Raw genomic sequence first — 107,416 nt, 5'->3', positions numbered from 1 at the left:
TCTGTCAGAGATTGCAGCTTCTGTTTTCTTTTCCTTCACAACTTGATCCTTGTCAGAGGTTGTAGATTTCTTCTTTTCCCAGCCTCTCTCCAGATGTTCATCTACTTTGCTTTTACCCTTGGAGGTGTATTCATCTTCAGAGTATACCTTCTTGATTGGTAAACTCTGATCAGCAACAGTAGCTTCTTTGATCAGTATCCCTTTTTCTTTTGGTCTGGCAGTTGATTTTGCAGGCTTTTGGATTTTTCCTGACTTTATTGCTTCAGCATGTTCTTTCTTTAGTTCTTCTTCTTCTGCAGCAATCAACTCCAAATCCAAATTTGCTTCTGGATTTTCTTGTTCAAAAACCAATCTAGCAAGCTCTTTATCAGTCATGGGTTTGTCTGATCCAGTCACTGGTCTTTGATTAGATCCAGATGTGAAGTTGTGAGTTGGACCAGACTTTGTGCTTTGCTTAGATGATTTCTGACTGTCAGAGTTTGAAACTCTTCCACCAGTCCCTGCTTGAAATCTCTTGTGCTTTGTAAAATCATCAGCATCATCATCATCATCCTTTTTCTTCCTTTTCAGAGATTGAGTAGTAGACTTGCATTTGACTTGAGCTACTCTCTCCCCCTTTTTGACATCATCCTCATCAGGAATCAGAATGGATGTGATCAGAGAAAGTGAAGTTTGGATAGCTTCAAGCTGTTTGGACATCTTTTCTTGATTGGATTCAATCAAGGTCATCCTTTGGTTAAGAGATTCATTTGTAGTGACCAGCTTCTGTACACTTTCTTTCATAGGATTGAAGGTCCTTTTCTTTTCCAGGTCATTTGTCTCCTTGACCTTTGCCACCTCAGTTCTTAGACTATCTATAGATTTAGATGTCTGGTCATGAGCAGGATGAAATGTCTTCAGATATAGAATTGTGCCCTTGAGGCTTGACATAACATCAGAGTTTGTAATCTTCTTCTCTGCCATAGCTAAGAACTCTTCAGCTTTAGGTGTTTCCAAGGAGTGCTGGTGACTCAACCAGAGTTTATCCCAGACTTCATTTGGTGGATCAACCTGAAGATCCCTTGGGAGTGGCTCAGAGGCTGTATTCAGAGTTTGTAGCCTTGCATTGAACTGGCTAGTAGACTCCCATTTCTGTTGTGTCAAAGGGATTTCAGCATTGTCATCCTTGTCAGTATCTGAACTGGTATCATCCTCAGTATCAGAGTTTGCTTTTTCATCTGCAGGAACAGGATCTGCAACTTTCTCCACATTATCCTGAGCAGATTTTCCTTTATCTTCAGACTGTGACTTGATGGGCTCTTCACCAGTCTGAGCCAGAGATTGTAAAGCTTCCACAGCTACTTTGTCACTTTCCTCAACTGCATCAGACTTGTAGTTCTCTGGAGCTGTATCATGAACAATGGCATCCTTAGGAATTTTCATTGGAGATTGAGGAATTTGACCATGATCAGATAGTGGAGTTTGACAATCAGACTGAGTTGCTCCAGCTGCAGCAGTAACTGGTTCATCACACCTGATCTCTTCATCTACTGCAGATGCTGTAGGAGATGCTTTAGGAGATGTTGTAGGAGATAATGGTGTGGCATCAGTGATAGGAACAGCTTGAAGAGGTTCCACCATCAGAGCTTGAGAAGGATCAACAGGAATTGGACTTGATGGTGTTTGCTCTTCTTGGATAGTGAAATCAGTAATTTCAGATTCTGGAATCTTGGCCCTCTTTGGCTTGTGTGCCCTTCTTTTGAATCTAGCTGGTTTTTGTTGAGGACTAGGCTGAGCAGGTTCATTGGTTGTTGTAGGTGTAGGTTCAGAGTTTACATCTTGTGCAGGTTCAAGATCATCAAAGTCATATGCTGCAACAAGTCTTCTTCTTTTCTTCTGCTTTGGAGAAGAAGCAGCTTCAGAGTTTACTAGAACATCAGAGTTTGGGGCTTCAGAGTTTGTTGGTTTATCAGACTTTGTCTGTAGAACTTGTGTATCAACAGAGGTTCTTGTTTTTGTTGTAGAGGGTTGGTCATCAGACTTTGTTGATTTGGATGGTTTTGTAGTTGATGATCTGGATTTTCTAGTGACTGTGGGAGAGGTTGGATGTTGTGGTTGAGGTTGTGGTTGTGGTTGTGGTTGGGGTTGTGGTTGTGGTTGTGGGTCCTGAGGAAGATTCAGTCTTGCTCTGAATGGAGCTGGGATTTGCAGAGGCCTGAGAACTGGTCTCTTCTCATCTTTAGATATGAGATCCTTAAAAGCCCTTTTATGAAGTTTAAAAGGCTTGATCTCATCTGCAGCATCAAAATCCACTTCTCCAACAGTGGCATTAAACAACAATTGACAAAATCTTGAGAAATATATGACTTTCCTATTCTCAAGCATTCTTTCACCAATATTTCTAAGAACTAATCTACCAAAATCAAATGCAGTAGAATAGATCAGAGAGTACCCGATCTGTAGCATGTCCATAGGAATAGCATCCCAGTTGGTAGATTTCTTCTGGAAAGCTCTGGTAATGCAATCAAAGAAAAAGCTCCATTCCTTATTGAGCCATGGACGCTTCAACTGACCCAGTTTATCCAGAGATTCGTAGTACCCCAAATCAAGCATCATCGTTCTGAGATTTGCATCTCCATTCGTAATGTATGCAGGATGTTCCGGCAGGTTGAGTGCCTGACGAACAGTTGCTGGAGTAACTGCATACTCCTCCCCGTCATAGGAAAACACAATTGATGGTGATCCATCTGCACCACCATTGTCATATGTACCCGACCTCCAAAAGCTGATGATTTGGCTTCCTGAAAGTCTTGCAGGAGCGGTGAGAGCTGTACCGATGACACTCTGTGCCAAGAATCGCTGAAAGGGATGATAATCCCTTGGAGCTTCAGCAGTGTCAAGAATGGCTGCATAGTTATTTGGAACAAATTCAACACCTGCCAAGATAAAAGCTGTAGTGGCCATTAGATCAGAGATTATGAGAAGAAGATGTTTGAGGAAGTGTGTAGATGAAGATTTGAATTTGCAGAGAACAGAGTGTAAGAGTGTTGGTTAGAAAGTGAAAGTAGAGAGTAAGTGTAAAATTGAATAATAAAATCTGATCTGAAAAACTCTTCAGATTTTGTTGAACTGAGTACGCATGGGCTTTTTATTCAATTAGACACCTGTCAAAATGTAACTGGTAGATGAATGTTAGTGGGATAGAGAAACGAGCGTAATCATCATGAGTGCAGTAAAACATGCGCAGTAATAAATGCTGATTACACGTTCTCCTATTAAAATGTTGTGCATGTAAACCCACTAATAATACATCCGTTTGAAACATATTCTCTTCACATTCTCTGAATATTTGAAATAAAAATCAAGATCAAATCTCTCGACTTTTAAACTCTGAGATTTAAGTCAAAGAAAATAAATTTCTGCAAACCTCAGAATAAAGACATAATTTTCAGAATATTCATCAATAAATCAGAGTTTGTTCTAAAATCCATAGCTCAATAATGTGCCTGTGAAATGAGTGTGTGGTCATGTTAAATCAGAGAATATAAAATTTCACAATTTCGTAATTATAAGGTAGACAAAAATAATTTATGCAAACTCTCAAAATTTAGACTGAGACATACTCTGATGATTCAGATAAAATAATATAACCCCCCCTTTTTTTTTTTTTTTTTTTTTTTTTTTTTTTTTTTTTTTCTTCAAGGACGCTTCTCAGTGTAAGTGAGGCACGACCTTTAAATATACTATTGCATTAGTATTTCTCCAGTAATCAGAGATTGTGACTGGTCACCATAGATTATAAAATCTTAGCAATTACTTAATACCAGCAAATGTTTGGTTCTTCCCAGTCACTGTCATATTAACATCTAAGATCTCAAAGGAGTACCATGCTTATTTTTCAGGGGGGGTTTTGTCTCAGGTAACAAAAACATCAGAGTTTATAATCACTGTCTAGTATATGAGAGAAAATTTAAATTAATCAGTCTCACTTATAATTAAGATATGTGAAGTAGTAGAGTCTCAATGATATCAACATGCATAGTGAACTAATGTAGCACAACATTGAGATCAGGATTGAGGAACTTAGCTGAGATTCATGATTACTCATTCAGAACATGCTTCATGATATCTTCATAGGTGTTTTGTCTCAGGGAAGATAAAAATGAGATCATTTATCAAGATTCAGAGAATGTTATCAGAGAATGTTATCAGAGTAAAACAATCAGAGTATATCATCAGAGTTTATCAATCAGAGTATATCATGGCAGATGTGTGAGTAATACATATGGTAAATTTGACAATTTAAATTTTAAAGATCTAACCAATATGTTTACTCAGTTCCTGATATCATTCCTAGCTCATTCACCAGCCTAGTAAAAGTTGCTTCACTTAATGGCTTGGTGAAGATGTCTGCTAGCTGCTGTTCAGTAGGAACAAAGTGAAGTTCAATGGTTCCTTCCTCCACATGCTCCCTTATAAAATGATATCTTATACTGATGTGCTTTGTCAGAGAATGTTGAACTGGATTTCCTGTCATAGCAATAGCACTTTGGTTATCACAATAAATAGGAATTTTAGAGAAGGATAACCCATAGTCCAACAGCTGATTCTTCATCCAAAGAATTTGAGCACAACAGCTGCCTGCAGCAATATACTCTGATTCTGCTGTTGATGTTGAGATGGACTTCTGCTTCTTACTGTACCAAGAAACTAGTCTTCCACCCAGAAATTGACAACTCCCACTTGTGCTTTTCCTGTCAATTTTGCAACCTGCAAAATCTGCATCAGAGTATCCAGTAAGACTAAAATCTGATTCTCTAGGGTACCATAGTCCCAATGATGTGGTTCCCTTGAGATATCTGAATATCCTTTTTACTGCAATCAGATGAGGTTCTCTTGGATCTGCCTGAAATCTTGCACATAGACATGTGGCATACATAATGTCTGGTCTACTTGCAGTCAGATAAAGCAATGATCCAATCATTCCTCTGTAGTTTGTGATATCTACTGATGCACCAGTATCTTTGTCTAGTTTTGTTGCTGTTGCCATAGGAGTAGTTGCAGCAGAACTGTCTTGCATACCAAATTTCTTTAAAAGATTTCTGGTATACTTGGCTTGATTTATAAAAATCCCATCTTCAGTCTGTTCAACTTGTAAACCCAGAAAATAACTGAGTTCCCCCATCATGCTCATTTGGTACCTAGACTGCATGAGCTTGGCAAATCTTTGACAGAGTTTAGCATTAGTGGAGCCAAAAATAATGTCATCAACATAGATTTGAACTAAAAGCAGATCATTGCCATGATTCAAATAAAACAGAGTTTTATCTATGGTACCTCTAGTGAATCCACTTTCAAGAAGAAATTGAGCTAGAGTTTCATACCATGCCCTTGGAGCCTGCTTTAGTCCATAAAGTGCTTTGTCCAACCTGTAGACATAGTCTGGATGTTTTGGATCCACAAAACCTGGAGGTTGTTCAACATATACCTCTTCATCCAGTTTCCCATTTAGAAAAGCACTTTTGACATCCATCTGAAATACTTTGAATTTCTTGTGTGCAGCATAGGCCAGAAAGATTCTAATTGCCTCCAGTCTTGCAACTGGAGCAAATGTCTCATCATAATCAATACCTTCCTGTTGTGAATACCCTTTTGCCACAAGCCTTGCTTTATTCCTTGTAATGACACCCTCGCTGTCAGTTTTGTTTCTAAACACCCATTTTGCACCAACTATTGATCTGTCTTTAGGTCTTGGTACTAGGGTCCAGACTTTATTTCTCTCAAATTCATTTAACTCTTCTTGCATTGCTTGAATCCAATCAGGATCTTGAAGAGCTTCCTCCACCTTTTTGGGTTCTGTTTGTGACAGAAAGCAATGATGTAAACATTCATTTGCTGTAGCTGTCCTTGTTTGCACACCTGCTTCTGGATTTCCAATTATTAAATCAGGTGTGTGAGATTTTGTCCACTTCCTTGCATGTGGAAGTTGACCATTTTCATCATTGGATCCTCCCCCTTGATCCATGCTCTCTTGATTCTGTTGATTATTCTCTGTAGCTCCCCCTGCATTTGTGCTATCAGAGTTTGAATCAGTATTCTCTGATGAGTTTGAGTCAGCATTCTCTGAGGAATCTTGGGTAGAGTCTGAAACATTCTGATGCTCCCCCTCAGCAAGTGCTTCATCATCATCAACTTGTAAATTTTCATCAGAGTTTGCTGTATCTTGTTCACAGTCAGAGTTTGACTGTTCATCAGAGTTTATCGAATCAGAGAATATTTCTTCATTTTCAAAATGCAGTTTTTCATGATCATCCATATCTGTTAAACCCATGATTTTCTTGTCATCAAATGACACATGTATGGATTCCATGATCACCTTGGTTCTTAGATTGTAGACTCTGAAGGCCTTTGTTATCAGAGGATAACCTACAAAGATGCCTTCATCAGCTTTTAAATCAAACTTGGTAAGCTGTTCTGGATGAGTCTTCAAGACAAAGCATTTGCACCCAAATATATGAAAATACTTCAGATTTGGCTTCTTTTTCTTCACCATCTCATATGGGGTCTTGCCATGCTTATTAATCAAGGTTGCATTTTGAGTGAAACAAGCTGTTTGAACAGCTTCTGCCCAGAAATAAGTAGGCAATTTAGCCTCATCAAGCATAGTTCTGGCAGCTTCTATAAGAGTTCTGTTTTTCCTTTCAACTACACCATTTTGCTGTGGTGTACCAGGTGCAGAGAACTGTTGCACTACACCTCTTTCCTTGCAGAACTCTTCCATTGTTGAATTTCTAAACTCAGTTCCATTATCACTTCTAATAATCTTCACTTTGTCTTCAGATCCATGATCCAGTTGTGTCACATGATCCATCAGATGCAAGGCTGTTTCATCTTTAGAGTGAAGAAAATATACCCAAGTGTATCTAGTATACTCATCAACAATGACAAGAGCATATTTCTTCCTTGCAGTTGATGGTACATTGACTGGTCCAAATAGATCAACATGTAGAAGATGATATGGTTTGTTTATTGAGAATTCAGTCTTACTCTTGAAAGATGTCTTTCTCTGCTTGGCTTTTTGACATGAGTCACACAATCCATCAGATGTCAGTAGTGATTCAGGAAGTCCTCTCACAAGCTTTTTCTTTATAAGCTCATTTATCGAATTGAAATTTAGATGTGAAAGCTTCTTGTGCCACTTCCAACTTTCTTCTGCAGAGATCCTTGTAGACAAGCAAATTGCTTTTCCTTCAGAGTTTGTAGGCAAGTGGATTTCATAAATATTCCCATGTCTGTGAGCAATCACTGCCACTTTGCCTGTTGACTTGCTTACAATCTCACTGTGTTCTTCATAGAAATCAACATGATATCCTCTGTCACAGATTTGACTGACAGAGAGTAAATTGTGTTTTAGCCCTTGAACAAGAGCTACATTAGATATGATGACATTTCCAAGATTGATGTTGCCATATCCCAGAGTCCTTCCTATGTTGCCATCTCCATAAGAAACACTTGGGCCAGCCTTCTCCACAAACTCTGACAGCAGGGCCTTATTTCCAGTCATGTGTCCTGAACATCCACTGTCCAAGACTAGAATATTCTTCCTGTTGCCCTGCAATCACAAAGACCACTAATTGTTAGTTTTAAGGACCCAGACTTGCTTGGATCCCTTGGCCTTATTAAGTTTGTTAGCTTTTGCAGCGGTATTATTATCAGAGTTTGAGCTAACAGACTTTGCAACAGAGTTTGTACTAGAAACAGATTTTGTACTTGCAGAGCTTTTATTAAACTTCTTCAAAGAAGGTTTCAATTGATAATAATCATAATACAAACTATGATATTCTTTGCAAGTATAAATAGAATGCCATAAACTACCACAATGAAAACATGGATCTTGTGGTTTATATCTAATACTACTTTTTCTAACTCCAGACTTTGTAGGTAAAGAGTTAATGTCCTTGTTCTTCCTGCAAAAATTAGCAAGATGATTAGTATTACCACAGTTATGGCATGTCTTCCTAGGTGCATTTGGAACAGGCATGTAGTTGTTACTCTTGTCTATGCCAATTTTGCCATTTCTATTTTTCCTAGGCTCCTTGTTTCTGTCATCAGACTTTACCTCTTTAAGCTTATGTTTAAGCTGTTTCTGAGTCATCAGTCCTATGTTAACCTGTTTGGGTTTTTCAGATTTTAAATTGTTGTTAATCTCTGATTTTGGTCTACATTGTTTAGTCTTAGAGGATTCAACAACAAATTTAACAGGTTTAACCTTAGGTTTTTGAGTTTTAACAAACTCTGTTTTTGATGACTCAGCTTCTGAGTTATCAGTGTAACCTAGTCCTTTCTTCCAGTTTCCACTACCTAAGATATCCTGAGTAGTTTTGCCTGAATTAGTCCATGTTTTAATAATTTCCCTTTCCTTAGCAAGTTCTGATTGAAGAGATGCATACCTCTTTAATAATTCATCTTTGATAATGACAGCATCATCTCTTTCTTTCTGAACTTCCAACATTTGAACTAATTCTTTTTCAAGATAATCATTTCTTTTCTTTACACTTAGAGTTTCAGATTTTAATCTTTCATTTTCTAAAGTCTGATCTCTAAAGCTGGTATGCAAAGTTTTAAGAAACAATCTTAACTCAGTTATATCTTCAGTATCAAAGGCAAGAGTAGAATGAGGTACCTTAGCAGGAGATTCAGAGTTGTTGTCAGTGTTTGCCATCAGAGCATAATTGACTTCTTCTTCTGAATCAGATGTATCTGTCCAGTTTCCTTTCTTGGTGATAAAGGCTTTTTCTTTTTCCTTCTTGGCTTTCTTGCATTCAGATGCAAAGTGTCCCTTTTCACCACAGTTGAAACAGGTATACTTGTCAGCTTTTCCAGCTTTTCCTTCTTTGCCCTCATTCTTCTTAAAGTTCTTCTTGTCATAAACTCTGTCAGAGTTTCTGTCTTTTCTTGAAAAACTTTTGCCTTTGTTGAACTTTTTGTAGGCCAACTTCTTGAAGCTTTTCACCATCAATGCTGCTAACTGCATCATCTCATCATCACTTTCTTCAGAGTCTGAGGGAACATCAGAGTTTGAGTCATCAGAGTTTGATGACTCAATGTCAGACTTTGTGATATGAGCTTTTCCTTTGCTCTTAGCAGCTTCCTCTTGAACTTTCAGAGCAACAGACTTTGATTTTCCTCCATGACGTTTGCTCCTTTGCTCCATTTCAAGTTCATGGGTCTTCAATCTTCCATAAACATCATCAAGAGACATTTCTCCAAGATCAAGATTGTCTCTAATTGTGGTGACTTTCAAATCCCATTTTTCAGGAAGAGCCAGAAGGAATTTGAGATTTGAGTCTTCAAGATCATATTCCTTGTCCACCAGAGATAAGTCATTCAGCAGTTTGACAAATCTGTCATACAGATCTGTCAGAGACTCACCAGATTTTGAGTCAAAGTGCTCATACTCCTGTGTAAGGATTGTTTTTCTGTTTTTCTTAATGGCCTGAGTTCCTTGACATCTGGTTTCCAGAGCATCCCAGATTTGTTTAGCAGTTTTGCACCCAATTACCCTATTAGACATTGCATTGTCAAGAGCACTGTGCAAAAGGTGTTTCACCTTTGAGTCTTTACTAATTGACAGGATGTCCTCAGGGGTATAATCTTTCTTTTCTTTTGGGACCATCTTCTGAGGTTCATCAGCAAGCCCAACAGAGAGCTTGGTGGGCATATGTGGTCCATCAAAGATCCTGTCAAGATATTCTGGATCAACAGAGTCTAAGAATATTATCATTCTCTCTTTCCAGACTGGATATTCAGATGCCTTAAGGATTGGAACTCTAAAGGATGAAGCTTGTGATTTTTCAGACATGATTGTGTTTAAGATCTCACTGTAGTATTCTTAACAGAGCTGGCTCTGATACCACTTGTTAGGTCCTATAAATTCACTATATAATCTGATATAGCTATCACAATCTGTAACACAGTAAGACAATATAAGAGATTGAAAGCAGTAAACTCTTATATTCACAAAGCTTGAATGGTTACAAAAACTCTCTCAGTGATTTATATTGTATCACTAAGAGCTGCTAGGGTTCTTAACAATATACTCGATAACTCAACTCCTATAGAGTAACCCTAATCTGTGTTTATATAGACACAGTTACAAAATCAATCTCTGATTTGATATCCTATAAATCAGCTAATAAATCTATCAATCAAAGATTGCTCCAGTTTTCTGTTTAGTTTCCATAGTCAGCAAATCACTCCTCAGCTTCTATCCTTCCTTGAAGTATATCCGCTTCTGAGCTCTTTCCACGTGTAAACTCTGTCGAGTCTTGACTATGTAAACTCTGATCAGACTTTATCAAACTCTGTCAGACTTTATCAAACTCTGTCAGACTTTACTAGACTCTGATCAGCTTCCATATTAAACTCTGATGATTCCTGTTCTAAAACAAACCTTAAGAACATCAGTAATCATCAATTATATCTAACATTATGTAATTAAAAAAATAAGGACAAAAATTTAAGAAGATCGACTGATGAATAGTCTTACATGAATGGAGGAAGGCATGATTTGATGAGTTGTACGCCTAGCTACATGTATTCCTACGAAAAGTTTGTTAAAGCCTTTCGGTAAGAACGGGGACACCCCATCCTGATCACTTTTAAAAAAGTCAGAAATCAACAATACTTGGATGAGATTAGCATTCTGTATCATCTCATCATCTCAATGGTTATCTTAGTCTTGGAGTCGGGAGGAGTTAATTCAAATTTTAGCATGTCCTACGTTGCTTCGAGTGTTTTGGTCATGAAATGCGTCTCTCCAAATTAAGCGGGTTATATGCTATTGAGTTTGAATGTTGAAAATACATACAACTTAAAAGAATTTACATCAGGTTCTTTGCAAAAGAAAAATATTACCGCTATTGGGTTTGAATGTTGAATTGGACTTTTACTTCTTGGAGATACATACAAGTTACAAGAATTTACATTAATTTCAACCTTTCTGTATATAATAAAAAAAATCAATGATTAATAATAATAACAATTAAAAAACACACATGCCTAAAATTATAGGCTAAATACATAATACAAATGATGTACTCTGCGTGACTCATGAAGAGCTTTTTCTCCTGCGAGACAACTTGTTCGTCCTGAGCATGGATTTTACTTTTAAATATAAAGAACATTTAATATCTTTTTAAAAATGATGATCATATTTAAAAAAATTTTAAAAATAATAAATTTAAAACAATTTATATAAACTATTAGTTATATTTAAAATTTTAATAATCTAAAGAAACATAAAAATGAAAAATAGAAATTATAATATAAATGTTCATATAAATTATAAATATTAAATATATTTAATTCATATTCTCAAAAGCCGACACCCCTCCTATAAAAAAACTCAATAACCGTGTAAAAAACTTATTTAACTAAAATATTATTTTATTCCGACACAAGATATTGAAACAATAAATGTATAGTTTGTTATTATTCATTTTTATTGATTTAATCAATCGAGAAAAAAGAAAAAATTCATTCAATATAAACGGGTCGGCTTGGTTCAACGGTTTAAGCTTTTATTCGGCCTTAAACAAACAAAAACATCTTTATTTTCTTTTTTAAAAGCATGGCATACAAAGCCAAGTTAATTTACATGTTTTTTGCGCAAATGATATAAGATCACATCTTGAATTTTATTTCAAATTTTGAATAATATGATTTGAGATGTTATTTTAAATTTTCAGTTTTATACTAGTATTTGCATATACTGATTTCATTTAAAATCCAAATACATTTTTTTTAACTAGACATATTATTTGGTAAAATTCATAGTTTCAAATGAAATTCAATAATTTCCTAAAAATGTCAACCGTTGGTTATAAATATCATTTTGTAAAAATTAATAAAACACAACTTCTAACTGTATTCAGATGATACATTTATGTTGATTTAGATGATACAAATTATCTTGATTGGTTATATTAAAAAAGGACATATAATAGTTAGCAAAAAAAAAAAAAAAAAGGGACATATAATCATTATTTTAACTTGTTATCCAATAAAATACATTATTTCAATATGATAATACATTATGTATTATTATCGGTCAAATGCTGATCGAGGCAACAAGCCTACAGGAACAACAGGTTTTTGACAAGGCTCGTGAACAAGATTAAACCATTCGGGCTCAAGCTCTGACCGAAACCATGTCAGAGCCGCCAATAGAAGCACCGGATCTAACTGGCTCAGGCGTGTCAGAGCCGCCAATGCAGGTGATACGCGATGCTGAATGGAAATATCACCCACTTCGGCATCACGGTGGAGTCATAAACGGTCAATCTACCATCAATCTTACTCATTAAAAATGATGGTGCACCCAAGAAAGCCATGCAAGCCGCACTAAAAGACACAAATAACAACTTGAAATGCCAAGGCCAGCTGTTAGAGAAGGTACCCATTGCGCCAGAGTCATAGAAAATCCGGTCTGGTTTCAGCAGGAATTTTCAAGAAAAGTTGCTAAATCTGAATTGAGCAAATCATAAGCAATTTTCAACTGGTGTCTAGACTTTGGTATGTCCATGGAAGATTCTTCATGTTGGGATGATTTGTCAACTTTAGGTAATAGCAGACTGACGAAGTTGATGAGGTGGAATAACTCTACTGGCAAGTTGTTAGTGATCCTTCGCTGTTAGGAGTCACATTAGATGTGTTCGTATTAGGAGTTCCTCCGGTTTCTTTGGCATTAGGAGTTCCTGCAGATACTTTGTTGTTGGTAGTTTCTGTAGATGCTTTAATAATAAGAGTTTCAGTGTCGTTTAACCTGCCATGATCACATCAACAAAAATAGAATCCAATCATAACCAAGAATCGAAGAATCTATACTCATAATCCATATCAGTTACTAATCATTAATCAACCATAGACTGCAAGATATACATGTATATCCAAAGATGGAAACTTTATCACAAATTTGACAACAAAAACATAATTGCAACATATGCATAAGAGTAAAAACAAACACTTAAAATTATCATAATAAAGCTAAATCCACAGTAGTAATCACAAGATCACGCTTTACCACTCAATTCATCGCAAGGATCATCAGCATTTGACAAAACCCCATTAAAGAAAATACACAGTAGCAGCAAGACTGAAAATTTAACATAAATCAAACAAAAAGCTCGTCCCCACAAAACAGAAAAAGTAAATATACATATATGTATAGACCAAGAGAAGGAGAGAAATGAAATACTTGGATTTGGTAGACTTGATTGCATAGCTTGGGGTGGATGAGAGTAGTAAAAGACCAGGAGTGGCTACTGAAACAGTAGTGTCTATATCGTAATACAAAACAATACCAACATTATTGCTGTGGCTTTGTGCATATATTTAGGGGGGGACTGAAAGAGATTTTAAGCCGAATGTTTTTCTTCTGGGGTTTCAAGAGTTATGTATATAAGACTTCAAATGTATTTTAGCAGGAAAAAATAAAGAGAATGGAAGAAGGAGAAGCAGTAGCAGACTGGCACTCGAATGTGTAAATGGAGTGTAGCGTATTGTCTTTGGTTTGTAAACTGTTGGGAGTGACCACTACATTTCTTTAATGTGTCTCTTTCCTATCCCTCTCTACATCTCTATCAAGTATCAACTTTACATGTGTGTGTACAATTGTAACCCCAATTTTTTTTAATATGTCTTAATATTTATTAAATATTTTAAATTCATATCTTCCTTTATATTTATTATGACAATATTCTTTGCGGAGCTGTTATCTGTTATCTGATCAGCTTAAAAAATTTATAGTGTTAGTTCGAAGTAAACCCGTGGTTAATTTTTTTTGTCAATTCCTAGAACAAGGTGGGGTGTTAAGAAAAGAAGATTAAGCAAAACACATCTACCGTACAACTACTTTTAGGTCACTCCCCAGCCGTAACCGAACAGCTAGGTCAGATGGTGCATTCGCAATATTTTTATGAAGAGCAAATGGTCAGTTGGAAATTTTACGCTTCTGATCTTATGATTTATATTGTATAAGTGGAACATCATCAAAACTAATGTTCCTTGCCCAAACATACCATTAGCTTTGTTCATTCCAAATTAAGCAATTTATTTTTAGCTGATATGAACATTGTAGATAAATCATATACATGAGATTTTATGTAACTTTCTCTGACATGTTGATGCAGCATAAGACCAACCTCTATGTGCATCACTATAAACCAAAACATATGTGCATATATGGTGAATTGTTTTCTAGGGATTCATAGAGTAAAACATGAACGAAGACTTTAATAAAAAGAAAATATTTAATACCTTACTAAGATCACACGGAAAATCCAGACAGGCAATGTGAGGGAACATATATGTCATTATTCTAATCAAGTGAATACTTCAAAAGTCACTGGAAATACCATGTTCCAATGCAGCAAATGTTGAGCTAATAAATATCTTCCATCTCCTGCTATATACCATGTTTCCACTTTCAACCATATCATTCAAATATTTAAGTGCTTCCCTTAGACTTCCACATGAACACAAGGCTCTAATTATTACCTCATATAGTGCACAGCTAATAATGATTTTCCTATCCACCATTTCTTGAAATAAGAGGAGTGCCTTTACACCATTACTTTGGTTGCAATATCCATTAATCATGACTTCGTATGTCGATGCATCACGCAATCCGTAGTTACCTTCCTTCAACCTTCTAAACAAGTTCTCTGCCTCCGCCGATCTACCTTCTTTCCAGTAATTACCTAGTATACAATTACAAATATTTGTACGATTAAGAAATTCCCCGAGCACAGAAGTTTCGTCAAAGATTCTCACAGCCTCATCAAGTTTCCTCTTCTGACACAAACCCTTAATGACATAACTCGCAATCTCATCAACTTTAACTAGACCTTTCTTCTTCTCAACTTGAAGAAATCTTATTGCATCTTTATCTCGATCAGCAGCAAAAAGAGCCTTTATAAACGAACCATACACACATATCTCGGGCACAATTCTACTATTCATCATCTTTTTCAACAACACTTCAGCCTCATCAAGCCTCCCTATATCACATAAAGAACGAAAATATGATTCATAAGCCAATATATTCGGAACATTATCCTCACACTTTAACTGAAAGATCACCCTTCTTCCCTCCTTCAAAAAATCCACATTCTTATACCCTCCCACACCATCCTGCTTCGTCAACCTAAGAAACAACTTCTTCGCCTCCCTAAATTTTCCCGTTTTACAAAGACCATACAAAAAATTCCCATACACACATATATCAATATAAAATTCCCTCTTCACCAATTCCCTCAAAACCCAATCAGCTTCATCCACATTCCCATTCCGACAAAAACACCGAAACAAAACATAATAACTAAAACAATCAACTTCAATCCCCAAACCACCCATCACCCTCATAACCTCTTTCCCCAACTCCCCCTCATTCTCCCTACACAAAGCACCAATCAATGCGCCATAGCTTTCCCTCCTCAAAACCCTCCCTCCCATCACAACCCTCTCGAAAATACCCTTAATTTCCTCACGCCCACAAAACTTACACACATAAACAACATAATCACAAACATCAATCTTTAAATCATTCCCACAAAGCTCATTCCACACAACCTCAACATCATGAATTCCACTATTAGCAACCAAACAATCATACACTAAACTAAACAAAATGCAATCTTTAAGCTTACCCTCACTCTTGAGCTTCAAGAACACATCTTTAGCCCTCCCAAGCTTCTTAATTTCACACAAATACTGAATCACAATCAGTGAGGCAGCAGAATCCAAGAAATGGGCTTGGCCCAAAAGTGAGTCTAGTGAAGTGAGAGCATTCTTGTTTCTTGGGTTTTCTGAGAGAGCTTTGATTTGGGGGATGAAAGTGAGGAGATAGTTTAATGGGTCTATTGGGCTCGGATTCAAATGGGCTATGGGGGAGCTCTGCGTGGGCTTTGTTTGTGTGTGGTGAAGGTGATACAGAAGTAAAAAATGGGGTTTTCTGGTAGAGAGAGACAGAGAAGAGATGAGTCTTCTCATGCTTACAGACAATTACAGTGAAGCTCTACTATGGGTCCGGTAGTTCTAATAAAATAGATTCTTATATTTTTTTTAGGAAAAATAGATTTATTATAGTAATTTCTATGATATAGATATTTTTATGTAATATATTTCCATTCAATGTATATAATAAATTATATTATCTATGAATTTATGAATTATTTAATTAATATGTTATATGTTAGCAATTTTAATTCTAGTGTAGATGACAGAATTATCGATAATTTAGTGATTATATTACAATTAAAATATCAAATAAGAGTAATTATGAATTTTATAATAACAATTGTATCATATCTACAATTTCTATTTATCTTATTTATTCACAAATGTAATAACTAAATAATAAATTAAAAAAGTGTAATGGCAGCACTGTAAATAAGTGTAATCCAGGGGTAATTTTCAATTTTGCCTCGCCCAGATAAACACAAACACTCTCGAGTGTGTGTTTTCTTTTCTCACCGTCATTCACCGACTTCAATACTTCATCACTAATAATATAATACACACAGCACACACTATATATAATTGTACTCACGGTCTCGGACTCTAGGGTTAGGGCAAAATCGACAATGTACAATCACAGCCAAGCGATGAATTATCCGAGCCACTACTCCGACAAACTCGGCGCCGGCGCCGGCGTGCCGATCGATCCTATTTCGCATGAATTGGCGTATGATGAGTCGCAGGGGTTTGAAGAAGGCGATACGATTGCGAATTACGAGGTTGTGGAGGGGAGCGATGCTGCGGTGTCGTACGACGCCGTTTCGCAATGTGGAAACACCAGTGATCAGCTTACGCTGTCGTTTGGCGGCCAGGTTTATGTGTTCGACACTGTTACTGCTGACAAGGCTAGGCCTCTCTCTCTCTCTCTCCCCCTCTCCCCTCCCTCTCTCCCTCTCCCTCCCTCTCTCTCTCTCTCTCTCTCTCTCCCTCTGTTTGAGTGTACGTGTCTTTGGATTGATAATTATATTAGAGTGGAAGGGTTTGAAAATTGTTGAGTTTGAGTAAGTTGCGGAATTTACTGTTAGATAAATTTGCTAGGGTTTTTAATTAGGAATTAGAGCATTTGCTTTGATGAGATATAATGGAATGAAATGTGTTGTGAATTGTCTTCAATTGTATTAAGGATTTGAAGATTCAAAAGAATGATATGTGATATTCTATTTAATTGTTTTCGTTAATTGATAAGAGCTCAAAGATTATAAGAACAGATAACTTTCTCGTTTATTGTTTTAAAGATTTAAAGAAATGACGTATGTGGTGATTTTGTTTTCTTTCTCATTAATTGTGGTAAAGATTTAACGAATGACAAAATTATAGTGATTCTGTTAGTGTTTCCGTTAATCTTTGTGAAAGCTTAATGGAATGATATAGAGTGATTTTAATGTTATTAATGAATCCCGGTGAAGGTTAGGTAGCTAGCTACAATTTTAACGAGAACTGCTGTAAAACATGAGGTAATTGTATGTCACATTTTTGTCGTCACGTTTTTCTGTTTTTACTGCTGAAGAAGATGATGGCTGTTAATTAGGAACCAGGAAGTGTTGTTAGAAATTAAATTAGTTGCTGGGGTCGTGGACTAATCTTTTCCTAGGTTTAGTTCGGTAGTATAGATCATATACAATATACTGCCAAGTTGTATTGTGTGATATTTTAATATTGACCTAATATTTGGGTAACTTAAATTGTTTATTAATAGTGGAAGTTGATGGTTTTTACAGGTACAACAGGTGCTTTTAATTCTAGGGGGATGTGAGCTTCCTTCAACTGCTCAACCTGCTGACATAGCTTATAGGAATCCTCCGGTATAATTGGATTAACTAGTGTTTTACTATGATTTTGGAATTCATTCTAAGCACGTGAATTGGTCTTCAGGCACAGTATCAAAAAGATTACCCTCAGAGGTTTAGTGATCCGGAGAGAGCAGCCTCTCTCCGCAGGTTCTATCAGAAAAAACAGAATCGGTGCTTTGAGAAGAAAATTAGATATGATGTTCGTCACGAAGTTGCAGTAAGGTGCGTCCATTTTGGAAAATTTATTAAATTTATATTGCAGCGGGATTCTTGATGTGTTATTAAATCAATTGTTTCTTGATGGTCACATAATTTTTTTAGATGCATACAATAGTAACAGAGAACTGCTACCTTATTTGTATTTTATAACACACTAATATTTTTGAATATAGCTATCAGTCTGAAGATTTATTTCGTGCTTGTATTTCTCATAAGTAATGTAGTCAATAGTTTTCAGAGGATTTGTACCATAATTGCCGAACATATCTTTGTTTCCTTATTAAAAAAATTACACTTGATGTTAAGGCTACGATGCTTATCTTCACTGTTGTGATTGCGACGTATATGCCCAGCTTAGTATCTGCCAATATTTACGTAATTCTCCGGTTGCAATTCTGCTTTCTAGATTAAATGTTATTGCGCTGATACTCCTTGTATACTTATTCTAATATTCCAACATTTCGGGGACAAAAAACTCTTTTTATTGTTTTTTTTATTGATATTTTGACGAAATTGTTGCCATAAGGTCAAGACCTATAGGACTGCGAGTCGTAACAAGAATATGAATTACTTATATAGTATATTTGAATCTTTTAACACAACTGTATGTTGGGTTATAGAATATAAATGCAGAAGAAGGTATAGTTTTTACCCCTTGTTATTAGTATTTAATGAGTAATCGGTGTTTATTAAGATATTTGCCAAATTTTTATTGTGATTTAGGCTTGTAGGAGAGACTTTGTAGCTTTATTATTATATATGACTTGCTAAAAACTTTTCAGTTGCTAAAATTCTTTCTGTTATTATTGCGTGTCCTAGGTCAAAGTCTGTAAGACTATGAGTCGTACCAGGAATAGAGAATACTGATATAGTATGTTTAAATCCTTTAACATAACTGTATATCAGGTAGTTTATGAACACTAAATAAAATTTTGTGCTTCTTCTGGGTCAGTAGTAATTCATTTGTAATCAGTTCCTTTTTGAGATATATGCCACAGTTTTGTGTGTGATATAGGCTTGTAGAAGAGACTTTGTAGCTTTATTTTTGCAGTCATTTTACCTATATATCTCACACACATACGGAGCTTGTCCTGTCATTGTTTTCAAAAGCTGTCAATTGTATTGTAGTTACTAATTTTATGGATTCTAAGGGTTATCTAAAAAGCCTTTAATTTTTTGTTTATTAAATTTCTTAAACCCTGAAAATATCCATTGCCTTTTAATACTCTCATGCCTTTGTCCCCCGGGCATGACCTTTCTGTCATAAGAGCAGGACTGCATCTGATCATGGTTGTGTTTATTAAAAGGGCAAGGCTCAAACGAGAACTAGTTCTCCGGAGAACTTGTATGTTATATATATATATATATGGTCTCACTCTAATACAAACCTCCTTCAAATATATACTACAAACTAAAATTAAAAAAAAAAAAAAAATCCTGAATCACATTGAAACATAGCACATATGTTATGCAAATTGATTGTTGGGAGATGAAGAGAAATACAGTGAAGTTAAGATTTTAAAACAAAGCTCACCGATTGACAGGAAAAATCAAAATAAAAAACGGAAGGGATTATGTGGTATCATGTGTGAGATGGTGTATTTTAATTGTATGTGGTGACTTCTAGGGGGCGTTAGATTAGAATCATTTAAAGGGTCTAGATTAAGTTTGTAGTTTGTACTCTAATTTGGTTTGTCTTTGAGCAATTGCCTATACATATAGGACCATGTCTATTGTTGCTATCTTCACTATTATGAGCTGGCCTCGATTATGCTATAATTTGGTTAATATACAGTTATCCACTCACTTTCAGGATTGTGTTTGTTTTACTATTATGTACTCTGTTTGGTTTATAAGCCGACTTAATTCTGACAGTGTATTAGATGATTAGTTTCATCACTGTATTAACCAGTTTAGAAATGGCTTTAATTTCCTTTTTCCATGATGTGTATACAAAACATTTAATTAGGATGAATCGTAAGAAGGGTCAATTTACCTCCAAAGCATCAGAAGTGTCAACTGGTTCAAATGCTGATGATTCTGGGCAAGATGAAAGCACACCTGAAACTCTGTAAGTTCTTTCTATATAGTGGATCTAGATCACTTGTCATTGCATTATATTTTCCATGTTCTTGTATGAAGCAATATAATATGAAGATTTCTTTTCTCAGATCTTCATGTTTACAAGTTAAGAAAGCAGGTGAACAGAAACTGTGAATTCATTTAAATTTTAGAGAGATTGTGCAGTCACAATTAGTTGCTGTCAGTTACTAGTGAAGCATCCTGAAATAGAGATACAATTTGTTTGGTACTTCGATCAATGATTGTTTGGACACTACAATTTAATTGATGTAGGATCTTGTTAAGATATATACTCTCACATGATTGATGTTGTGATATATTGAGCATGCTTGGCTTACCGTATAAAAAAGTTACTTGTTACATAAAATTTTATTGAACTGTCCGAGTGAAGGAAATGACTTGTGAAGATGAGTTAGTCCATTATTTAGTTCACAAGATCTTTCTTTCCTCCCCTAATCGACACTCAATCTTGAAAGATACTACTCAATTTTGTGTCAGCTACAACTCGAACTATGTTTGGTTATCATAGCTACTATGTTCACTGTTTCTGCTTTCTACAATTAACTATTGGAATATGTCTTCCTTATTTAGGTGCAAGCATTGTGGCACTAGTTCAAGATGCACCCCTATGATGCGGAAAGGGCCTGATGGTCCAAGGACTCTGTGCAATGCATGTGGGCTTTACTGGGCACAAAAGGTAAAACCTTAATTTTCTGAATTCCTGAAATATATATAATTATATATATATATATATATATAATTATATATATATAATTATATATATATATATTGTTAGTGCGTTACTCCTACTTTTGTTATCTGTCATTTTTCCTCCCCCTTTTCTGCATTGTTACTTGTTAACCGTGGTTTTCTGTTTAAATTATATTTAACTCTTGCTTGATTATGGCTTGGAAGATAGTTGAATTACCTTTTAGTTAGGTAGTTAGTGTACCAATGGTAGGAAAGGTGAACTACTTGACCAATATATAGCTAATCATAGTTACTCCAGTGAATGTTACATAATCCAATGGATGGGATAATAATAATATAAAAGCTTGTGTAAAGATTGGTCTTGGAGAGAGAGCTAGTCTGGGAGATTGGTATGCACAAAGAACACACATTTAAGCACTGAGGATTAGTAGAATGCATATTATACAAACTCTCTCTATTGAATCTGACAGGTTTATGTTTGTGGTGGTAATTTCGTGTCATGGGAATTTAGTGATGAACTTCATATATACGCTCCCATCAGTTCTGAAAAAATTTGATACCAAATCTAAGTATTAGGTCATGTTGGAAATGGAGTACATATTATTGTCTAACCGATATGAATTTGTGACTTGCTAGGTCAATAGATATTTCTGCTTATTGCTCAGTTTTAAAAAAACTATACGATTAGGTTCTGTCTGGATATACATTTTGTAGTTTAGCTAGATATTTTGGGGTAAAGGTTGGGTTTACCCTTTTTTCAATCTTATATTACAAAATTGTTAGTTTCTAAAAATTGTTGGACATATCTAACCAGTGAAATACGCATGTTATAAATGGATAACTGGATTACACATACTAAAGAGGAGTATCTTGTACTCATAAACTAAGATGATACCCAATCTTCACTTGCGTATTATGCAATATTCCTTCTGTGCATGCGTATCACTGCCTATACGTAAATATGATATACACAATTTTCCTAAAACTATTCTCATATGCATTCGTCCTATCCATAGATATAGATATAGTATGAAATCAGATATGCTGATTGTTGTTGTTTCTCAATATAAAGCGCATATGTGAGTAATTTCTGTAGTGAAAAGGGTGAGAATGGAGATGGGTCGAAGGTGAATATGCATGTTTAGGAAGGTATTGGAACAGTTAAATTTGGCCTCTTTATTCAACTTTGGTTATTTTGGAACAATCTCAATTCTCACCAAAATGTGGTGCTTGTCATTAATTTGATGTTTGTTGTCCTTTTATTTGGTATAGTGCTGGTGGGCAGAATTTGCAGTTAATTATATGTCTTGGTTTAGAATATAGGGTGTGTTACCCTGTTTTTTTCGTGTGAGAGTTCCATGTAAAAGGACCTGGGTGTAAACATAGGGTTTCAGGACATATGTTGAACTCTTTATACTGTCTTTCAAGAATGAATGCCATTGAACTAAATTTGACATTTGCTTAGTGCCCACGGACCCATTTTGCTTGTAAGGTAGCATAATATTATGCTTAACATTCTGGCAATAATTTTTATTGATGCTTATTTAGATATTTTCAGAGCGAATCAGTTATGTTTTAAAACTATGCAGGGAGCATTGAGGAATATTCCCAAGAAGTCATGTGATCAACCTTTGGCCCAAATAGAACAGGTGTGCATAAACTACCAAAAAAAACTGCTATTTTACAATTATTTTGCTTGAACGTTCTTTCTTAATGGTGGCGCTGTCTAACTAGATAGATGGCTTTGTTTTTTTGTTATTATTTCATTCTGGTAGGGTGAAGTCGAAAAATCTAACTTCGTTCCGCCGGTTTACACTCAGTAACCAGCAACTTTCGGCAGTGATGACTCCTCTAGAATTAATTGCTGGAATTTCCTGAAGCATAGCATGAAGCTGCACCAGCCCAGTTGCCTCTGACATCATTCACTAAAAGTCTTCTATAATTCCGTCGGCTTGTCTTTTAATTTGTACAGATGAGCACATCAGGATCTATGGAATCTTTTCCCATGTAATACTTTTCATGGTTGTTCATATTAGGAAAGAAGAAATTTCAGCTGTGATATCTGCGAGGTAGCTCTGTTTTGCTGAGCTAGATAATGGAAGATACTTCAGGTGCTAGAGTTGTGCTTATTTGAAAACATAAACTGAAACATAAGAACTCACAAGGTCTTCTTAATTTAGTTTTTACTTCAGTGCAGTTCACGGTTTTAGCTTTTAAAACTTATTTTGAACCATTTGCTCGAGTCGGGGTTCGTTTGTTCTATACATTGTTACAATGTCTGGCGAGAAATTTTATCTGATGAGAGTACAAACGACGGGCCAAATTAAATTGAGATGGCCGTGTTTTCGGAGCAACCTGCCCTTTCTCAGTGAAGGGTTAGACGACTGAACGTCTGAATCAAAATCACATGAACAACTCGGCGGTGGTGTCAAAATATAGGGTGACCCAAAAATGTGGTCGGGAATCTCTCGACATGTATCAGGTCAAGTTGATGGATAATACTTCTACCAAACAGGTTACGTCCCAATTTATATAGATGGTGACATTGATCTTAATAACGATTTCGATTTGCAGGGTTCATGAACAGTGAAGGACCCAAAAATCTATTAAGAAGGAGCTTTTTTTTATATAAAAGAATTTATGTCATCAATAATTTTCATATAATGATATACTATTAATATAATTGAAGAAAAAATCTTAAGAAGGTGGGGTTAAAGTTTTAGAAGAAAGTCTGTGGACAAGAAGACGGAAGTAAAGAACATCCTTATATGGGTGTTAACGAAACGAATTCGAAACGAATACTATAATTTTTGTATTTGTATTCGGTTTAAATATACATATTCGGATTTGTATTCGTTTATTATCCGAATAGTTATTTGTATTCGTATTCGTATTCGGTTAAGTTCACGAACTATTCATATTCGTTTAAGGCACTCATTTAAAAAAAATAAAAAAATTAACTAAATTGCTGACACGTGACAGAAGTTATAAACTCCCATACTTCACCAATTCAAGCAAACTATAAAAAGTACTAATAATACAGACTACAGTCATCCAACTCAAATAATATAAAATTCAAATTACTGATTGAACAAACGTGGATAAACCAAAAAGTGTGACATTTTGTTTCTGATTTGTCGGTCTGTGGCTATAACTAGAAGAGCTCCCCTTACCAGTACATAATCTTATTAAATAAAAATATAATATTTTTCTATATAATATAAAATAATATATATATATATATATATATAATTTAATTTCCGAATAATTAAGCGAATAGCGAATACGAATATTTATCTATTCGAATTTGTATTCGTTAACAAACCGAATATTTTTTAAGATTTGAATTCGTATTTGTATTTGTTAACAAACGAATACGAATAATGTTAAACGAATTCGAATACCGAATATTTCATTAAATATTCGTTTCGTTAACAGCCCTACATCCCTATAAAGAATGAGGATTGGCCCAACTTCCATTGTAAAATTTTACCATCATCTTAACATTTGTTCTCAACCGGATTCATTATATCCGGTTTAAATTGGACCTACATGTGCGTGAAGATTTTTAAAATTTAATTTAATATTATTTTGATTTAAAATATATAAATTATTTTTTTAAAATTGCGAATTTCGATTTATCAATTTACTAATTTAACTTTATTAAGTTAATCCATCTTGTTTAAATATTTTTTCCCTTTCGACAAGCATTTCATAAAATCAACACTAATATATCTGAGCATAGATAAATTCACGTGACAAATTTATGAATAACACAAAACAAACATCAAAATTGCCATCCAAATTACACGAAGACAAATTATAATTTACTATATTAATTCATATATATTTATTATTGTAATAAAAGCGAGAGAGTAACAATGTCGTAGTGACGTATGTACATACCAACTTCTCATTCGATATCCATCCTCCACGTAATAATATATTTTCATCAAAAATATATGTAAAAATAATTAATGTTAATAAATCAGTTTTCCAAATATCAATATAAATTATATATATACCCCGTTCATCTCTCTTATTTTTTTATAATTTTTTTTATTATCGGACATGCATTTTATATGTATATAGAATATAATTTTATAATTTATTTTCATTTATAATAAATTTTATATAAAAGAGAATATTTATAAAAAATTAAGAGAATATATTTCATAAAATATTAAAATGCATATGAGTCATGCATGATAGAGTAAAAAATTGAAAGAGACGTATGAAAGCCAAGTTACATCTTAATTTTTTAAAAAAAGCAGGGGCAAAAGCATAAGAAAATAAAATTGAAGGGTCTAGAAGTGCAAAAACCACTTAAAATTCACCTAGTAAGACTAGACCCGTGGTAAAAACCACTCCGCCTCAGCAACTCTCCCCTCTGTATAAAATCCTCCGTTACCCAGGGTTAAAAACAATCTCTCTCCACACACCAAAAAAACCCTCTCTCTCTCTCTCTCGCTCGCTCTCCCTCTCTATATCTCTCTCCTCTCTTTTGGGCTTTTCTTTCTTTACAAGTCCTGTGCCCTACTCTCTCTCATATCTCTCATCTCTCTCTATCTCTCTCTGGATGTTCATCAATCAGCGATTCTCGGTCTTCTCAACTAGGTAATTTGTGTATCTACGCACTTGATTGTTGATCGATGATGGTAAAGTTCGAGTCTTTGTGGTCTTTTTTGGTTTATTGATTCTGACATGTGTGTTGTGTTTACAGTTTATGAAAGTAGCAAAGTGAAACAAAAGGGGGTGTTGATATGGCAACCCTAAGATCGAGCTTGCCGTCGAGGCTGAGGCAGCTTTTATCAGGCGAAGGAGCTATTGGGGGTCCTTCTATTAAGCTTGATTCTGATACTGTTAGTTCCTTTTGTCCACTCACTTTGTTTTTATTGTTTTTACGGATTTTGAGACGAAGTAGCTTTTTTTCTCGACGGGTTTCTTGATTTTGAGTGATAGGGCCTAGGGTTTATTATATTATTGTGGTGAAGAATTGATTGGTTGAATTGGTTTAGCTATACGAGTGAATCGCGAAAAGCCTAGTGTTAACGCAGGGCGTTTCATGATGATTCTTTTACGGAGTACTTGATATACGTAAAAAATGAAAATACAGGTGTTTCTTAATAAGATGAATATCTGAGAGAGCTTAGACACTGTAACCTAGATAGATAATTAGTTCATCTTTTAGAGTTTAGAGATGATCGAGGCTTGCCAAAATATTATAACTAAGTGCGTAAATAATGCAATTCGGTGTTTTACCTGTAATAAAGACTTTTTTGAATTATTTAAATTTTACTAGAGATGAGATAATCTTGCAACAAGATGTAAATTAAATGTAACTTTCATCTAGATAGAGTTTTCTTTTGATGTACCGAGTGGTTTATTTACTAGTACTTGTGTATATAGTTCAGTTGATCTTGAAACTTAATTTTATACTGATACCAACTCGACCCAAATTAGAGCCTTTTATTGGGGAAACAAGGAATCACTTTTTTGTTGTAATTTACACTATTGTGGTAGTTATGAAACGATGGGAAAATGGACTGCTTAGTTATAAGATATTAGTTTATAATAACATCGATTAGCTTAGCATGACAAGTACTTGACATATTGTATCTTTTGATCTCTTCAATTGTTCCATTCTTACATATTGGTTACTGTACCATATATGTGATACTAGAGTTTGTAAACGGAAGATGGTTACTGCCCAACTGTTCTTTTGACAAGTTAATTAACATCAACATTAGTTGGCCTAAATCTCAGTGTGTTAGCCTCCAAATCCCAACCTTCTTTTGGTCCTGGCAAGTTTGCCTTTAGCTGTTACTGCACATCTTTTGAGCTATTAGTTCTGCATCCTACTTATATGTACAACTTCAATTTATTATCCAAGAACAAAAGTAACCTTGTCATCCAAAAAAGGTAAATTTTCAATTCAATGACTGGACCAGCCTGTTAAAAGATTGTACAGTTTTTAACAGAAAATTTATGGCTGTAGCAGATGCAATATATCAATATATTAATGCTAATTGCTACTTGCTAAATGCATATTTTCTTATCCTTTTCAATAATAGAAAAAAAGAAGCTATTTTACAGCAATAGGGATGACCATAACAAACTATTGGTGCAAGAAAGAAAATGCTTTTAAAACACCTTGATGTTGCACATTTTTGGTAGAATGCAGAAGTAATTTTTGGATCTGCCAAATGCAAGGATTTTACTTCACGAACTACTGCTCTGTTTTCTCTGTGTAAATTTTTTTGATTGCATTCATGTGATGTCGAATTGTTATATTGACAAGCTTTTCAATTCTTTAACATATACCTGGGAGAGACATCGATATTATATGTTTTAGTTTGAGCTGTCCCCTAGAAAGTTTTTCTTCTGAATTTTAATGGGTTAATGATGGATGTTTGGGATGACAGCTTTCAAGTACTAATTAATAACATTTTCAATGTTTTAAACTTGCTGTGTGCAATTTAAAGAACATATGTTGCATCTTTACTGATAACCAGCAGAAATTCTATGTTTTGGTTAAATGATTCTCCTCCTATACACGGTGCATTATTTGGTTACATTTTTTGCTCTTTAACATTGAATTCAGTGTAGTATTCAAGGAGGCTGCTAGGATCTTATTTATTGTAACTTTTTACTCATTCTGCTGTAATTGTAAAATCTTCTTTTCATAGTAATTTTACTACCCTAAATTTGTGAAATCTCTTGTATCATGGGTTTCACATTGCTGACACTCGGGGTAATATTTGTTCATGTAAGATCTTTTTCCACGAATATATTGTCACCATATTTTTTTGTGATAGCACAGGTATTGGGAGGTTATAATATTTTTGATACTGACATTATTTTGATTAATCATTGTATTGGCAATTTTGGAGATTAGGGTTTTTGCACGTGTTTGACAAAATAAAAGCATCAAAAATCTGACATTGCCCCTGAGAAATAGTTTAGAATATGCTTATGGTGTTTGCTCTAAATTATTTAAGTCCACTTGTACTCTTCTCATTTTGAGAAATTAATTGTGCCTGACATTCTCAACACTTGTAATTACTTGCAGCCTCCGCAAATACAGGCCTTCATTGACAAGGTTATACAGTGCCCATTACAAGATATAGAAATACCTCTTTCTGGATTTCGATGGGAGTATAACAAGGTATTATTTCGAGTGATACTGCATTATATATTATTACTTTATAGAGCTCGAAGTTGTAAAACATTGTCCTGTATATTATTCAGGGGAATTTTCATCACTGGAGACCACTGTTCCTCCACTTCGATACATACTTTAAAGCATATATATCAGGAAGGAACGACCTTCTTTTGGCAGATGATGTCCTAGAAGGTGACGCCTTATTGCCAAAGCAAGCAGTCCTTCAGATATTACGAGTGATGCAAATAATTTTGGACAACTGCCCCAACAAGGGTTCATTTAGTGGATTGGAGGTGAACTGGATGATTATGTTATGTATTTAAAATATATTTGTTGCTTAAAATATGCATATAATTTATGTTTGTGTCCTTTATTCCATTTTGAGTATTTCTGTGCTATTTCACTTGTATCTATTTATAACAAAACTCTATATATGCTCTCTCTTGTCTCCATACAGCATTTCAAGCTCTTGCTTGCCTCAACAGATCCTGAGATTCTCATATCGTCCCTGGAGACTCTCTCATCATTGGTGAAAATAAATTCATCAAAACTGCATTCAAGTGGAAAGTTGGTTGGATTGGGTTCTATAAATACTTGTCTACTGTCACTAGCACAGGGATGGGGAAGCAAAGAAGAGGGATTGGGCCTGTATGCCTGTGTCATGTTAAACGAGAAAACCCAGGAGGGAGGACTAAGCTTATTTCCTCCTGACATACAGAATGAGTCCGACAAATCTCAATATCGGGTGGGATCCACTCTCTATCTTGAATTGCATGGTGTCAGTTCGCAAAATGTTGGGGGATCTGAAAAAGGAGCAAGTTCTTCTGGTTCAAGTGTTATTCACATTCCTGATCTCCATTTGCGGAAGGAAGATGATTTGGCACTCATGGAAATGTGTATTAAGCAGTACAATGTTCCTCCGGAGCACAGGTTCTTGTTGTTGACCAGAATCAGATATGCACATTCCTTCCAGTCTTCAAGAATATGCAGGCTGTACAGCAGGATTTGCCTGCTAGCCTTTATTGTGCTTGTTCAGGCGAGTGATTCTCATGATGAACTTGTATCATTTTTTGCCAATGAGCCTGAATATACAAATGAATTAATCAGAATTGTTAAGTCTGAAGATACAATTTCCGGAAACACTAGAACGTTGGCAATGCAAGCATTGGGATCTCAGTTAGCCGCATATTCATCATCTCATGAAAGGGCACGCATTTTGAGTGGCTCAACAATCAGCTTTACTGGGGGTAACCGCATGATACTTCTAAATGTTCTACAGAGAGCTATTCTGTCACTAAATAGCTCCAATGACCCGTCATCCATTGCTTTTGTTGAAGCTCTTCTGCAATTTTATCTTCTCCATGTCATTTCTACGTCAAGTTCCGGAAGTGTTCTTCGTGGATCGGGAATGGTGCCTACATTTTTGCCTCTATTAGAAGATTCAGAAATGAGACATATGCACCTTGTATGCTTAGCTGTGAAGACTCTACAGAAGCTTATGGACTATAGTAATTCAGCAATGACTCTTTTTAAAGACTTGGGTGGGGTGGAACTTTTGGTGCATAGACTGCAGATAGAAGTGCACAGAGTGATAAATGCAACTGTGACTAATGATAATTTGATGAATGGGGGTGAATCCTCGAGGCATACTGATGATATTGATGATGGGATGTACATCCAAAAGAGGCTTATTAGGGTTTCATTGAAAGCACTAGGATCTGCTACCTATGCACCAGCAAACACTTCAAGATCTCAGAACAATGTTTCCTTGCCTTCTACTCTGTCACTTATTTTTAAGAATGTGGTAAAATTTGGAGGTGATATATATTCCTCAGCAGTCACAGTTATGAGTGAAATTATTCATAAAGATCCTACTTGCTTTCCTGCTTTGGATGAATTGGGTCTTCCAGATGCCTTCCTGTCATCAGTTGTAGCTGGTATACTCCCTTCATCTAAGGCTCTTACGTGTGTTCCAAATGGTCTTGGCGCAATTTGTCTCAATGCCAAAGGTTTAGAGGCTGTGAGAAGAACTTCAGCATTACGATTCCTTGTTGACATATTTACGAACAGGAAATATATATTAGCTATGAACGATGCTATTGTTCCACTGGCAAATGCTGTAGAAGAGCTTTTGCGACATGTGTCTTCATTGAGGAGTGTTGGTGTCGATTTAATCATTGAAATTATTAATCATATATCTTCAATAGGAGACCCGAAGCTCACAGGGTCTTCTGAAAAAGTCACTGGAAGTACATCAATGGAAATGGACTCCGAGGACAAGGAAAACCAGGGTTCTTGCTCTATGGTTGGTGAATCAGATTTAGTTTCGGATGGAGTCAGCAATGAACAGTTTATTCAACTTAGCATCTTTCATGTCATGGTCCTGGTTCACAGAACGATGGAAAATTCTGAGACATGTAGGCTGTTTGTGGAAAAATCAGGAATCGAATCTCTACTTAAACTTCTGTTACGGCCAAGCATTGCACAGTCATCCGAAGGAATGTCAATTGCTTTACACAGTACCATGGTCTTTAAGGGATTTACCCAACATCACTCTGCTCCTTTGGCACGTGCTTTTTGTTCCTCTCTTAAGGATCAATTGAAAAAGGCTCTGGCAGCATTTGACACAGTTGCTGGCTCTTTTCTGCTGGACCCTAAAGTGACACCGGATAGTGGGATATTTTCTTCACTATTTCTTGTTGAATTTCTCTTATTTCTTGCTGCCTCAAAAGACAATCGTTGGGTAACTGCATTACTTGCGGAATTTGGTAATGGTAGCAAGGATGTTCTGGAGGATATTGGTCGTGTTCAACGTGAGGTTCTCTGGCAGGTTGCTCTTCTTGAAGATGCTAAGCTTCAGAACAAGGATAATGGTACTGGTTCTGGTGATGAGTCGCGGCAGTCAGATCCAAGTACTAATGAAATTGAAGACCAAAGAGTGAACTCGTTTAGGCAGTTTCTCGATCCTTTGTTACGAAGAAGGATGTCAGGCTGGAGTTTTGAGTCACAGTTTTTTGATCTTATAAATCTGTACCGTGATCTTACACGTGCTTCTGGCCTTCAACAAAGAGATGGCACTTCAAATATGCGGCTTGGTGCCAGCCAACATCTGCACCAGCCTGGTTCTTCTGTCAGCATTGGGTCTAGTGGCAAAAAGGATGACGACAAACAGAGATCTTACTATTCTTCTTGCTGTGACATGGTGAAGTCATTATCTTCTCACATCACCCATTTGTTTCAAGAGCTGGGAAAAGCAATGTTCCTTCCCTCCCGTCGACGAGATGATTTGGTAAATGTGTCTCCTTCCTCAAAATCAGTCGCTTCTATTTTTGCATCCATTGCCCTAACTCATATGAGTTTCGGAGGTCATGTTCCTAGTGGGTCAGAGCCATCTGTTTCTGTCAAATGCCGCTACCTTGGTAAGGTCATAGATTTCATCGATGGCATTCTATTGGATAAGCCAGAATCGTGCAACCCTGTTCTGTTAAATGCCTTGTATGGACGCGGGGTCATTCAATCAGTTTTGACTACATTCGAGGCCACTAGTCAGCTGCTTTTTGCAGTTAACCGAACTCCTGCATCTCCAATGGACACTGATGAGGGGATTCTAAAGCAGGAGGATTTAGATGAAACAGATCATTCATGGATCCATGGTTCCTTAGCGAGCTATGGTAAGTTGATGGATCACCTTGTAACTTCATCCTTTATTTTAGTCCCATTCACGAAACACTTGCTGACACAGCCTCTAGTGAATGGAGACATTCCATTTCCTCGGGATCCGGAGATGTTTGTGAAAGTCTTGCAATCTACAACACTGAAGGTAGTGCTACCTGTCTGGACGCATCAACACTTTACTGACTGCAATCATGAATTTATTGCATCTGTTATCTCTATCATTCGACACATCTATTCTGGGGTGGAAGTGAAGAATTTGAACAATGCTGTACCACGCCCAGCTGGTCCTCCACCAAATGAAACTACTATTTCTACAATTGTTGAGATGGGGTTTTCAAGGCCCAGAGCTGAGGAAGCATTAAGGCAGGTTGGCTCAGATAGTGTGGAATTGGCAATGGAATGGCTGTTTTCACATCCAGAAGAAGTACAAGAAGATGATGAACTAGCACGTGCACTTGTTATGTCCCTTGGAAATTCAGTAACAGACACAAAAGAAGATGCTGCAATTGATAATAGTCAGCAGATAGAGGAAGAAGTTGTTCAACTTCCTCCTGTTGAAGAGTTACTATCAACTTGTAGAAAGCTTTTGCAAATGAAGGACTCTTTAGCATTTCCGGTTCGGGATCTCCTATTACTAATATGTTCTCGGAATGATGGTGAATACAGATCAAATGTTATTCTGTTCATCATAGATCAGGTGAAGCTCTCTAGTGCCGTCCCTGATGTTGGTGGTTCCAGTAACATGCTTGCATCTCTTTTTCATGTACTTGCTCTCATTCTTAATGAAGATGTGGCAGCACGTGAAGTGGCTTCAAAGAGTGGACTGGTCAAGGTTGCCTCAGATATAGTTTCTTACTGGGTTTCTGAATTATGCGACAGGGGAGCTACCCAAGTTCCCAAATGGGTTACAGCTGCATTTGTTGCTATTGATAGACTAGCGCAGGTGGATCAGAAACTTAGTGCTGATATTTCAGAACTGTTAAAGAAAAGTGATGATGGTATTCGAAGGTCTGTGGTAATAGATGATGATAAAGTAAACAAGCCAGAGACTAATTATGGATTGAAGTATATGGACATCCAGGAGCAGAAAAGACTTGTTGAGATAGCTTGTTCTTGTCTGAGAAATGAGCTTCCTTCTGAAACAACACATGCTGTTCTACAGTTGTGTTCTTCACTTACAAGAAATTACTCTGTTGCACTTAGTTTTCTTGATGCAGGGGGTTTGCCTTTACTTCTTTCGTTGCCAACTAGTAGTCTGTTTGTTGGGTTTGACAATGTTGCTGCTGCTATTATCAGGCATGTACTTGAAGATCCCCTGACACTACAGCAAGCAATGGAACATGAGATAAAGCATAGTGTTGCAACAGCTGCTAACCGACAATCCAGTGGTAGACTCACACCACGCAGCTTCCTTTCAAATCTAACCTCCGTCATTTCACGAGACCCTGTGATTTTTCTGCGGGCTGCACAATCTGTATGTCAAATTGAGATGGTAAGTGAAAGACCATATATTGTGTTACTTAAAGATCGTGAGAAGGACAAGGTGAAAGAGAAAGAGAAGGAGAAAGACGGGGGAGAGGGAAAAGATAAACCACAGACTACTGATGGAAAGGGTGTGCATGGAAAACCTTATGATACAAACTCCAAAAATACCAAAGTTCACAGGAAACCTCCACCTAGTTTTGTCAGTGTGATAGAGCTTCTTTTGGATTCAGTAGTTTCTTTTTACCCTCTGAAAGAGGAAACGACTGCAGGTGATAGCCCATCATTAATAGATATGGACATTGATGTTGCTGCTAATAAAGGTAAAGGGAAGGCCATTGCTTCTGATACTGAAGGAATCAAAGTCAATAACCAAGAGTCATCTGCATCTTTAGCAAAGATTGTGTTTATAATGAAGCTCTTAACTGAGATTCTGTTGATGTATGGTTCATCTGTTCATGTTCTGCTCCGGAAAGATGCTGAGATTAGCAGTTTTAAATCTCCTCAAAAGGGCCTTGCTGGTATGTACAATAGTGGAATATTTCACCACATTCTCCATAAATTTCTACCCTATAGCCGGAACTCTAGGAAGGAAAAGAAAACAGAGGTTGATTGGAAGCATAAGCTAGCAAGCAGGGCTAGTCAGTTTCTTGTTGCTGCTTGTGTCCGTTCCACAGAGGCAAGGAAGCGGGTATTTATGGAAGTCGGTAGTGTTTTTAAGGATTTTGTTGATTTTTCTGAAGGTTTTAGGCCACCAGAAAGCAACATTCAGGCTTTCGTTGATTTGCTTAATGATGTTCTTGTCGCTCGTACGCCTACAGGTTCTTACATTTCAACAGAAGCTTCTTCCACTTTCATAGATGTAGGTCTGGTCAGATCCATCACTCGTACTCTTCATGTCTTGGACTTGGATCATGGTGATTCACCCAAGGTTGCTTCTGGGATTGTGAAAATTCTTGAGGTGGTTACCAAAGAGCATGTTCATGCTGCTGAAAGTAATACTGTGAAAGGAGAAAGTTCGACAAAGCCCCCTGACCAGAGTCTGGATGGAAGAACAGATAATAGTCCCAACACATCACAAGCTATGGAAACTACGGTGCAACCAAATATGGCTTATGTTTCAACAGATCACGTTGAGTCTTTTAACAATGCCCAAAATTATGGTGGATCTGAAGATATTACAGAAGATATGGAACATGACCAGGACTATGACGGGGGTTTTGCACCGCCAAGTGAAGACGATTACATGCACGAAAATTCTGATGATGCCAGGGGTCTTGAAAATGGACTTGATACTGTAGGCATTAGATTTGAAATTCAGGCTGATGTTCAAGAAAATCTTGATGAAGATGATGATGAGGATATGTCAGGTGATGAAGGTGAAGAAGTTGATGAAGAAGATGAAGATGATGATGAAGATGGGGATGATGAGGAGCACAATCACCTAGAAGATGAAGTTCATCATTTGCAACATCCTGATACCGATCAAGATGATCATGAAATTGATGAAGATGACTTTGATGAGGAGGTTATGGAAGAGGAGGATGAAGATGAAGATGATGATGATGATGAGGAAGGTGTTATTCTTAGGCTGGGTGATGGAATGAACGGAATAAATATGTTCGACCATATTGAGGTTTTTGGTAGAGATCAAAGCTTTTCCAATGAACTCCATGTGATGCCTGTTGAAGTTTTTGGCTCAAGACGTCAGGGACGTACTACCTCAATATACAATCTCTTAGGGAGAACGGGTGACAGTGCTGCTTCCACCCAGCATCCACTCTTGTTGGAGCCTGCTTCTTCGCTGCCAAGTGTTGCCCCCCGACCATCAGGTATCTGTGACTTAGCCTTGTGTTTTATTTCCTCTAATGTTTTCTTTTTTGAAACATTGTGTGACTTCCGTAAAACGCACTATATTATTTTGTTGCATACATGTTTATCTTCTGAATTTCAAACCGTGTGATTAATGAAGCTTGATAATTAGAAACTGACATTCATATTGTTACTTGTTCCTCTGCAGAAAATGTTCGTGATATTTTTGCGGATAGAAATTCTGAAAGCACATCGAGAATGGATTCCATTTTTAGGTCACTGAGACCTGGACGTCATGGGCACCGACTCAACTTGTGGGCTGATGATAACCAGCAAACTGGTGGGTCCAATGCATCTGCAATACCTCAAGGCCTTGAGGAATTGCTTGTAGCCCAGTTGACGCCGCCTCAAGAAGCAAAGAAACCATCGGATGAAATCCCAACTGGTGAATCTGAGAGTAAAGGTGAAGCCAGTCAGTTACAACAAGAGATGGTGCCAGAGACTGCTGCTGGAGATGGCAGAAACAGTGAAACCAATTACACACAACATGCACCCGCTTCCACGTTGCCGGATGCTTCTGCAGATTCTGATATTAGACCTGCAGTGAATGGATTGCAACATGTTGTGGATTCATCACGTTCTCTTCCTCAAACTGTTGAAATGCAGTTTGAGCACAATGATGCTGCTGCACGTGATGTTGAAGCTGTCAGCCAAGCAAGTAGTGGAAGTGGAGCAACTCTGGGGGAGAGCCTCCGCAGTCTGGATGTTGAAATTGGCAGTGCTGATGGTCATGATGATGCTGGAGATAGGCAAGGGACAGCAGATATACGACCGAGGAGAGCAAATATGTCATTTGGAACCAATGTTCTTGCAAGTGGAAGGGATGCTCTTCTTCACAGCGTCACGGAGGTCTCGGAAAATACTAGTCAAGAAGCAGGTCAGGCCGCTTCAGCTGAGGAACAACAGAATGGTGGTGATGCTGACTCTAGATCAATTGACCCGGCTTTCCTTGATGCACTTCCTGAGGAGTTGCGTGCAGAGGTTCTTTCTGCTCAACAGGGTCAAGTTGCCCAGCCTTCAAATACCGAGCCTGAGCCTCAAAATGAAGACATCGATCCTGAATTTCTTGCAGCGCTGCCACCGGACATTCGAGAAGAAGTTCTAGCTCAGCAACAAGCTCAAAGGTTACATCAGTCACATGAATTGGAAGGACAACCTGTGGAAATGGACACTGTTTCGATAATCGCTACTTTTCCTTCAGAACTGCGGGAAGAGGTAAAATATTAGTTTTTCTATCATACTTCTCTTTTGGGGTTGAGCCTTTCTTACTGTCTTCGTATTACACAGGTTCTCTTAACGTCATCTGATGCAATACTTGCCAATCTGACACCTGCGCTTGTAGCTGAGGCAAATATGCTACGGGAGAGATTTGCACGACGTTATAATAGAACCCTATTTGGCATGTTACCAAGGAATCGGAGGGGGGAATCTTCTAGACGTGGGGATGGTATTGGATCTATACTGGATAGAGCTGGAGGGATTGTTTCCCGTAGATCTTTGGGGAGTAAACCAGTTGAAGCTGATGGGGCTCCTTTGGTTGATACGGAAGATTTGAAAGCAATGATCCGGCTTCTTCGTGTTGTTCAGGTATTATTGTGGTGTACATGTTATAGAATTTTTAATATATTTATTAATCTGCTAACTTTCTACATATTTTCTGTAGCCACTATATAAAGGTCAGCTGCAGAGGCTTCTCTTGAACTTGTGTGCTCATAATGAAACCAGAACCGCTTTAGTGAAAATTCTTATGGAGTTGTTGATGCTTGATACGAGAAAGCCCTCCAATCTTTTGGGTTCTTCAGAACCTTCATACAGGCTTTATGCTTGCCAAAGCCACGTGACGTATTCTCGCCCGCAGTGTTTCGATGGTAAATTTCCACCACCCGCAGTGTTAACGATTTTGGCTAGAGTGGTGGTTGAATTGTTTATAATTGGGAGTGAACTTGTTACTTTTTTGTAGTTTCGGTTTTTGGTTATGTTTGCTCTTGGCATGAACTGTATTCTGCTGTTTAAGTTATCTCCCATTTTTAAAATGTCTAATCTCATCGCTGGTGTTCCTTATAAAATTTTATTGTCATACTATTCACAGGTGTTCCCCCTTTGGTATCGCGTCGTGTTCTTGAAACTCTTACCTTCTTGGCTCGGAGTCATCCATTTGTGGCGAAACTTTTCTTCCAGTTTAGCTTGCCTCCATCAAAACCAGAGTCTTCTAATCTTGATTTATCTCGTGGAAAAGCTGTCATGGTTGTTGATGAAGATGAGATAGAAGAACAGCAGCAGCAGCAGGAATACCTATCAATCAAATTGCTTCTAAGCCTATTGAACCAACCTCTTTATTTGAGAAGTATTGCCCATCTTGAACAGGTACTGATTTTTCTATTATGCATCGCCATTATAGTCCTAAATACTACCAGTGTCTGACCTATTTACTTGCGATTTGATTTCTATTTCAGTTGCTGAATTTATTCGATGTCATTGTTGATAATGCTGAAAGCAAACCAATTTCTTCTGATGAACCTGGGCCATCTGCAACTGAACCAGTATCTGAACAGAATACCACGTTGGATGCTGAAATAAATACCGGCTCAGGTGGCACGTCATCTGGTGCCGATAAATTAGCGAAGGCTGATGAGACTTTAAAACTCTCAGTTAGAAGTTCAGACACAGAGTTTGATTCTGAAAATATTTTGCGGAACCTTCCACAAGCAGAACTGCGACTTTTATGTTCACTGCTGGCACGTGAAGGGTATGTCACTTGTGCAGTTCTGTCTTTTCTGCTATTGTTTTTCTGGTGTATGTGTGTTGAATTGTCTCTCTAATAGTTTCTTCTTCACATCCATGCTCTCCTCTGGTATGTTGTCATATCTGTATGAGCAAGTCCTATAAATGCATAAATGGACAGTTGGTCCTCTATTTAAGACTGGAGATATCTAAAGCTGTCCTTGCAATGTCATCCAACAAGCTATAGATTATGAAGGGAAAATGAATCCTATTTTATTATCAAAAAATATTAAAATACATTATGCATTGGATTTGAATGTAGGTGGTCCTATTTTAGCATTATGCATTGAATCACTAGTTGTATTTTAAGACCAAACTACTTTTTGGTCTCAAATTATAGAAATGGCTATAGCCATGTTAGCTTTACCATTGGACTTGCTCTAAGACTGTATCTCTAGATGTCAACTGCTGTAAAGTGATGAGCACTTGTTGCTTTTGAGCAAAATACTTTGCATGGCATGCTTATCCGCTCTTTGTATATTTCTTGTTTTCCTGTTGCAAAGTGATTTCTTTTGAAGGATTCATGTGAAACACAAAGTAAACTTTTTTAATAATATCTTTACTATACATATAACCTTGTGAGGAACAGTAGATTCTTTGTAGCACTCTTCAGTTTGGCTTTGACTGGCTCTGTTGCAATCACACTTTAGTGTGTGACTCGTCATAATATAGTTTTTAACCTCATAATATAAGTTATTTTATGTTTAATATTATTGTTTTGGCTAATTGTGCAACTCCTTTTTATCAGCCTGTCGGATAATGCCTATGCTTTGGTGGCTGAAGTGTTAAAGAAGTTGGTTGCAATTGTTCCTGTCCATTGTCATCTATTTATCTCTGAATTAGCTGGTTCTGTACAAAACCTTACTAAATCTGCCATGGAAGAGTTACATATGTTTGGGGAAGTAGAGAAGGCTCTACTGACTGCTACATCTTCTGATGGTGCTGCTGTTCTTAGAGTATTACAGGCTGTAAGCTCACTTGTTTCTACCCTTTCTGTGCAAGATAAAAATGGTAAAGTTCTTTCTGAAAGAGAACACTCTGCTGCCCTTGCTCTACTTGGGAACATCAATGGTGCTTTAGATCCTTTGTGGCTTGAACTGAGCACCTGCATAAGCAAAATAGAGAGCTATTCAGATTCACCACGAGATTTGTCATCCTCTGCCGTGGCTTCAACATCAAAACCATCTGGTGTGATGCCTCCGCTCCCAGCAGGAACACAAAATATACTACCATATGTAGAATCTTTCTTTGTGATGTGTGAAAAGTTGAATCCCGCGCAGTCCGTTGCAGGACATGATCTTGGTGATGTTGTGGTTTCTGATGTGGAAGAAGCTACCACTTCTGATAGTAAGCCGAAATCTTCAGGGTCGGCTCCGAAAGTCGATGAAAAGCAAATGGCATTTATTAAATTTTCGGATAAGCATAGAAAGCTTCTCAATGCTTTTATCCGGCAAAATCCTGGTTTGCTTGAAAAGTCTTTCTCACTTATGCTGAAGGTTCCTCGCTTTATTGACTTCGACAACAAACGTGCTCATTTTAGATCTAAAATCAAACATCAGCATGACCACCATCACAGTCCCTTAAGAATTTCTGTCAGAAGAGCTTACATACTTGAAGATTCATATAACCAGTTGCGCATGAGATCAACACAAGATTTGAAGGGTAGGTTGACTGTGCACTTTCAAGGGGAGGAAGGTATAGATGCTGGGGGCCTTACGCGGGAATGGTACCAGTTGTTATCTAGGGTTATTTTTGACAAGGGAGCACTACTATTTACCACAGTTGGGAATGAATCAACATTTCAGCCAAATCCCAATTCTGTTTACCAAACAGAGCATTTGTCATACTTCAAGTTTGTTGGAAGAGTCGTGAGTATCATTTGTTTCTGTTGATTTCAATTGATTGCTATTTCTTTTATGTGCAGTAAACTAATGCAACTGTTCAATGCTCAGGTTGCAAAAGCACTGTTTGATGGTCAACTTCTTGACGTCCATTTCACTAGATCCTTTTACAAACATATCCTTGGTGTCAAAGTGACTTATCATGACATCGAAGCTATTGATCCTGATTATTTTAAAAACTTAAAGTGGATGCTTGAGGTATGTAACTTCTCTACGTACTTTCTGCTTTTGTCCTTGTAGTTTCAACAAGTTTAATCTTGGTGTTTGAGGTGTGTTGTATATTTGTACTGTTGAGTGTTATTAGATCCTTGTTGATCGTAGACATCGTCTACTTGACAATTGACCAACTATAATTTAACTGTCTGCAGAATGATATTAGTGACATCTTAGACCTGACATTTAGCATCGATGCTGATGAGGAGAAGCGGATCTTATATGAACAGGCACAAGTAAGTTTGTCTGCAGTACTTTGTATTTTTTAGCTTTTCCTGCTACTGTTTGTTTCTGTATTCTAAGTTCTATGAATGCAGGTAACTGACTATGAACTTTGTGAGAATGGCCGAAATATTCGTGTCACTGAGGAAAACAAGCATGAATATGTTGACTTAGTCGCGGAACATCGTTTGACCACGGCTATTCGTCCTCAGATAAATGCCTTTCTGGAGGGGTTTAATGAACTGATTCAAAGGGATTTAATCTCTATCTTTAATGATAAAGAATTGGAACTGTTAATTAGTGGGCTACCAGATATTGATTGTGAGTCCTCTAATGATGTACTTTATAAATCAGATATGTTAAGAGTACTATGTTCTGTTATACTAATTTTTTTATATTATCCTTTGCAGTGGATGACATGAGAATGAATACCGAGTACTCAGGGTATAGTGCTGGGTCTCCTGTTATACAGTGGTTTTGGGAGGTTGTACAAAGTTTTAGCAAGGAGGATAAAGCACGACTCTTACAGTTTGTTACTGGCACCTCAAAGGTATATACTTAGATTCTGTATCATCTATATGTGTATGCCTGCACGGAGGAATCTACTCTGACCTTTATGGCAACTAACAAGTCTTGCCGGTTAAATGATAATTTGTGATTTGGTAAAGGATTGAATTTGGGTTAAAATATTGAATTCCCTTGTGCAATTCCAGGTACCTTTAGAAGGGTTCAGTGCGTTACAAGGAATTTCGGGCTCACAGAAGTTCCAGATTCACAAGGCATATGGCAGCGCAGATCACTTGCCTTCTGCTCATACATGGTAAAGATTATATTCCAACCATGTTAAACCATATATGATATTGAATGCATACGAGCAACAGTATAAAGCTCAGTTCTCTGTTTTTTTACCCCAATTCTCGAAATAAACAGGCTAAATGATGTTTTTGTGTTTCGCGTGCAGCTTTAACCAATTGGATCTACCAGAGTATCCGTCAAAGCAGCATTTAGAGGAGAGACTGCTTCTTGCCATCCATGAAGCCAATGAAGGGTTTGGATTTGGTTAAGGCCAACAAAATAAAAGGAGCAAGGACCGTGTAGATAAAATCATGATGTCAAAAGGGGAAATCATGAGATGAGGATTGGAAAATGTTTGAAATTTCCAGCAGATACATGTTTAATACTGTACAGTCAATTTGTTATTGCAAGTACTCAATGGTTTTTCGAATTTGTCAATTATTTCAGTTTTTAGATTCACGATTTTTTGTGACAATGGTGAATATTTCAATATTTAGGAATGCATCATCTTTTTTGGCATATGCTCAAAGCTAGAAGCCTAGAATATGGTTACAGATCTGTTTTTTGTTTTTTTGGATGATATATGATTTCAAAACAATTCAAAAAGAAGAAACTAACGGTAAAAAGGCGTTTAGTTAAAAAGATTATTAAAAAAAACTTCTGTTTCTTTTTTAAACAAATTATGAAAAGAACACTTTAATTGTCACTGCCAATTATATAATTACAGATTTTTGTGCCTTTTTTAAAGTTGTATTGATATGATAATTCAACAAATTAATCTTTGATTTTCTTTTGAATTAAACTCTATAGTACAACTTTTATTTATTTTAATAATGTGTTGATATAATAATTCTACCATTTGTTCTTCAATTTTCTTCTGAATTGAACTCTATTAAAACGACATGACAATTTTACAAATTAGTCTTCAATTTTCTTTTGAATTAAAAGCTTCTAATTTTAAATTTTTTTGGAAAATAATTAATTAAACCACCTGATTAATGTACTTCACAATACTTGAAAGTCGGACAGGCTAAATTTAACTTGTAATTGTGTACCATTTACAAACTGAGTTAAGATTAACCAAATAGATTTAGCTTGTTGTCTACAACTTACAAAAAGTACATGCCAAGCATCATCTACTGAGGTTGCTTATCGAACTAGTGTCTGCCATACCAAGTTCCTTGAGCATCATCCTCGATAATTTTGCGAAGGGCATCTGGAAAATCACTTGGCGAGATTACGACATCAGTTCCCGTAGAATTCATCTTAGCTACATAATCAGCAGCTCTGTTAGCTTCACGCCATGTGTGAGTAACTTGGTATCTGTCGATTTTCTCCAACATTTTCCAAATGTGATTCAAACAATCACTTGGCTTTGGACCATGAGGCTGCTTCCTGTTGATGGTATTTACCACACTCAACGAGTCGGATTCAATCCATATTGTATCTATTTTCAAACTCAAGGCCAGAACAAGTCCTCTCCATATAGCCCATAGCTCAACCATGAAAATATCATCATGAGAAGCTTTGGAGGCATAAGCACATATGGGGTCGCCCTTGTAATTACGGAATAGACCGCCAAAACCAGAACCGTCTTTGTCTATATATCCATCAGTATTTAATTTCAGGCATCCAAGTTCAGGCTTTCTCCATATACACCATCTAACTGACCTCACAACTGGATTTAGCAGACCAGTCAGTTTTTGGTTGAAGTTCTGAAATAAAACCTTGCTTTTAATTCCAGTTGTTACATTAATTTTAGCTGTTTTATCTGTCACCAGTTCAACTTTTCTAAGCTCGTCTACTCTAAACTTGTGCTTCCTGCCACGCATATGACTTTCCAGATCTTTTCTTCTGGCGGTGTTGACAAGACAAATCGCGCAGCTCCACTCCTTCTGAACTTTCATTAAATTTCCTGTCCATGCCTGAGATATTTCCTCCGTATAATATCTAGAGCTTGAATTATCCTGTGCAGTCTAAGTAGCAGATGCATGATAATTTAGAAGTTACGCATGACTGTTATATTAGGCTTAAGCATCTATGACAACAATTATAGACATACAATGATATATGCATTAAAATTGTCATTTGAACCATGTCCTGCTCATAAACTACACTTGAAGCATAGATGAGATTGATTATGATCATACCTACCAACATAAGATACATTAGACTTTAGTCAATTTTTACATAAATAAACACATACTGGTTTGCCCAAAATATAGCCCCAAAATAATAACTATCACATTACACAGAATATGAATGTTTATACTTATCCCATAGACAAATTTATTTAACTATAATATTCCGTGGAGTCTGCAAATTATGCTATAATTTTTAGTTATTTTGCAAATTGAACAGAAATGTGAAGAAGAAAATTCAGCTATAGGGCTGGCAAGGACACAGATCACACTCAGACTAAATTTAGTAATTTGCTTCGACATGGTTGATGAATGATTTAAAAGGTCAATACCTTGGAAAAACTAATGGTATGTTTGGGTTATGAGTTATCATTAAAATCAGGAATAAAATAAATTGCGAGAAGGGCACAGGAAGGGAGATCTGAAACTTTTTAGAGAAATAACGGGGAAGTTCTAATAGCCCATTTGTGTTTCAAATTTTAAATGTTGGCATAAGAATTTAGTCAAGTTTGTTAGCAAGGATATTAATCACATGACTATTAAAATTTGTACTCATATTATCATATCTAATCCTTTTTAATCTGATGAATAGGTTGTGATGATGTTTTATTTATTTATGAGGAACTACCCCACATTAGTGCGGGATTTTAAAACTCGGGTTATGGACTGCCCCCACCCATAACTGGCTAAATTCGGACTCAACTAATCCCACAAAAATAGATTTAAAAAAATGACTGGGATTTTTTAGTCTAGGGAACACAAGGACTAATGATTATATACAATAGAAAATAAAAGCTATTAGGCAAATATAGTTGAGGTATCATTAATCCTGTGAAAATAGCCATCCATCAATTTGAGACAAAGAAAGCCAAAAAGTCCAGGAGTATCTATTATCAACAGCCCTAATTCTTAGAAAATTAATTCATGATGAGGACACAAAGTTACCTCATGAACAACGAGTTTTACCCGTTCTGTCTCTCCTTCAATTTGTTCCTCTGCTGAATCAACAAATCCATTATTTTCATACAGCATGGAACTTTTTGTTTCTGAAGTGATCATGATACTGTTTACTTGTGTTGTATCAAAGATGCAGGGCCTTATATAGTGCATGTATATGTATGAAGCTCCAGAGAAATAGGGCGTCACCAGTAACAAAGCTGCTAATCCTTTGGCATAAGGCCAAAAGGGAAACCTGAAAAAGAAACACATCTAGACATTAACTCAGAAAACTTGATATTTTGTTTAAGCAAGCGATATCCCCAATTCTGAACCTCATTTTGTTTGTTAGGACATTTAAAGAGGAAGGACATGTCTGTCTGCTGAGGGGAAAGAAAATAAATTCCAAAATACCACACCTCAAGAGAGGTGAACCGGATTATCAAAATCTAGGAAGAACGTCATAAATGAATACCACATAAAAGAAACGTAAGTCCTAGATAGATGCATATCGTACGCCACATGGGAGATGCAAACAACACAGGGACCAGAAAACATTTCAAAAGAAACGTCAGTCCCACATACAAGATTATTGTTGTATTTTAGGTATACAAAAAAAATATTCAAATTGTTGCATTTTAGCCCAACATCTTCAATTTGGTAAGTGTTTAATGTTACACCAAATGGAAGTTACTTGAGACAAATTCATTTATATGAGACAATGAATTGAATATCTCCGTATCTTACAAGTTTTTACTTGGTAGCATTAAACAGCGCACTCTTATCCAGTGTTCCAGGAATTAGCATGGGAATGACCAATTACTTCATATAGTGGATGCATATCAACTATACAAGGAAGATTACTCGAACATTTAATGTTGACACAACTTCAAAGTTCAAACGTACCACATATTCACATTGATCAAATTTATAACAACATATCGAACATAACACATATACCAAGTAAAATATTAATACCACAGTAGAAGCTTTGTCAAAGGCAACTCCAAAATGGTGGTAATCGAAAACAAAACCCAGTAGGCCAGACATTGCTGATAGTGCTGATTGCTCTCCACCGCCCGAATCGAGGCATACCTATTCATCAAACACATAAAGCTCCAACCTCTGAATTTGTGCTTACATAAACAAGAATTTTACATCAAAAAAACATAACCAACAAGAAACTAACTTACAAAGGATACACCATTGCAAAAGGAGGCCTACAAAATGAAATCAACCCAATTACATATACAATCATGCAAGTTAAATTCCATTAATTTCAACAGCATTGATCAACTGAACTATATGAAATCAACAGCAAGAAAAAAGCGAATTAAAGAAAAAAGAATTTCAACAAAATAAATTAAAACCCCTTAAACCCATATATAAACACACTTTCTTTAAAAAATCACATGTAATAAAAAGATTTTAGAAAAAAACCCATAAAAATTTGAACATACCATGAAACAAAACTGAAGAATTTAGTCAATATGATCACAAAATAGTCCAAGCCCATCTCATAAAACTTAGATTCTCAATCTTTTATGCAAGATTGTTCATGCATTTGTGAATATATAGACACAAAATATGTACATAAGAAAAGGAAAGTGTAGAGAAGAGACAAGGAAAGGGAATAAGAAAAGACCAGTTGAAACGAGAAAGACTTGCAGAAGCAAAGTGTACGAGTATAGGTAGTGATTAGGTGCGGTTAGATGCATGCATGTTGCTGCACCTCCATTGAATCACGTCCGTTTAATACACTTTGAATGGGTTAATCGAGATTTGTTGAGTGAACAAAGCTGAGGGAGGGGTAAATTTTTGAAAAGTCTGATAAAATTATTTTTTAACAAATAATATTATAATTTTTAGAAGAGAACTGGAATTAGTGTTAGAAAAGTCTAGCAGGTGTATTCAATTGAAATTTAGAAGAAAAAAAATCCATTCATGAAATCTGAGTGTATTCAACTGAAATTTAGAAAATACATCGGAATTTTGAGAAATTTTGAGGTATTCAAATAAAATTTTAAATTATATTACAAAATCTAGTGGTATTCAATCAGAATTTAATTATACTTATAAATTTGATAATATTTAATTGAGATTATTTAAAATTTATTAAAATTTGTTTGATATCCAAATAATCTATATAACAAATAAACTCTAATATAAAAAAAATTCTGCACTAAAAACATAACAAAAATAATATTATAAAATTTCGGATGTTTTTAAATTCTAGATGAAATAAAATGAATATTTTACATGTATCTTGATAAATTTGCACTAGATTATAACACAGACATGCACACACGTGTTACTATCAAGCTGCAACCTCTCAAAGTCTTCTAAACAAAAGCAACAATGTCAGATCAATATCTCCGGGGAGGCTGTGCATGCATTCCTACAGAGCCCCCATAAACTTAGTGAGTTGCAGGCCCTTCGAGACGAATGTAATCATACATGATGCCCTGGAAAGGACTAGCACTTCTTGATTGTGTCAAATAAATGGTGTTATCACCTTGAATCACTTGCTTTCCTGGTACATCCACATTGTACAGCCAGTATAGTCCATGGATCCCGTGTCTCGCGATGGAGTTAGCCCTCCCAATCAGTCCTGTCGTGAATAGAGGGCGACTTGTTGTTTGGTCATTCATCCGAATCTGCCAGTAAAGAGGACTTAAATGATGGAATGTGCACTTGCATTGTGAAAATAAGGTTGCCAGAAAAATGAATCTTAGTGGATACCTGCAATTCGGATAGGGTTGCTTCTGCGATAGCCACTCTTAGCTTGTATGTTCCGGTTTGATCTACATTGTCAAGCTTAAACTTGATCTGCCAAGTGGTTCCTTGATAAGTTTTGCCATCCTTTTTCCTATAATTCGACATCCCAAAACCTAAGCGTGTTAGGAGGAGGGCTTACCATGACTCCCGCGAGCCTGAGCTCTGATACCATGTTAAGTGACCAAATTCTCCAAAAACCTCAAGGTGTTAGGAGATTACCATGATCGTATTATACTTTAAGAGTTTATGGATTAACATGCTATCAGAACTCTTTTGAGTAGGCGAGTTTAGATTAGGAGTATCATGATAGTACCTTGTAACCTGAGCAAAAAACCAATCTTTCTTGTAGTCGCTCTCGCCAATTGTATACACTAAATCACTATCAGGATATAGCTCTGCGTACCTTTCCCATAATCCATACTGCCTAAACCTGCAGTAATCATACATTAATCATTCTCCGCTTTCTAGGATGCCTTAATAAAGGAGTATTTGCATCTTTGTAAACACAGAGTTAGCTTTTGTCATGGTCATGGCTATTATATCATTAAGACCATCTGAAGGATTAAATTACCTATCTGCAGGATTGCCTAAAATTGGATTAATGTAGTTCGGATTAGGATCTGGTACATAGAATTCGGCAGCTGAGCGATCAGGGATCCCGATTTCCCATAGTGTTGGCCCATCTCTTGGAGGCTCGTACACAAGATCTTTCACATCAATATCGCAGCCTGTTTTAATATTTATTAAAAACAAAGATGAAAAGACAACAAGATTAGCATCTACCAACAGTAATCATGAACACAATAAAGGACTTATAGTAATTATTTAATTATGAGTACCTTCAGTAATGGTAAATAGAACATCATATTTGTAATCTCCAACGAATCCTGGTACCCAAGCATACAAATTATAGTTTCCAACGCGTATGTTTTTTATGGAGAAGTAGCCCGACTCATCTGCATTTGTCCAGAACTGATAGTCCTGAAGAATCACCATGTAATCAGTTCCTGGAATCTGGTGCAATTAGATATTTGCAATTAGAAACATAACTAACTGCAAGATATATTACCTTGCATTCTCTTTGCCACGAACCAGCATCTCCTGGTGGCGCTAATCCCACATAACCTCCCTTAGCTGGTAGTAAATCCTTGTCAATGTAGCTGAGAGACACAGTTACATTGGTATTGATCAGATGAAAAAAGCCTCAAATACTAGAAAACTCGTAAGCCGTGAAGTCAAGAACAACAAACAGTTAAAAGAGATCTGCTACCTGTCCTTAACTAATAGTCTACCGCTAACATTTCCACGTTGATCTGATGATGGGAAGTCCTCTGATGCTGGAAAACTATAAGGCCACCTTTCCACTTCAACCGACATCTGATGATTAACAAAAACTAATAAGTAGTCTGCAGTCTTCCTTTTGCTTCTGTTCATAAATACAGAGCACTAAAGCACCTGATTTTTGGCATCATCCCAGAGTGTGAGTGGATCATTTCCATCCATTACAGAGTTCAGATATATGAAAACTGGTCCAAAAACTTTCTTCCACGCCTCACCCTGCTCAAATTTAGGACACAACTCCTCACCGGCATAATGACCACTGAGAAACATCTGATAAAACCACATGAACAACATCAGCAGCTGTAAGTCTAAAATATGTGACCAAGAACTAATAAATATACGTCACTTACAGCGAGGCAAGTGGGTCCCACATGCGAGGAGAGGTTCTGTTTGACAGGCCCGCCTGACCTGAACTCATCACTGGCTGTAATTTGCCAGAACCCCACGGCTGGATTAGTACTTATCCAACCATGGACTTTTAGATCTTTGTTCTCACACGAGTACTGGTATTTATCATCCACCTGCGTAGCATAGCCAGAAATTTTATAAAAATGTCATCTCGCAGCCCTCTGACACCATGTTAAGTTACCACATACTTAGGCATTCAAAAAGCCGACCCCAACAAAGTATAGAGAGAGCATACACAGAAATTATGCCTTCAGATATATAATGTGATATGAGAGCAGACTATAAGGTTGTAACCTGTCCTTTTAGTTCAGGCTCCACAGGGTTAACAAGTAGGACAGCTTCAGGGTAAGCTAGTGGTTGACCTCTCCCAGGTGCGCGATCATCTGGTAGGGGCATGTACCTTTGCCTATTATCCGTTACAGCCATGTAATGAAATCTATAATCAATTTTGCCAACTCAGTTATGGCTAACAATTGAGATTTCACGACTAATGATTGTAAAATTCCAATCCAAACTTTCAAGTCAAGTTCCTGATGTTATTCTAACACATAAAAAAGCTACAGAACTGAAAGCTTACAAGTCTTTCCGAAGCTTAAATGCAATTCTGGTTTCACTGAGGCTGAATGCAGGCCAATCCATTGAACCTAAGTGTTCGTAGATGGCATAGGAATAGAAACCTGGGCAACCACGAAGCAATATGAACCTAAAGAGAGAACAAAATGTGAATCTTTCTGATACTAAGACTACAATATCTATGCAGCAAAAAAATGGAAAAGAGGGAAACCTTTTGTCGATGTTTAAGGGAGCTAGTTTTCCCTGGAGAGAAGGATCCCATGGTCTCGAAAATGACACCTCAACTTGTTCATCTGTTTCCACTATAACCTTGAAAGTTGTCGCTTTGATCCTGCCACAGAGACAGTTTTTGAGTTCATGCCAGCATTGCTATATAGATGATTTTTCGATGGCATACATACACTTCAAATACTCCACCCCTCGCTGTTCCTTCTGCACTCCATACAATATCCCAGTACCTAAACATTGCATTATGGATCAGACAAGAATCAAGCTACTGATAATTGTTAGTCTAAAATAGAATACACTTTCTACACAGGTGATGATCAAATACAATGTACTATCAATTACCCGCGATTACTTTCAGCGTTAAGAACTTCAAGCAAATTGTCAATGTTGTTGTATCTTAAACCAGTGACAATGCCATCAGGATTGGAGAGTGTGACTTGGAGCAAGCCATTATCAATAACCACCTACGAAAGCAGGACGATACTCTATGAGCAACATATTAAGGTAACAATTCTTTGCAGAGTGTAATAAAACCCGAATTTTTGTTTTCTTAAATCAATCTCTGTAGGCAGGATGCTTAACACTTGATGTTCTAAACGAAAGAATATGTAAACATACGTGGCTTTCTTCAACAGACAATCTGACCCCAAGAGGCGCCATGAATTTCGAGACTTTTGCACAACAGGTCTCAATGCTAAGGAGTTAGATAAAAACATACAAACGCTATGTGATGATGCACATCACTTATGCATAATGCTATTTAACAGTTAAGACTTAAGATGAAAAGACTTGAAGTAATGGCCATATTAATGGACAAGGTAGGCAAGCAGCTAAGCCAAGGGTTTGCTTAAATTAGAAACAAAGCATACAGAAAAAACCCTAGTTTTCGTTATGAGCATGCTTATCTAGTTATCTTCTTCCTAAAGGCTGTTGAATGTAAATATCTTCAAGGAAAAGTACCCAGAAGTGGAACTGCAATTGTTATGTAAATGGTCGAATTTAAGCACCTTTCGATGCAAACCAGCCACTCCTCACCGTGTAACGAATAAGATTCCGCTAGAATCCACAAGCCCGGAAGAACAAATGTAAACCAGAGAGGAAGTGAGGCGATCATATTATATAACCCCAGTTAACAGGCTCATCAACAATGTGCTGCTAGGTCATGTATTTTCTTCCCTTTACGCAGAAAGACAATTCTCTCGACAGAGGAGAAAAAGAAAACACTTGAAAGATGCATCGTACTAACTAGATTAGGCACAAGAATATAACAACAAAAAGAACATGGCAAGTCAGAATTGAAACTAATGCAAGAAATGTGGCATTTGGTCCACGGGAAATTGAGGAAGGAATACTCCCTCTGTACCATTCAATATATATATATATTATGGGCTTTCTCGGTGAGTTTAATGCTCCTATAACTTATTTTTAAAATTTTATTTTTCAGAATAAAAATCTAAGATAAATAAAATCTTAAAAATAAATTATAGAACCGACATCCTGGTCCTCCAATGTAAAGGCAGAGAGAGTACAACGCAACAGAATGGAATTTGATAGGAAACCGGTCCACAGCCACCGGTGGATAGGGACCGGTTTCCAGCCACCAGATCAAGTCCCTCCATTCTGTGATCCTACGGCTAAAAAAAAGACTCCCCGCAATGAAACATTGCAACCCCGCAATGAAACATTGCGGGTATGAAAGACCCCGCAATGAATCATTGCGGGTATACAAGTCCCCGCAATGTTTCATTGCGGGGAGTCTCTTTTTATTCCCTGGACCCTTTTACCCCTCCCTTCACATATCATATGTCTTGTAAAGTTTATCATATTAAATTGTTATCATTTAACATTTTTAAATTAAATTAAAAATATTGTTAAGGTTAGAAATAGTGAGAAAATTTTGATTTTTCTTAATACAATATATGAATAATTTTTAATCGAATTTCTATATATTTTTTATCTTATTAACTATTTTATGTCTTTTTGCTATACTAATAATTTTACTTATTTGAATACTGCTGCTTGTTTCTTAAATATATCGAACACATGTTTGAACTATGTAGTTCACATGCTATTTTAAGGTTAATTAACTTTTTGTAGCTAAAGTTGAATTATTTTATTACAAAATTTTCACTTTTTCCAATTCTCTTTTATATTGGTAGTGTTTTCAAATGTACTCGAACATAAATATCGAAATTATAAATAAACATCACTTAAATTGGTTGAATATTGGTAAGAACACATATAATTAGTATTTTTTGCTAGAATTTAATAATTTTTGATAAATTATTAACTTTTTCCAATTCTCGTATGTACAAGTAGTTTTTTCAAATATACTCGAACAAATACAAATCAAAGAGAAATATCTAAATTATTATTAAATGTCACTTAAATTAGTTAAATATTAATAAGAACACATATATTAATGTTTTCCAGCTAAAGATGAATAAATTCTTACAGTTTATTGAACTTTTTCAAATATTTTGAATAAAATAAGTAATATTATCCTCCCCGCAATGAAGCATAGCAGGGACAGTTTATCTAAGTTTCATACCCGCAATGAAACATTGTGGGGATTATGTACCCCGCAATGAATCATTGTGGGGTGTTAAATCTTCATTTGAAAGGTGGCTGGGTGAGGTGGATAGTTTATTTGTTTTAAAAGACACCCGCCATGAGTCATTGCGGGTAGTTTACTTTTTAAAAGACACCCACCATGTTTCTTTGCGGGGAGTAAAAGTTCCCTGCAATGAAACATTGCGGGGTGTATTGGTACCCGCAATGAAACATTGCGGGGTGTATTGGTACCCGCAATGAAACATTGCGTGGAGTATTGGTACCCGCAATGAAACATTGCGGGGTCCGTAATCAATATTTTTTACCTACCATTTACAACAAAATTACTCTATCTCCTTCACCCATTTCATTCTTTGATTCCGAACGTTTTAAAAATCAAAAAAAGGTACTCCTCCTTACCTTATGGCATATTTATTTGATAATGATTCTAGTTTTTCCAGTGATCATGATAATTTTGATTATGCTTCCGTTACAAATCCTTTTATGCTTAGGAAAAAAGGTAATGTTGTGAATGAGATAATTTATGTTGAAGATGATAATTATGTTGATAAAGGGAAAAAAAAGATTATTTTTGTTGATGATGAAGATGATTGTCATGATAATAGTGGGAAAAAGAATGATAATACAAGTTTTGGAAGAAGTGAACGATTTAAAATTATAATTTAGATGAGGTGGAAAAGTTTTATCGGGATTATAGTCATTGGGTTGGATCTTGGTTTATCACATTCGAGTGATCTAGTGTATTAGTATAATAATTAAAATTAAAATTTTAAACAAATATATCATATAAAACAATTATAATTTTCAAATAATAGTAAGAAAAAATAATTTTGTAATTTAAAATTATAAACAATTAAATATTTTAAAATATTTGTGATATACAAATAATTTAATATTATTATACATTCTAGTGATATAATTATTATGAATAATAATCTTTAAATTTAAATTAATATATATATATATATATATATATATATATATATCTTGAATTAATAAAGATAATCGTATATTTAAAATGAATGAAAATAATTTAAAATTTAAAATGAAAGTAAAAATGTTAACTAAAACTAAAACTAAAGTAATGGAAGGATAGTTTGGGGAAGTAAAATGTTTTCAGAGTTCCCTGCAATGTTTCATTGCAGGGACTTAAGTACCCGCAATGTAACATTGTGGGGACTTAAGTACCCGCAATGAAACATTGCGGGGTCTTGAGTACCCGCAATGTTTCATTGCGGGGAGTCTTTGCCATCCTACGGCCCTGATCTGGTGGTTCCCTATCCAACGGTGGCTGTATAACAGCCCCCAATTTGATAATACCCATTTATCTCTTATCTATGTTGTCTGTACTCTGTCATAGTCTGGTTCTGAGATAAGAGGACATAGCCCCGGATCATCGCCACTGCCACAAATGCCAAGGAAGAACAATCCCTGGTGCTACCAACTAACAACATTACAAGAGACATGTAAAATTGTGACACTGTGAAATATATATTGTTCCGAACATTCTTTATACTCCTATACTATAACAAACTAACATTTATTGTTTACAGAGGTTTACAGAGATCAGATGAGCTCGTGCCGATAAACTAAAAGTGAAATATATCATTCTCATCAAGCAAAACAAGTGCGACTATCTGAATCAAGCAACCTGACATTGCTACAACATAAGAAACATTTTTACTTATTTATACAAATTCAGAATAATACTTTATTTCAATGTCATACAGAACATCAGGCCATATCTACTAGAGCTGGATAATGAGAAATATCTCACGAGAAAAGCAAATATGCAAGAAAATTGTTTACATGGGGACAGGTGGAATTTGCTTACACAGAACACATACAAAAGATTATAGGCCTTTATTTTCTAATGCATTGGACTGTTTTCATGTTTACTCTGAAACAGCAGAGACCCTAAAACCACAGCAAGCCCAGTTATTGCTATGGTAAATATAAGGCTTTTGGTGGAAAATCCTGCAGGCTGCCTTCTTTGAGGACGACGCCCTCTTTCAGTCTCCCCCGTGCTCCTTCAAAAGAACATGACAAATGACATAAATTCAAAGTAAAATTTTCTCAAAATATAGTTGCATAATCTATTGATTAAATGATTAAAAGAAGAAAGAGATAAATGCTTGTCTTGTAAAGTCAATGAGGACCAAAATGGGAAAGCAAATAATATCTCAGAGCTGTAATAATGATTGGCTATAACAATCACGAATAAATGCGATAAACTGCAGTCAATATGTACAGGTATCTTGAAAGCGAAGTACAATAGTACATCACTTGCAAATTTAAAGCATGATGGTTAACATAATCTTTACTACAAACTCTCTTTATGGACAAACGACAAGATATAAATAACTTTAACGGACATATTCACACTTGTGGTATGACACAAAAGTATGTTAAATTTAACTTGTTTGAAGAAGCCATCTACAAGCAAGTATGAATCTTTATTTATCATATTTTATTAGTTATTACAGAGTTTAACATCATATATTCATCTTGCGATATGTATGCATAAAACCAAAATTGTTGCATCACTCTGGAAACCATGCAAGTGCAACTGAGAAATATGAATGAATATATAATTTATAGAAATACATCTTAAAAACATTAATAATTTTCTAGAACAGGTCCTTTAAGTTACCTGAAAGGCTCTGGAGGAATATTCTGAACACCATTGCATATGCTCTCATGGTTACTTCGTTCACGCAGTCTTATATATTTGTTACATAGATTACATAACTCCGTCCGATTTCCACAGACTTCCTAATGTATAATACAGAGTTGAAAAATTAGAATTCGAACTCCAAGATGTTTACTTATATATAACCAAATGAATCTACAGGTTACCACCTGATGCTCAAACAGATCAACCGCTGGCAATGGGAACTCACAATAGTCACATGTCACGATTCGTTGAGGACAATTCTCACCTTTATGAACAGCCAAAACTTCACGGTCCATGGATCGACTGCAGAGTGAGCAGGAAACCTGCTCCAGAAAAATAGTAAGATAACCAGCAAAAAATCAAATCACAAAATTAAAGACACTGTGTTATAAGTATTAAAGAAGCCTTTCACAGTAAGCTTGTACTTCAAAGTAGCTAATGGTTGTGTACATAGAGTGCAGGTCTATGATTTCCTGTAAATGCACAATTCCAAAAGAAGAAATATGATTAGGAGTGTCTGTCAAGAATTCTCAAACTTCCGCTCTAACTTCACTCTAGATTGTTAACCTAATCTACTTAACTTACTCTGTTGTACAAAACTTAACTCTTAGTTTTAGTAAAAAAAAATAAGAAATATAACTTTCTTTTTAAGTCTAAGTTCTCTAAACACGTGTTTTGGTAACAGGGCATGTAATTCCGACATCCTTCTGCTACAAATCCATGAAAATGCACAAGGAAATCATCATTATAACACCAACAGTTTCATCCACTTACTCCACAATCAACCATCAGTCAACAACACAGTTGGAGCATCAACAAGTAGCACAGAAACCATTAAATATTTCATCCACGACACAGCATTACAAAGATGTATAACTCCGAGGAATTATATAACTTAAAACAGTAACATCTGCTCTAGTGTTTAAACAATTTTCTAAACCAATAATTTAAAGTAAATTGGAACTTATACTACAGATTTATGGGATAATACTTGCTCTGCAAAGTTCAAACTACTAGTGTATATGTTTTTATATGTTTATTTTATTACTAGTGGTTTAATTTGTGCGAACTACTTCAAGATGCTTAACTAAATTTATAGCCCATATAACTAGAGTTGTGTTGTGGACAGAGGCGTGGCTCATAGCCCTTCATAGTTCCTTACAAATAATTGATGATTCTTAGTGATACCCAAAAAAGTTAATCTACAGAGTTCCCTGATAAAATTTATTGCTTCCGTTCTTTCATATATTCTTAAATTTGTATAACCAGTTTTGCTGATTATCCTTGATTGTAATTAAATCATACTTCTAACTTCCCTAAATTTCCAAAATTTCATCTACTCTAAAGATCCTAAAACATTATGACTATCTTAGGACTGTACATGGATCCTCCTGAAGATCCTAAAACATTATAACTATTCTCTATGTGTGTGTGTGTGTGTTCTCACAAAAACAAAAAGTGACATCTCCCAGTGGTATCCAGAAGAAAAATAAGAAAGTTACAACTGAAAAAGGTGTCATGCATGAGCAATTACAGGTACTTTTTCAATACAGCACACATTAGCATATGTATTGTGTGGAATGCAGTAGCTACGCATATATAACCCTTGGAAACGGAAACAGTTTCAGTAAGTTACAAGTTATCAGCCAAAATGACATACTGGTGCATGGGTGCTTAGGAAATGTTCTTCAGCATATTTTTTGGGGACCATATCACTGCATACTTTACATTTCTCAAGATTCCGGGAGCAGTGAGCATAGTGCAAGTCAATATTTGAAGAAGGAATGTCTCTGTCACTGAAAATATATACATCTATGTGAATCAGTCATTAAGTTAAATTAGACAAATCAAATAATGAAAGAAGATGCGATAAACATATGGAAAAACGCCAGGTAAAACCTAAATGCACACCAACACCATTCAATGATAAAATCAAGTTTTATTGAGTTCACTGGGAGGATAAATCTTCAAAGGTACGAAATAACAAAAGACCAAAAGAAAACGGAAGATAAATCATGTTTCTTGTCACATATTCCCTCTGTCCCTCTCATTTCTTTACAGTTACTATTTTGGGATGTCCCTATCATTTCTTTACGTTACTATAAATAGTAAGTTTTTCTCATTATTACACCCATTATCTTCTCCTACTATCTCATATTTAACAATAAAAACTACTATTACACCCACTACTTTCCTCCACTATCTCAAATCTATTATTAAATATTGATAAGTCCCACCACTTTACCCACTTTACATCTAACTTTACTCATTTTTTATACATTGTCTTGGTCTCCGTGTCCCTCTCCAATATAAAGAATTGAGGGGGGCGGAGGGAGTACTAATTAACTATCTAGCTTGATACCAAATTATATAGATATTTTTATATTCTTCAATATCGTAATTAGTAGATCGAAGTTAACATCCAAAAAACTAGATGTCAATTACAAGTACAGACTTCATTAGTATTTTTCAATTCCTCTTTAAGTCACACAATCTCTATCTTGAGTGTTGTGAGTTGTGATCTTTCATTACATATGATTATATCTACTTTAGCTGGAGATAAGAAATAAGGCCCTGTTTGGGGATTAGCGGTTAGCTGTTAGCGGATTGAATTAGATGTTTTGACTAGTGGATTGAAATAAGTGTTTTGACTAGCGGATTGAATTAGCTGTTTCTCGTAGAACTGTTTGGTTAATGGCTGATTAATTAGCTTTTTCTGACACAAACCAAAACCTCTAACCCAAAAAGCTCCTCAAAATAGCTTTTTCAGAATTAGCTTTTTGGGTCCAAACCTCTATTTCAATCTGCTAACTACCAAGCACTTATATTAACGGATTTTAGTGGTCAAACTTCTAAACCACCCCAAACTTCTAATTTTGCCCCAAACCTCTAACTTCCAAACAGGGCCTAAGTGCTTTATATGAGCTTCAATGTTTATAAGGAATTTTACACAGAAAATGTAGAAGCTTACAAATCCATATTTCCAAATAATAATAGTTGTAAGACATAATATGTGTAGCACACCTAAAATCCATATAAACTATTTCGCAAATAACAAATAAGCACCTATGGCCAATAAAACAAAATTTATTACCCCATTGACAGATTTAGTACCCGGATTGGGCAAAGGGTTACGTATACAGATAATCAACAATCACATTACGCAATCAGATGGACCACATCTAACCATCATTCAGCTCAGAAAAAAACACAATTCAGTAAATTTCCCAATGACCAAACCACAGATTTAACATCGCGGATTGGCAAATGGTTACAAATACAAATAAACAACAATCACATCACGTATTCACCTATATCTCTACTAATTCAGTGCGAGCATCTACAAATCAAACTCACCAAACTATATCCATTCATCGCAACAACCGCAATTCACACAAAATCAAAATCCTAACCATCACACATCGAAAAACTACAAAATTCACAAAACTGAATGTACTTAAACCAGTCGCACAATCAACCACACATATCAAACTCAAACCGTAACACACAAACAATATTATCAATATATTTATAATTAATTTAATTACGTGATATTACCAATGACTGCAGAGAGTTGTCGCCTGATCAGAAGCTTCAGCCATTATTATCTCTACAAATCAAAATCACCTGCAACAAAAACACAAATAAATAAATAAAAATGATGATTAAATAAAAACGATTAATTAATTAGAAAAACAGAATTTCACAGCGAAACAGATGATTTACAGATTGAGCTGATAATCGATGGATCTGCGATCAATCGATGTGATGATCGAATCTAAAGAGAAATCTCGATGATTTGTATGTATAGATTGGATATGTGTATGTATAGGTTCAAAGTCTTCGTACTATAAATTTGGGTACCCACGAGATAAGAACACCATCGTCATTAATACCCGCGTGATTTCCAAGGGTGTGAGCCTGGTGTTTGGGCTTTGGTGGTTGGTTTGAAGCCCGTGGTTGTTGGTTGGGTTCTTAAGAGTCCAAACTAGTGGGCTCAAGTCCGAACTGTATGTTTTGGGCTAGACTTGACCAGACCTTCAAGCGAATTACGCCTAGTGGGGATGAGAGATATTGGATTATGTTAAGCGATTTTTTTTTTAAGGAATTACTATTAATTTTACCGTGCCCTAATTTTGATTAATTTTTTCCATACACCATATAATTCTGACAAAAATAAATCTATACTATCTATACTATAGTACATAGGTATAATTTGTAGTCGTACAAAATTTTGGTATGGTCATGTCCGTCATAACTAGAAGTCTCTAGAGTCCAACATGTACAGTTCTCCTGTCTTACATCATTAAACAGTTTTATAAAGTTTAAATTACAAACACATGTGACGTACTACAAGATACAGTAATGCAATTACATTGAAATTTGAAGTTGCGTATCAGAGTAAGGGGTCATTTGTTAAATGAACAATTATTTCTGGATGAGTTGAATTTCTGGATGACGTGAATTTCTGAATGAACACAATATTCTTGTTTATTATTATTTTTTCTAATTTATCTGGATGACCAGCTTAACACAATATTCTTGTTTGTTATTATTTTTTCTAATTTATCTGGATGACCAGCTTATAATACAGAAATACTTTTAAATGTATTATTTTATCAAACAATTGTTGTTATGTATTTTTTAAAATATTTCTCTTTAATCTGGGTTGAAATATAAATATAATATATATTTTTAAAATAATTTTAAATATTATATCAAATATTTCTCATTAATTTGGGTTGAAATTTAATTACTATAGTTGAAAGCGATAATCAAACTATAAATATTCATATATTATTATTATTATATTTAAATATATTATTATTATATTTTAATATATATCATGTTGCATAATTAATATTATTTTATAAAATAAATTTTAGCCGATTTATATTTATAAATAAATTATATTTTTATCAACCATATGCTTATATTTTATTATTATATTCTTCTATATATATATATATATCATGTTAAATAATTGATTTTCATTTTAATATTTAATAATATAATTCATACTTTAAGTATTTAATTTTAAACTACAAGTATTATAAATTTTTTTGATAACTTAGCTCATTAACATACATTGAAAGATAAAAAATTTTAAACGTTAAAATTTTCAATATTCAAATATATAAAATTATTATATATAAACATATATATAGGATAATTTAAAAAGATTAAATATAAAATATTATTGTTATTTCTTTTTATCTTGGAGGAGAGGGGTTAACCTAGCTGGATGACAGAGCGGCCAAAATTTGGTATGTGTCGTCCAGAAGTTTTTTAGTGTCGTCTAACGAGATGGAAGTCTGAACCAACCCATTAATCCTATCATTCACCTGTTATCAAATGACCCCTAACTAAAGAAAATTGCCCGCAGGTTTAGCTACAAAGAATTTTAGGTGAAACAAAAGGGTCAATTCTTTCGGCAATCAATTCCAGCTAAATTTTATCGTCTTCAATTTAATTGAGCCGATTTCAATCAGAATCAGTAATTGATAACTCGTATTTCACCAAACTAAATATAATCCATTTTTCTGATATCAATCTTAGCTAAATTTTATCGCTTTCAATTTAATCGAGCTGTATTTGAATTTTTATGTACGCTTTAATTTATATGGATTTCTTGAAATGTTTGAATTTAACATGGGCAGATTTGTAATTCAAATCTTTGAAGTCACCAAGTAAATTTTCAAAAAATATATATACATTTTCAAATTTTTATATAAACATTTCTATAATCTATAAGAATCTAGAGTGATAAAAAATATTAGAAAAATATAAACTACGCTTGTATTCGTGTCTTTTACTGGATCGACCGTGTTTCTCCGAGGAGATCCGCGTCTTGCATAGCATAGCAGTGTACCACTCGTCAAGTCTGGTAATTGGCAAACATGAGCTGTGGCATGCAGTGTTGCACAGCTCCATTACACCGCGTCATTTCTTTCAAAAAACCAGGCTCAGAAATTTGTTCACAAACAAAAACCCACTATCTACAACTATTTTTAGTTTAGATGTATCCAGAGTGACTAACATGTAAACTTGTCAGAAGACTCCACCAAACAAATCAGAATGCATGTAAGAAACGCAGAACAACTCCAACTTGAGAATTGAAAACAACCAACTAGGCAGCCAAATTATGTGCACCAGTTCACACAAAAGGCTCCACATACATGGCAAATACACTGATTCGGGACTCAAAGGTCACTCTCTCCATGTTATTGCCTCTACGCCAGGACAAACTGACCCATCTCTAGCCTAGCCTAGCCCCATCATTTTCCTTTTTATTTTATTTCTTTTTTCGTACACCAAAATCAGTGGGCGAGGCAAACAAAACAACTTTCACTACACATCTGCAAACTGTGTTCTCGTTGCCTTTTTGATTGCTTTGGTGTTTCAAGGCTTTGTCCTAGACTAGGTCGTCTCGTGTATTTAAATATTTTTTTTTATATATTATTGCAACAGGGATTTAATGGTGTGGAGCATTTGTGATGTTTTTCTGCTGTTTGTTGAATGATGTTCTTTTTGTTTTCATTTAACAACCTGTTTCGGATTAAATGATGCCGAATCTTTTTGATGATGATAAAGTACATTTAGTACATTTCTTTTCAAAAAAAAAGTAGTACAATTTAATTTTGAGCTTACTGCACTTTGCAACTCTCTACTTTGCTCGAAAAACATTTTGGTACATAGACTTCTAAACGTGTCAGTTCGCCTTCCAAACTTCTAATCCGTTAGCAGTTTGCCCCATTCCGTTAAATTTTCCGTTAACTTTGATGTTAAAAATAGTTTACAGCAGTTTGCACCCCTAACTTTATATTTCGTTTTAGTTTGCATCCTTGAAACATTTTTTCATTAAAATCAATCATATTTCGTTAAAAACAGAATCAAGTATATTTTAATTTAATAGTTTGTATCTATATAAAAAAATTTATAATACAATAATATTAAAAAAATAATATGCTTAAGTTTGCTAATTAACTAATTGAATAACTGAGCAAAATATTTGAAGCAAAAAATCGTCACTAAAAGTACGAAATAAAGACTAAACTTTATTTTATTATATTATTTGACAATGCAGACTAAAATTTATCTGTTCTAATACTTTTCGGATGAGCCAGAGTCGAACCTGGGGTCTCCCGGGACATCAAAGGATAAACCCACCACTTGAGTTATCTAATTGTAGTCTCGTGTACATTTTCTCAAATCGTCTTTTTAGTGACTCAAGTGGTGGGTTTATCCTCTGTTGTCCCGGAAGACCCCAGGTTCGACTCTGGCTCATCCGAAAAATATTAGAACAGATAAATTTTAGTCTGCATTGTCAAATAATATAATAAAATAAAGTTTAGTCTTTATTTCGTACTTTTAGTGACGATTTTTTACTTCAAATATTTTGCTCAGTTATTCAATTAGTTAATTAGCAAACTTAAGCATTTTTTTTTTGATATTATTGTATTATAAAAATTCTTTTTATAGATACAAACTATTAAATTAAAATATACTTGATTCTGTTTTTAACGAAATATGATTGATTTTAATGAAAAAGTGTTTCAAGGATGCAAACTAATACGAAATATAAAGTTAGGGGTGCAAACTGCTGTAAACTATTTTTAACATCAAAGTTAACGGAAAATTTAACGGCATGGGGCAAACTGCTAACGGATTAGAAGTTTGGACGGCGAACTGACACGTTTAGAAGTCTATGTACCAAAGTGTTTTTCGAGCAAAGTAGAGGGTTGCAAAGTGCAGTAAGCTCTTTAATTTTTAACAAGCATTAGTTGGGAAGCATGTTTTGGTCTTAAAATCATGACTTAAAACTGTTACTCTCTGATTTTAAACTGAAAAATATTTATCTATGTAATAAATCATAAATTGGCTTAAAATCAGAAAAAATCAAAAATTGGGAAATTAGTTTGAGATCATTTCTAAAAGAAATTTTAAACTCAGACAAAAGATTAGTTTGAGATCATTTCTAAAAGAAATTTTAAACTTAGACAAAAGGGTTCTAGATCGTTGTACTTTAATAACTTAATTTTTAGAAGTAACTTTTTTATGAATTGAATAAACACATTAAAATATTTTCAAATTTCTAGTTTCTCTATATTTATTTTTTTAAACATTTTTTGTGAAACGTAGTAATTCTTTTTAATTTCTAATTACTCTTTCTAATTGAATAACGTTATATATTTCAAATTAGTATTCAAACTTGTTTCAAATATCACATGATATATTCTGATTTGTTATGAAATATATATATCACATGTGAAGTTTAATTATGCAATGATTATCAAAAAGTTGAATCAGTTGAAGAAAGGTTGTGTCATCGCAAAAGTGCACCTCTTTGGTGATTGCACAAGTATAGCAAGTCTTGGATTCTGGCATAACTTCTTATTCTACATCTGTAGATGCATCTAATTAGCACTTCTTTTGATGCCTTCTTTCGTTAGCTTTGTCATTCTTTCTCATCTCTAGACTCTAGGGCAGGATTCAAATATATATTGTGGGCGCGTTTGGGGCAAATAATTAATAATATATAGAAAATAAAATTTCCCAATATAGAGCATGCTCAATGTTTAAAAATACTGTATATTTGTTTAAAATTCACAAGTTAATTCATTGAAAAGATATATCAGTGCTATTAAAATCATTGAAAAGTTAACCTATGTGGATGATTGAGCGGAAAAAAATTAGCATAAATCTTTCGGGAGCTTTTCAGTGTCATCCAGTCAAAAAAAACACAATCAAACGTGTTTTTCAAAAAAATTCAATCAACCGTTTTTAACCTGACAAAAATATGAATGAACCTAACAATCTTCTCATTCACCTGTTATTAAATGAGTCTTTTGTCTTTTACCGATAAATACAGATAGATATAAGATCAAATATTATTTTCATATTGATGGACTTAATCCATGAAAACAATGTTTAGAAATTAAGCGAATAATAGAAATTTAATCCAAACATTGACCGGGTATATATATTATAATATCATCTAAATAATTAAAGAAAATTTGGAAAATTAATCGTATTTCTAAACTTATTTTCTAGATACCGTTAAAAAGGTTGATCCCGGTTGAAAATAGTTGATTTTAAAGTTGCAAGGACTGCAATTGAGATTGCGTATACGGTTGTACCGTATATTTTAAAATAAAATTTTACCTGAAAAAATAAAATAATTTATCGGTTTAGATCGATGATATTTTGAACCGTAATTAGAAGGTAAAAACAAATTTTTTAGGGTACAAGAAAACTTGGTTCTGTACATCTGTTGAAACCAGCAAGATTGACCTACTATCTGATAATCACCGTACAAAACTCTAACATGCATAATGATGCATAGTGCGTGTTTGGGAGACAGAGTTTCTTGCTTTTTTCAAAAAAAATTCGGCTTTTATATTTCTAAATCTGTTTATATAAAAAGTAAGAAATACTTACAAAAAGTTAGTACGTAATACTAATTTTTGTCTAAGACTTCTACTTTTTTTAACTTATAATTTTTTACTTAAATCTCACTTTTAATTTCCTTCTTTTTATTCTAACCAGTAACCTGCACCGTAGAAAGAAGGAAAGAGAGTGGTATTGAGAAGACAATATTGTGTGCTGATGTAAACAAGAGAATTGGAGAGAGAATTTTGGAGGGAGGCGCGCCCGCAGTTTTGGAAGTGGCCTGGTGGTGCATAGTTTTTGTTTTTCAGTCGTGTCGTTGTCTCCTGCACTCTGTCCTACATTAGATTTCGCCCTGCTTCAAGCGTTGGTGTCAATCCATGTCGTAGGGTGTCTCAATTATCAGCATCAATTTTTTCATTTCAACTGTTTAGTAGAGGTGGCAATCGTTTCGTTTCGTATACTTTCGTTTCGTGTATTTTCGTGTTTCGTGTACTCGAAGGTGAAACCCGTATCCACCCGTTATTAATTTCATGTACCTAATTTGAAACCCGTATCCGATTCGAATCGTTTCGTGTATATTTCGTGTATATTATATATAAAAATATTAATATATATTTTTAATCAAAAAATGGATTTAATATATATTTTCTTTTATAAATTTATTAAATGTGAATGATATATTTATACCTGTATACAATTTTTTACAATATATATCCACACATACATATAAATATATACATTATACTCAGTTACATATTTAATATATCATAACATATATATAATAAATATAATCTACAAATATTTCGTGTACTTTCGTATATTTCGTGTACCCCAAATGAAAACCCATATCCGACACGAAATCTATCGTGTAATTTCGTGTTCGTATACTTTCGTGTTTCGTGTATCGAAAATTAAAACTCATATCCATTTTTTTCGTGTCGTTTCGTTTCGTGTTAGCGTGTTACGTGTCAAATTGTCAGGCCTACTGTTTAGGGAGGTATATAGCAATGAGGTTTTTTACAACCGACTTATTGTAAAGTAAGTTTTTATTTTTTGAATAAATATATTTTTTATAAGAAAATTAAGAGATAATTTATATTTAATGATATAAGTGGAAATAATAATATAAGAAAAAAATTGATTTCTGAAACCCATATTTCATATCCTTCTCTCTCCTTGAATATGAAATATTATATCATAAATATTTGAGTTATTAACTTGGTAAATAACCGGAAACACCTTAATCTACTCTATTACAAATATATTTATAACATCTTTTTATAAATTATTAAAATTTATAACTAATATCCAACACACGTGTATATATATATATATATATATATATATATCACTTGCATAATAAATTTATTTTGGAATTGTAAGTTCAAATGCCGGAAGTTGAAAATAAAATTTTTATTATATTATTTTTATTTCTGAAATCTGATTTTATAAAAATGTATATAATTATTTGAAAATTTAATAATAATTATTGTATTACTAATATCTTCCCTAATAAGTTATAATTATTAATAACTATATCCAAAAAATAAGTTAAAAATTGATTTGACGTATAAATAATTTCTATTAAGTATGTATTTTAATGAGAACAACAATATTTTATGTTTCTAAGTCTTAAACAATAAATTTACACATGAATATTGATACCTAGCTAAGTGCATGATGTTTACCGTACATATAAACGTGTTCGTTACATGTGTTAACCACCTTACAAAAAAGTTCTCTTTATATTTTTAGTGACATAGTAGCATTTTTTAATTATTATCAATATGGATAATTTCCGTAAATAATGTTTAATATGCAAATAAAGTTAAGTGTTTGTCATACACTATCTCGGGAAATATATATAACTTAACAAGTCCTGGCTCCTTAATTTTGCATTTCGTTTCAACTTAAATTAGATTACACTAGCTAGTGTCTAATTACTTCAACTTAAAAAGGATTACACTAGCTAAACCACATGCTAATCACAGCTAATCTATGTGTTTAGTAAGTGGTAATTAGCTTTCTCAAACAAAATAAACTTCCCGGCTGTCATCTGTAATTCTGTATACATCACTCTAATCTTGGTACAACAATTACTTTGATTCTTGGACCATGTGTGTGAGATTCTTATGCTAGGGTTACACATATAGCCAAAAGGCCAAAGAGTAATCTAGACCAATGCGGTAATTTGTTATCCTCATGCACGAAAAACAAAAACTTTCTAAACTCGCACAGCTACATAGGTCAGGGTTGCTTGATCAATCACCTTGATCATAAGATAAGTACGAACTGAAAACAATAAATAGAAAAAAATTTATTTAATTGAGAAATAATCAATTAAACACATGTTAATGCAATAGAGATGTAAGTTCATTAATATATTATATATTATATTTAATAAGAAGATATTTATTTTTAATATATACAATATAGGTGGTGGAAAGTGACTCATGAGTATGAATAAATTATTATTCTTCAAAATACTAAAATTTATATATATTCCCACCTTACTTTTGTCGCTCACATAACGATTTGTATATAAAATATAATTTAATAATATATATTTCTAAAACTTTTTCTAAAATAAAATTATAAATATTAAATAGAATAAAAGTTTGAAAAAGAAGATATTGAGTTTAACTTTATATATCTTAAAATACATATCGAAAATTAAAAAGAGGGATGGAAAAAAATATTAATTATGAATAAGCTGCTGTTGGATATCATTTCAATACTTGCATGATTATGAAATTTGCATCCACAAGTTATGAAAAATTAATGTTCAGCCAAAAAATTTCTAAAATATTTCCAAATCTTTTGAGACAATTTTTAATTACTTAATTCTCATTAATAATAATAAAATTTCTCAATTACTCAATTTAGACAAACAACTCATAAACATTTTCGGAATCTATTGATCACGTCTAGCTAGAATATTCTTATGCATCTCAAGTCCTAACATAATTTAAGAGACTCACTAGCTATAACAGTCCGTTAATCTTATCATCAGATATCGTTAATATTATCTTCATTAATAAAATACTACTAGTTGATTAATTAGCGATTATACTACATTCATTAAATTATATATTTGATTATTATAATCAATATAGTACCTTTATCTTATTAGAAACTGACAAGATTTCATCCACTAATTTGATGTACTTTTTTAATAGTACATATATATGTATTATAATAGTCCCCGAATATACTGTATAATATATGTTCATCCATAATAGTTGATGAAACTGAAACAGTTCAAATATTGCTAAATCATGGAAATAAGTTTTTACTGAAATTTAAACAAAAATAATAATTTTATTTATATATTAATCTATAACTTTCACACGTTGATAGTTGCAGGCAGAATAAAAGAAGCAACCTGAAGCTAGCTAATTAATCATGTAGACTAAGTAAGAACTTAAGTGACAGACTTAATTGTTGCCCTAAATTGCTAATTATACACTAAAAAACTAAATAAAAAACAAAAAAGCCACCAACTCATTTGAATTTGGCAGTGCTAGTTCCTAGAGTTACAGCTCAACATTTACATTATCGCACAACATATATCTAGAGAGTAAAATTAATTCAAGAAATCTGAACATAGCCAGCGGTCTAGTAGTTGGTAATAGCAATCAGCAGGAATTTGAATTCGTTTAAGGTCTTGTTTCTGATAAGATTCGAACTCTAAACCTCGGGGCATCCATTTTATATTTCCTTTTCTCCGGTGAGCTGCATGCAAGTGTGTTAGGGTTAGATGAATACAGAGAACCCTGACATGGTCTCTGGAGCTCAACTCCACCCTTTTCGTTTCAGACAGAAATGGAAGTCAAACTTCTCAGACTCGTACAATATTTATATTGTGTCTGTTTGATATACCAGATTTCGGTGAAAAAGACATGAAATCACCTCGACAGGATTATGCAAAGATTAAGAGAAAATGTTCTTTTGTTGATTATAATAAAATGGATCCAGTGGTGTTGTTAGCCTAGTTGGTGCAAATATGACAAGTAATGCCCTTCTTTTCAAGGTCTAGCCACCTGTTTTGGTAATAATGTATAATTAAATATGGTTCCGGATCCCTTACAGACTGGCACATTATATAAAAACAACAAGGTCTATCACTTGTTATTTTTTTATGCTCGTTGTGTTTACGTATATTTATGATCTTACCATAAATATACTGTAACGATTATTTGTCTAGGATACGAGGCTTTTAAAACAGGAACACATCTCAATATATTATATATTAGCCCACTAGCTGCATCTCGACATATATATTATCAAGGTTCCTCCTTGTATAAGTAAGCATCTTAAGTTCGATAAAGTAAGATAAAGCAAGGGGCAAAAAGAGTGTGTGTGTGTGTGTTTAATGTTTATATGCTGAAGATGGAATATACTGGTCATGATTTCTTGGAGGAGTTGCTAAGTTTCAGAAATGAGCCATGGGAATCATGCACCAATTTCATTCCAACAGGAGCTGATCATGGTATCTATAATGGATATGGATACTCCAATGTTGCTAGCTTCCCTGAGAACCCTTTGCCAAACATTCCTCAGACTCCTTGTTTCGATGAGTTATCAGCTTATACTGTGCCATTCGATGAGTACCAGCAAACCCTCAACTCTGCAGCACTTTTTAGTGAGATTTCTGGTCCATTTGGAGATGAACACACTGATTCTTCTAACAACATGTTTGATACACCTCCGTTCTTTCCTTGTCAAGAGGAGTATTCGATGAGGTCGATTATGGATGAGTTGGAGGGGAAGGCGGCGGCTGATGCTTGTAAAATGGAGCCGGTTCAGTGTACTCAAGTCCCGGGTTTTAGTGTGGGGAGTGGCGTGGAGAGAAAGAGTAAAACCAAGAAAGTGGATGGGCAGCCGTCGAAGAATTTAATGGCGGAAAGAAGGCGAAGGAAGCGGCTTAATGACCGGCTTTCTATGCTTAGATCTGTTGTTCCTAAGATAAGCAAGGTACCCTTTCTTATTTTTTATTTTTTTTGATTTATTTTCGGGGGAGCCAGGTCGAACTCGGACCTGGGACGACAAAGGATAAACTTTTCTTATTTTTTGCTCTTCTTATTTTTTGCTAATTAATTAAATGATAATCAAGTTCATTTAAATTATAGATTTTACAGTTTAATTTTAAGTGTCAGAGGGTGTTTGTATCGTTACTGTTAGTGTTTCAAGAAATACGCGAGTATTAATCTTGAGATTAGAAGTTTGTATCATTGGTGGGTCTGACTTTATATTCTACACTTGTGTCCACTTGGAAATGATTGTGCAGATGGATAGGACATCAATACTAGGAGATACTATAGACTACATGAATGAACTTCTGGAAAGGATTAGAAAATTGCAAGAAGAAAACGGTTTTGGCTCTAATGATCATCAGGGCGAGCTCAGCTTAACAAGCATCATTAATGATGTCAAGCCTAATGAAGCTCTTGTCAGAAATTCTCCCAAAGTATGTACCTCTCTCTCTCTCCCTCTCCCCCCCTCTCTCCCTCTCTCTCCCTCTCTCTCTCTCTCCCTCTCTCCCTCTCCCCCGCACTCTCTCTCTCTCGCTCTCTCTCTCTCTCTCACTGGCTAATAGTATAAATTTTGCATTTTTATGTCAATGAGCAGTTTAATGTGGAAAGGAGGAACATGGACACTCAAATTGAAATGTGCTGTGCTAATAAGCCAGGTTTGCTGTTATCAACTGTGACCACATTAGAAGCACTAGGTCTTGAGATTCAACAGTGTGTTGTCAGCTGTTTCAGTGACTTTGGCATGCATGCTTCTTGCTCAGAGCCAGAGGTACTGCTAATTAACTTTACTTCATCCCATTCTAATCTTTGTTCAGCTAGCTTCTAATCACTTCACTACACTTGCTAATCACAACCATAATTTAACAAAACTTAAATCTTTATAGGGTGATATACAGGAAGAGCCAACAAGAAATCTGAGTTCAGAAGATATAAAGCAAGCATTATTCAGAAATGCAGGATATGGTGGAAGGTGCTTGTAGAAGATGTATTATTAATATTCTTTTTTGACCATGGGAATGGAATGATGAGACTTGGAAGGGAATAAAAAGCCAACTGAATAAGCTAGTGATTAAAGTTCATGTATGGGATAATTATTCTTAATTACCATTATTACTTTTCTAGAAAATTGATCTGTATACTGTTTAGGAGCTGTAAAAGTGAGGTTGCTATGGCCTTCTAATTGATCTTGTCATGGAAAAGACTCACCTTTTCTGAATAAAAATCAGTTGTATGTTTTGACGATATAATATTATAATGACATCATATGCTGCAACTATTTTTAATTTTAGTTTGTGTGTTTTTTCATTTATCTAATACGAAATTAGGGCACATTTTAGGCAGGTGCCCTTCTTACCAAACGACCTAGCTGCTTATTTTTCAGAAACTAATATAATAGGTTTAATAAATCAAATATTATTATATTTTTTAAATATGTCCTATTAAAATCTCTAATTTAATCTGATTAATCGAGGAATGGTGTCCAGTTCAAAGCCCGATTCTTACAACATTTTGTGGTATATATTTTAAAGGTAAAGTATATCATAATTCATAAATAAAATTGTTCAGGATCCAAATTTATAATGTAAATATGTAATACATAGATATAACTTATCAAAGATATTAGAGCCCTTGTTAAGCAAAGTGTTTAGCAAATTCCATGACGATTAGCCAGCTAACTGCTTGTAGCAGTTTGAAGTACGAGTAGGATCTTCTTTTTTATAGAACAATGTAAAAAGCAGCAGCAAGAATCAAGATCTTGAAATGATCAGTATATTAATTACAGAAGTAACATTGTTTCAGAAACTGCCCACTAAAAGGGGGTCGATATCATTCACTACATTGATCAACATCACTCATTGACCAAGACAAGCCCATTTTGTTAATTACAATGAGACGGAAGACATTCAATAGAACCAAGAGAAGACGTGATGACTTGTACTGTAGAAACTAGAAAGCCTTAGAAGCGATGAAGTAAATGGTGACACAAAGGACTTTAATTTCTTTATCTATCGAGATGAAGATTGTAAAAGCTCAAACAATGATGACAAGACATGGAACTTTTCCTCTTATTTGGACTTCAAGCGACGAAAATCAGTGTTGTTAAAATGAACTAGAAATATGTGAAAGGTGCTTACTTCTGGTTCTGCTGCTCCACCTTTGCTCGAACCTTTTGTTCAAGGACTGATATCTCAGTTTCAAGGCTGAACATTCTGTTAAGGGCATGCATATTCTCAAGTGTCTCAGACAAAGTCCGGCTGTCACTCCCATCACATCTCAGGTGCTGCATTGGGCCGTGGAGCATCTTGTTCACTATACCCCGGCTAAGATCATCGGCTGCTTTCTTTGTTTTCTTTGAGACTTCATCACCCATTCTTGACATACATTTATCCACCTCTGCCAGTCTGATTCTTTCGGCATAGGCTCTTAATTTTTTGATGGTAGGAACAGTTTCTAGCGAATCTCTCCAGGCTTCAAATTGCTTAGATTCCTCAGCAATAATAGACTGAGCTTCCATTGCTTTTCTATGTCGATCTTCCTTATTTGCAGCGACGACCTCCTTAAGGTCATCCACATTGTAAACTCGAGCAGTCTCAAGCTCCTTGATGCAAGAACCAACATTTCTTGGAACAGAAATGTCAACAAAAAGCCTCACAGATCCAACATCTGCACCAACAGGCGGAAGATCTGCTACATGCTCTTTGCGAAATAATAGGGTTTCTGAAGCTGTGCTGGTAAAGATAACATCTGCCTCTGCAGCAGAGGCTAGCATTTCTGTAAGGGGTTTGTATATTATCTCAATACCCTTCAGCTCCTCACTGATAGCAGTTACTCTCTCCTCACTTCTGTTCACAACCACCATTTTAGTGCATCCTTTGGCTACCAAGTGTTTAATCACAAGCTTTCCCATCTTTCCTGCCCCTACAACCAACATTCTAGCAGTAGTATGGGAGGTTTTAGGAAGCTTCATTAATGCCAATTCCACAGCAGCTGAGCTGACAGAAACTGCCCCTGATGCTATATTTAGCTCACTTCTAACCCTCTTTCCGACAGTGATTGCATGCTTGAACAATCCACTGATGTTCCTCCCAAAGCCTACCACTCCTTGCCCAACTTTGACCACTTGTTTCACCTGAGCAAGAATTTGACCCTCTCCTAACACCAGTGAATCAAGCCCAGCTGATACTTCAAAGATGTGCTGGGTAGCATCATTGTTGTAAAGCAAAAAGCGGTGCTCACAAAGGTCAGAAGCTGGAACGCCACTTGTCTGCCAAAAACAAAAACATGCTCTGAAGTGGTACTTTTTTTTTTAAAGTATGCGGACATATAGTCATATTAAAATAATGCTGCATGAGATGGTGGTTGTGTGAAACAGAACATATCACTGAAACTGAAGCATCATTAGGGAGGAGAGTGCAAGGGAAGGGACAGTATAAGGAAAAGCCATGCTGGTTAAGACCTTCCAATCATGCAAATATTAGTTGTAATGACTAATATCAAAATGAAATCCTTATGTGTGCACAACCTGTTACTCTTTATCACTTGTTTTATATACATCTTAAGCACCCAAAGACATTTTATATTTGTGAAGTTGTGACAAGAAGTTGAATCTGGCAAGAAAAATAGGAGTCTGTATAATGTAACAGAGAAATAATCACCTTTGACATCCACTCCGTCACTTCTTTCACTCCCCGATGCTGAGACAAAGCTACAACATATATCTCCATCCTGTTGCAGGTACTAAGAACAGCAGCCTCTTCTATATGATTCAAACTGCATAGTTCACCGATAGCTCTTGGCCATTCAGCTTCTGGAATAGCAAGCTTTTCACGCATTTCAACCGGTGTAGTGTGGATACTGAGTCCAATGACTACAATACTGCTCCTCTCCTTAGTATACCCTGATGTCATTGGACGAAAAGAATATCAGAAACATTCTAGAAAAATTGTGCAGTAACAGGCATGTCAAAAGAATGGTATAGACATCAAGTAGGGTAAAGAAAAAGTTCAGATTATATAAAAGAATTAAAAGAAAGGTATAAGGTTAATTGAATAAAATGGAAAGGCTTCCCCCAGGAGAATAACATACAAGTTTTGAGTGCTGACAAAGTTATCCTAAAAATGCTAAATATAAGAGAAACATATTGCCCATTATTTAAAGAAACACAGTCTACAGTAGGATCATTTGATGAATACAAGAAATACCCTCCAAAGCACATAACAAAGCACATGATCAACTGATCAAAGAAACTTCAATCTTAGTTTAAGAAAAAAAAATATTAGTCATTTTTGTTATATCAAGAGCGATTATTTTGCTGACAAATTGAAAATCCCGAATAGCAAAAGCAAACAATAGAACTCGATAAAAACAAACAACAAAACAGAAATTGTTCTGCAACACCAATCATCCCATACATGACTCAGAAACAAAAAAGAGCTAAGAACAGACATAATTGTGGTAGAGGAATTGCATTCTTCACTTTACCAACTGTTCAAAGACAAAAACCATTCTATCAATGAAACAGACTATTAGACATGATAATCTTCCATAGGATTACGTATTTGTGCTCATAAACAACCATTAATCCTCACAGGAAATAGCAATCGAAAAGAGAAATTACAAGTAGTTGTAAAAATGATCAAATGTTAACTTCAATCAAACATCAATCGTTTTGAACAAATTATAATTTCCACATAAAAAAAATGAGGTTCAATATCCGGTCCAATATGAATTATACAGCAAAGCAGGGTAATACATAAAATTCCAACATCAAACACATCACACACAACCAATCCAACACTATAATCAACAACATATATCGGGAAAGAGAGGGAGAGAGAGGGGGGAGGGGGAGAGAGGGGGAGAGAGAGAGAGATTACTGTCAGCAGCAGAGGATTTGAGCTGTTCAAGAGCAGAGAGACTCGAAGAAGGGGAAATAGCACTAGTGTCGTCAATAACTTTTTCATTACTAGTTGTCTGAAGCTGCTCGCATTTGAGATTATTACAGTTTCTCGAGAAGCGTGATTTCTGAGGCATGCAAAACACGCGATCAATCTGGTGATTAAACGGAGACGCCGATGACGATGACGACGCAACTGCATTCCCGAGAAATACAGTATCCAGTTTCGGCCCAGCAAAGGCGGTTGACACTGCCATCTCGTACCGTATTACTGGATGGAGAGAGAGAGATGAGAGAGAGAGATGGAGAGAGAGAGATGGAAGTGGCTGCTGCGGTCTGATTGGCTTGTGTTCGTTCCTTTCTTAATTTAGGATCAGCAAGTTGTTATGTCTGGTAACGCGCGTGTGGCATCAACGAGATAACAATCGAATGTTATACTCCCTCCGTCCCATTTTATTTGACCCTTATTCCTTTTTGGGACGTCCCAAAAAGAATGAACCTACAATACTTACTATTTTTGAACACTACTTTTCACTATTACACCCACTACTTTCTTCCACTATCTCTTTTCTATAATAATATAAACACTATTACACCCACTATCTTCCTCCACTATCTCAAATCTATTATTAAATATTGGTAGGTCCCACCACTTTACCCACTTTTCAACTAAACTTACTACATTTTTCTTAATCTCCGTGAAAGTCAAACCAGCTCACTCTTTTTGGGACGGAGGGAGTATTCTGTTGAAAATATTATCTTGGTTTCTGGATTCTGTCATCTGATTGGCTGATGGTATACACGTTCTATCCATACTGCACCCACTGTATCCTGTATTTCTTTTATTCCTTCCATTAAAAAATACAATATATAATTCGATTCTCCGATATAATCGATGAGCTAGACGTTATTCCGTATATTTGAAAACATATTCCTAATATTACTTACGTCGAAGAATTTATTTATACTTAAATTTGGGATCGAAGTCTATATTTTAAAAAAAAATTCTGACAATCTCCAGATTCAAAAAATTGTCAAAAAAAACAACAAAAATGTATGTTAATTATATAAAAATAAAAATCAGTTAAAATATAATTGGTCCGAAGTGTTTGTAATGATAACAGATTAGATAGTGAATTCGCATGTTTGAGTTTGGCACTTTACCGTCCACACTTTAGAACAATTTTTAATTGGTCTTGTAAATAAATAAAAAATATATTATTATTTTATTAACATAATAATATTGAAATGGTTGTGGATGTATCCAAAGAATTGAAAGGGATAAGGTGAGAAGAGGAGATATGTGAAGAGCGAGAGCTTGTGATGGAGATTTCTTTGTAGATTTCAGGTCTTCATCTGCCACAAACCCCTTTCTCACCCCCTGGCCTTGCATTTTACACACTTTCAATGCCGCATGGCGGCATGGGACCTGCAAATCTTCATGCGTGGCTATCAATTTTCGCCTAAAATGTGATAATACAATAATACTATTAAAAATATTAATATGTTCTTTTCGAATTTAGCACTATTTTACTATTAATCTTTTCGTCTTTTTCAGGATTTTGATTGGCTACACGAAAATATTGCACTTAAAAGTACTTTAGATTTTCAGATCATGTGGATGTGAGAGGAACAAACTGGTATTTTAGGCTGTCTACATATTAATATGATAATAATTTTGTTTGTCTTATTACTTCCTCATCCTAAATTAGATGAGTTAATTGACTTTGGGCACGTAAACTTAAGGTGCATTGACCGTCTAGTTTCGAAATTTATTTTCTTAATTTTTTTTTGTAAATAAAAATTTCATTTTAAACTTTTATTTGCAAAAATAAAATTTTAAAAATAAGTAACGTAGCTATGCGGTCAATGGACTTTAAAGTGCGTGTCCGAAGTCAACGAGCTCATCTAATTTGGGATGAAGGGAATATAATTTTAACTACAATTATTATAGGGAATTTATCAAAAATAACGCATTTTCTAATTTTTTTTTTTGCGATTTTATTGTTTTTTGAAAAAATCGCAAAAATATTAACTTTCTGAAAAATATTTGCAAAAATACGGTACGTAATACAATTTCATTTAATTGACCGCGCATTGATTGCAATTTCAGTTAATTGAGCTCACTGTGGTTGCGAGTAAGACTGTATATGGTTGCAATAAGTTGTATACAGTATTTTTGCAAAATTTCAAATATTTGATATTTTTATAGTTAACTGAGCTCGCAGTGGTTGCGAGTAAGACTATATATGATTGCATGTGGTTGCAACAAATTGTATACAGTATTTTTGCAAAACCTTCAAATATTTGGTATATTTAAAAATGCAATATATTTATAAAAACAATTTTGAATTTAGGTTTTTTAAAAAAAAAACTCCTATTATAATCTAAAAATGATATATTTATAGTTTAACTATTTGTATATTTTAGAAAAATAATAAATTTGAAATTTTTAAATAAATTAATATATTTATAAATAAAAATCTAAAAATTGATATATTTGTCAACTTCCCATTATTCAGTTTGCTTACGTGGAGGCAAGGTTTAAATTTTTTGATAATAACAAGTCTATATTTTACATAATAATCTTATTAAGTTATAAAATCAGATATAATCAATTTTTTACTCAAAAAAAAAGATATAATCAATTTTCATCTTAATTTAAAAATTCATTTAATTAAAACTATATATATTATTTTAACATATATATTTATATAAAATTATATAATACAATATATATTTAAATAATAAATATTATAAATTACTCATGCAGAAATTCAAGATCGATATTTAATTTATAAAAACAAAATCGTAATTAAGAATTTTTTTTTTAAAGTTCGAAAAGAAGATTTTTCTTTTCAATATTTGACTCGACCGGGAGGAAACATAGAAATTTGACTCAAAGCTTAAAACCCTAGGGTTTAGATCGAACAAGACGATGAAAATAGCCGTAGAAGGATGTATGCACGGAGACCTAGACAACGTCTACGCCACTCTCTTACACTTACAACAATCGGAGAACACCACAATCGATCTTCTCCTCTGTTGTGGCGATTTTCAGGTTCAATTTACGCGTGTTTTTGTATTAATTAAGCTCTGTTTGGATGTTATGTTGATGTGTAGTCTGATTAATTGCAGGCTGTTAGGAATGAGGATGATCTGGAGAGTTTGAATGTTCCGGCGAAGTTCAAGGCGATGAATTCGTTCTGGAAGTATTATTCGGGGCAGAAAGTTGCCCCGATTCCGACGATTTTCATCGGTGGGAATCACGAGGCGTCGAATTACCTCTGGGAGCTGTGAGTCGTTAATTCTCTCGATATGTGATCTATTGAAATTTTGATAACTGTGTAATGTAATTAGTGTGTAGCGGTTTCCTAATCTGAAATTCGGTTGGATTTTGAGCATGGTAAATTTGGTTGTAATTAGTTGTGGTCCTAGCTGTGAAGTTTCAGTGGTAGTGGCTAATGCAGAGTTCGTTTCAGAATTTATATGATTACGACTTTAAGATGGTTTGGTAGTGTAGGTCTTTGATGTATGTTAATATCTATTGTAGATACTATGGAGGATGGGCGGCACCGAATATATACTTCTTGGGGTTTGCTGGAGTGGTCAAGTTCGGAAACATTCGGATAGGTGGACTCTCTGGAATTTATAATGAGCGTCATTACCGTTTAGGTTGGTCTTGGTTTCTGCTTTTAATTAGTGAAAGTGTATTTCACATATTCAGCTGAAAAAATCTATTTCATATTCACATACCATTTGTGGAAAATTACCATGTTACTTGTATTTATGAAATAAATGGTACAAATATGTAAGCCAGCATTGGAGAACAAGATTATAAGTGTACAAATTGTGTTTACGCAGGACATTATGAAAAGCTACCATATAACGAAGGGCATATCAGGTCTATTTACCATGTTCGTGAATATGACGTCCATAAGCTCATGCAAGTTGAGCAACCACTTGATATATTTCTTACACACGACTGGCCTTGTGGTATTACTGACTATGGGAATTGGAAAGAGCTTGTTCGTCAAAAACCATACTTTGAGAAAGAGGTGATTCTGATTTTTATATTTTGATGTTAAATCGACTGTTGTAGATTTTTTGATTAAAAATACAGTACCGTACAGATTTTTTTTCGTTTTCCTTTTCTTTTTTAATTTGCATTGCGTATAGTATAGGACAGTTAAAACTTCTTATTACAGGACCTATAGTACAGGGCTAGGTGAAAATCTAAACCCTCTGTCTTAAACTGCATGGACCATAGACTAAAGAAACTAGCTTAAAGGCTTCTTCTAACAACCGTGGTTTTAAGAGTGACTTGAAGAAAGAATGATTCAGAGAATATCTAGAGGGGGGAAACGGGACTAAATGTTCTCAGCTATGAAAATCTTTGGCATAGATGAAATTACTAACATCACTTTTAAGTTTTAACTTGTTCAACATGCAGCTCTACAACCTGTACTTGTCTTAACATACTATACTGCTTAATATTCTTGCTGGTCGGAGCTTGTTCAAATTGGCTTTGAAAATCAAACTTTGCCAATTTAAGTGTCACTGAGGACTACATCCTTTAAATGCTTAATATTCTTTCTTTCTGTACCCCTTCTGTTACTATTAGACGTAACCTTTATTTATTAGGAATAGTTTGCTATGCAAATGTATTTTAGATTCAGAATTTTGGTTTTGTGATTACTGAAATATATTAGCTCAACAGATTCAGGACAGGTCTCTGGGGAGTAAACCTGCCGCAGAATTACTGCAAAAACTGAAACCTCCTTACTGGTTTTCAGCTCATCTGCACTGCAAATTTGCAGCAGTAGTACAACATGGAGAAGGTGGTCCAATGACTAAATTTCTTGCACTTGATAAATGTCTCCCAGGACGAAAGTTTTTGCAGGTTTCTATTGAAAAACTTGCATGTAGGCCTCTTTAATGTTGTTTTTATTTCTTACTTGAAGCTAATATTTATTTGTAAATTTTTTCGAGCCGTCTAGATTGTAGAGATTGAATCAGAGCCAGGACCATATGAAATTCAGTTTGATGAAGAATGGCTGGCAATAACTCGGAAATATAATTCCATCTTTCCTTTAACTTCCAAACCTGCAAATTTTAGGTCTGTGAATTCTAGTGAGATGATTGTGCCTGAATAATTTTTCAATACATGGTAAGTTGGTATAAAATTTTCTTATCCATGTAATAGGGAAATACAGCTTGACAAGCAAGAATGTATGCAATGGATCAGGGGTAAATTACAACAAAGAGGAGCCAAACCATTTGAATTCGTACAAACTGTTCGCGGATATGATCCTTCTCTGTCTTCTTCTCGTGGTTCATATACTGGTAAGAGTTAGAATCTTTAAAATATGTCATTGTTCTTTTAATCTTTCTAGTTCATCTGTTCTAGTCAGTCTCGTTGTGTGTGTGCCTGTGCGTGTCTTTCTCGTGCTGCAGAAAACTTTCCTTTTCTTTTTTCCTAACCCTGCACAAAATTTCTATTCTATACATATACATACATATATATAGCCCGACAACAATTCTATATCTTTTAATCTTCAAGTACAACTTTAATCTGCAGTTTACAATGAACATATTTTTCAAATAGTTTCTGACACAAAGATTTATAATAGCCCGACAACAATGCTAATGCTATAGCTGCCTCCATACTATTTGTTTTTATTATCATAGCTTATCGCTGCATAAATGAACAGCTCAGGTCCCATATTCGTCAACATAATTCCTACTGATATACATTGATGCATCATCCTTTTTGCCAGTTACGCGATAGTCGTTCATGGCCTTGTTCATCATCTTTCTGCATATTTTAATAGGTTGATTAGTATTAGCCACCATTTTGTGCTCTTATATAATGGTGCCTTGAAATTTTACATTTTATTCAGAAAATTACATTGGAACGGGATCTCACATGCATATGCTTACAATGTAAGAGATGTAACTTTTTATTTTAAATTTTCTGCAGGACATCATCGAAACCCTCAAACAGAAGCTTTTTTGCAGTTTCTTGAACTCAAGTATTATCTTGATAACGCAATGGAAACAAGGGATCAAATCCATAGTCCACCGATGTTTATTGCAAACGGTACTCTTCAGTACTTTTCTTTGAGAGTTGTGCTGAATACTACTTTATCATTCGTTTAGTGTCTAGTATGTCTTTAACTTAGATGCATGTTTTTGCCTTTCAAGTTACTATTAACTCTAAAGATTTGCCATAGATTGCAAATAACTCCCCTTGTCCTGCATAATGGTTTGGATGTAGGACATACATAGTTGTTTTTCTGTAAAATTATGTTACTCAGTTGACAATAGTCTGATAGGTGTTTGGAATTGAACAACAGTCTTGAAGGGTCTTTTCTTCTGTGGAAATTTGATATTGCTAATAAATGAAAATAACATCAACATAACACAAGTCCAAATTCCAATATAACCCAGAGTATGGAGCTACTGGATACTAGACTATCTGAATTTTAGGACTTTCAACAACCCGATATATATACATGATTTTTCTGTATTAGCTGATTAAACGAACTTATGATAATGATCTTGTTGATTTTAGTTGGTAGGCGGTAGCATATTAATTGAAAGGGCATCTCTGGCCTCTGCTAATCTGATTAAATATTATGTGCAAATGTAGGTCCATCTGATCATAATTATGAAGATATTCCGATTGATGATGTGGATGAATTGGAAGAACTTTCAGAAGTTAATGATGCAGATAAAGTGACGAGTGTCCCATAAGGGACAAACACTTGTCCCGATCATTATCAAAAGATCATCACAAACTAATATATCAGCTAAGGCGATATGGTTCTCAGCGACGGTGAGGTTGTACTACTGCCCATGATTTTATACTGCCCACGTACAGCTGTTATGAGCCTTCAACTTCATTACTGCTGTATGCCGCTTGTGGTAGGAGCAATTACTAATTTTAGTTTAAGTAGTATTTTCAATTTGAAGGGGTTCTATCAAATTTTAAGTTTAGATTCATATCTAACTTATAAAGCTGAAAAATTGTATATGTATTTCATCAAATCAAAACTCGATCTAATTCAAAACTCAATACATTTAGATTTAGACATTGTTGATATATATTGTTTTCACTTTAGTGACTAGACTAGATGTCCCAATGCCGATTATTAGTAATGAGCACAAAATCAAAAATTTTCAAGACTCTATGGTGCCATCACGACATATACATATCAATCATGCTTCTTGAGTCGTTTTTCTAGTGATGCTTCTGGGTATGGTGAATAAGGCTACAACTCCGCTAGCAAAAGCTGAGATTGCTGCTACGACAAAAGCAGGTGAATTGCCTCCACCAAATAACTGATCCCAAGGTCCACTTACAACCGAAACAAAAACCTGTTTATACACACAATTCAAGTATTCAACTGTCTGAACAACTACACTGAACTGCACACAATCAGAAGTTAATATCAAGAAATTGTACCCGAGGAATCACGATAGCCAGATTCAGAACCCCCATCGACAAGCCTTGGCCTAGTCCCAGTGACTCGATCTGTGTAGAAATCAACGCGAAGGGCACACTGTAGGTGATCTGCAGTTTCAGAACAAAACTCCGAGTTAGTTGCTTTACCAGAAGTTACCTTACATACTCAGGCACTCACCCTTTCGACATGTCCTGCAAGACAGGTAAATTATGTAGCACACACAACTGGCGATATGTCATTACCAGGTTTATACAGATTCTTAGATTTTGTTCATTGCGCGTAGGCAGGAACGTTTGAATTTCTATCAGTGAGATAGGATGATACTCAGAGGTTACGTTTAATTTGGTTTGGTTTATTTATATGCAGCAGAAGGCCTCACCCCTAATGGAATGCCAAGAATGGCGAATATGATCAGCGCTGCAATCACATATCCGCTTGAGGGCGAACCAGTGCCAGATTCCATGTTTTTTATGATCAACGAGACTACGATCATCGATACATAGCATAGGGCCATGAGAATATTTGAGATGCCCCATACGAAACCAGAACCCCATTTCTGACATAACTTCCCAGTAAACACCGAAGTAACCCCAACAACAACTGAATTCAGCAATAGACCAAATGCTCCCATTCTGACGCCGTTGCTATAATTCTCCCCTTCGTTCGGATTGCCACCATAAATCTCTCGACCCATCCAATCCGTGTTGTAGAAAAAAAACGGATACCATCCAATCATCGTAAGGCTGGTAAGGAGCAGTATCCTCCAGACTGCAGCTGGTAGAAATTTTAATGTTCCGAACATTTCGACAAGAAAAGTTTCTCTGTCATGGCTCGACAGTTCAGGATCATCCCCAGAAAGAGGACTATGTTCATGGCTGGAAATTAGAGGCTGCTCCTGACCGGATGATATGCATATATAAGCTGTGATCAGTGTAAAAACAATGTCGATGTAGAAAGCAGCTTTGAGATTGGCACAGTTGACACTGCAGGAAGAGGTTATGGTGAATGCAAAGAATTTGTACAAGCCTCCATAAGTGCCAGTAGCATATCCAAGAACATTACCAAGAGCCAGGAACATGGAAAAATACGAAAACGCTACTTGAGTCCTCCGGTGATCCTTTCCTAATAACAAGAGAGTCGGAAAGTTCACAAACAATTTCAATGTTCAAGAGTCCGATGTATAGAAAAAATTGCAAATTTATTACCAGTGAGATCAGCCAGGAGAGCTCTGCTAGACCCGAGAGTGGAGTTATTAGCCAAATCAAACAGCCAAAAGCCGATAAAGAAAGCAACAATGGCTCGACTCTTGCTCACCCCGGTATCTCCCAACAATGATCCTATATCCGCGGAGTGTCCTATTACTACAACAGCCAGAATGATCAAAATTACCTGGACAACAATAAAAGGCCTTCGACGACCAAATTTGCTGGTGCAACGGTCACTCATGTGCCCAACCAGGGGATGAACCACGAGCCCCGAGAGCGGACCACATAGCCAGATAATGCTAGCCCATGCATGTGGTATTCCGAGTTCTTGAACGTAGGGTGTTAGAAGTGAGCTCTGTGCCCATCCGAATTGGAGTCCTGTGGCTAATGAGGCTACACCGAGGAGTTTTTTTTGGGAGATATTGTGTGTGTTTTGGTCTATATGGTTAGTGAATAAGGTCATTTCTGGATCACACAGGGCTTTGATTGTGGTAAAACACAAGCACTGAGTGAGTTGCTCTGTTTGAGCTTTCTTTTTGTTTGAAAAAATGCAATTGTCTTATAGGCAAGGTTTGGCTGGATTGGTCGGAAGAGACACCTGCCAACTTTCAGAAATGTTCTGAATACCACAATTTGAACTTGCCAAGCTCAAAGTAACATAATGTAAAGGGTGGATTTAGGACCTCACAATTCAGATCGCGGGCAGGAATCAAAGAAGTTCGGCCAGGGCTAAACGGGACTGATCTTTGAAAATCAATACTGTATAAAAACTTTAAATAAATTATCATTCTTTGTTAAAATTAAAGAAAATTTTAATTTTAAACCTTAATAACCTCAAATATCAAGTGCTATTATCTCTTAACCATATAAACTGATCAATTATGATTCAATTATACTTTGCATCAATTAAAAATAAACATACTACCTCCGTCCGAGAAGTGGGTGAAGTGGTGGGACCCACAAATTATTAATATATAAAAAAAGGATATTGAAGTAGAAGTAGCGTGAAAATGGACGAAAAGTGAGAAAGTGGTGTACCCATTAACTATTTTAAAAAAGTTTTGTAATGTAAAGAAATGGGTGGCACGACTAAATAAGGAAAATGTAAAGAATCTGGTGGACGGAGGGAGTAGCATATATATATTATCTTAGATTTATGCATATATATTTTACTACGATATTTGGGTTGAAACATCGACATAAAACAATATTTTCGCCGATTTTTGTCTTTAACGCTCATTTTTATAGATTTCATATATTTTCAGAAACAATAAATAAAAAACGTTTAAATGACAGCTACATGTTTTTAATATTCAGCCTATCGACTAAAGTTTGTCTAGGTAGAAATTGTGAAGGAAGACTCCAAAGAGTTTGAACACCGATGGACCTGAAAATTTTACGTAGGAGAAGAAAGAAATAACAGAATGAGTTCACTATTTTGAGGCTATATGGATTGGAAGACCCTGTTAGGCTAATATTCAGGGCCTCAAATTTAATTCTACTACTAGAAATAAGTGAGACATACAATTTGGATTGACGTCTAGCAACCTCAATGGTATTGATGCTATCACAAATTAAAATTCGTGGCTTCTACGATCTCATCATCAATTCGTTCTAGCGCTATCTTTGCCAAATTCATAATAATCGATCCACTACTGCAAAATAGCCTAACCTTTGTCGTTATTTAAGGATATCTATCATTTTTAAAATCGGAAGAATTTGTTTATCCATCAAAATTATAATATTTGTTTAAATTAAGAATAATGTTTATCTCTATTGGAATGGAATAATATATCGCGATCGCTTAACTTGATTTAGAAAGAGTATTTATTTTTCATAAATAAAAAATTCAATAATAAATAAGAAGTAATTTTTAATTGATGTGATTGAATTTTGTTACAATTACATTTAATTGGATTATATATTATTTATAAAATGAAAAGATTATTATAAATTATTTCCAAAAATTATTTAAATAAGATTAAATTACCAGAAAATAAATTTTTCAATACTAACTTCTTTACGGCAGCATACTCACCGGAGAGAAGCCGGCAAAAAAGAAGCTTTGCAGAGACGAAGCTTATTTTGATTGCTGAATACTGGGTAGTTCAGAAGTCGGTACTAAACTAATCCAACTCGCTGTGAGGCCCAGCCCATTGTTTGATGAGAGAACGTAACAATCAAAAGAAGCGCGTCGATCTTTTTAAACTACTAATATCATCCACTAAACAAAACGCGTCTCTGAAATTCTGATATCAAGTTGGTAAAGACAATCATAAAATAAACAGAGATGAACGAAAAACTTAGCTGACCTATGTCATCATCTATCGATTACTTTACGGCAAGTTTTACTACTTCCTCCGTCCTTTTTTATCTGTCCATTTAGGAAAAAAAACATATACCAAGAAATAATTGATTGTATGAACTTTTTCATTGAATACCTCTAATTAATATCTTGAAAATGGTGGAATACCCCTACTTTATGTCTTGAAAACATGAATACAACCAAGTTTTAAATAAAGTCAAACCTTGAAAATTGAAATTATGGAGATATATTTGAAAAATTATCATTAAATTAGTTTTGAAAGTATAAATGGACAGATAAACCGGGACAAATTTTTACTTCCAAAGTGAACACGGAGGGAGTATTTATTAATACAAATTACAAAGCAAGTGTCACTGTGCAGTGTGCAGTAACATCAATAACCAAAAAAGTTCAGCTTGGTCCAATCATCTTTTTAATTTTAGGATTTAATAATTTTATCTTTTGGGATGAATGAGTTCCGGTCTATCATATAGTTAGAATTAATCGATTGATTTATATGACAATTCTTTATCAAATCATGTATGATCAATAAATTATCCAAATATTTTATAAAAATTAATCAAAATTTTTAGTAAATTAAATATTTTAGAACGCTACTCCAACAATATGTGAATAATACAAAAAAGATGATATAAACGGCTCCAAACAAATGAATTTTTTCTCAAGATAGCTTATTGATAAAATAAAAATTAAAATCTTACACATATAATATATAAGAATTGAAAATTTTAAACATGTTGGGTTATAAGCCTTTCGGCCCAATTCACTACGGCCCAAAGCAGGTCCAGCCCATCATTCGAACTCCACCATTACTACTGCAACGGTCGAGCGAGAGAATCCCGCCTCCTTTACTCACCATCATTTCCCTCCCGCATCGGGGGGGAACGTTACAAAGCTCAGGTTCATCTCCCCCCTATATAAAGAAGGTAAATCGAGGGTAATAGATATACACAACTTTATACACATTCATACATACACTTTTACATACTCGCTTGCAGTTCTCTAAACCCTTCCTAGAGCCACTAACTTATTCTCACACCGGAGGTGAATCGGGGGGACAAACCCTCGCATTCTTCTCTGTTTCAGGTCATATTCAGGCTTTGGCATCCGGCAGAACTTTGGCTCTAACATTGGCGCCGTCCGTGGGAACTGCAAGTAGAATTTCTCATAAAACAACACCATGACAAACACAACCGAACAAACCACTGGAAATACCTCCAACCCAAACCCAGGTTTCGACTTTGGCAATAGTCCCGAAGGGCTGTTGCCCACCCCCGAAGAACAACAGCAGATGCTGTTGAAATGGCGAGAAGAGCAGGCTGCTAAAGCCCAATCTTCCAAGACCAAAGAGCAAGAAGCTGCCCGACTAGCCAAGAAGAGGGAAGCCGACGAACTCCGGCTAAAGGCCCTCCAGCTACAAAGGGAAGAGATTGAGCTCCAAGAGAGAGCTCTCCGAGAGGCCTTGGAGGCCGAAGGAGATCGAGTGCCGGAAGGCGAAGGAAATAAGAAGAGGAATCGGGAAGACCAAGACGGGTCTTCGGACTCCGAGTCGCATTCCCGAGGGCCTCGTCACAGGCATGTCACACCTTCGGATACCGAAGGAGAGGAAGGTCCCCACGTTAGGGACCGACTTCGCCGAATGGAGAAGGCCATGTTTGGGGACAAGACGTTGACCCATGAGCCAGTGATAGTCGAGGAGATCGAGCAATATCGGCCGCCCCCGGGTAGACAGTTCCCGAAGATGAATGAATTTAACGGGAAGGGCGACCCGATCGATCACTGCGACAAGTACGAGTCCCTGATGACTGGAATGGGGCATTGTGACATCATGCTATGCAAGATGTTTAAGACCTACCTGAAGGGATCCGCTACGATGTGGTACCGATCCCTACGACCAAGGTCGGTCAGTTCTTATGATCAATTGAAACGCAAGTTTTTGAGGCACTACTCTCACTTGTGCCGAAGAGAGAAGGATACAGAAGCCCTAATTCATTGCCGACAGAGACCCAATGAGGAGTTGGGCGATTACTTGGCCAGGTTCAAGGAAGAAGCTGGGATGGTCACTAATCTGGATAAGGTGAAGGCTGCAGGGTTCCTGACGGCTGGTCTGGATCCGGTGAAGGGTAAGAAGCTCCGATCATCTTTGTATGATATACCCCCCAAATCGCTGAATGACATCTATTTGCGGGGAGAAAGCATCAGAAGGAAGATGGAATCCATCGGGGGACACAAGAGCGACCGGAAAGATGATCGATACAGTTCCCGTTCGGACGGCAGGGGAAAAAGAAATGATGGCCACCGAGGCAGGAGAGATGAAAGGGATGAAAAGCCGGATAGGGGGGCCGAACGAAGGAGAGATAGAGACAGCACTGTGTTCACTCCTCTGAATACATCTGTCTCCAAGATTCTTAACGAAATTAAAGGGAAACCAGGATTCGTTCGACCGCCGAAGATGAAGATCCCAGATTACAAGAAGAACTCTGATAAGTATTGCGACTACCATCGGGACAACGGGCATAATACCGATGAATGCTACCACTTGAAGAAGTTAATAGAGAGGATGGTCAAGGCTGGTGATTTAAACCAGTATGTTAAGGATCTGAGGGATCGGTTGGGTCCCAAAGAAGATAAAGGGAAGGCGCCCGAAGAAGGTGAGAGGTACAGAGGTGAGGTCCGAACGATTTTCGGGGGAACAATTCTGGACCGAAGTAGCAAAACGGCTAAGAAGAAGTACGCCCGACAGGTCTACAACCTCTATAGCATCAACTCCACCAAACAGTCGTATCCTATAATGTTTTCACAAGAAGATTATGAGGATGTTATGCTGCCGCACGAGGATCCGTTGGTCATTAATCCCGTGATCGGCCAAAACAAGATCTGGAAGGTTCTGGTTGACGGGGGAAGTTCTGTTAACGTCCTCTACTACAACACCTACCAGAAGATGAACCTGGAAGGCAAGCAGATCGATACCTGCTATGAGGCACCCCTCTATGGTTTCGGCAACCAGCCGGTCCCGATTGAAGGTACGATCCACTTGCCCCTATTGCTCGGTAAATCCCCTTATACTGTGGAAAAGCAGGTCAAGTTCTATGTGGTCCGAGTCGAGAGTCCCTTCAATGCCATCTTGGGGAGGCCTGTTCTCACTGCTTTCGAAGCCATTGCCTCTATTCCCCATCTTAAGTTGAAGTTCCCGACCGAAAAGGGGGTGGGAGAGATGAGAGGTGATCAGAAGGCAGCTAGGATCATTATGCTGGAAGACTTGGAGAAAGATAAGGATCTAGGTGGCGCCGAAGGAAACAAACGGCGCCGAACCGAAGATGGTCCTGGGGGCAGCGGCCATGCCCTCCATATTGAGTTGGAGAAGTTTGGAAATGATCTCTCAAACCCGATAGCCGAACCGGGCACTGAAACCGAAGAGGTGGAATTATATGCAGGATGCTCGGGAAAAATGGTTCGGATCGGCAAAGATATGGAACCAGGGTTGAAGGAAAAAGTGATTGATGTGGTCCGTCGCTACCATGATGTTTTTGCCTGGGGGCCCGAGGATATGCCAGGGTTGGATGAGTCGATCGCTCGGCACAGACTAAATGTTCATCCACAGGCTGTGCCCGTTAAGCAGAAAAAGAGGAACTTCGCTGTGGAGAGGCAGAAGGTGATTGAGGCCGAAGTGGAGAAGTTATTGGAGGCCAAGTTTATTGAAGAGATAGAGTATCCCGAGTGGTTGGCAAATGTGGTGGTGGTCAAAAAGTCAAACAACAAATGGAGAATGTGTGTCGATTATACCGACCTCAACAAAAATTGCCCGAAAGATCATTACCCTCTGCCGAACATCGATCAGCTGATAGATGCCACCTCTGGCTATCAAATACTCAGCTTTTTAGACGCATTTTCAGGCTATCATCAGATCGCCATGGATGCCGAGGATATTCCTAAGACAGCATTCATCACCCCGAAGGGAACCTATGCTTACATCAAGATGCCCTTCGGTCTGAAAAATGCGGGGGCCACTTTTCAAAGGATGGTGAATAAAGTCTTCGCCGATCAGATAGGCCGAAACATGGAATGCTACGTCGATGATATGATAGTAAAGTCCTTGTTTCGAGATCATACCGATGACCTCAAGGAATGCTTTGAGACCCTAAGACGGAACAACATGAAGATCAACCCCGCCAAGTGCACCTTCGGGGTTTGTAGTGGCAAGTTCCTAGGGTATATGGTCAGCGCAAGGGGGATCGAGGCGAATCCTGAAAAAATAAAGGCAGTATTAGAAATGGAAGCCCCGAAGACCATTCGGGACATTCAGAGGCTGACCGGGCGACTGGCAGCCCTCCGAAGGTTCATCTCTCGGTCGGCAGAAAAAGCGCTCCCATTTTTTGAAGTTTTGAAGGGAGCCAAGAATTTTGAGTGGGGGCCGAACTGCATAAAGGCCTTCGAAGAAATAAAGGAATATCTGGTTAGAGCCCCTCTATTGCTAAGGCCCGATCCGAAGGAGACCCTCCAGCTGTACTTAGCAGTAACTGACCGAACCCTTGGTGCGGTCTTAGTGAAGGAGCACGAGAATAACCAACACCCGGTCTTCTATGTGTCTCATATGCTGAGGGATGCCGAAAGCCGATACCCGAACGCCGAGAAGTTCGCATATGGGCTGGTCATGGCCTCCCGAAAATTGCGACATTACTTCCAAGGGCGAACGATACAAGTGGTCACCGACCAACCTTTGAAGAAGATCCTCAGCCGACCAGAGGCTTCGGGCAGAGTCGTCGCCTGGTCTGTAGAATTGGGGGAATACGACTTAGAGTACGTTCCCCGAACAGCAATTAAAGCCCAAGCCTTGGTTGACTTCATGGTGGAGTGCATCTTTTCCGGGCCGAAGGACTTGGAGCCGAAGGAACAGCTCATCCGGACTCCAGGAAAGTGGAAGTTGTTTGTGGATGGGTCGGTGGCCGGGTCGAAGTGTGGGGCCGGATTGATCCTTTCTAGTCCCGAGGGATTTGAGATTTGTCAAGCCATCCGGTTCACTTTCCCTTTAACCAACAACGAGGCCGAGTACGAAGCCCTCTTGGCAGGCATGGGTCTAGCGAAAAACCTGGAAGTAAGGCATTTGAGGGCCTTCAGTGACTCCATGCTGGTTGTCAAGCACTTTTCTGGGGAGTATGAACAGAAAGAGCCCCGAACGAAGGCTTACGCCGCTAAAGTACGGGAACAAACTCTGTTTTTCGAAACATTTGAATTAAGCGCCATCGGTCGGGAGGACAATGGCCGCGCCGATGCTCTCTCTCGTTTAGCCTCGGCCGAAACACAGAATTTGACGGGGTCTATCTACCTGACGGAGGTCAAGATGCCTTCGGTCGACAAGAAAGCTTGCCTGGAGATTCATCAAGGCATAAATTGGATGACCCCCATCCGAGCATATCTAGAAGAGGGGTTCCTGCCCTTAGAAAAGAAGGAAGCCCAAAAGATAAAGTACCGAGCAGCTAGCTACACACTGATCGGGGGCCGACTCTTTAGGCGATCAGTCTCTCAGCCCCTGCTCCGATGCTTGGATCCAGAGGAACAACTTCTGGCTCTGGAGACAGTTCATGAAGGCATCTGCGGCGAACATCTGGCCGGCCGATCCCTAGCCCTAAAGATACTCCGACAGGGATTCTTTTGGCCAACCCTCAGGGAAGATGCGGCCAACTATTCAAAGAAATGCCGACAGTGTCAAATCCACAGCAATGTTCCGAAGCAACCCCCGGAAGAAATGACTTCGGTCCTCAGCCCAATCCCTTTCTCCATGTGGGCCATCGACATAGTTGGAATCCTACCGACCAGCACCCGGCAAGCCAAATATTGCATAGTGGCCATTGATTACATGACAAAGTGGGTCGAGGCCCGACCACTTTCGGCTATCACCGAACAGGCTGCCAAGAAATTCTTCCTGGAGCAAATAATTGTAAGGTTCGGAATACCGATGGTGTGTGTGTCCGATAACGGCACTCAGTTTGTTGGGAAGAAGTTTAAGGAATTCTTGGCCAACTTCGGCATTCAACAGAGATTCAGCTCGGTCGGTCATCCCCAAGGGAACGGGGCGATTGAGGCAGCTAACAAGATCATCTTTCACGGAATTAAGAAGCGCCTTGGAGAAGCTAAGGGATTATGGGCCGAAGAGCTCCCTTGGGTCCTGTGGGCATACCGAACCACTCCTCGCTCTTCGACAGGAGAAACGCCGTTTCGGTTAGCTTACGGGACCGACTCGCTTGTCCCGGTTGAGGTTGGACTGGAATCTTACCGAACCCAGGTCTTCAATCCTGATACCAATGAATATGGCCTCCGAGGCAACCTGGATCTCTTGGAAGAAGAAAGAGAAGCCGCCCATCAGAGGAACGTCCGATACCAACAGCAAGCATCTCAATATTATGATTCGGGTATCCGAAAACGCTCTTTCAGAGTTGGGGACATGGTTCTCCGAGACTTGGCTACTTCCATGCCGACGAAGCAAGGAAAACTTATGCCAAACTGGGAAGGCCCATACACTGTTGTTGAGATAGTTCGGCCGGGAACGTACAAACTTGCCACTCCGGATGGAAGCCCCATTAAGAACACTTGGCATGCTTCCCAGCTCCGGAAATATTATCAGTAAGGCTTCCCGTCCGAACATTTTACTTTCGGTACTTCCTTACAATTATGTAATTGTTTCCCTTACAATGAATAAAAGCTCCTACTTCAAATTTTTTTTGAGTAATTTCAAAATGTTTAACACTCCGACCGATCCCGTAACTCGGGGCCACCTGATCAGAATTACGGGACCGAAGGAGCTGGCCTTCATTTAACTTAATATTTGCACGATTGTTTTTATCTACAATGGGGCCGATCGAATGCATAACTTAAAGATAATAACAATCCCCAAATATTGGGGGATCGAGGCATTGTGCTGAAGCCAATATTTTAGGCTAAAGACGCACATTTCCGAATCCAATTAGCGTGTATCAAGATTTATTGGTCAGACGTGAAATTGCTAAAATTGTATTGAGACCGAACGGTCAAAGACATACATAAAAAAAAAAAAAAATATATATATATATATCGAACATGTATCGAAACCCTTCGGTTTAAGACATACAGTCGCATAAGAGCTGATCGGTCGGCCTAAAAGTTGCGACAACAAAACAAAAAGCATGGAGACTGACCGGTCGAAGACATACATTATCTAAGACATACATCAGAAACAAAAGCATGTATGGAGATAAGACTAAGTACGAAAAGCAAGCCCGAAGGCAAAATTAATTCAAAGCCCGAAGGCGAAATATTTATATGAAGCCCGAAGGCAGATCGTTTTTACAAATAAATGGCCCGAAGGCCAATGAAAGTACAGAATTACTCCGAGTAGTCAGTCTCGGGATCGGATGAAACAACAAGGGGTTCGTCCGGATCCTCACGGCCGACCGGATCAGAAGCGCCTTCGTCCAAAAGCAACTTATGATCCAAGCCTTCCTTGTGGGCCCGACGGACCGCCTCGTCATATCCAATATCAAGGAACCGATCCTCGGTCTTCTCAAGAAGCTTCCTCGTCTTCTTCTCCTTCTTTCGGGCGGCCTTCAGTGCCAGGTTGCGGCGCTGAACCCTCCTGGTCAGAGTGTCGACCTGACCCTTCAGACGACCTTCAGACTCCCGAAGGTCCTTCAGGTCCTGGTGGGCGGCGTCCAGCTCCGTCTTCAGGGCCGCGAGAGTGCTCTCGGCGAGATTGGCCCGAATAGTGAGGGCATTGACCCCAGCCATCTGCTTTTGCATATCTTGGACCTTGTCGGTCACCGCCGCCGCCCAAGGAGAAGCCTGCACAAAATTCAGACAAGTCAAAAAACATATCCAGAACCTATATACACAAATAGATGAAGAACGGTGGCACTTACCAAAGAAAGGAAACACATCAGTTGTTCGCAAGCTTGCAAAGCAGTCGCCGACTCGTAAGTTCCTCGGTCGGCTGGCAAGACCTGCGATCGGCAGAGATCGCCCGCGACATCCTTAATCCGATCGGGAGCAAGGATCGCGATTGAGTCGGTCGACAGAACCGACCACTCCGGGACATAAGGCCGGACTTCAGACGAGCCGTCCGGCCTATTCCTCTTCCTGGGTGCTTCTACAGCCGAAACCTCCTCAACCTCGGAGGATTTCTCGACTATTCCATCCGCTCGACCGACCTCGGGAGTCTTATCCCGGGAAGCATCGGCCTGAACTATAGCCCCGGCCGTCGGCTCGCCGCGAGCCTTTGCTTCGGCCTCCTTCCTGGCCGCCATTGCCTTCGCTGTCTTCCTCTTGAGAGCTTCGGTTCGGGAAGACACTGCACAAAAAAGACAAGTGTTAAAACAATAAAGCACATATAAACCCAGCAATTGACTATCAGAAGGAAAAGCATAGAAGAAACAAGAGACTACCGTCACTACCCCAAAGAGTGAAGAGCCACTCCTTTTCCCGACTCATCGACAACAGGATTCGGTTCGGTTCCTGGACTTTGTTTAATTTCTCAAAGTCCTCCAAATCCCTGCCGACCAGATGGGGAGTGGTAATAACCGAAGGGTCGACTTCTCTCCACGTCGAGAACTTGTGGATCGAGTGACCCCCCAAGAAGAACCACCGTTCGTGCGTCCCCTTGTTACTCGAGTTGGTTTCGCACCAATTCGGCCGGCCGGTCTTGCGACCGATGGTGTAGAAACCATTGCTCTTGGCGTTCTTCTTAAAATCATGATGATTCCAGAAGAGAGCCGGCCGAGGAGAAACGCCAGCCATCAAACATCTATGCTGAAAGACGTTGATGTAGGTGAACCCGTTCGGATCCAGTTGACCCAGGGCGATCCCCATTTGTTTCAAAAGCTTCTTCAGGAGGGGCAGCATCGGCAACCGAAAACCACACTTAAAAGCGTTTTCGGAAATACCAACGCACCGATGCCCGTCCTCCGACTCAGGGGTCTGATAGATACAGTCAGCCGGAACAGCCGCATAGATATCCCAGGACCGATGGATCTGGTACTTTATCCGAAACGTTTTCAGGTCCGCTTCGGTCAACAAAGAGGGGAAGTTGGCCATGGGGAACTTCAGCGCATCGCTAAAGTGATCCGCAGCCGAATAAGATGTACCCACTACGTCGCCCGACCGATCCATTTGCCTGCAAACGAGAGAAGGCAAACATAAGCCTTGTACTCGGAAAGAAAGAAAAAGAAGAAAAAGAAGTAAGCCCGAGTACAGAGGGCCGAATCGGGTCGGGCCAACGTGACTCAACCAAACCTAACCCTAGAGAGCCAACCCAAGCAGCGAATCGACCAACATTCAAGACGCGACAGAAATTAAAATACAAATAAAAGCAGCAAAACGGAGGGGGAAGCGGCGGCAAGACCTAAGTTGAAAAACTGGGAACCGCCGGAAAATACAATCCTAATCTACGACAACCAGCACAATGTAGACAAACGGCAAAAGAAAACTACTCGCCGGAAAATACAATACAAAGAATCCATGATATCTAACAACATTCTACAAAGACAGTAAGAAAAATCGACGAGGATGGAAGAGGAACTTACTTGTTGGAGAAAGAACGGAAAGAAACGGTGGAAATAAGCCGGAACTGGGACCGTCGCCGGTTGCTGGAGAGTAGGAGTCTGAGAGAGCGGGGAGTTGCAAAGAAAATGAGGAGATGTTGGAAATATGAAAAGAAACCGAGTAATGATTTGTATTTATAAGCAAATTATGAAAAGGCGCGCCTCATTTAATGCACCCTTTGGAATGCACGGCCCAGATTTAACGCACATCTCGAGGTAACGTCATCCAACCCAAGAAATGCTCAAGCGACACCACGCGTCGGCAGGATCAAACGTTTGAAATCATACCGAAGCATCTGTCGATCTCCCAGCCTAACACCTCGTCCGATCGGTCGGTCGAAACAAACTTAGACTTCGGCCGCGTTTGCAACCCGGCCGAAGCCTGGGGACATGTTGGGTTATAAGCCTTTCGGCCCAATTCACTACGGCCCAAAGCAGGTCCAGCCCATCATTCGAACTCCACCATTACTACTGCAACGGTCGAGCGAGAGAATCCCGCCTCCTTTACTCACCATCATTTCCCTCCCGCATCGGGGGGGGAACGTTACAAAGCTCAGGTTCATCTCCCCCCTATATAAAGAAGGTAAATCGAGGGTAATAGATATACACAACTTTATACACATTCATACATACACTTTTACATACTCGCTTGCAGTTCTCTAAACCCTTCCTAGAGCCACTAACTTATTCTCACACCGGAGGTGAATCGGGGGGACAAACCCTCGCATTCTTCTCTGTTTCAGGTCATATTCAGGCTTTGGCATCCGGCAGAACTTTGGCTCTAACAAAACATAAAAACCAGAACCAAACATTTCTTTTCGTTAGAATTTTCTTCAATTTTCTATGTTGATTATGTTTACCCGAGATTTATAGGAGATTTATACAGATAAAAACATTTCTCGGCTCAAAATAAAAATAACTTTATTTCTCCGAATAAAATTAACAAGAGGCTGCCCAGGCCTTGGGACTATATAATTATAAATAGGTGGCTAATAAAATAATATAAAGCGACCATGCATCATCATTATTCACTAATTAGATACCGTTTCTAAAACAAGTGTCGAGGTGTTGAATAACAACTAAAGCCACGTCTCTCTGCGACTCTACCTATTGATCGACATAAATATCCACCCGACACTTCCAATTTCATTTTTATTTATCATCTTTCTTCACTAACAATTTTCTCCAATTTTTGTTTTTACATGTTTCTTCAGCTTCAATCACACGTTAGCCTTGCTGATAATCAGACACGTATGATTCATGGTGAAAGTGATGCTGAGCTCACTTCTTTGCGCTCTCTACTCCAAGAAGAAGAAGAAGAGAGTGATCAAAAACTGTGCTGATTCACCGGAGTTTGATCGTCCCGGCGATGCTTCGCCGGAGCTCAACACCGTCGATCAAGGTATAGGTGTTTACAAATTTTGGGTGTTGATTTACAATAATTTCATCAGCTGCTTCTTGATTTGGCTCAAAATATATTTTTTTATCCATCAATCAAAATGCAATTTTTTTAGTTACGGGATTGTATATAAATTATTTTTAGTTGAGCACTTGACAATTTTATACATTATTTGATAGCTACTCCATACCTAATATATGCTTTTGGAGCTGATCCTGGATTAGGTTGATAATTGACATGATTTGACTGGGGCGGATTTATGATTATTTTCTAACCGGGCGCCAGACACATTTTCGAAAAATACGTGTATATTTTTTTTAATTTTGTGAAACACTTTTATAAGTTTATAAAATTTAGAATGATGAAAGTATGTCGAAAAATGTTTAGGGGTGCCTGTTGCTAGAACTGCCCGTGAATTTATTCTTGATTGATTATGCTAATATCGGATTAGTTAGTGTGAAATTATACGGAATTTGCAAAAGTTTGAACTATGAAATTATGATGTTATGCAACATAGTTTGTGATGGCAGAACACTTAAGAAGCCTGTAGCATGAGTAAGAATACAAGTTTAACACTTCAAGTTTTCTGATTGACTAAACTAATATTTAGTCGCTTTCTTGCTTTTGGATCTTATTGGTTGTGAAAAAAGTGATCTACACGATTCCTACGCGAAATAAAGATGTTGCTACATAGTGTTGCTACTGTGCTTGCTTGGTGAAAGTAAACAGATCTCTCTGTTTTTTCGCAAAGTCGTGAATTGGCCTCTCTTTTTTGCCGAATGTAATTATGTAAACTGGCCTTTTTAAATCTTGTAAGCTCGTTAGTTCTTGTTAATTTGAACTATTATCTTGTTCTAATTTGAAATTCATTGCCAGAGTGAAATAATGTTCATGCTCTATCAAACTGCGAGGCATAATAAAATATACCCAAGAAAACTACAGGGCATAACGATTAACTACTACTTGCTGGTTCATCTCACCGTGCACTTTTATTTGACTAATATTGGCTGATGTTAATACAATCTCCGTATATATGACAGTTGAACTCTAGTATTTTTACTACCAAACTAACACCAGTACGGCCAAATTCTTCTTATAAAAATTGTTTAGAGATCAGAACCACCCTTTTCCTGGCCAAGCAGTGGATGTTCTAATATTATTACAATTGATTCTATACTTTTTGATGCAATTTGGTAAATCCCTTTTGTTGCTCGCCCTGGTCTGCTTAATGGTTGCCTTTTCAGGCAAGACGTGTATCGATGCACATTTGAGGTTTGTCGTGTATGAGACCATTCAGATTGTTCATGTGATTTAGTAGTAATTCGAGTGGATGTTTATTGCTTTCAGCGCAGATTAAGGAGCCTGAAAGAGAAAAAGAATTGCATATTCAAAATAATCTGTGCGCTTCTCAACTGAATTCGAAGATTGAAATCAGTGCATCATCCTCTACTATCCAGTTATTACCACTATCAGAAACAAAGTCGGAAAAGGTTATAGACAAAGTTGTCAAACCATCTGAAAGCTTCTGTGAAATTTGTATGGAACACAAAGAATCCTGGCAGATGTTCACAAACAGTACATGCTCTCACTCTTTTTGTGACAACTGTACAAGCAAACACGTTGAAACCAAAGTTCAAGACAAAGTAAAGATCGTCACCTGCCCTGCCGTAAAATGCAATACAACACTAGATTCAGGCGCTTGTAGGTGGATGTTTAGTGAAGACATTCTAATCTGCTGGGATGAGTCTCTTTGCAAATCCATGATAGAAGAATCGCAGAAGCTCTACTGTCCTTTCAGGGATTGTTCCATAATGCTTGTTAATGATTCAGGATCAGAAGTCACTGAAACAAAATGCCCCGTATGCCAACGAACATTTTGTGCACAGTGCCAGGTCCCTTGGCATCCAGAATTCACATGCCACGAATTTCTCAAGTTAAGTGGTAAAAAGAAACGGGGAATAGATCTCATGGTGGAAAAGATCGCTAAGAAGAACAACTGGAGGAAATGTCCTAGCTGCAAATTTTATGTCGAAAAATCACAGGGTTGTTCTCATATGACTTGCAGATGTTCATATGAATTCTGCTATAGGTGTGGTTCGAAGTGGAGTTCGAAACATGCTGCTTGTAAATATGCTAGATGTTGATATTTATATTTATGTAAATACGCTATTTCTATTGTGTTCAGAATTCTTGCGCTTGCTTGTTTAAGTGTAGCTAGGCCTTGAATTTAGATTAAGTTTTCTTGCATTTTACATATGAAGAACTCTTATGTGGAGGTTTATTAATACTGGGAAGACCTCTCAGTATTAGGAAGACTTAATAATGAACAGTCGTTTGACAAGATTCGAACTCCGGTAATTTGAGCAAGGGTGAATTGTGCGCTTTCCGATCAATCATACGTAGGCTTATAGCAACTTTTTTTTTTTTTCGACAGAAGGCTTATAGCAACTTTGATATAATGTGTTTTATCATTTTACAGTTATTACGAATTTAAAAAATAATAATATTTAACAAATAGATTAATCATCAATTATGTCACTTATTTCATTTTTAATATATCAATTGTTAAATGTATTATCGACATCGATATTTTGGAAAGTTCGGTCAAAATAAATATTTTTTGTTAAATTATATGATATGTACCTGATTAGGAAAATGTGATGATAAAATTAAAAAAAATTAAAAAATTCATAGAAAAAAAATATAAAAATGGAATTTGAATTTAGTTTAAAAAGAAGAGGAGTATATGTTCGGTTAACAGAAAATTGAAGTGTCGTATGTGTTTATTCAGAAAATTCAGAAAAATTTCAATAATTAACTTTTTTCATTTGTGAAAATTTTATAATTGATAGAATATTACTTATATTAAATAAAGGATGCAAGCCAAATCAAAATTTTGTCTTGATATATTTTAACAAAAAAGTAATCTAGTTCATAAATAAATCTTTTATAAATTTTGTTATGGATTCATCGAGAACGCCTTATGTAAGCTCTAGGTTTATTATTTGATTCGATATTCAGTAAAACCTTTGTGTTGTTCTTGCTGGATCTGAAGTGGCATGATAAATCGAACAAAGCTGTGGCAATGGATGAAGGATCGGAATGTAAGTACTTGTAACAATGATCACCTCCTTGTGCAGGTTGTGAGATAGGACTTCCTGAGACAGGCTACCATCAAAAGAGCAACGAGCGAAGAACTCAGCTAAAACATTAACGAGAATAAGCAGGGCGGATTTAGTAAGAGGCACAGGGTGCTTGGTGCCCCCGAAGAGACCAATCATAGATCCCCTCAGTGTACAAGCAAACATATCCAAGACAAAATGAAGTGTCCTGCAGACTGCAGTTTCAGTGATAGTGCGAACAGCTATCATCTAGCAAGACATACTGTTGAAGAGATCAATCATCATATGACAAAATGAACGTACTATCTCGGAAATAAATTTTTTCTTTTTTTTACAACACAGAAAACTCCTCCTTTCGTAACTAAAAGGTAATGCAACAGGGCAAAGATCACAAGTCAGAAACACAGAGACCTTTAACAAAAAGAAAACGTATAGTTACTATAGTTACTGTGTCCTATAAAACTTGTACATATGCTCGGAATATCCATATAAGACCTTCAGAATTCAAATCATTATCACGCGATGTAGCCTTGCATTGAACATATCAACATGACCTGTCAGTTTTGCGAACCAGTACACAGCCTTAAACTCAGACCCACATCATTCTCTGCTGCTGAAGTAGTGTTCTTGGGCAGATCATGACCTTGGCTTGACTCTATGCCATCTGAGCCCGAATCAGTAAGAACAATATCTTCATTCGCTGGTGCAGCAGTGTTCTGTTGATTCTCAATGCCATCTGAGCCCGAATCAGTAAAAACAATATCTTCATTTGCTGGTGCAGCAGTGTTCTGTTGATTCTCAACGCTATCTGAGAAGAAATCAGTCAATACAATCTCTTTATTCGCTGGTGCAGCAGTGTTCTGTTGATTCTCAATGCCATCTAAGCCCAAATCATTAAAAACTGTCTCTTCATTTGCTGGTGCAGCAGTGTTTTGTTGATTCTCAACGCTATCTGAGAAGAAATCAGTCAATACAATCTCTTTATTCGCTGGTGCAGCAGTGTTCTGTTGATTCTCTACGCCATCTGAGCCCGAATCAGTAAAAACAATCTCTTTATTTGCTGGTGCAGTAGTGTTCTGTTGATTCTCAACGCCATCTGAGCCCAAATCAGTAAAAACAGTCTTTTCATTTGCTGGTGCAGCAGCGTTCTGTTGATTCTCAACGCCACCTGAGAAGAAATCAATAAGAATAATCTCTTCATTCGCTGGTGCAGCAGTGATCTGTTGATTTTCAACGCTATCTGAGAAGAAATCAGTCAAAATAATCTCTTCTTTTGCTGAAGTTGTGTTCTTCAGTTGATCATGACCATGGCCTGATTCGTCACTATCTAAGTACAGATTCGTGCAAACAAGCTCTTTGTTTTCTGGAGCAACTATGTTCTTCTGTTGATACTCTTGGCTTGATTCAATCATCATTAACTCCTCTTTGCTTCCATCTGTTCCTTTACACTCTTTCGGATTCCTGGTATAAATTCGACACAAGGCCATAGTCTTATCCGCCTTCCCCTGCATCATGATTGGCCAGAGCATAGAAATTTATACTTCTTCAAGGATCATTAAAAATTAGGTTAACTAATTTGATTTTACAGATAAGCATACAATGAACTATGAATATACATATAACACACCTTTGCATCAGCATGTAGTACATATTCTTGCATAAGCCAGTCAGTTTTCAGACCCCTTCCCTTTACATCTCCCCCTTTAAGATAGTAAACCAGATTGTGTCTCATTCCCATCTTGAATTCATCGGATCCGCTCATAACCCAAGCACCTTTCCCGTCCTTCGTTTTCCGATCAATCTTACGTGATAGTGTGCTTATAGCAACTCTTCGTGTGAAGATGTAAGTACACTTTTCTTTGCTCAATTCTAAATTGTTTTGTGATTTATTTTCACGTTAATAAATATATTGCACATTTGTTGGTCATAAAGTAACGTCCAACAAACAAATTAAAACCAAATAACCAAATACATCAAGAACAAGAAATAGCTTAATTGCAAATAGATAGTAAACATGATAAGATCAGAGAACAAAGGCTAAACCATGATCAAATCGCAGTTAGACTTGGAGACGGTTTACTGCTTCATACATATTGAAACCAGTATCTTTGGTTGTTCAAATTCTACAGTTGCCGTTAATGTTCAATTTTTATAGTGCTACTTTTACACAAATTTAACCAGCTAATTGTTCAGTTCAAGACACCAGTATCAGAAACATATATGAGATTCTGTGTGGCTGGCAGATGATTATGATGTATGAATACAGGGAGAATATAGAGTACGATCACAGAGGTGCGAGTATTTCATAATCAATGCACATCACATGAATTAGCCAGATCAAATGGTAAATCTATTGAGTTCAGAGTAAATTTCATGTAAAAATATTCTTGCAAATTCTTTAGAGAACATATAATTTCATACGACCTGCACTTACGCGATGAAAATAGCTAAATACATTCTAATTTCAACTCAGGGGTCTAATTGTTACACTATCTTGATTTCAAGAACACGGGTAATCGAGGCAGATTCTTGTAATTTATTACCTTGATGTCAAGATCATGACACTTGATTATTTAAGTGCCGAATATTCATTTCACCATATGCCCAAACAATTTTTCACAACTCAGAACAAGTAGAATAAATAACATGATCAAGAAAACAAGCACAAACAAGAATAATGAAATTAAAGATTTACACAAAGGGAAGAAACTAAATATACGATATTGATTCACCATGATCAAGAAAACTAGAAACAATAACAAGATTAGTGAAATAAAGATAAAAAAGAAAGGGGTTGTGAATATACCAGGATGATCAGGAGGGCAAAACTGATAAACATCAATTTCCTTGAGCGACTCAAACTCCACATTTGGTTCTTGAATATTGTACACCTTTTTGCGTAAGTATTTGAATGCCTCGTCCACGTTTGGTTTAAATTTGTAGCCTAAAGTTACCTTCCCCATTAATGCACTGGGTTTTACCAAGAATCTCTCTCCCTCTCTCTCGCCCTCTCTCTCTCTCTAGTAGCTAATCTCTCTCTCCTGAATAGCTAACCTCTCTCTCTCTAATAGCTAATCTCTCTCTCTCTCTCCCTCTCTCGAATGGCTTCTCTCTCTCTAATAATCTCTCTCTGTAGTCTGTATAATGTATACTAGTGGTCTGTTGGTGTAATTCAGCCGCTGCAGAGATTTATATAGGCGCGCTGACATGATACAAAAAACCAGGTATAAAATTCTTTTCCCTTTTTCTTTTTCAAAATAAGATAGTACTCCCTGGCAGTCCCTGCATTCCATTGCATTGAGGAGTACATGTCACACCGTATACACTCTAAGAAGGTGTATTGGATTGGGATTTTAAAGCATTTTTTTGCATTCATGAAATCCGAGGGTATTCGATTGGGATTGTTTGAAATCCATTAAAATCTTGAGGTATTCAATTGGGATTTTAAACTATGCTACAAAATCTAGTGGTATTCAATTGGGATTTTAAATTATGCTTTAAAATCCGATGGTATTCAATTGGGATTGTTTAAAATCCATTAAAATCTGATGGTATTCAAATGCTGATGGATTTTTTTTCATTTCATAAAATGATGGATTTTGTGGCATTCTTCAGTGTATTTTAAGTTTTTTGAAATCCCACCAAATTCAATGGGATTTTGAAGCATTGTACCTAAATCCTATCAACTCTGCGACATTTCATCAAGAATCCGCAAAAAATCAAAATCCCATACAATCCATTAAAATCCATAGACTAAAAACAATGCATTAAAATCCCAATCGAATACACCCCTGTAATATTTTTATAAAATATAATTTTATAATTTATTTTTAAAATATTATCATTTTAATAAAAAATTTAATATTTAAAATTTTACTCTGAAGAAATATTTTTAAAAATGAGTTATTGAACTATATTTTATAAGAGAATTAAAATGTGGGTCGAACAGAGAGAGTATAATTCTCAATATAATAATGTGTTTTTTCATTTTAAAGATTGGTATTATATTTTTTTCCGGAGTGGGTACATTTTTAAAAAATAAGGTAGAGCTCATGATAAAATGTGTCTCATATTTTAAAGAATGATATTATTTATTTATGTATTGCCAGAGTGATATTATATTTTTTAAAAAATAATAATTTATAAATTATTATGATTTAAAGAGGCATAATTCAACGGCCGACTTGAAATCGTTTAACCGGGCTCGATTCGGCTCGTTTAATTAAACGAGTTGAGTTTGGGCAGAGGTTTTGTCTTGTTTAGTTAAATGAGCTGGCTCGACTCGACTCATGAAAGTAAACAAGCCGAGTTTGTACAGAGAATTAGACTATATTATATATTTAAACGAGTCGTCTTGACCGATTGGTGAAAACCGGTTCGCCCTCGTAATTGAATAAAAGTTTTGACTCGATAAAGTTAAACGAGTCGGCTCGCGCGACTCAATTAAATTTGGTTCAAGTTACATCTGAAATTCGGATTGCTCGATCCAAATTATAGCCTTATGGATCATCAAAGCCCCCCTTATTTATGCTAAGTAGTATATTAGTGGAAGCTCTATGTTTATTACTATCTGATTGATTGATTCTATACCATTTTGATATATTCAGTAAAACTTTTGTGTTGTCGAGGGATCTGAAATGACATAAGAGTATCTCCGATTCGTCTTTAAACACGTTCACTTTAAATTTAGAAAAGATGTTAAGAAAATAATGTTTTAATAGATTCGGTGATTTTGTTTTTTAAATTTAATAGTCTCCTCCCTCTAACACAAGACATAGCATGAGAACAGCTACTTTTTATCTCAAAATTATGATTTTGCAATCGAGAGGGAGCTTACAAAGCTGCTGAATCATAGAGAGGCAAGAAGGGGGAATGGAATTCAAGTATGCACTACTTATCAGTGCTTCTCAACTTCATTCTGTGAAGGAGAAGTAAGTAAGGGATTAAACGACTAAGTTGACAATATGGAACACATAGAAACTTTTGTAGAATATGTATGAAAATGGAACAGAGAAACTTGGCAGAAGAGCACTGATAAATTTGTTCTTATTTTTACAACACAGAAAACTTCTCCTTTCGTAACTAAAAGCCAATGCAACAGGGCAAGGATCATACGTCGGAAACACAGAGATCTTCAACAAAAAGACAATGTATAGTTACTGTGTCCTATAAAACTTGTACATATGCTCGGAATATCCATATAAGACCTCTTCAGAATTCAAATTATTATCACGCGATGTAGCCTTGCATTGAACATATCAATATGACCTGTCAGTTTTGCGAACCAGTACACAGCCTTAAACTCAGATCCACATCATTCTCTGCTGCTGAAGTAGTGTTCTTGGGCAGATCATGACCTTGGCTTGACTCTACACCATCTGAGCCCAAATCAGTAAGAACAATATCTTCATTTGCTGGTGCAGCAGTGTTTTGTTGATTCTCAATGCCATCTGAGCCCATATCAGTTAAAACAATATCTTCATTTGCTGGTGCAGCAGTGTTCTGTTGATTCTCAACGCCATCTAAGCCCAAATCATTAAAAACCGTCTCTTCATTTGCTGGTGCAGCAGTGTTCTGTTGATTCTCAACGCCAGATGAGAAGAAATCAGTAAAAACAATATTTTCATTTGCTGGTGCAGCAGTGTTCTGTTGATTCTCAACGCCATCTAAGCCCAAATCATTAAAAACCGTCTCTTCATTTGCTGGTGCAGCAGTGTTCTGTTGATTCTCAACGCTATCTGAGAAGAAATCAGTCAATACAATCTCTTTATTCGCTGGTGCAGCAGTGTTCTGTTGATTCTCTACGCCATCTGAGCCCGAATCAGTAAAAACAATCTCTTTATTTGCTGGTGCAGCAGTGTTCTGTTGATTCTCAACGCCATCTGAGCCCAAATCAGTAAAAACAGTCCCTTCACTTGCTGGTGCAGCAGCGTTCTGTTGATTCTCAACGCCACCTGAGAAGAAATCAATAAGAATAATCTCTTCATTCGCTAGTGCAGCAGTGTTCTGTTGATTCTCCTGACTTGATTTATTCATCATTAACTTCACTCCACTTTTGTCTAGGCCTGTTCCATCTTCAGGAGAACTATCACCGTCCTGTTTTGCATCCGTCACTTCAGTATTTTTATACCTCTTGCCCTTGGTAATTTGACACAAAACCGTCTCATTCACCTTCCCCTCATTCACCTTCACCTGTAAAGCCATTGGCAAGTAAAAACAAAGTATACTTTTTAAGGATCGTCAACAATCAACTTAACTAATTTAAATGAAATCAAAACATACAGTAAGATAAAACACACACCTCTGCGTTAGCTGGTTCTAGTGCATACTCAAGCATATGCCAGTCAGTTCGCTTTTCCTTCTCGCCACTTGAATTTTCACTTTTCAGATAGTAAGTCAAGAGCTTCTTGGTTCCTTGTGTGGACTTCACAGATGATCTGTTTATTTTCCAAGAACCTTTCCCGTCCCTTGTTTTTCGATTACTGTGATGACTGGCTGTTTGATATTTACCAACTCTTGTTGCGAAGATGTAGGTACACTCTTCTTTGCTCAAGCCTTAAGAAATTTATGATACATTTCCACTTTAATAAATACATTCCATTACAGCAGGATTTAATGCATATAAGTTTGATTTGGAGACATTCAACTCTTTCATTCCTACTGAAACCAAATTCTGTTATTTTTCAATTTATATCATGCCATTTTCAGTCATTGTGCCACTAAGATGCAAGTATCAGAAACAAATGAAGACTAGGTGTGGCTAGCGAGCCTGGTGTATGGTGAAGTTTCATTGATAAAACTTCTTTGAAAGGCAGAGAGTTTGATTCTTGACACAAAAATATGGATTGACATCCCGTTACATAATTAACGCAAAGCATTTATAAATTCTTGTGACAACATGGTCAAGGACCTTTTACGAGATGGTTATGTTTCCATCATTAGGGAAAAATACCTCCCTTCAGGTGTAACCGAGAGGTTCTGGTATGAGCATTCAGACATATTATGAGGCGCATTAGAATTCAAGACTGCAGATCGTACCAGTGAAACATCAGAAGGTCAGGTTCTTTATTCCGGTCAGCACTGCAATTTCTACTACAATGTGCCAAGATAGAACTACTAGGTATGAATTTACCAGTTATGAGGTTTTCTAACAAGGCTCTAATCTCCTATAAGCCATTACCAAACTCTAAAAAAATTCCACAATTTTAAGTTAACACTAACTTACGCCTTATGGGTCGAATTCGAATTCCTAAACCAGCTTATACCCAGTCTAATTCTTTATCACAACAGGTCAATTAAATCCTCATCATGCATATGTGCATGCAGCATTGAGGACAAAAAAATGTCGTAAACCCGAAAATCGTGACACATTAGGCTAAAACAATAATCACCCATCAAGATTCAAGAAACCAAGAATCAGCACACACCATGATCAAGAAAACACACAAAAAAACACTTGCAAATTACAGTTCATGATCATCCAAGTTGAACTAGTAATGCACAATACATAAAATGTGTGATTAACAAGAAAATCTTGAAATGCAAAGACCACCATGATCAAGAAAACAAACAAGATAAACAAAAACAGGGTTATTAAAATACCTTGATGATCTTGAGGGCAGGACTCATAAATGTCAAGTTCTTTAACAAGGTCAAGCTTGACATTTGGGTGTTTATGACCATTTACTTTGTTGTCCAAGTATATGAATATCTCTGTGTCTGATGGGGCGAACTTGCAGCCTAGTGGCAGTTCTGCCATGGATTTTAATGGGGGCTTCTTCTTCTTGTTGTTGTTTTCTTGAAGTGCTAATAGAGTAGTAATAGTTACTTAGAGTGTGTGTGTATCAGTGTGTGTAATGGGGTGTGTTTGCGGGGTGAATAACACTGGGGGAAGTTATATACGCGCGCTGATGGATATGACTGGTTTTCAATACTCCGTGCCAGGGGAATATTGAGGATCGATCAAATTAATTTTATTTTATTTTTAAAATAACATATAATTATTTTTATTATAAAATTAGAAAATCATAATAAATATATAATAATATAAAAATATTACTCCTTCTGTCTCATTTATTTTTATATGTTTTTTGTTCGATACATATTTTAATAGTCTTCTGAAGTACAGTTTTATAACTTATTTTTAAAAAATTCTAAATGACAAAAAAAAAATTAAATAAATTATGTTACTATATTTTAGAGGAGAATTACGCATCTCCTTTCCCCGATAAAATAATAATAATAATAATAATAATAATAATAATAATATATGTGTTAATTACCCCGAATGTTCATAGTTGTACTGTGTAGGCAAGATTATGGATTTAAATTTAGAAAGAAAGATTATGGATCGGACCTGATAAAAGAAAAGAAGATT

At 36.4% G+C, this 107,416-nt stretch overlaps 14 protein-coding genes across 18 annotated transcripts; 6 read left to right on the top strand and 8 right to left on the bottom strand.

Moving 5' to 3' along the window:
- Window positions 1-12,001: 12,001 nt before the first annotated feature.
- LOC108224638 (putative pentatricopeptide repeat-containing protein At1g12700, mitochondrial) lies at window positions 12,002-16,061 on the bottom strand. 2 transcript variants are annotated; one of them, XR_001807433.2, is made up of 2 exons: window positions 14,299-16,061; window positions 12,002-12,805 (listed from the first exon to the last, which is right to left on the bottom strand). XR_001807433.2 is itself a non-coding variant. In XM_017399315.2 (2 exons), the coding sequence occupies exons 1-2, from the start codon at window positions 16,030-16,032 to the stop codon at window positions 12,801-12,803; spliced, it is 1,641 nt and encodes a 546-aa protein (XP_017254804.1). In that variant the 5' UTR covers window positions 16,033-16,061; the 3' UTR covers window positions 12,002-12,800. The 2 variants fall into 2 exon arrangements, 1 of the variants encoding a protein (XP_017254804.1); XM_017399315.2 differs by having other exon boundaries at window positions 14,397-16,061.
- Window positions 16,062-16,487: 426 nt separating this feature from the next.
- Window positions 16,488-23,057, top strand: LOC108224342 (GATA transcription factor 25). Of its 2 annotated transcripts, none has more exons than XM_017398917.2 (7): window positions 16,488-16,904; window positions 17,778-17,861; window positions 17,932-18,071; window positions 20,038-20,139; window positions 20,742-20,847; window positions 22,451-22,510; window positions 22,637-23,057. In XM_017398917.2, the coding sequence occupies exons 1-7, from the start codon at window positions 16,626-16,628 to the stop codon at window positions 22,682-22,684; spliced, it is 819 nt and encodes a 272-aa protein (XP_017254406.1). In that variant the 5' UTR covers window positions 16,488-16,625; the 3' UTR covers window positions 22,685-23,057. The 2 variants fall into 2 exon arrangements, with proteins under 2 accessions (XP_017254406.1, XP_017254407.1); XM_017398918.2 differs by having other exon boundaries at window positions 16,492-16,904; window positions 22,682-22,920.
- A 2,223-nt stretch (window positions 23,058-25,280) lies between these two features.
- Window positions 25,281-41,486, top strand: LOC108226430 (E3 ubiquitin-protein ligase UPL2). The gene is made up of 17 exons (XM_017401387.2): window positions 25,281-25,478; window positions 25,585-25,723; window positions 27,934-28,029; window positions 28,113-28,319; window positions 28,484-35,015; window positions 35,204-36,270; window positions 36,343-36,642; window positions 36,719-36,923; window positions 37,145-37,419; window positions 37,509-37,801; window positions 38,585-39,704; window positions 39,789-39,935; window positions 40,106-40,186; window positions 40,268-40,493; window positions 40,583-40,722; window positions 40,886-40,992; window positions 41,134-41,486. The coding sequence occupies exons 2-17, from the start codon at window positions 25,625-25,627 to the stop codon at window positions 41,234-41,236; spliced, it is 10,998 nt and encodes a 3,665-aa protein (XP_017256876.1). The 5' UTR covers window positions 25,281-25,478; window positions 25,585-25,624; the 3' UTR covers window positions 41,237-41,486.
- A 492-nt stretch (window positions 41,487-41,978) lies between these two features.
- On the bottom strand, window positions 41,979-45,701 carry LOC108224658 (uncharacterized). 3 transcript variants are annotated; one of them, XM_017399343.2, is made up of 5 exons: window positions 45,505-45,701; window positions 45,238-45,264; window positions 45,023-45,139; window positions 44,075-44,300; window positions 41,979-42,943 (listed from the first exon to the last, which is right to left on the bottom strand). In XM_017399343.2, the coding sequence occupies exons 1-5, from the start codon at window positions 45,558-45,560 to the stop codon at window positions 42,125-42,127; spliced, it is 1,245 nt and encodes a 414-aa protein (XP_017254832.1). In that variant the 5' UTR covers window positions 45,561-45,701; the 3' UTR covers window positions 41,979-42,124. The 3 variants fall into 3 exon arrangements, with proteins under 3 accessions (XP_017254832.1, XP_017254831.1, XP_063936063.1); XM_017399342.2 differs by having other exon boundaries at window positions 44,054-44,300; window positions 45,505-45,700; XM_064079993.1 differs by having other exon boundaries at window positions 44,054-44,300; window positions 45,238-45,345; window positions 45,505-45,691.
- A 526-nt stretch (window positions 45,702-46,227) lies between these two features.
- Window positions 46,228-50,133, bottom strand: LOC108226515 (probable rhamnogalacturonate lyase B). Its single transcript, XM_017401481.2, has 15 exons — window positions 49,991-50,133; window positions 49,715-49,836; window positions 49,546-49,602; window positions 49,356-49,475; window positions 49,149-49,274; window positions 48,866-49,007; window positions 48,514-48,684; window positions 48,278-48,433; window positions 48,093-48,199; window positions 47,892-47,982; window positions 47,662-47,803; window positions 47,394-47,550; window positions 47,136-47,252; window positions 46,787-46,913; window positions 46,228-46,701 (listed from the first exon to the last, which is right to left on the bottom strand). The coding sequence occupies exons 1-15, from the start codon at window positions 50,030-50,032 to the stop codon at window positions 46,462-46,464; spliced, it is 1,917 nt and encodes a 638-aa protein (XP_017256970.1). The 5' UTR covers window positions 50,033-50,133; the 3' UTR covers window positions 46,228-46,461.
- Window positions 50,134-53,614: 3,481 nt separating this feature from the next.
- On the bottom strand, window positions 53,615-58,500 carry LOC108224312 (uncharacterized). The gene is made up of 6 exons (XM_017398863.2): window positions 58,350-58,500; window positions 58,182-58,250; window positions 56,284-56,419; window positions 54,809-54,946; window positions 54,600-54,721; window positions 53,615-53,976 (listed from the first exon to the last, which is right to left on the bottom strand). The coding sequence occupies exons 2-6, from the start codon at window positions 58,223-58,225 to the stop codon at window positions 53,817-53,819; spliced, it is 600 nt and encodes a 199-aa protein (XP_017254352.1). The 5' UTR covers window positions 58,226-58,250; window positions 58,350-58,500; the 3' UTR covers window positions 53,615-53,816.
- A 9,611-nt stretch (window positions 58,501-68,111) lies between these two features.
- Window positions 68,112-70,340, top strand: LOC108224750 (transcription factor bHLH93-like). Its single transcript, XM_017399470.2, has 4 exons — window positions 68,112-68,993; window positions 69,307-69,486; window positions 69,648-69,821; window positions 69,937-70,340. The coding sequence occupies exons 1-4, from the start codon at window positions 68,400-68,402 to the stop codon at window positions 70,030-70,032; spliced, it is 1,044 nt and encodes a 347-aa protein (XP_017254959.1). The 5' UTR covers window positions 68,112-68,399; the 3' UTR covers window positions 70,033-70,340.
- Window positions 70,341-70,806: 466 nt separating this feature from the next.
- Window positions 70,807-74,376, bottom strand: LOC108227375 (glutamyl-tRNA reductase 1, chloroplastic). Its single transcript, XM_017402484.2, has 3 exons — window positions 73,930-74,376; window positions 72,709-72,950; window positions 70,807-72,317 (listed from the first exon to the last, which is right to left on the bottom strand). The coding sequence occupies exons 1-3, from the start codon at window positions 74,204-74,206 to the stop codon at window positions 71,184-71,186; spliced, it is 1,653 nt and encodes a 550-aa protein (XP_017257973.1). The 5' UTR covers window positions 74,207-74,376; the 3' UTR covers window positions 70,807-71,183.
- A 2,447-nt stretch (window positions 74,377-76,823) lies between these two features.
- On the top strand, window positions 76,824-81,082 carry LOC108227377 (lariat debranching enzyme). The gene is made up of 9 exons (XM_017402486.2): window positions 76,824-77,010; window positions 77,088-77,245; window positions 77,503-77,624; window positions 77,814-78,007; window positions 78,670-78,852; window positions 78,950-79,068; window positions 79,156-79,295; window positions 79,933-80,052; window positions 80,605-81,082. The coding sequence occupies exons 1-9, from the start codon at window positions 76,888-76,890 to the stop codon at window positions 80,706-80,708; spliced, it is 1,263 nt and encodes a 420-aa protein (XP_017257975.1). The 5' UTR covers window positions 76,824-76,887; the 3' UTR covers window positions 80,709-81,082.
- LOC108227376 (sucrose transport protein SUC4) lies at window positions 80,993-83,233 on the bottom strand. Its single transcript, XM_017402485.2, has 4 exons — window positions 82,627-83,233; window positions 81,801-82,543; window positions 81,421-81,528; window positions 80,993-81,332 (listed from the first exon to the last, which is right to left on the bottom strand). Exons 1-4 carry the CDS (start codon window positions 83,087-83,089, stop codon window positions 81,174-81,176), a joined length of 1,473 nt encoding a protein of 490 aa, XP_017257974.1. The 5' UTR covers window positions 83,090-83,233; the 3' UTR covers window positions 80,993-81,173.
- Window positions 83,234-86,132: 2,899 nt separating this feature from the next.
- Window positions 86,133-91,574, top strand: LOC108226345 (uncharacterized). Its single transcript, XM_017401287.2, has one exon. It carries the CDS (start codon window positions 86,133-86,135, stop codon window positions 91,572-91,574), a length of 5,442 nt encoding a protein of 1,813 aa, XP_017256776.2.
- A 3,948-nt stretch (window positions 91,575-95,522) lies between these two features.
- LOC108224473 (E3 ubiquitin-protein ligase RSL1) lies at window positions 95,523-98,104 on the top strand. Its single transcript, XM_017399111.2, has 2 exons — window positions 95,523-95,920; window positions 97,265-98,104. The coding sequence occupies exons 1-2, from the start codon at window positions 95,779-95,781 to the stop codon at window positions 98,059-98,061; spliced, it is 939 nt and encodes a 312-aa protein (XP_017254600.1). The 5' UTR covers window positions 95,523-95,778; the 3' UTR covers window positions 98,062-98,104.
- Window positions 98,105-99,324: 1,220 nt separating this feature from the next.
- LOC108226895 (NAC domain-containing protein 2-like) lies at window positions 99,325-102,240 on the bottom strand. Its single transcript, XM_017401889.2, has 3 exons — window positions 101,846-102,240; window positions 100,667-100,908; window positions 99,325-100,544 (listed from the first exon to the last, which is right to left on the bottom strand). The coding sequence occupies exons 1-3, from the start codon at window positions 102,000-102,002 to the stop codon at window positions 99,597-99,599; spliced, it is 1,347 nt and encodes a 448-aa protein (XP_017257378.2). The 5' UTR covers window positions 102,003-102,240; the 3' UTR covers window positions 99,325-99,596.
- Window positions 102,241-104,034: 1,794 nt separating this feature from the next.
- Window positions 104,035-106,894, bottom strand: LOC108226343 (uncharacterized). Its single transcript, XM_017401286.2, has 3 exons — window positions 106,642-106,894; window positions 105,341-105,594; window positions 104,035-105,231 (listed from the first exon to the last, which is right to left on the bottom strand). The coding sequence occupies exons 1-3, from the start codon at window positions 106,796-106,798 to the stop codon at window positions 104,311-104,313; spliced, it is 1,332 nt and encodes a 443-aa protein (XP_017256775.2). The 5' UTR covers window positions 106,799-106,894; the 3' UTR covers window positions 104,035-104,310.
- Between the last annotated feature and the right edge of the window lie 522 nt (window positions 106,895-107,416).

Source organism: Daucus carota, chromosome 6 (assembly GCF_001625215.2).
Source record: "Daucus carota subsp. sativus chromosome 6, DH1 v3.0, whole genome shotgun sequence".
Taxonomy (NCBI): Eukaryota; Viridiplantae; Streptophyta; class Magnoliopsida; order Apiales; family Apiaceae; genus Daucus; species Daucus carota.
This window is presented reverse-complemented; position numbering and strand designations above follow the sequence as displayed.

Excerpts from the sequence above, each read along its gene's own strand:
- LOC108224638 (XM_017399315.2), bottom strand. The coding sequence starts at position 16,032 with ATGAGAAGACTCATCTCTTCTCTGTCTCTCTCTACCAGAAAACCCCAT.
- LOC108224342 (XM_017398917.2), top strand. The coding sequence starts at position 16,626 with ATGTACAATCACAGCCAAGCGATGAATTATCCGAGCCACTACTCCGAC. Across the intron at positions 17,862-17,931 it reads TAGCTTATAGGAATCCTCCG|GCACAGTATCAAAAAGATTA; the intron begins GTATAATTGGAT and ends ATTGGTCTTCAG. Across the intron at positions 18,072-20,037 it reads CGTCACGAAGTTGCAGTAAG|GATGAATCGTAAGAAGGGTC; the intron begins GTGCGTCCATTT and ends ACATTTAATTAG.
- LOC108226430 (XM_017401387.2), top strand. The coding sequence starts at position 25,625 with ATGGCAACCCTAAGATCGAGCTTGCCGTCGAGGCTGAGGCAGCTTTTA. Across the intron at positions 25,724-27,933 it reads TTAAGCTTGATTCTGATACT|CCTCCGCAAATACAGGCCTT; the intron begins GTTAGTTCCTTT and ends AATTACTTGCAG. Across the intron at positions 37,420-37,508 it reads GTATTGCCCATCTTGAACAG|TTGCTGAATTTATTCGATGT; the intron begins GTACTGATTTTT and ends TTTCTATTTCAG.
- LOC108224658 (XM_017399342.2), bottom strand. The coding sequence starts at position 45,560 with ATGGGCTTGGACTATTTTGTGATCATATTGACTAAATTCTTCAGTTTT. Across the intron at positions 45,140-45,237 it reads TTTGCAATGGTGTATCCTTT|GTATGCCTCGATTCGGGCGG; the intron begins GTAAGTTAGTTT and ends TTTGATGAATAG. Across the intron at positions 44,301-45,022 it reads TTGACAAAGCTTCTACTGTG|GTTTCCCTTTTGGCCTTATG; the intron begins GTATTAATATTT and ends TTTCTTTTTCAG.
- LOC108226515 (XM_017401481.2), bottom strand. The coding sequence starts at position 50,032 with ATGGCGCCTCTTGGGGTCAGATTGTCTGTTGAAGAAAGCCAC. Across the intron at positions 47,804-47,891 it reads CGTGGCAAAGAGAATGCAAG|GACTATCAGTTCTGGACAAA; the intron begins GTAATATATCTT and ends GTGATTCTTCAG. Across the intron at positions 46,702-46,786 it reads CAACCCTATCCGAATTGCAG|ATTCGGATGAATGACCAAAC; the intron begins GTATCCACTAAG and ends CTTTACTGGCAG.
- LOC108224312 (XM_017398863.2), bottom strand. The coding sequence starts at position 58,225 with ATGGCTGAAGCTTCTGATCAGGCGACAACTCTCTGCAGTCATTG. Across the intron at positions 56,420-58,181 it reads ACAACTCTCTGCAGTCATTG|TGACAGAGACATTCCTTCTT; the intron begins GTAATATCACGT and ends ATATATTTTCAG. Across the intron at positions 54,722-54,808 it reads TTGATCTGTTTGAGCATCAG|GAAGTCTGTGGAAATCGGAC; the intron begins GTGGTAACCTGT and ends ATTATACATTAG.
- LOC108224750 (XM_017399470.2), top strand. The coding sequence starts at position 68,400 with ATGCTGAAGATGGAATATACTGGTCATGATTTCTTGGAGGAGTTGCTA. Across the intron at positions 69,487-69,647 it reads TTGTCAGAAATTCTCCCAAA|TTTAATGTGGAAAGGAGGAA; the intron begins GTATGTACCTCT and ends GTCAATGAGCAG. Across the intron at positions 69,822-69,936 it reads CTTCTTGCTCAGAGCCAGAG|GGTGATATACAGGAAGAGCC; the intron begins GTACTGCTAATT and ends AAATCTTTATAG.
- LOC108227375 (XM_017402484.2), bottom strand. The coding sequence starts at position 74,206 with ATGGCAGTGTCAACCGCCTTTGCTGGGCCGAAACTGGATACTGTATTT. Across the intron at positions 72,951-73,929 it reads CAAATCCTCTGCTGCTGACA|GGTATACTAAGGAGAGGAGC; the intron begins GTAATCTCTCTC and ends CAATGACATCAG. Across the intron at positions 72,318-72,708 it reads TGACGGAGTGGATGTCAAAG|ACAAGTGGCGTTCCAGCTTC; the intron begins GTGATTATTTCT and ends TGTTTTTGGCAG.
- LOC108227377 (XM_017402486.2), top strand. The coding sequence starts at position 76,888 with ATGAAAATAGCCGTAGAAGGATGTATGCACGGAGACCTAGACAACGTC. Across the intron at positions 78,008-78,669 it reads AACCATACTTTGAGAAAGAG|ATTCAGGACAGGTCTCTGGG; the intron begins GTGATTCTGATT and ends TTAGCTCAACAG. Across the intron at positions 79,069-79,155 it reads TCCAAACCTGCAAATTTTAG|GGAAATACAGCTTGACAAGC; the intron begins GTCTGTGAATTC and ends TCCATGTAATAG.
- LOC108227376 (XM_017402485.2), bottom strand. The coding sequence starts at position 83,089 with ATGACCTTATTCACTAACCATATAGACCAAAACACACACAATATCTCC. Across the intron at positions 81,529-81,800 it reads TTCTTGGCATTCCATTAGGG|ATCACCTACAGTGTGCCCTT; the intron begins GTGAGGCCTTCT and ends CTGAAACTGCAG. Across the intron at positions 81,333-81,420 it reads TGGCTATCGTGATTCCTCGG|GTTTTTGTTTCGGTTGTAAG; the intron begins GTACAATTTCTT and ends GTGTATAAACAG.
- LOC108226345 (XM_017401287.2), top strand. The coding sequence starts at position 86,133 with ATGACAAACACAACCGAACAAACCACTGGAAATACCTCCAACCCAAAC.
- LOC108224473 (XM_017399111.2), top strand. The coding sequence starts at position 95,779 with ATGGTGAAAGTGATGCTGAGCTCACTTCTTTGCGCTCTCTACTCCAAG. Across the intron at positions 95,921-97,264 it reads GCTCAACACCGTCGATCAAG|CGCAGATTAAGGAGCCTGAA; the intron begins GTATAGGTGTTT and ends TATTGCTTTCAG.
- LOC108226895 (XM_017401889.2), bottom strand. The coding sequence starts at position 102,002 with ATGGGGAAGGTAACTTTAGGCTACAAATTTAAACCAAACGTGGACGAG. Across the intron at positions 100,909-101,845 it reads TTGCCCTCCTGATCATCCTG|AATTGAGCAAAGAAAAGTGT; the intron begins GTATATTCACAA and ends AAAACAATTTAG. Across the intron at positions 100,545-100,666 it reads TACTACATGCTGATGCAAAG|GGGAAGGCGGATAAGACTAT; the intron begins GTGTGTTATATG and ends ATCATGATGCAG.
- LOC108226343 (XM_017401286.2), bottom strand. The coding sequence starts at position 106,798 with ATGGCAGAACTGCCACTAGGCTGCAAGTTCGCCCCATCAGACACAGAG. Across the intron at positions 105,595-106,641 it reads CTGCCCTCAAGATCATCAAG|GCTTGAGCAAAGAAGAGTGT; the intron begins GTATTTTAATAA and ends AAATTTCTTAAG. Across the intron at positions 105,232-105,340 it reads TAGAACCAGCTAACGCAGAG|GTGAAGGTGAATGAGGGGAA; the intron begins GTGTGTGTTTTA and ends ATGGCTTTACAG.